The 144,179-nt window shown below is 36.6% G+C and overlaps 4 protein-coding genes and 1 pseudogene across 10 annotated transcripts; all 5 read right to left on the reverse strand.

Annotated features, from left to right (window-relative positions):
* Nucleotides 1-3,431: 3,431 nt before the first annotated feature.
* Nucleotides 3,432-5,225, reverse strand: LOC109074937 (annotated as a pseudogene).
* An 11,799-nt stretch (nucleotides 5,226-17,024) lies between these two features.
* LOC109051608 (F-BAR domain only protein 2-like) lies at nucleotides 17,025-53,632 on the reverse strand. Of its 7 annotated transcripts, XM_042756364.1 has the most exons (30): nucleotides 53,408-53,632; nucleotides 45,697-45,788; nucleotides 43,570-43,644; nucleotides 42,663-42,804; nucleotides 41,797-41,949; nucleotides 41,449-41,553; nucleotides 39,917-40,015; nucleotides 37,115-37,211; nucleotides 32,720-32,764; nucleotides 32,430-32,499; nucleotides 32,072-32,096; nucleotides 31,777-31,833; nucleotides 31,523-31,580; nucleotides 30,937-31,112; nucleotides 28,190-28,214; nucleotides 26,971-27,015; nucleotides 26,199-26,244; nucleotides 26,013-26,098; nucleotides 24,109-24,186; nucleotides 22,657-23,178; nucleotides 21,546-21,661; nucleotides 21,304-21,433; nucleotides 20,846-20,896; nucleotides 20,373-20,484; nucleotides 19,957-20,112; nucleotides 19,349-19,481; nucleotides 18,954-19,153; nucleotides 18,320-18,384; nucleotides 17,686-17,850; nucleotides 17,025-17,511 (listed from the first exon to the last, which is right to left on the reverse strand). In XM_042756364.1, exons 1-30 carry the CDS (start codon nucleotides 53,438-53,440, stop codon nucleotides 17,489-17,491), a joined length of 3,180 nt encoding a protein of 1,059 aa, XP_042612298.1. In that variant the 5' UTR covers nucleotides 53,441-53,632; the 3' UTR covers nucleotides 17,025-17,488. The 7 variants fall into 7 exon arrangements, with proteins under 7 accessions (XP_042612298.1, XP_042612302.1, XP_042612299.1 ...); XM_042756368.1 differs by lacking the exon at nucleotides 24,109-24,186 and having other exon boundaries at nucleotides 53,408-53,631; XM_042756365.1 differs by lacking the exon at nucleotides 26,971-27,015 and having other exon boundaries at nucleotides 53,408-53,630.
* A 440-nt stretch (nucleotides 53,633-54,072) lies between these two features.
* On the reverse strand, nucleotides 54,073-79,371 carry LOC109102580 (transportin-1). The gene is given in 24 exon segments (XM_042756372.1): nucleotides 54,073-56,728; nucleotides 57,255-57,381; nucleotides 57,461-57,535; nucleotides 57,621-57,720; nucleotides 58,762-58,837; nucleotides 61,165-61,260; nucleotides 61,349-61,447; nucleotides 61,550-61,637; nucleotides 62,827-62,985; nucleotides 63,134-63,241; nucleotides 63,738-63,824; nucleotides 65,756-65,927; nucleotides 66,069-66,294; nucleotides 66,636-66,788; nucleotides 66,889-67,060; nucleotides 67,594-67,654; nucleotides 67,854-67,972; nucleotides 68,178-68,300; nucleotides 69,060-69,141; nucleotides 69,697-69,830; nucleotides 75,102-75,208; nucleotides 75,638-75,787; nucleotides 76,806-76,881; nucleotides 78,809-79,371. Coding segments are annotated over 23 exon segments (2,676 nt in total). The 5' UTR covers nucleotides 78,914-79,371; the 3' UTR covers nucleotides 54,073-56,728; nucleotides 57,255-57,273.
* Nucleotides 79,372-81,714: 2,343 nt separating this feature from the next.
* On the reverse strand, nucleotides 81,715-86,087 carry LOC109102579 (pentatricopeptide repeat-containing protein 2, mitochondrial). The gene is given in 11 exon segments (XM_019115971.2): nucleotides 81,715-82,300; nucleotides 82,929-83,042; nucleotides 83,115-83,189; nucleotides 83,727-83,840; nucleotides 84,135-84,226; nucleotides 84,346-84,424; nucleotides 84,537-84,654; nucleotides 84,898-85,027; nucleotides 85,505-85,575; nucleotides 85,577-85,595; nucleotides 85,961-86,087. Coding segments are annotated over 11 exon segments (1,149 nt in total). The 5' UTR covers nucleotides 86,073-86,087; the 3' UTR covers nucleotides 81,715-82,075.
* A 6,201-nt stretch (nucleotides 86,088-92,288) lies between these two features.
* On the reverse strand, nucleotides 92,289-114,492 carry map1b (microtubule-associated protein 1B). Its single transcript, XM_042756373.1, has 7 exons — nucleotides 114,151-114,492; nucleotides 111,576-111,677; nucleotides 101,735-101,817; nucleotides 100,853-100,993; nucleotides 95,451-100,728; nucleotides 94,954-95,186; nucleotides 92,289-94,846 (listed from the first exon to the last, which is right to left on the reverse strand). Exons 1-7 carry the CDS (start codon nucleotides 114,335-114,337, stop codon nucleotides 94,691-94,693), a joined length of 6,180 nt encoding a protein of 2,059 aa, XP_042612307.1. The 5' UTR covers nucleotides 114,338-114,492; the 3' UTR covers nucleotides 92,289-94,690.
* Nucleotides 114,493-144,179: the final 29,687 nt, after the last annotated feature.

The raw sequence follows: 144,179 nt of genomic DNA on the forward strand, positions 1-144,179 counted from the left end.
GATGAGCACAAGAAACTTCTTTCAAAAACATTAAAAATAGTAATGTTTCCAAACTTTTGGTCTGTACTGTATCTCACTAATAATATCCAGTGCGCAATTTTTAAGGGCTCCTAAAGGTGTGAAATTGACTTATTTAATAATAATAAAAATACTTGATCCACCGATTTATAGCTTCAGGTGACTGGCTTAAAAACACCTGGCAACATGCGCTGATTTTGTAAAATGTATTTTAAATTGTATTATTATTGTGTAATTGTATTATATTAACGGTATATATGCGAAGTAATTATCAGTTACAATAAAGAAAAACCCCATAACCTAGCAAAATATTAGCCTATTAATAATTTCCGGGACTTTGCCAAACAAACAAGTGCTTATAGATAAGTGGGAATGCTAACAAATAGCTTCCTCAGGGCAGGCCTTCTCGGTGCAGAGATGCTTTTTACTGCATCATTTTTATAAAGACTGAATCTCTCACAATTTGTTTAGCTTTTAACAAACAAAGGTTGCAACCAATAAGGTGAGATACTGTATAAGATATGTCATATGACGATCTGAAGCCAGACAGCCAATGGAGACATATTGTTATGGTTATGCGTTCACTTTCCTCCTCTTTCATCTGGACAAGTTCAGATGTTACACGTGTTCTGTAATAAATAAAGCGAAGCTCTCCCAATAATGAGCTTTGTCGGCCACCCGCGTTTTACTGCGCAGTGAAATTAATGAAATTCACATTGCACTGCGGTCTCGATACAAAGGCGCAATACAAATCCCGGGACACTGTTTAAAATGTATTGGATACAAAGTACTTGTCAGCTGTTTTTGGAAGCAATTCGGTCAGGTATTGGGTGAATAATACCCTGAACCTAAACTGATAATCTTCTCTAGTCGCATTTATGCAGAATGCTTTTAATGAGAGTAGCCTAAGTCACACTGAGAAAACAGTGGAAGACATGGCATTGTCAACATTTCCAACAGTACAGAAAAAAAGAATTTAATTCTTTTCTAAAGGGCGCCACTCATAAAATCAGTAGAATGCTGGACATTGATGCAGATGATTCAGCACGAGGAGGTTATGGATTAGAAAGCGGAAGAAAGCTTTTTTTTTTTTTTTTTTTTTTTTTTTTTTTTTTTTTTTTTTTTTTTAAATGTATTTCAAAGACTTTCATTAGCCGGGTTGAAAGTCACCTCAAAAGTAAAAACACATGAACTGGAACGGAAATTGTGTTCGTCAGACAGTTTTTTTTCTTCTTTAATAAAAAGTAATCTCACAGTTTACCAAAGCAGTCATTTAGTAACAGATGAAGCGCTGTATTTTGGTAACAAATGTAACGGAATTGTGAGGAAACAATATAATAGGCCTAACAAAAATGCATTTAAAAAAAAATATATATATATTTATTAATATGCACTCTGTACTAATGGAACAGTCCAAGAGTTAATCGTTTTAGACATTGAAAGTGTTTAAATTTAAAATCCCATATTTAAGCTATCTCGATCGCAAAACACAAGCAAATATGATCTTCATCGCCAGGCTTGAATTGAGGCATTGTCCGTGGCTTGTACAAGTACTGTTATAGCCTCTCAATCCCATTGGACGAAGGTTGGCTAAGCAGATGCTGTTACACTCTGAGGCAGAGATGACAAATGTTAAAAGCACCATGCTCCACACTGCAATATTGCCTGTTCCAACTGCTCAGTTAGTTATTCTTGTTTAGAAAGTATATTTGTATATGTAAGTAGCTATTGCCTTTCTGTCGCTCTTACACCGAACAAAAGCGTCAAAATAATACACCTAATTTTAATTGCTTCATTAAAAAAAAAAAAAAAATAAATGTTGTGGAGCCCTTGTTTATTTGTACTCTGTAAAATGCGTTTTTCATAACGTGCGTTTAAATGTAATTTGATACACGGTATGAAAGTTTAAAATAGCTTTTATAATAATTTACTAACTTTACAGTCATTTACAAAAATATAAACACCAATATACTGGGTAGGGTCTACAATACAAATATACCAAACAAAAGTTTACTGTTTGTATTTCGAACCAGATAAAAATATAGGGCGGATTTACAAAAGAACATTAAAATTGCGTCTTTTTTTTCTTGTATTGAAAAAGTAAATAATTTTGTAGGCCTATCATATAAGCAGATTTTCCTGTTTAATTTAAATTGAGAAAACATCCAAACAAACTTTTCATCTGGTTGAAAAAATCTTTGTACTTTATAATGCACTTCTCTACAAAGATTGCACTAAGATATTTTAATATAGGCCTATACACATTGTGGCGCGCGCGCACACAGTCTGTTATGTTTTTAGAGCATATGTTTCATGCATTTCTATACATGGTTTCTATTACCCCCTGTTTAACATTTTGGATGAAAACATTTTAAATAGAATGAGGGCTGAAAGAAGTTAAGTAAATTTGATTACCACGACAAATTGATGCACCCAGTTTAAAGTGATTTAAATAGGCTAATTTAGAATTATGTCCACTATGTTTAATGTGGTAGTCGTAACAGCACTGTTTTTATTTGCCATTAATTGACACTGTTTAGGTATAGATTTAAAAGAATATATATATAATCATTTTAGCAGTCAAATACGAGAATAGCCTATTATATCCAAATCATAAAAGTTTGAAATACAAAACTTGCAGGCGGAATAGGCTACAGCAAGCTTTATGACAAATTCCATTTTAACGGTGAAATTAGACAAAATTTTAATACATTATGCAGGGATTATTACGATATATATATATGATATATATATATATATATATATTGAATCATACTTCTAACATGACTTTTAATGGTTCAAAAGTTGTGTTGATTTAAAATAATAAAATAAATAATTTGTAAGGTATTTTTGATAGATTAATAGCATATGATGTGATTGTATATTTTGAATCGATAAATAATAATAATAATAATAATAATAATAATTATCGACCCATAAAAATATAAATAAATAGCCTCATATTTCTTAAAACGACAGATATGCAATGTTTCTGTTAAAGATTCTACAAAAAGCCACATGCAGCACATCTCGGTTTACTAGTCAAGCTGAATAACTTCCACTACAGTCTCGCTCACGCAAAAGGTTAATCTGGGTTAACATACAGGGAGAATGTTAACACTGGTTACTTGAGTCTGCAGCTCATTTATGCTGCTGTTACGCAGCAGTTGAACTACAACGGGGATTGCGACAGAGCTGAAAAAACAGCACGAGACCAGCACACATTATTTGTAATGTGTAAGAATATTTAAAAACATCGTAACTAAAGTAAATCGTATTAGCCTATATTTGTGAAATATGGGAACTTAATATTCTCCCGATGTCAGCCTTATTTAACAAAATGACGTAACAAGCAGACATATCCTACCATGCAGTAAACATGAACTTTATCTGAAAAGTAAAATGTATGCTGTTCAGGGGTAAGAGTCACATGAGGAGGCGGCGAAGAGGTCCTCGTATGCAGGTGTAGGGGAGGCGCTTTCCCTCTTCCTCTGAGACGCTGCGATTCCTGCAACGAAACCAGCAAATGTATAATTAATCCACTTTGGTCAGCCCTTGGCGCAAATAATAATAATAAATAAATAATAACTAGGCTACTTTGTCTAAGTTGACTGTTATTTAAGATTAATGAGTCAGTCTATGAGAATTTGGGTCAGACCGGTTAGTTTTGTAACACATTTTGTTTTGTTTACGTCTGTAACGCAATGTGTTTTTCGCATCTGAAACTTTAATATAATATTCACATATTTATCTGCTTCAAATTAAAGCAGTTTACAAACCTGCAATTCATCCCACTTAAGGAAGAGTCGTACCGTCAGTAAAAAAAAAAACACTGGCATTTTAAATGTTGTGCATAAATTTATTGTGCTATTAGACTACATTTACGTGTTTAAAATAATTACGTCATCTCCATACAAATAACCCACTCTCAGTAAGTGATTACCCGCCCACATCGAGCAAATCTTATATAGCATATGAAGTTATACAATCTTACCTCAGGGTTTATAAATTATAATCTTAAATCCTTTTTTTATTTTTACAAAGTCTACCTCCACTGTTACCTCAGGCGGGAGGTGCTTATATATAATCAGTTAATCTGATAGTGTTAAACACTCCCTGGTCTGCCATATCAACTTTTTGCAATATGGTTTTAAATCTAAATTCAAATATCAGCATGAACAATACTGAGTAACATTATTACAACTAAATGATTAACTAATATTTTAAGACACCAATGAGTTTATGCACTTCACCTAAGATTTCTTTTAGGCACATGCTGTTACAGCTCAAAACTGGTGTACATTATCACATAGACGTACATATCTGAATTATCAGTTATTGTAATTACATTATCTTATTTAGTCATTCAGGTTGTTTTCTTTGCAATATTATCTTTAATAAATCCATCATTTTGATACTTAAAACCAAAAAGTGAGTAATTTTTTATCAGCTCAGGATATTAATGCTGTTTCTAGACTCCATGCTCCTGATCATGTTATACTGGCAGGCCTATCTAAATTAATCTAATGCACATTATCATCAGTATTCATAAACATACCTGTTTTCCCTTTGCTCTTGTGTAGCGTTGTTGAGCTCACCAGAATTAAAACCAGTGTTTTCCATTGGATACACGCTGTAATACTGTGGCGGTGTGTTCAATGTGACTGCTAATGGCTGGTGACTTGAATGCAAACCATTACCTGGACCCAGACTTTGGTCCGGTACTACAGGTTGAGTCTAGTGAAGACAAACGATGGTCCTGAAAGGGGTGGTAGAGGGTCCGTTTTTGGTGTTCTCTCTCCATCATTCTGCCTGCAGATCAGGCAGGAGAGCATTCAGAACTTGCAGATGCTTATCAGCATGAACGTACCTCCTACCGACAGCAGACTGAGCCAGAGAAGCTGTGTCCACTCATAGTTGTGACTGACATTGTAATTTGTCCACCCCATAGCCGTGAATGTCATGCCAACCAGGCCCAAGAAAACTCCAGACAACAGTAGTGTGGCACCAGCTTTGTCCCCATCTGACACCTGATTGTCTGAGGAGCTCGGTTCTTGGACGGGCATCAAAGAGAAAACATTTACAGGGATATTGCTGGGACTGCTGTTTGAGATGGTATTAGAAACACCAGCAGGTACTGTATCACTTGGCCCAGCAAGAGGATTTGTCCCTTCATTCTACTTTTCCAAAGATCTATAATGTCTCATCTGGCCAGAACTGCACTGTTTTTATATAGTGGCTTAAGTATTTAGACACTTGTCTGAGAAAGGTTCACTCATCTATGCCTGGAGGATCTTTAAAGAATATTGCTTAGCTATTTTGGACATTGGTTCAGAAGTTTATTAACAGGTAACAGATCATTTATCCTATAATGGAGTTTTGAACACTCAATCCTCATATTGGTGCTAGCACCGAAATGTGAAATCTGTTGCATGACAGACCCCTCACAGTCCATTGTCTACCTGTTGTGGAGCAGTATGTGGAACTTGCAGGTGCATGTTGCCCAGAATTATTTTGTAACCTGGGACTGGACACTCAAGACAACAGTATGGTTTAATCACAGGAGATGGTGAAAAAATGTGATATTTTTGATAGGATTGTGAGTATCATGCTGAACTTTTCTTGAAGGTCAAGCAGTATGTCAGAGCTGTCCCGTGCTAAAGACTTTGTTTTAATTCCTTTCCCAAAGCTCGAGGACACACCTGAGAGACATTTAGGAAGAGAATAGATTCCAGCACAAGAATGTTTAAAACTGGCCCAGATTTTGGGCCTGACACACTCTTTCAATTAAGCTGAGTCCAAATATTTATGAGGAGAACATTTCCTCTTTCTCTCTTTTTCTCTTTTTGTAATCATGGTGTGTAGTATTCATGTGAATGACAAATGTGTGTGCCGGTATGTGTGTGTGTAGAATAGGTCTGCTTAAATGATATCTGCACATTCTTAAAGCTCAAATACGGTCAGCGTGAACACTCTGGACAACCTACTAGTAAGTCTTTGTTTGAATCACTTCCTTCTGATTCTTTTTAGCCGCTAGTCAGTTGAATTGGAAGGAATGACAAAACAAAAGTAGAGAATTCCTTCATACAACCCTGCACTGGATTAATTATTAAAAGACACCACATTGTTTAAGTATTGTACAAACATTAACATTGCTTCATTCAGCTCTAAATATTTTTTTTACTGTTCTATTTTACCTCATCTCCCCTCTTTGAACGGTTCATATGCAGCTCAGCATACTGACTGCAATCTATTGCATGAGTATCCACATCCTCCAACGGGAAAAGCCCGCCTGCAATCACAAGAGGGGCCTTAATAGGTTTCCATTGCACACTCGCTCTCTATTCTTCTCTCTGTCCCACTTGCCACCCCCTTCATTTTAGTGAGGCAGCACGTTGCTTCATGACATAGTTAGCGTTCATCCTTCACAACCAATCAGCCGAGAGCTACTCCACCCATCTGTTTTTACCAACCATATTTTGTTTTGCTCCTCTCTGCAGCTTCATTAAATTAATTTGTTCATTCAGTAGTTAAAACATTTTCATTATCAATCTTTCTTTTTTCTTTTTTCTTTAACAAGTACACACATTACCGTTCAAAAGTTTGGGGTCATAAAGATTTTTTTTTTATTGTTTTACACTCTCATATGCTCAGCAAGGTTGCATTTCTTTGATTACAAATGCATTATTTGATCAAAAATACAATACTAAATTTTAAAATGACTGTTTTCAATTTCAATTGTAAAATTTAATTTAATCCTGTGATGGCAAAACTGAATTTTCAGTGTCTCGGTGAGCCTCCAGAAATCGTTGTGATTGGGTTCTCTATAAACATTTCTTATTACTGTCAGTGTTTAAAAGTTGTGCTGCTTAATATTTTTGTGGAAACCGTAATACATTTTTATTCAGGATTTTTTGATGAATACACAGTTCAAAAGAACAGCATTTATAAGAAATGTGTTGGAATTTTTTTGGGAAACTATGTTTTTACTTTCACTTTTGATTGATTTAATCATTGCTAAAGAAAAGTATACATTTCTTGAAAAAAAATAAAAAAAATATCACTGACCCTAAACTTTAAAACAGTAGTATGTATTTGAAACAACTGGTGAAAACACAAATGTCTTTAGAATGTCTTACAAACCCCAGTTTAAGATTAAAATAAATAAGTCAGATTAAATAACAACAAACCTTATAAACATATTAAGCTAATGAAATTATTTTACATTTTTACCTAAATGTATTATTTTATCTGCCAGCTCACTCGCTTATAAACATAGTAAGCTTATGAAATTATTTTACAATTTTACCTATATTTATTATTTTATCTGCCAGCTCACTCGCTTATAAACATAGTAAGCTTAATTATGAAATTATTTTACAATTTTACCTAAATTTATTATTTTATCTGCCAGCTCACAAAACAAAACATGCATGAAGCAAGATGAACACTGCAACAATTTTACAGTAATATTAACACTGAAGTCCTCTGACATGATTTTCACTACAATTGAGAACTGACACCCAAAATGGTGTTGCGTTTGTACAAAACAAAAGAGTTTCAGTTACAGTCTGACATACAGAGTTGCCATAAAAAATATTGAATATTAGGAAAGATCAGGCCACTGAATGCTGCAACTGACCAATTTTAATAATGTATTCCAGAACATCTGATTTTTGGTGTGATCTGGTGCAGGCAATATTACCTCATCTTTGGCTGGCAGACAGTATAGACACTGTGGGGGCTGCTCCATGGGAGTTAAGATGTCGCCATTCTCCATCATGGCCCCCGACCTTGTGACAAATTGCCCATGACGTGGCTGTGCTCGCCAGGCACGGAAGCCCTTTTCTCTCTCGCATCTCTCTTTCCCTACAAACTGCCTTTCTCCTGTCTTCCCATTGTTCTATCCTTCCACTGCTCTGAGCTCTCATCTACAGTTTCTCTTTTCCATCCATCCCACACTAGCTTGGAAAAGTTCATTTAAATAATGGAGCATCAGTCTCAAACAAACTGTGAATTCATTGTACTTTATGGATAAAATTGAGAGCCTTGTCACAGTCACACTAGCAGTTTGTTGAACACTGACCTGCAGGTTCACGGAGGAAAAAAAAGACATTTGAACAACAGAGGATCTAAATGTAGCAGAGAAAGGGTGCGGTGACTGCAGCTTACATACAACACACAAACCCCATCAAATCTGATCTTTCCATGTCTAGATTCATGTCCATGAGAACCCAATTAGCCATCACAGCAGTGGCGAAAGGCTCCACAGCATCAATAATCACCTTAATGAGTCAACAGGGCCTAGAATTAGTAGTGAAAGTGTTATGAGATGCAGAGATGTCACTGGACGGATGATATGGTACTTATAAAACATCTTTCAACATATGGATTCTAGAGGGGGAAATATGAGTCTCAGGAGAATTTGAAAGATGGTATGAAGCAAGCTCCTTGTGCAATGTTGTTTTAGGAGATCAACCAAAGGCTGAAGAGAGGGAGGAGCTGGCAGATGTGGACGGAGATCAAAAATGATATTAGGTGTGGTTAGGCGAGGAGGAAGAGAGAAAAGAGATGATATAGGAGGATAGATGTTCTCAAAATGGAGAAGATGAGAAAATAAACAGAATACAGTCAATAGATGGGTGCGGATGGAAACGTGGAAAGATGGAGAGAAAGAGAAGCCAAAGGATTAAAGAGGAGTAAATGAGGGGAACAGTGTGAGATGGAGGAGAAAAGCAAACACATTTTTAAGTTATGAAGGTCCAGCTAGTGTGTTTGCTCAGATGGTTTTGCTCATATTGAAGAGGGGGGCACTGGATCAAAAGGCCATGTCATTCTGTAATGGAGCATAAACTTAAGTGATGCTGCTCCTGCTCTCTCCTTCTTTAATAACTCAACTCTATTACCCCACAGAGTCTCGGCAAAAACACAGCCTGTGACAACATCCAAAGAACATTTAAAATCAGTTAGCTAAGAGGCAAAAGACCCTCTCCTCTTTAACCTTGTATGTAGAGCATAATATCTTTAATCTGGATCACTTTGAGACACTGATAGTGCATTGATTGGTGTTAATCTAGAATGGCAGGAGCTGATTTTGTGTCATGGCAGAACAAGTCTCTGACAAATACAGTAGTCTCCAGAACAGGTAAAGCACTAAATTAATTTCAAATTAAATAATCAAGTAATTTGAACAAAGTTGTTGTTCAGAATATTTAGACCAACAACAGGACTTTGAACATGATAACGAGTCTGAAGTCTGAGTCTAACAAGGCTGACGCTGAGAGCTTGTTCATGTTGGGGTTCTCTCCAGTTTCCTTATGAAGGGCAGCAGTGTGAACCATTGCCTATGGAGTCCCCTCATAAAGATTGGTGCCCTAGGTCTCATCCAGGTGGCTCATTTGCGACAGCGCAAGTGGATAAACCTGAGTTCGGGCTCCTGTCTTGCCAATTTTGCCACACAACATGCCTCAAACAAGTCTAGACTGAGCTGTTTGTGCAAATAGCGTCTCAGGTTCTCCGCACTCTCTAGCCTTCAGCGTACTAGATCTAATCCTAGGGTCATGTGAGCACTGCCTGTTTATGCGTCAGTCATCCGTGAGGGGCTGCCAGTTTTACTTTTGTTTTGTGTTGGTTTATTTATTACAGTTTTATGTTTAAATGTTTGCCAGTTCCCGCCTCCTCCTTCCCGATCTACGAACTTTGTTACACTGGCTAATACTAGCTCAGTTGCAGAGGTCACTCCTAGCTCATCGAGATAAGGTTCTCGATCATTTAAGGATATAATTTAAGGCCTGTCTCCTGCACATGTTCAGTCACTTCAGAACTGTTTGAGCCAGGTCAGACCCGGCCGTTTAGTCCACATGGGTTTATTCCACAGGTTGTTGGATCTTATGGCAGCAGCATCCCCTGTGATTCAGTTTGTTTTGCTCTACATGAGGCCGTTTCAGTTGTGGATCAAGAGTCTGGGGTCTCACTTCTTTGCCACCCCCCCAAATTCTCCTCCCTCTTCACATCTGTTGTAATAATTTTAATTTATATTTTACCTCTCTAGTTTAAATAAACCACATGTCATATGTCATGTCATTTATTTCAAACAGGGCATCTTGCTTTATTAATATTTATTATGAATGTGTTATCCCTTTAGCGCAGCTGATGATGCTTTGAAGTGGCACTAAACTAGGATATATAATTTCACTTAATTCAATTCCTCCGTTCACGCGTCTTTTCCTTGCATCCTTCCCTTGCATCCTGAAGAGGTGGAGCTAAGTTGCAAGGAAAGGAAGCGAGGAAATGAAACGAGGATGCACAAATAAGAATTGAGAAGCACCCCCGGTTTTATGGTTCGGATGTGGGGAAGGCACCTGGCTCCCAGGTCTTGGCTATTTGAGCTCAATGCTTTCCTCAGTCTCCCAGATAATTCAGCAATGTAGTTGAAAGTGCTATGGTATACCATTCCCGTAACAACATACAGCAGTGTTGAGTGAACCTATGAAAGGGAACGTCTCCGTTATATATGTAACCTTGGTTGCCTGAACAGGGAACGAGACACTGCGTTGCTGGCTGTTCTCCTATTTTGCATCAATGCTTCCTCCATAATGGAAAATCTGAAGTGATTGGCACGAGCACGCACTTTTGAAGTATACGTGTGTGTGTAGTATTCCTCAGAGGCAGTGCTAGCGTTATTGGTCAATGAATTGGAGTGATGGTATAGTGCTTCAGACAATCGTCACACCGAAGGTGTTAGCCATAGCATCATATGCAGCGTCTCATTCCCTATTCTGGGAACCATAGTTACATAGGTAACCGAGACGTATGCCTTCACTGGCCTTTGAAAGGGTCATTTATATGTATTTGCCATAGTGTCTTAATTTACTCCACAACCAGGGTTCATTGCCCAGCAGCTGCATCACATTATTGGTGTAAATCACAAATTTCTGTTTTTGTATGACCTACTCAATAAAAGCGCAAGACACAAAAATCATATAAATCAACAGCTACTATGCCAGAGAAAAAACAGAGAGAAAGGGGAGAGGCCTCAGCAGTTGAATTTCAGGGCTGAGGGGGTAGCTCCATCAAGTTTGTCTTGACAAAGTCAAACCAACAAGATCTAAAAATTGCTGAATTTGCTGCTGTGGCAGGCAAAACTTATTTTTTTTTAGAATTGCAGCTTCTGACGTGGTAGCCAGGGGACTAAAGTTTTTACAGATTAAATAGTGCACAGACACCAAATGGTTATGTAGACGGCACATTCTTTGATTTAGCGCAACTATTCGCTGTATCACTGCCATAGTTTGACCAAACTCCCCACCACAATCATTCCCTTTAAATAGACTCCACATATTAACATTTAGGTATAACTTAAGAATGACGTAGTGTTAAAAATGGTTTAGGGAAACACACCCCAGAATATTATCATCCATTGGTGATATGGTGGTCACACCTGATACTGACTGGTTTTCCGACCCCCCAACACAGTAAAACTGCACTTTTTAGAGTGGCCTTTTATTGTGGCCAGCCTAAGGCACACCTGTGCAATAATCATGCTGTCTAATCAGCATCTAGATATGCCACACCTGTGAGGTGGATGGATTATCTCGGCAAAGGAGAAGTGCTCACTAACACAGATTTAGACAGATTTGTTAACATTTGAGAGAAATAGGCCTTTTGTGTACATAGAAAAAGTCTTAGATCTTTGAGTTCAGCTCATGAACAATGGGGGCAAAAACAAAAGTGTTTACATTTATAATTTTGTTCAGTGTAGATGTTACTACATTCAAGTGAAGTTAACCTGTGGCAAATTCAATTGAATAGGTATGATTTGGGACGGCACAAACATCTTAATAAAAGGTCCAACAGCTGATAATGCATATCAGAGCAAAAACCAAGCACTGAGGTCAAAATAACTGCCTGTAGAGCTCAGAAACAGGTTTGCGTCAAGCCACACATCGGGGGAAGAGTTCAGTAAAAAAATTCTGCTTCATTGAAGAGTCACAGAAGCATGTAGTCTCTGTTACCAAGAGTTCAGTAAAAAAATTCTGCCCAGCACTCTTCTTAGAGCTGGCCTTCTGGCCAAACTGAGCAACTAATGGAGAAGGGCTTTGGTTAGTGTGGTGACCAAGAACCTGATAGTCACTCTAGTTGAGCTCCATGATCATATGTGGAGATAGGAGAAATCTACAGAAGGATAAACATCACTCCAACACTCTGCTAATCCAGTCTTTATGGCGGTGTGGCCAAACTCAATCCTCTCTTCAGTTAAGACACATGAAAACATGCTTGGAATTTACAAAAATGCACCTAAAGGGCCATCAGACTCTGAGAAACAAGATTATCTCGTCTGATGAACCTCAATTCCAAGCATAATGTTTGAAGGAAACCAGCTCTGCTCATCACCTGCACAGTACCATCCCAAAAGTAAAGTGTGCTGGTAGCTGCCTCATGCTGTGGGGCTGCTTTTCAGCAGGGACTGAGGGACTCGTCAGAGTAGAAGGAACGCTCAGTGCACCAAAATATGGAGATAGTCTTAATGAAAACCCAGTCCAGAGCATTCAGAATATCAGACTGGGCAGAAGGTTCATCTTCGAACAGGACAATGACCCTAAGCACACAGCAAGAGTGGCTTATAGACAACTCTGTGAATGTCCTTGAGTGGCCCAGACAGAGCCTGAGCTTGAACCTAATCAAATATTTATGGAGAAACCTGAAAATGTGAATCTGCCCCCTTCCAACCTGACAGAGCTTGAGAGGTGAAAAGATGAGAAGGATGGCAGATAATTGCCAAATGCTGTTGAGCAAAGCATAGTTGCATCAAATAAATAAAAGACTTGAGGGTATGAATACTTATGCAATGTACTTATTTCAGTTTTTTATTTTTAATAAATTTAGGAAAGTTGTGACAGTTCTGTTTTTGCTTTGTCAGTATGGTGTATGGAGCATAGATTGATGTGGGAAAAAAAGTAATTTAAAGAAGTTTATCATAAGGCAGCAATATAATAAAATGTGTAAAAAAAAATGAAGGGGTATGAATACTTTCACAAGGCACTGTAATTGTTATTGATTGTTATATATCATTACAGCTATCTTTATAATTATCCTTCTTGGTGTGAACGGCATTCAGTCAGTGATTTTGAATGAATCACTTGAAAGAATGATTCCAAACCCATGAAGACTTGTGTTCCATATTGTAACGTAAGGAGTGTGATGATGGAGTTGAGGATCCAAATGCAGCTTTATTCAAAAGAGTGGTCAAAACAGGCAAGGATCGGGGCAGGCAGCAAACAATCAGAAACAGTCCAGGGTCAAAAACAAGGCAAGGCAACAAGGAACAAGGAAAACACGGGAACTTGGGAACACAGACAAAACTGAGCAATGAATGAGTGAAAAACCAGGCTTTAAATAGGGTGAGACTGATGGAGGTAACAAGACACAGGTGAGTGCAATAAGTGATTATGAGTCCAGGCAATTTGTTTTTGTCAACCAAATTCTAAGTCTGATAGCCTTCCGCTAAGTAAGGAAAGCTGTGATAGCTGAGTAGGCCTAAATTAAGTGTCCAATATTCCACAATTAGTGTTTTTTCTTCCTTCAGTTGATTAAGTACATCATCAGGGTAGCTAAAGTGCACTTTGTCTTTATAGAGTTTTCAGGGTGAGCACAATACTGCCACTACAAATGGCACAGAATACTGCATAAGTATGCAAATTGGGATGCATCTTTGATTAATTCCTGAATAAATCAGTGTTTTGAAGGAATCAGTTGACTGAATAATTCCATGACTCATTCATAAAGAGTCACTTCCACCAACTACTGGCATGACGATGTAGCCTGCAGAAACATTCACTAATAATCTGTCTTGAACAAATGGTGTGTTACAAACAATGAAGAAATTAGAGAAAATAACTTGTATAAAGGTGTCTAAACAGTATTCAGTTCAGATAAATGAGTGCTATCAGGATTAAGAAGGTCTGATGTATAAGATCAAACTGTGAAGCACACAGAGGTTTTTTTTTATTTTTTTAAAGAGTTCATGAAGGGGTCTACAACCCTGACACATACATAAACACATAAAAGACACACAAGAGGTGCACAAGAAAGCTGGATGGCTAGCACATGTGGCTAAGCTTTATTTCACTTTGCAAGGAGCACTGGAAGTGCACCAGATGTGTTCAGAAGCATGACTGTGTAAACATCTGAACGTTGAATTGCTTTATTGTTAAATCTATCCATACCTTTTCCAAGCTAAAAATCAACCATCAAGTGCATGAAAAATGCTCAAATACATCGAAACAAGATTGAATATCTGAAGCGCAGACCAAAATTATGAGGTGCATACGTTTACAAATCATAACTTGATCCGTATCTGTAACACTGTTATCAGAATAGTTACCTGCTCTGGATAATAAAATGAAAGTTTATTTAGTAGTAAACAGTAGTGTTGGGTTCCACATTGTTTTAACCTTTACAACTACAACTATTCTATTGCATCTTTCCATTTTGATTTTTGATTTCAGATCATCTTAAAATTAGTGTACTGCTCAGCAAACTTTAAGTCATTTAGCAGACGTTATGGCAAACTTGATTTATGTATTGTGACATATTTTGAGGTGAAACAGCTTTTAGAATGTGAAGAATTACATAGCGGGACTTGTCTTTATATAGCATCATACATAGTGATGGTATCTTTTTACCATGGTGAATATGCAGAGGTAACGGTTGCTGCACGACCAGTTTGAAAGTGCGACTGCCTCTAGGGGGAGAAATGTGACAGACCGTTGTAAATAATTTGAATTTTATGTCAGTATGACATAGATGGAATGAGGCAGCAGTGTCGGGGATTTGTCGTGTCGCGCTATTCTGGACTATTCTGACGATTTCTTTCATACTTTTCTAGACCTTGACAGTGTAATTTACTTGGCAGTCAATGGGACAGTCACAAGCCTCCCGGATTTCATCCAAAATATCTTAAATTGTGTTCCGAAGATGAACGAAGCTTTTACGGGTTTCGATGCAACAATCAATTCCAAACATCACATATTAACTTTTCTGTAAAATGACTCAGATGAAAAGCATGCTAAATGCTACTCATTTTCTTCCCTGTAATTGTGAAAAGAGGATATATTATTGATGGGAAATTGAGCTGAAATTTTGGTGAAGTGAATGAAACATACCTTAATTTCTGAATAGATCTAAGCAAACAAAAAAGAAGACAGACAAGTTAGCATTCTGTAGTATTTCTTATATTTGTATAGATTTATATATTACACATTTATTACTGACACAGACCATCATAAAGCAGAGAAACATGGCAGAAATATTTGTCAAAATTTACATTATGTGGGTAAAAAAAAAAAAAAAAAAAAAAAAAAACACAAATGTTTTACCATGCCATTGAATGTAGACATATAAAGAAATAAAAGAGGAGACTTTAAATGTTCCAAAATGACTTTGAATATTGATGTGGCTGTAGAGGCAGCAAGAACCAGCTCGCTAACTACACAATTAGTTCATATTCACTTAAAGAAGCCCTTGACTATTGAAGCCAATATCGTATTGTATTTGGATGCTACATTGACCATGATGTTCACCAGCTGATTTCTGCCTCTGTATTGAAACCAACACCACATATCATACTGAATACAAATGAATCAAAATCACAAGTATTAAAAAAAGTACATAAAGACAGTGACAATTGTGAATATAAAATCTTTATGCTGTACACAAAACTGTTAGGCTGCTATCGAAGAGTCAAAAAAGTTCCTGGTAAAAAACAAGACGTAATTCTAAAGAAAGTCATTGTTTCCAGATTCATGAAGATTCTTCATTGGTGGCATTTAGTGTTTATTAGTGTTTTTCATTTTAAGGTAAAAATGGTGTTGGCGATGGCTGGGATTGGGGTAGCCCTTGGAGACATGGTCCTTTAAAGAGGACAAGGCACATAGCCCTTGTATAGGGGACAAGCCCCCTTAAAGCACTGTAAATGCTCACCACTGGGTTCCAGCAAAAAAACTGAAATTTGAGCAATAAAGCCTAAACGAAGAAGACTCTTGCATGGTGTAGGGACCCTGCAAGCATTTAATCTTCCCGTAACTTCCACTGGCTCATTGCATCATTGTGCTTTTCAATTTGTATTTGGCAAACTTGCTTAAAGCAATAAGATCATTTGAGCCATAATTTTAAGAAACGGGTTATTATTATTATTATTATAAGTAACAAAAAACATTAAAAAACAGACGTGACGGCACATTTGGTAAAAACATATACACAGTGTCCCTTAAAAATACATTTATCTAAAAAACTGGTAGTCTGTTGTTAATAAACTATACTGAAAAGTGTGCATGCTTATAATTTATTTTAATATGCCAATATCCAAATAGTCAGGTCAGTGTTTGTAATTAGGATATTCTCACAGGGAAAATTTTCTGTGCTTAATTTGGTATAATTTCTGCACACATCTATAAGGCATTACAGAAAACAACTGGATAGTTTCTATAACAGGAAGAGTGCATTTCTTTGCAGTCAACTGTTTAGGTGAAGCACTCTAAAGAGGTTTGAAGGACAAAGGCAAAAGTTTAGGCAGTGTTTTCCCTTCAGTATCCCATCAGGAATCATAAAGAACTGAAATGGCACTTCAAAAAAAAAAAGAGGTCATAATCCAAAAAGGGGAAAACATGGGATCTTTTCAAGTGATCATTTTTAGACTTACACATGCAAATTTTCCTGTATAATTATTTTAAATAAAAAAGAGGCACTGAGGTCAGTGTATAAGTTTCCTTTTGCTGACAATGACAATGTTAAAGTGAAAATGGCACTACACTTTAAAAACAATCCATAATGTAATTTTGAAAGCTTATACCTTCATTGCACATTCATAATGAAAAATACCGCTCCTTATGCTCTCTTCATTGTCAGTGTAACTGACATTTGGGTGAATTCAAACTGAGAAATTAATGCTCAACAAATATCCATAAAGATTGTTAGTGCAGGATTTTTGTCCTTTTTTTTTTTTTTGTGTAGATATGCTATATGTTTATACACCTCTAATTCATAATGCAAATCAACTATACATTTCAAAATAACAAACACTAACGTTTTGACTTTATAAAAGTCTGAATTGATCAAAAAGTATCACAGATTAATGATTTCATTCACCAATTTCCTGACATTCCTTCTTTTTTCTTTTCTTTTCTTTTTTTATTTTTTCTTTGTACACAGTGTTTAATGCTCAGTGCTACGTTACTGTAGTATAAAAATCTCAAGTCTCCAAAAGGTGATTCACTGGAACTGGATCGTTCAGAATGTGGAGAGGAAACCGAAGCATGAGAGGCCTTCACACAGACAGCTCTCTTTTTTTCGTCCATCCCCCCTAATGATCCTCCATAATTATCATTGAGAACCAGTGACAGAATTAATGAATGAACAGAAATTAACCTCCAGGTTCCCTGCATTTGAGAGCGGACAGGCCTCTACTCAGATCTCAGCAGTCAGCCATATAGCGGCCTGTGAATGTTCACAAACACACATCTCCTGTCAACTAATTTCAAAGACAAAACTTCATGCACATCCATATGTTGAGAATGCATTGAAATATAAGCTGTTATAATGACATTATGATCTTAAATCATTAAATCTTCTATTGATAGTGTAACTGGTGAAGTCTAAAATCATTCTTACCAGTGGCAAATCTCTTCTTATTGAGGGAGAGTCGGTAACCGGAGCCAACCAGTTCCACATCTACACCAGACAGAAGGCTGCCCTCGCTGAAGAACTGAACAGCCAGGGTGGCAGGGATGGATGGACCATCAGACAGCTCAAACTTTGCTCTCAAAGAACCAGAGCCTGACATACACACATAGACAACACTGAAATACTCCGTGCCAGATGACCTTTCAATCTCTACAACAAATTATAGAGAAAAATACAGTGTGCTATCTACAGATTAACAGCTCTCTGAAAATTAATTTTGAGCATTTTACATTTCTATTTCATTTTGTCATTAAAAATCTTATGCAGATTCACCTTTTTACTTGGGAAATGAGAAACAATGAGGTGCACCTACTCACAAGCTGAGGGGTTGCTATTAAGTCTAAAATATATATTAACTGTCCCAGAAGTACAGAATGAGGTGCTTTTTTAAAAGGTAAAGTATTAGTTTATATTGCACATGGTACAAAGGACTTTTATTACAAACGATTATGGAAAATTCACTTTAATGATATGACCCATTTAAATAGGTTATTTGAAAACACACAGAAATGCTACGCTGCAGTTAATCAAAAAATCTTGTTTTGACTGTATTTGTTCTTACCTTCATTTTCAGACTTATCAGAGATGTCACTCAGTTTCCATAATGACTTGCTCTGTTCTGCATTCCTAATTAAAACAATAACAATCATACAGTTAAAATGTATGTATACACTGCTGTTCAACAGTTTGGGGTCAGTAAGATTTTTTTTTCTTTTTTTAAAGAAATGAATACTTTTATTAAGCAAGGATGCATTAAATTGATCAATAGTGACACTAAAGTCTAACACTTTCTATTCATCAAAGTATCTTGAATTTTTTATTTTTTTTAATCATGGTTTCCATAAAATATTAAGCAGCACAATTGTCTTCAACATTGATAATAATAAGAAATGTTTCTTGAGCACCAATCAGCATTTCAGAATGATTTCTGAAGGATCATGTGACACTGAAGACTGGAGCAATTGCTGATGAAAATTCAGTTATGGGATCACAGGAATAAATGACATTTTAAAATATTAAAATAGAAAACAATTATTTTAAAAACGTGATAATATTTTACATTTACCAACCCCCAAACATTTGAACAGTAGTGTATATTTTGTATATAACTTCATATTACAATAATTAGGTCCATAGAGCAGTGTTTTTGTTCCACAAGATATTTTGTGTGTTTGTATGTTTGTGTGCCAACTCACCAAATGGCATTGGGGATTGACTGCATGTTTGTGACGTCTCCACTGACGGGCACTAACACCTGTACATTGGTGAGCGCTGCGGGGGGCTGCATGGCCTCTGGGTTGTATCGATAGTCCACTCGCAGGTCTGTAGTACTAGAAGTGCATTTCCAGTACACCACAAGGTTCAGAGGTGTTGACTGAATCCCATTTGAACATACCTGAGAAAGAGGGCCAAAAGATCTTTGCTCACCACCTAAAGACCATGGCTTAGTTATCACCAACCTGATTTACACAACAATAATCAGGCAAATAAAAAAATATCAACAGTAAACATGCAAGTATACTAGAGCAGCTAGTACTAACATGCTTTACTTACATGTTTTTTGAAGAAAACTGAATGAAAAGCTATGAACCTGGTACTTTAAGATGTCCACGTTGTAATAGGATGCAGCAGGGTTCTGTTCAGAGCTCTTCCTGAGGTACGCCGTCAGTGCAGGCATGTTCAGCCAAAAGTCTTTAGTGTTTGTGTCGCTCTGGGAGGAGTCACTGGAGTCACACACACACATAGAAAAAACGCTATTAGAACCTCAATAATTCATTGTTGCGTGTCATTGAAGCAGCATGGAACAACTAACCCTACTGCAGCAGCTCAACTATTAAATAACAAATCCTTCCTGATTTGATTAGTCATGCCCGGGAGCTGCTGGCACCAAATCGCACAACAAGAAAAGGATGTGGGTGAGAGAGAGCAGGGCGAGTTTAGCCTGAGCACTTGATGCTAATATGTGGAATCAAGATTAAAATAAGGTACAAAAATACAAAATGTTTCAAGCCACTTTGATCACTTTCTCATATACAGTACAGTTGTGACTGTCACTTTTGATCAATTTAATGCATCCTTGCTGAATAAAAAGATTACTTTCTTAAACAAACAAACAAATAAATAAAAGATACTGACCCCAAACTTTTGAACATTAGTGTAACACAAGCAGAAACACCTAAGTGTAAGGCACAAACTCACCTGTGCAGTAGTTGCTGGTTGGGCATGATTTGCTCTAATCTGCTGGTGTTTGAGAGTTTGAAGCTGAGTACAGCAGGAGACGGACTAGAGGTGAAAATCTTGATGATGCCACTGGGGAAGGACAGGGTCATATCTCCCGTGATCTTCACAATGCACCTAAAATCACAATTGAGGTTTTTAAAAAAATTATTTTACAGAGATCACACTCAGAGCTGAGCATAACGTATCTAGAACAAGCATTCACTACTGAATTATTTATTAAAAAATAAATAAATAAATAAATAAATAAAAAAGATTTTATTCATTTCTATTATGTTTCTAGACACGGCGATCACAACTGTACAGTTCTCTGATATGTCAAGGTTTGTAAAGCGTATAGTATGTAAAATCTGTATTGTAGATATTGAGAAACTCACTTGCTGGGATCTGCTCCTTTGAAATAGGCATTAACTGACTCTGTGAATGCCACTGCAATGGGCAATGCATCCAGGGAAGCCAGTGTCACTGGACTGGGCCCACGAGATGTCCCTATGAGGGAAAGGAAGAGAAGAGAGACAGAAAAAAAAAAAAAAAAAAAAAACAGACATTTAAGTATGTATCTATAATAGTAGGAGGGATGTGATTCAGTTCAGACAATCTTTGTAACGACAAACACTGAAAAATCTACAGGAAAAAGGAGCAATTGAGCAATTTTGATCCGCTCTATTTCTGCCATGCATCCTCATCAGCCACAACACAACACTGAAGATTAAATGGTGAGTCACAGAATGAGAACAGGGTGTGGTTTAGCAGATGGGGCAATGCAGTTGGTTGATCAAGGACAGATGATCATTCATGAGTCTGTTAGTAAGTTAGAACTAAATGTTCTTCTGGGTTCTTTCCACTGTACCTGCAGGAGTCTCACATCTCTTCTCAAAAGAGGGCAGTTTCCCCACGTCCTCTTAATTCAAAATGAAAGGAAGGAAACCACAAAAGGAAAGAAAAAAATAGGGCGAGAACACAGCCCAACAGTGAAGGGTGAGAATGGAGTGACCTGGTGAGTGATGTGTTGACCGTATAATGAAATGCAATGTGTACAATATTATTTGTTGCATGTTAGTATTCCTTAGACTATAAAAAAAAATTGAAAAACATTTTCAACTAATAACCCAATATATATGAATTATGACTTTATTGTTATAATAATGATTAAGTAATACATGTAATAAATGAAAACTGTGGAAGAATCAGTGCATCATTTGGCATGTGTGATATGAATGTGGATGATGTGAAAAAGCATTTTGTGTGTGCTTCATCTGTTCTTCTTGTGTTCATCATGTGTATATGTGTGTGAGACTGAAAACTCACCGACAGTAGGTGTGTTGCTGGTGCTCAAGGAGGTGTTTGAGCTGAGAGAGGAGGAGCTCTCTGCACGAGCCAGAGGAGCAGCGGGAGGAGGGCTGGAGTTGGACATCTTAGAAGGGCTGAACGGTCGGCCCTGCAGAAAACAACTAACTGATTAACAATTCACTGCATTCAATCTTCATTCAGATTAATCTCTGTAAACTAGCCTGTGTAAGGGGGAAACAGGAAATATCTTCTTTACTCACAGCCTCATTGATGCCCGTCAGCTTGCCTGCAGGTAGTTTGGGCCGTGATAATGGTCTTGGAGGCGGGATAATGGTTGCTGTGCCCAGGGGAGTGGTTGGCCTGTTAGGAGGTGGTACTGTGCATGCAAAACAAAAAAACAAAAAAACAAAGGCCACAAATGTTAGAACCACAAAAAAAGGAAAAATACAGAGGTAGCACTCTGCTGAAAAACATTTAAAATGTTTCTATACTGGGTTTGACATCACACAGTCTTGCAGAAACAAGCTAAGAGTCAAATCTAAAGATAACACCTAATGCACATGCAAGGATCAGCATCACAATATAAACAAAAGTAAATACAGAAAATAAGAATAAAAAATAAGATCAAGCAAAGAACCAAAGAAAAATCTGCACCTTTTAAACCATCTTAGTCAAACTGTTTTGGAATTAGAAAATGTTGGATATACTATTTATGAGCAAGTTTGCAGACACATTTCAAACATATTAATATGAGTTACTCTGTGTAGGTGAACAAAAAATAAATAAATAAAAATAAAATAAATAAATTACATACATACATACATACATAAAAGTAATAAAAAACAAACCAAATCTGGCCCACACATTTTCTTACTGTATTCCTGTATCCAGCCAAACAGTACTTCTGAAAAGTTGCTTTTGCATTATTCATATCGATAATCGACGCAGAAAAAAAAGAATAAATTAATTTTCATATTAATTTGGGTAACTTTACCAAGTTAGTTTGTGTAGCTGAACCAAAATAAAAAAATAAAAATAATTAAAATAAACTTGGGCCAATTTTTTATATACCATATCTAGCTAAACTGTAATTAAAACTATGATGGTTTACAGGTTATTTGGTTACATTTGTATTATTCAAAACAATAATCAATGCAGAAAATGCAAAAAATAATAAATACATTTTCACCAATCAATCAAAAAGAAAAAAAGAAAAAAAGAAGAAAAAAAAAGGACCAAATCATTACATTACAATGAATTAAAATAAGTTACATAAAAAAAATCAGGTTTGTTAAAACCACAGAACACGTATATCACTGTCATGTAGCCATGGGTTTGAACATGCTTAGAACTCTGATTCCTCAATATTACCATCCTGCATGGGTCGGGCTGGTGCTTCCTTTAGAGAGGGGGTGCTCTCCTCTCTCCCAATGCTGCCAAATGGGTCAGCAGGCTCTCTGGAGAAAACCTTGAGCTGTTGAGACACGGGCACTGAACGAGGCCTCGCTGGTTGATGGGACGGTCCACGACATGGCACAAAAGTATCATTAAAGGCAATCCATTGGCTCTGGGCCCAGGAAGAAAAAATATCTGAACCAGTGGCGGGAGCACTGAGAGGGGGCTTGTGGGTAGCACAGTCCTTAGGAGTGGACTGTAGGGCTGGAGGCACGCTCATAGCTCGAGTTGGGCCAGGGTGGAGGAGAGCAACAGCCTTATCAGGAAGCTCCCAAGGAGAGATGGAGGGAGCAGAGGGGAGAACAGGGAATGGCGAGGAGCTCGGCTTGGCAAGACCAGCAGGAGGAGGCAGTTTGGAGGAAAGGGGGAAAGAAGAAGCCTCAGTAACCTCAAGACTGACTGCTGAAGGAGAGGTGGGCTCCGCCTGTAAATCCACTTCTGTTACAAGGGTCAGCAGAGAGAACAGAGTAATGCACAGTTGTAAAAATGTACCACATACTGACAGGCATGCTGAAAAGACTACATGGAGAAAATGAAAAGATATGAAAGAAGCACAGAAGACCTGGATGTGTGTCTATGCAGGCTCTGAATCTGAATGTGGAAAACAGCTCTACAATTCACTTAACTATATAAAAAAAAGTCATGTGAACAAAAAATTGGGAAAAAATTTGAAGTAAATGAAATAAACAGACCTTTTTAAATGAGGCAGTATCAGTGAAAATAATCTAAATAGATATGTAAAGATACAAATTAAAGTAAAACAAAATCAGTATAAAACTATATATAAAAAAAGAAAAACAAAGAAAAAATACAAACTACTTTTTAAAATAAAATAAAAGTATGAATTTATAAAATAATAAAAATATATTATGAAACTTATTATAAAATAACGGTCATATTGTAGAATCCTACTGAAAACACATAACAAGACAACCTGGTGAAGTAGGTAAGCTTCATGCACCTCTGTCAATCACAACTAATACAAATGCATAAAATAAATCAAATAGAATACTGACAAAGGAGTGTCTGGGTCAATGTGTAAATTCTGTCATTTTTTTACTCACTCTTATGACGTTCCAAATCTGTATAACTTTTTTTTTTCACATGAGATTGAGTAAATGATTAACTCTTTTTTATTTTTTAAGAGAACTATCCTAAAAGTACAATGAAGTGTGGCTCTGTTCTTGTCTTCTGTGCACAGAAAATGTTGAAATCTCTTAGAAATATTAGGGGTAGGGGTGAGTTCAAGCAAAACATTCCTATCATCATTCACATTTGTGCATATTTTTGAGCCATTAGGGTCAGTGTCTGTTATGGGAAGAGCTTTATTCTGATGAACACACTGCAGGCATGGGTCATAAGCATTACCTGGGTCTTCAAAAACCTCATCATTTAACTGCAGTGGGGGAGATGTAGGGAAAGATGCTAAGAAGAGAGAAGCCAGGTCTAAGAAATAAAAGCATTGAACAAATACAAAGCGAGGATGAGAAACTAAAAAGAAATCAACACAAATAAGGGTCAATTTAAACATATTAAGACAGTAGGAAAGAAATACACATATAAGAAATAACATTCAAAAACTAAGCAAAAAAAACCCTAAATGGCACACAGGAGAAAAAGAAAAAAATCTAATGCAATAACTATGTTACTAACATCCCATATCCTCTACACTGCTCTTTTTGTTCCTTTGCCAGGTCAGACTCATAACAAAATCAGGTTTGACAACGTCTGTGACATGGGGACGCCAAATTCCACCCTCTGACCTCAGAAGGTGCCAATTAACTCTGGATTATGATTGGCCCTCGCAGCTAAGGTCAGCGCTTGAATGATGGGTTGGCTTTTTTAGTGACTGCATTGAGTGGATTATCAGTAAAAAAAACACTCACTTGTTCGCAAACGATGCCCTTTTAAAACTATAACAGTCACACTAGAATTTACTCAATATTTCTTCCAAAACAAAATTGGGTCAAGACTGCCAACTGCACCATTCTCCAAGATATGGAAGCTCCTAATTCCCAGATGTGAGAATTACATTTCATTTCAACAATCAGGGTCAAGAGCAAAGGAGAGCATGAGGGAGCACAGAGACTCACAGGGGTCCTTTTCATAATGCACAAGCAATTTTTTGTATAAACCCATTCTTGCGTACACTGACATTTAATTCAATGGGAACATTTATGTTAAATTGATTTACAGTAAGCACGAGATATAAAGAAATCATTTTTGTGTTTCACAAATAAAGCCTGGGGTGTGTAAAATTCTGTAGAAAGAAGTGGGCTAAAATGTAGAGACTTTTAGAAATTGAAGTTCAATTTAAGTTAGAAATTCAAGTATCAGTAAACAATTGAGATGTTTTCGAAACGGCAACACTATAACACCAAAATGAAAAAAAAAAAGTACATAAAAACAAAAATAAAAACAAAACAAACCCACAATTTAAAATAAATAAATCCCATGGCATTAACCAAAGATTCCATACTACAGACTGAGTGAGATATGAAGTCGCTGTGGGATGTGAGGGTTTCCGTGACAACAGCAGCCTGAGCAAGCTCTCTAGAGGAGACTGTTGTGGACTGGAAAAGCCCAGACACTTTCACCAGCCTGTTAGCATCATCAATAATGAAGCCTTCCAGAGGCTGGGGGGTGGAGGGCTGAATGACTTACGACTGTCTGCCTGTACAGTGTGTGTGTGTGTGTGTGTGTGTGTGTGTGTGTGTGTGTGGTGGATGAAGAACATTCTGACTCCATCACTGTCAAGCTGAACTCTGTCATTGAGATTAGTGTAGATGCTGACCCTGAGATGTGTTTTAAATATAAATAGTCATGTAATTTTACCTATCTTCTATTTTTTTAAAACTTGCATAAGATATAAGAAAAAAAGACCTTGGAATTTGGTTTTATACCAACAGTCTAACAACAATAGATAATTGACATAGTTCATAGTTTCTGCTTATAGTGTACATACACTTATTACATAATCCCTCTGTATAGTATGCTGATAGTATTTAAGAATCTGTAAATTATGTCCATAGTACTGCCTTATCTGTATATTTATTGTACATTTGTAAAATATTGTAGACACTGTATATCCTGTACTTACTGCTTATTGCACTTCTGGATAGATGCTAACTGAATTTCGTTACCTTGTACCTTACATGTGCAATGACAATAAAGTTGAATCTAATCTAATATATTAATGACATTAATACAGAGTTTTATTTTTTTGTACCCAGAAGAGTGTGTATTTGCTGTATTTCAACAGACAGTGTTACCTGATGAGTGGGGTAGAGAGGAGCTGGAGCCAGTGCTGGTCGGGCCAAATGGATCCAAAGATAGCAGGTCATTATTGGATAATCTACTGTTTGAAGATAGATAAAAAAGGATGAAAGTTGTAAAACAAAGTGAATAATTGGTTACACTGTTGTTTCAAAAAAGGTTAACAGCAAAGCTTCTCTTACTCATTAAAGGATGTCTGCGCTATCTTTGGCCGTCCCAGTTCATCACCTGTAAAACAATGAGAAAACAAGCAGCTGAGTAATGGTGCAACTCTTCAGGCTTTATTCATGAACTGGAGCCAGGTGCAAGAAACCCCTTAAATTAAGCTAAGAATTTCCTTTACAAACATAACTTCTTAACTTAGCATTCTTACAGTTGGGCACTGCTCATTAGGCCCTGATTAAAATGCAGCTCATGTGTTTCATGAAGTAAAAATTAAATACTAGATTAAGACATAGGTTATTGCTGTATAGAAGAAAAAAACAAAACAATATGGAAGCCAGGAAATGAACAGCAGTAGTCACTTGCTTAAGAAAGGATAGTGTTTCTAACCATTAAGTGCCATGTCAGGTGGTTTAAAACTGGTAGCAAGTTGAGTACTACATGAGACACATGTTCTTGCAGTCCCATTTGTCACAGGTAAAAGTATCAAATACATACATTTAAAATGACACACTATAATTGATCTACATAGTATATCCGAAATGGTATGTATTTGAGACCAAATCCCAAAGACATACAGTATATTATACACAAAGGACAAATGACAGTGTTAAAAGACAACAGATTATATTAGTAACCAAATATAATTTTGGTACAAATAATTAATTTTGTGATTTGCACATTTTGTTTTTAATTTTTTAAAAGGAATCCCTCATTCCCACCAACACAAATGCAGCTGTGGACCAAAAGAGAGTTTGGGAACACTGGCTAAGATTCTTGGGGAATACTCACCAGCCTTTGGTTTTATAGCAGGGAATGTTTGTTGTCGTGTCATTCCTACAGTAAGTATGTGTGAGATCCACATTTACAATAATATTCAGGACTGCATATTCTTCAGTTTATTCTATAAACCTAATTTGCAAAAGTGCTGCATAATATGAAATATATCTGTACCAGAATTTTCTTTTATCGGTATCAGTTGATATTGGATATTTAACTGTGCACATTTTACGATTTAGAATAGATTTTGCAGTCATCCAAAGTGCAAAAACACTAATCCTTTAATAACACAGTTGAATGTACTCTTTAATAAATCAAAAATAAATGTACATTTTTTTATACTGTAGATTATAATGTCATAATGTCCAAAGTCAATAAAGTATTTATAACATCTGTTTAAAACAATAAAAAAATTTGTGTGTGTGTTTTATTTTATTTAGACAAAATAGTATCAAATTTTAATACTGGCCATTTATCAGTTATTGGCCGTAACCCAACACCAATAAGCTGATAAGTATAATATAAGCTGACCATAAAATCAGTTTATAAAAAGAATTTGAACATGGTTCCTTTAAAACATAAGAAAAGAATGCTGTCTCGACTATCTGTCTTTTGTCGTTCCTGAAATTGCATCTTGGTGTGATTTCAGATAAAATACAACATATATTAGATTAAAGGATTTATAAAATGATTTGCCAGACCTTATCAAATTTAGCATGTGCAAGAAGTTTGCAATAAATGTGTTTTTTGAAGAAATGTTTACCGTTCCAGTGCAAGAATAACAAAACGTTTCTACTGTAAGCTCAATTACGGTCTTACAGATTTAAAGTATGTAAAACTTTCCTGGGAGGTTAAAATCGTTGCTCTTGATGTGAGAACATGCCGCAGTGTAAACACTACATTCTGGCATGCATCTGTGTTCGTTTAAGCCACAATTTACTGGAAAAATGTAAAATTATGATGGATAGAAAAACATAAACACACAATTAAGCAGTTAATCTTGCTCATGGCTTAAGGAGGCAATACTGTGCTACTCAGATGAGGAAAAAATGGGAGATGATGTTTATTTTCTCATGGGATGAGTTGGCTTTGGAGGGGTCACCAGAGCAACATGAAGGAGGCTTGGCTAGAAACATCACGGCCAAGAAAAACGAAAACTCAAAATGGCAGAGCCAAACCTTCAGAGTGACAGAGGGATGGAGGGAGGATGAAAAAAGAGAGGAATACTCACTGGATTGGTTTCTCTTCATTTGAACCTGGAAATGGAAACAGGCTTTTATTAATGAGAGTGAGAGGAGTTATGAAAACAGTAGAAGATATGAAGTGCTTCATCCTCACATTCATTCAATAGATACTGGCCTCACAGGATGACACGGAAACACACACACACACACACACACACACACAAATTAACAGACAACCGCAGTAGTGAGATTACATATTCAAACCATAAGTTCAGCAACAATATTCTGCAGGCAGTCTAAACACGAGGAAATGAGTGGCAGAGAATTCAACCCAATTCACTAACACGATTGTTCTGAGGCTAAGAAATGTCAACAAGAGTCAACTAGTAAAACGCCAACAAATGCACAAAGACGGGAAGGCTTGGTTTATTGTGTATTCAAGGTGACTCATATGAAGCCTCTCTGCCGCAAACTCTGTCTGAGTGGATAGAAAAAAATCCCACTTATTTTCATTAAAAGAAACAAATCAGAAAATCAACATATGGACCATACAAGTAACTAAATGGTAAACTGCGAAGGAAAAATGCACAAAACTACACATGCATACTGATACACATACGTGCATAGAGTAAAGACAGGGTTTAGTCCCATAGGCAGAGTGGCAAATGGGTTCAATTACAGCACCCAGGCCACACACCTGCCAACAAAAGAAAGAGAGAGAGAACATGAAGGGGAAAGAGAGACAACAGAAGACTAGGGGAGATGGAAATGGAAAGCTCAATAATAACAATAATCTACAACAGATGACATGGTCGTCACCTAGATTTCCTGATTTAACCAAAACTGCCATAAAACATATCTGCCTAAAAAATGAAACAAACAGGGCAATGAAAAGAAATGAGACTGAGAGGGAAAGGAAACAACTCTGATATGGGACACAGACAAATGTTTGGTATGGTGAATGTAGTTTTTGAGATGTATAAATGAGTGATTACTGAGCACAGATGGGAGATGACAGAAAGCTCAAGCCTGGTGAAATGAATGATGAAGAGCCTGCCTAAAAGATGTGTGTTAATCCATCTCAAACAGAGCAAACAGAGGCTGCAGCGAAGGTGTGAAGGTGAAGGTGTGAGGATGTGTTATTGCAGAAATACATCACTCTGTTATTTTAAAGCGTCACAACAGAATGAAGAGCGAGCGATGGAGAGAGAATGTAAAACACACACATAAAAGGGTGAAACTGAGCAGATGAAATCTTGAATAAAGAGAAAATCATAGTTAAAAACAATGTTACTGATAACAAACCTAACCAATTTGTTTTCATTCGGCCCATAACACATCTAATGTTTATAAGCCAATACAAACACACTATCATTCAAAAGTTTGGTTGGTACAGTTTTTAAAAACGTTTTCTGAACAAAGTCTCTTACGTTCGCCAAGGCTGCATTAATTTGATCAAAAACAGTATAAACAGTAATATTTTTAAATATTGTTAAAATTTTAAATTCCTATTTTCAATTTTCTATGCATTTTAAAATATAATTTATTCCTGTGAAGAAAAGTGTCACATGATCCTTCAGAAATCACTCTAATAGGCTGAGTTGATGCTCAAGAAACATTTCTTATTGTTATCATTATTGTTGAAAATGTACAGTTGTGGTGCTCAGTATTTTTGTAGAATTTGGATTCTTTGAATACAAAGTTCCAAACAGCATTTACCAATAACAATAATAATAAGATGATCTTTTGTATTATTAAATGTCATTACTGTCACCTACGATCAATTGAATGCATCCTTTCTGAATAAAAGTAAGCTTTTTTTTTTTTGAAGGAAAAAAAGAAAAGAAAAGCTGCAAACCATTCATAAGAATCAGGGATATTTTACTTTTTTTTAACCAACTGGCTCTGAACATGTCAAGACATCGGCTCCCTTTAACTAAAAACTATTAAACTAAACTTTTTGTTACAGACACAGCTCTTGCTGTCATAAGCCTGTGTGTGTGCCCGCGCGCATTTACCTACATGATCTTACTTATTAGAAACAGAGTCCCTCCGTGCTTCCTGTGGTGAGATTTCAGGCAGGAAGTTGCATGGGTTTGTTTACCAACAGCACACACACACAGATGGTCCACAGGCTCACAGTGTGTGCAGGAGGAATTGCTTGACCACATAACTGTACACACACTCACACACACACTTCATTTACAACATTAAATGACAGAATAGTAGGTCACCTTTGCAAAAACCAGTACATGTGTGATGTCACCTATCATGTCATAGTGACCAACTCAGACTCAAACCACTTGAGATTAATAAAACGTTCATTCCCTCGCTGGAAAAGTCTAACGTCTGTTAGGCCAACACAATATTGTTTTGAATGAGCCAGTTAAATCCACAAGTGTGGTTTACACACACACACACACACACACACACACACACACACACACACACACAAAATATAATTGCACTCAGGCACACAACTCAGGATGGGGAAAAAGATCGCCTGTAAATATCATAATCAAATATTGCCCTCTAGTGTCTGCTGGGCCATCGTAGGTTTTGGTGGAAGAGATGAAAGGAGATGTGTGGGAAACAGAAACGTGACTGTAAATGATATCAACCAATCACGAGTCTCTTTGCTGACGCTGTACAATCACCCTTTATAAAGGGAGCCCAGCGTGCATTAGCGTGTGTATGAATGAATGTGAATGCAAGGTATACGTCTATATGTGAGGAGTATGCGGTCATGGGATCTTTACACATGGTGCGCGTGCTGGTGTGAGGCATCTCTTACGGCAGGGGTGGGCGAGAGAGAGATGTTTCCAATAGAGGCCTTCAGCTCGTCGATGGTGGCTTTGTGCTGGTGTGTGCCGTTGTTGGTCTGCACGGGTTTGATCTGGACGTGGAATTTTCTTGGTTCGTCTTCATCTTCTGAGTCACTGGATGAATAAAAGGAGTTCTCTTTGGCATGTGATCAGAAACATTAAGGAAAATGGTTGACAAAAAAAAAAAAAAAAAGATACGTGCGGGGCATGCAATTTCGTTTACAGTATCACGGGCTAAGAAGATCAGATTTGGTATTTTATTTAATTTTTTTTAAACATGTATTCTAGTCCACATAGAGTGATGACGCAGCTTTGGTAAAGACAACAGAAGAACAAAGAAAATCTGATGGGAAGGAATGACTTGGCAGCCATTCAGATAAAAGTGCACAAAGAAAGTTATCACACTATGTTCTCAAGCCAAAAAAAAGTGTTCAGAGTTTATACTGAGTAGAGGCGATGAAAGAGATAAAGGAAAATGTTTCTGTGGCTGAGATGAAAGTGTGTGTGTATGGGGAATGGGGGGGGATGGAAGAGATGGATCTGGAGTAAGGATATCATTCTCATTGACTTCTGGTCGGATACAGAAGCCCTCCTCGTCCAGCTGAGGCACATTCTGCAGAAAAACACAGAACACACCACAGACAAAAATCCTATTATTCACACTCTTCAATACATCACAACACAAGGAGAGTCCGACTGAGGTAAAGCACTATTGTTAGCAATATCGCAAGAAGTATTTAGACTGTTGTCTTTACTTCACATTGTAAGAATTATAGACAATCCTTCAACAACATTAGGTCACCACTCACGGCATTATGAAGATCTATAGCACCGTAGAAACCCGGGGGAGCTCCGTTTGAAGCGTTCTGAAAGAAAGATTGTGGGTGCAAATCAAACAGAGTTTCTCCCAAATAACAAGAGGAAGCATACTTAGAAGAAAAATGAGTTTCATATTATGAAATTACAGAAAAACACCTTCAGTATTGTATTAATACTATTAATGCATTAATAATTAAAGTACTGTAACATTCAAAATAAGAATACTTTTCTCCAATAATAATAAATTATTACAAATTATTTAAAAAAATAAAAATGTATACTCACAACTGCTTCTACTTCAGCCGATTCACTATTCAATAGAGAGAAAAAATTTATGGAGAGTTAATTCTTCATTTTACCACAAATGCAAAATTACTCTGCAAACATAACTTATTATAATTACTCAAACACTATTATTATTGCTCTAAATTACAAATAAATGTCTACTTCTCTAAACTTATTTCTTTTATCACCAGACTGAATTTTTCACAATCCTTTTTGTCACATAAAATTACAAGTAACTCACAAAATACTACGAAGAACAGTTAAGTATGAGAATTTAGTTTAAAATGGTTTAGAAATATATATTTTTTTAAATCATAAAAACGAGTGAGATCACATTAAAGTAAAAGTCAACACTTGCGTGGAATCTGTGTCTTTATCTCTCCGTCTGCCTGGAATGGCAAAGGTCTTCCTTTTTCTGGGTTTTGCACCTAAACAGACAGCAATGGTTATTACAAATCTAGACAAATAGAGCTGCATCTGAAACTGATCTTAAAATGGATATTATGATTTTTAAACAGAATGTAAAGGCTACAAAACTAACATTCTAAAGAGATGTAATCAGAGATATTAAAGTGAATTTACATTCTATATGTTTCCTATATAACAATAAAAAAGAAAATGGGAACAGTGAGAAAAATTAATTCTGACCTTCCGTGGCGATTGAGACATTACATTCCTCAAATTCAATGGGCCCTGTAATAATAACAAACAAACAAAAACAAATGATTAAAGGGACGTCCTGTTACAGTATACTGAATTCAAGAATTAACATATGGCGTAATATTTAATATTAAAACTAATTTATTGTTATTATTACTATTTTTTTTTTACAGTGTTTCATAAAATCATGAACTTAAATCCACGAAAACAGTAACACATATGCAGGTCAGATTTTCAGGCAAGCAAATTTACAGAGTCATCAGTAGGTCTGGTGGCAATCAGCACAATCTGACTTCCCCTTTAAGCCAGAGCATTTAGTTCACAGCCAGCATGCATCACACACACACACACACACACACACACACACACACACACACACACGCCTGGAAGCACTTCTGCTTTTAACCTCAGAAATCAAACAAACACACAAATCCAATACAATGATGTGCAGCACTGATAACACTCTCACACTAAAAGCTGAATACTAGTCTTCACTGAAAATAAGAATATAACAGTGAAATGACACACAGTCAGATGCAATATAAAACAAAAACGCAAGGTTGATTTATTAATCATAAATTTTGGATTTTTTTCTTACTCATCAATTTTGCATATTATGACCCATTTCCACACTGACACATGGGTGAAGGGGTTTAAGCAAACAAACTCAGCCATCTTCACTGTATTTCACGGCTCAGTTTGCAGTCGTGACCCAACAACATGTCAGCCAAGTTTTTATTACAGAGTGAAGTTAAAACGCAAAACAATAGGAGTCAACATGAAATTAATTCTGTGCTTTCGTGACTGGCCGTAAAGAGAGGAGAGATGCCCCTCAGTGCTCTGAGAGCCCTTTAGAGTGTGTTTTCTTTTGTGTTAATGCACATAAAAGCTAATGCTTGTCCAAGAAAACGAAAGACAGCATTTTGCTACTACCAGACCTCTGCAAGAGAGCCTGGGGCGCTATTTTCATTGCACAGAAAATGCCTTGACCTGAAAAAACAAAAGCGTGTGATATTTAACTCAAGCGGCTCAATGCAGTTTCCCCTGGAGAATTACGGCTGTGAGTGGACCTCATGCGCACTGTGCAGAGCAGTCACGACAGGCACACATCACACACGCTGACGTAGATACAGTATTACTGATCTACTCTACTGCACCAAATCACTTCACTCTCTTATCTCTGTTATTGTTTGTTTGCGATCATCTCTGATCACACAGAACTAAAGGTCACACTCTGTCAGTTCACACACATACCCAAATACACACACACACGGAAAAATTAAAGACCCACTTCAATTGAAATCATATTAAACATACCAGATTATTTGATTTATTTGAAACACACACTGTCTTATTAGGGACACAGCACAGACATGCATTGTTTTTGCTATTATGTAATAATTTTATTAGTGCTGTCAAACGATTAATCGCATCCAAAATAAAGGTTTTTGTTTACATTGTACATGTATGTGTATTGTGTATATTTATTATGTATATATAAACACACACACACATACAGTATATATTTTGAAAATATTTACATTTATACATTTATATATTCATATTCTTATATTTTATATTATATATAAATATATTTAATATATAGACATATTTTTCTTAAATATACGCATGCATGTGTTTGTATTTATATATAAATAATAAATATACACAGTATGCACACATATATTATGTAAACAAAATATTTTATTTTGGATGCGATTAATTGTTTGATAGCACTAAAATCTATATAATATTTATAAACAACCTAAACTTCACAAAACCTTTACCACTTTTAGAATAAAAACCTAAACAAAGCGAAACAACTATAATATAACATGAAACAAAACAAACAACAAACAAACAAACAAAAACTTATCCTTCTGATGACCTTAAGGTCAGCTTTAGCTAAAATGTTCATCAACCTTGTCTCCAAATAATAGCTAAATTAGAAAAGCTCAAAAAAAAAAAAATCTGTATTATTTTGTATTCTTTTTATGTAAAGCACTTTGAATTACCATTGTGTATGAAATGTGCTATATAAATAAAAATGCTTTTATTACAACAAATCAGCAAGTTTGTCTAAACAGGTTTAGAAAGCCGGACAATGCAGATTGATTTCTAAGATTTCCATGCAGCTGCAGGACTGAGGAAAAATGTATTTTAATTGAGTGATGTCAGCACTTCCAGGCTCCATCTAACAATATTATGCACACAAATCCAAACATCAGACACAACAATGCCATCTAAATCTGGAAAAAGGGTATTAGGTTTGGTTTAAATTCCTGTACACAGACAGACGCTTTGTTTATATGAACACATGTATTTATGTGTGTGTGTGGGTTTATAGCAATACCTTGAGGAAAACATTGCTGAAAAATGTTCACAGAAGTTAGCTAAATCTAATAAAACCTTCCTTTCGGAATGTCCTCAAAAAGAAAAATAACTCAAAAAGTCAGTTTTATTAAAACTCTAAATATTCAATTGAGTTGAGTTTTGATTATGGATTGTCTTTAGTAATTATAATTAGATTTAAAAAAAAAAAAATACAACAGTCTTGTATGTCCTTATTCAGGTAATATGTGCTTTTGTCAATGCTCATACACGTGTGTGTGTTTGTTTATGAGAGGCGCATGCAGTCATGCATTAACGGATGATGTGTGTTTTTTTTTTATTGCATATGCTGAGTATGGACTCTCGGATGGCACAGCAAAGAGAGTTTGCGTGTCTGGCTGGCGGCCAGTTCACAGCCCAGCTGGATATCATTGAACTGCTCTTGCAAACTCCCTACAGCCCAGCGTGTCACTTCGGGATTATTTCCGTGGTACAAAGTTTGTTCAATCTTTCTCTCTCTATACTGGTTAGGACTGCTCTGATTTCATCAGCGTGCCACACAGGTTATTGCTCTGACAGCGGCGCAATCCCTAATGAACAGCTTGATATGGGGAAGGAATGTTTTGTTGACCAAAACAGCTTTTAGACTCAATTAATTCTGCTGTCAAAACAAATGGAGGGCAGCCAAAAGCCAGAATGGTCAGTCTAGACTCCTAGGGGTCACTATATCTTCATACATAGTTTATCTGGGCTACCTTTGTATAGATTATTATATATATATATACACACACATTTATACATAAATACACTACCGTACAAAAGTTTGGGGTTAGTATGTTATTTTTACATTTATATTTTTAATACTTTTAATCAGCAAGGACATGTTAAATTAATAAAAAATGATGGTAAAGATGTTTATAATGCTACAAAAGACAAATAAATATTTTTGAACTTTCTTTTATTATTATTATATTATTAAAATATAAAGCAGCACAACCATCAACACTGATAATTCATTTATTAAATATATTGAAAACGGTTGTTTTAATTATATTTAATAATATCAATAATATTAAAAATCATTTTAAAAACTCTAGTGTAATAAAATAAAATAAAATAATAATAAAAAATAATAAAATAAAATAAAATAAAATAAAATAAAATAAAATAAAATAAAATAAAATATAAAATAATATAAAATATAGGAGTGGTGAGAAAAGCTGAAGGGTGTAATTTGTGTGATTTCCACTAGCGTCACCATACAAGACAAAATTTTTGTTTTCAAAATGGTTTCTCAAACACCCTGCATTTTGCCATTGGACGAATAAAACCGACAGCCCCGCACCAAACTCACACCACTGGGTGAGCCGATGTAACCGTGTCAGGATGTTCAAAAAACACAGTAAATGTGTTTAAAGACGAAAAACTTTTTTTTTTTTTTTAATGACACATAAAGCTTTCAAGCCAAAACAAAGGCAAAATCTTAGTGTTCAACATTTATATCATTAATGTAATTGTTGGCTAAACTGGTTTAATTATGCTCCACACCCCTTAAGCTTCAAGCAAGATTATATTCTCCATGTGAAATGTGAAAAAACTTCCACCCTGTGAAAGGAGGGAGAAGCAGGAGGTCAAATGAAAGGTCACGGAGGGATAAGTGAGGAAAAATAGCAAGAACACAGGGGGAAGTGTAGCTGTGTCAAGCTCTATCAATTTCAAGTGGCTTAATCTCATGTAAAGGTGGGCGAGCTTGACATTCCACTTAGCATGTGACGGCCAGCGCTGGCTGAGACCTTAGCTGAAAGCCCCTGTAAGGGTCAGAACGCCACAAATCCTCCAGTGTAAACTCCACCGTGTTACAGCAATCAAGTCAAACATACTCCTAGTGTTATAGTGCAGAATATTGCTCATTTCTAATACCCCACCAAAAAAAAAAAAAAGAGATTTAGTCAGTTGGTAATGAACTCATGACCAGTCTTGTTAATAATATCAAGAGCAAAGTAGTTCAGTGGCAGAGGTTAATGCTGTGTGTGAGTGATTTAGCTGTGTTACCTGGTCTCTCTTTGCCTGTCCCTTTGCTTTCTGCCAGTTTCTGTATGAGGCTCTCGACGGAAGTGTTCTCCATGTTTTTCACAAACTCTTCCTGCCCCTTTAAAATAATAAACCAGAAGAAAGAAAAAAAAAAAACAGATACAGAAGATTACATGCAATTATACAGTACTTTCACTGCAACATCTTAGCAGAGAGAAATCAAAGTATATTTGAATATAGATGGAGTAGACATATAATAGAATTAAAAGCTTAATCAGAATCCAATAACATAAGAAGAGTTCAGATGCAAAAGCATCTAAGTGCCGGCTGAAATTTTCTTCTAAAATTAGCTTTTTTCTCTTTTACTTTTTTTCTCTCAGGCTCCTGTGTGTACGTTCAGGAGTTTCATTTTAATGGCAACAAATAGTTCTGTTCATTGCCATTAAAGTGAAATAACTGAACATAAACATAGGATCTTGAGAAAAATGTTAATTTCAGACAGCACACAGACGGAACTCTTTTTATGGTTCCCTAAAATGGCTTAAAGTTACCCTTTAAAATGCCATATAGCACATTTGGTTAACACTTTACAATACGGTTCAGTTCATTAACATTATTTAACACTTTAGGTATCCTGAACTGAAAATTAACATGTTCATATTAATTTATAAAACATTAACTTTTGCCACTTTATACAATATACAATTTACAAAGTTCAAAATGTTGCACGCTATGTGGATGTGACCAGTGACACTGTTTCCCCAGGTGACCACTTTGACTGTCTTTGTTTTTAACAGCCTTCAAGGGATGGTGACAAAGACTCGATGCTTTTCTTTCATAGCTGGCATGTTTCACAGATTTTCACAGATGTTAGTTATTTGAAATAAAAGAAATATTAACTTAAATAATACAATTTCCCATTTGCATTTAGTTGAACTTGGCACGCTAAAAAAAACTAAAACAGAATAAAAGAACAAATAAATAAATAAAATGACAAATAATAAAAACTTCAAAACGATCATGGAAAATAAAAACATTTAAAATATTAATAAAAAACCTCAATAGTATTTGAACGATTTAAAATAATACTACTCTGAATTTAATCATTGCACATACAAAAAGAAGAATATCAGACAAAAAGACAAATGTATAAGATTGTGCACTTAGAGTCCACATGATATCAAAATGCACACTATTTACTTTGTTGGTGCACATTGCCAGTCTTGAAGTGAACAATTCTACTGAAAAGTTAAACTACCGAAAAAAAACTGTGTGGGTAATCTTTATCAGTTTGATAGCTTGGCCAGAGTATCCTTAACCACTCCCTTCCAACCGTTAGCTTGCTGTGAGCGAGAGATTGAGAGAGTGTGCTAAAATAAAACCCCACACTCTATTCAACACTCCATTTCAGCTGGAAATATGTTACGATACTGAAGTCAACACAACAGTAACTTCCAATTCAAAGAGACTTTAATGTCCTTTGTGAGGGAAAAACTATTTTGTACTGCAAAATTATAATTAAAAATATACTTTTTACAAGTATAAAACAACTCTTAAAATGTTTTATAAGTTTTAATAACTATAACTTTGGCTTTTGGCAATTAAACTTTTTTTATAATGTTGAAATCATTGACTGATATCTACAGAAGCATATAACATCACTTAACGGCCTTAAGTTGGTCTTGAAAGGTTTATTAAAGAAGTTAGCCTTATCTCTTCTTTCAGACACACATGCAATTTTCTTGCTCTGCCATTCATTCCACATCTACATCCCCTTGTTTCATCTAGATCTGAAAACTAATGTACTGTACAGACGAACAGTGACACCAACTGTTGCATGAGTAAATGCTGCACTTGAAAGAGGATTCAACTCATACATATACATACACATAGAAACAGCATAAACATACTAACCACAGAAAAACTCAAATCTTATTTCTCCTTGGGCTCAAGGTGAACACAAGAGTGTGTGTGGTTACGAGGAAGTCCAAATCTGAGCATGCAATAGTTCCGTGGTCAATAACCAGTAACCAGTGATCATTTTGCTGTGGGTCTACAGGAATTAGATTGGTGCATTCAGTTGCCTGCACGGAAGTGTATTTCACTGAATAACGGGATGTGCATATGCTATAAATCACTCTAAATATGAGGCTATGGGATTGAGGATTGATAAAGAAGAACTGATCAGATAGCCTCATGTTGCGAAATTAATTTCTGCTCGTTTGACTTCTGCACACCTAAGGGTCTCTGGCGCCCTCTATAGCTAAATGATGATACAACAGCCAGATTTCAGCGTTATCCAGCGTTGCCATACCTTTTACTCATTAAGTTTTCATAGATTTTCCAGTTGTTTTGTGAATACCGGATAAGTGTTTTTAATAAACAACTGTATAATGACTATAAAAATAGACATATTTTGCAGCAGATCATAACTAGAAAAAGAGATTTTGCAGGGCTAGAAATTACCTGGTGGGGGGTGGGGGGGGGGGTTGGTGATTGATGAGTATGATTAGTGTTTATTTTTATTATGTAAAAAAATAATTTTGGGTGGGATGAAGGGATCTAAAATATGGTCATGCAGAATAAGGCATTAACCTGTGCTTTAGAAATACTAATAAACTAATAATAAAGTACTAATAAGCCAGTGTGCTATTAATATGCATGCTAATAAGAAACTATTCAGTAGTGAGAAATGGTCCTTAAAATAAAGTGTTACCACACTTTATTTTTTTTTGTAAATTTCCTTTTATTCCTCTTCTTCTTTTTTTACGCATTTGTGTAAACAAATAAAAGGGTCATTTGTGTATGTATTTCTCTTCTTACCTCTCCTATCTGTATGTGCGTCTCTTCAACAGACTGGCAGTATGAATGAATAATCTCCTGCATACGCAGTACATGTTCCTCTTCAATGCCTTGGAATTTCTGTAGACACAAACACACAACATTTAAATAATTTATCTTTCTAAAATGGTGCAAAAGCAGTTTAAAAATGGATAATACTTGTTTTAGACAGTGTTGAAAAATGAAGCTGAAAGCAGATGTTAGAAATGATACTTAATCAGACCAGAATCTTTTTCCACAATAGTCCTGTGTGTGTCTGTACATAAGACCCCTTCTTATGTTGTTGGCACAACACTATAAATAGCCTATTTGGGTGGTCTGGGTGGCTAAAAAGCATGTAACGTGCATAAACACAGTGAAAATAAATATGCATGAGTGGATGCGGGATGTGTGTGTGTGTGTGTCAAGGATGGCTGCATGCCTGATTTGCTGTTTATGCTGCTCTCAGACTGACAGTAGGATTTTAGATGATTTAAGAGGAAGAGGAGAAAAAGATGAGGAAATAAGCAGAAACAAGATAATGACAGCATAAGTCAGAGCATGTGTGACCACAGGGAAAAAATGTGTGTGTGCATGTGTGTAGATCATTTAAAAAAAAAAGAAGAAGAAGCTTAAGCTTGAAAGTTTGAGGCCTCTTTGGCTCTGATTTGGGACTGAAAATAAGTGTGCAGGATTGGTAAGGGACTGCTAGTGTTTCCTCATGGCACTACTGAATTTAAAACACCAAGGCAAAAGACATTATATATTAGTATATAAGTTATTTCTGGTCTGATTGGCTGAGAGGTCTTTCCACCAATTAAATATTCAACCAATATCGCCACGGGAACCGTTTCACCATTTGAATCACTCCGCTTGCAGCACTTCTCACAGCAGATGTCATGGTGGATGCCCAAATCCACTATAAACTTATAAATAATACTGTTTTTGTGTCACAGAATGCAGTTTTATGAGCTTTTTTAGGCAAGAATGTTGTTGTTTAGACTTCAAATATACGGATTGTAAATAAAGATATTGTCTATTTGAAAATTTTCACCGATTTTTTCGGATATGTGAGCTCCAGGGCATCAGTGGCCGTTCAGCGCCGAGCCTGCCGAGAGCAGCCTCACCTCTGCCAGTTTTTCGGAAATTTGCCGCTGACTCTGATATAATTCATTTGGGTAAATCTAACACACAATCTTTGGTCTCTTTAATCTATTATTTGTTCCAGAGCAAATAGTTTTAGCTGATGGCAAAATCTCATTGTGTTATATTAACTGTAACTCGAGCCCCTGTCCCTTTAATAAATCTCATTGTGTTATATTAGATGTAATTTGAGTTTATTTGATTTTAATGTATTCTTACGGTACACGATTTATAACGAGTGGATATTTATATATATATATATATATATATGAGCAATATCACACAAGTACCCGTGTGATATTGCTCATATTTATATACACAGTATGGGTACACTAGGCTTCTAATATAAAAGTATGCGTGTCAACACTCATGCACACTTCACACAGTCTTACTTGTGAGGTTTCTGTCATTCTTTGCTCAAATTCTGTCTTTGCAGTGGCATATTTCTCCACATATGACTTATAGGTCTCAGTGGCTTTCTTGACCTTCAACCCAGCCTACAAACAAACAAACAAACAAAACAGACAGAGAAATTTACACATTTCACCTTAGAAGACGTGTTTTGAATTTTCATTTGGATCTGCTAAATCTCCTCTAATATCTACCACAGACACAAAACCTCTGTAGGAACTCAAGTCGGTGGATGAATGGACATTCCTACAAGGATTGATCTGGCAAACTTTCAAGTATTCAGTAGTACTTGGACTATCATTCATGCATGTACGAGTCTATGTGTGTACCTTGTCCAGGTCTTTCTGTGTGGCCCCCTCTTTGCGCATGCGTTCTTGCTCTAGTGTCTTGCTGATGTAGTTCTCTTTGCTCTTCTGTAAGGCCTGAGACACACTCTGGATGTTCTGCACAGCCTCCAGTGTGGACGCCACCTCCTCCTTTGTCTACAAGCCAGAGAAACCAGAAAGAGCTTCAGTGTTATTCTCATCTTTAAAAAAAACATAATCACCACATCCCTAAATGCTTACATTTTGTATAATGGGCATTTGATGCATATGCTTAAATTTTGCGGGTTTTTCATCTGTGAAGTTTGAATTGAATTTCTATCATTTAAAGTGGAGCCTAAGAAGAATGAGGCTGCCACCCGTCTAACTCTTGAACACTTGTTCAGTTTTTTCTATCTCAAAATGTATTTATAAACCATGGTTATATTATTTGTACTGCCTTTAATCTATGCTGGCAGGGGAAATGTGCTTAACTGTCATTAAATTGCCATCAATTAGCTAAATCAGGCTTAAGTTGTATTTACGTAAAACTATTTATTTTCAGTAACACCTACAGCTCACCACCACAGAACTAATACAATCAAAGAGAAACTAGTCAGATAAATCTGAACAAATTTATAGAGCAAAAAAAAAACAACCATTATTATTACAAGATACATGTAACTATATTCCCATTTCATACTGATACTCCTCACTCCAAAAACAAATATGAGATATGAGTGATACCAGACATCTGACCTTTTTCAAGGAATGACATGAGTACTGCAGACTCATTTAGCTGAGAAACTGGGTTCATACTTTGCTTGTGGCATGTTATGTGCAAACTTACATGGATATTAATCAGACACTGAAGATGACGGCAGCTCCCATACCTTCTTATGATTTTTGGCTTGTTCCTCCACATATTTCTGGACTTCCTTGATGAGCTCTTGAAGTTTGCGGACCAGCTCCATGTGACACGCTGCCAGTTTCTCGGTGGACTGTTTAAACACATCCCACATCGGAGCAAACGTCCTGTGAAACAAATGGCTGTTTCATTTTCTTCTCAAAGCATAATACTCCACACACATCGTACAAATAAAATGGAAAATGTGTTAAACATGATTTGTGATTTAACACCAAGGTGTGTTTATTCTCTCTATATCAGATTAATCCTCTGGTCCTGGCTGTTTTTAATGGAAACAGCTCTGTGCAAGGTTTAATGACACTATAATGTCTGTACTGACAATATGATATGTGAGGGGGGTTCAGAGGAATAAAGTCAGTAAAAAGTCAGCTTTCATTTCACACAACTGCATCTAGCATATTTTGCGAATAATTATTATACAAACTTTGGCTATTTTAAGACCATTATAGAATAATAATTAATTGCTTAATTGAGTTTATTGCTGAATAAATTGAGTTAATTGCTTTCTTCCTGCAGTACTTTTTGAAGTAGCTTACTAAGTTTCGCCTGACTGGCAATATGTCTTGCATTAGAAGGAAAAGTACAGCAGGTTTGCCAGAATAAAGTTTACATAGAATAAAGATTCAAAAATGTTTCAGGCAGGTAAGTGAACAGCTGTGGGTATCAGTTTTGTTTCTTTGCATGTAATGAGCTTGGACTTTCATGGATAAAGCCTGAGAGACGTTGAAATGATGTGGCTTTTCCAACTCATTATAAATACATTATTGAAATTGTGTTCATAATGAACCCACTGGGCTTGTAAACCCTAAGACTGACACACACACACACACACACACACACACACACACACACACACACACTCAGGGTCTTACCCTAGTTGAGAGCAGTTGCTGGCCGTCTTGGCCAGTTTGGTCATTGATCTTGAATACGCCTCCTCTATGGTGGCTCTGTGACAAGAGGCGAGAAACCATGTGTGAATAATCAATCAAATCCAAATAATGACAGGCCATCTAACACTGACTATTATTTAGAATAAAAAAAAATCCTTTAAACAACATTGTGACCTCACAAACCTTTTCACATACTTGCAAACAATAGTTAGCATAATTAATTGTGCTTAAAAAAAAGATGATTTAAAGAAAATCTAAGTGTTACTCAATGCAAGTTGCACAAGTGACAGATAAACCTACATACAGACAAACAAAGGCCTTTTGATCTTGTCCTGTCTTGACCTAAAAGAAGACATGAACTAAATCAAACAATAAGACATACTGCTAAATTGGCCAATATTAAAAATACATATTAACACACACACATTGAAAGTGCCATGCTTACAAACACTCTTTATTGGTCATGATTTTAACCCTTTGATTCAAAAGCTTATGCGTAAATGTTTGAAATTAGTTTTGTAGACAAATATAAATTGTGCCTACACATGAATTTTACTAAACTAAAAAAGGTTTCTAGGTTTTAAAAAAGCAGAAGGAAAAGAAATGTGTGCTCAGCAAACATGAGCCCTTTCAGTACTGTTTAAACAGCATTTTAGGATGTTGCTTGGGATATCTGAAAGAAGCCCAGAGTGTTTTGGTCACTACGTAATTCCCAAATTTTCACTTGTGTCATTTCATAGCTCGGATGATTTAACTATTATTCTAAAATGTGAAAATCTGTAAAACAAAAAGTCTGTAAGTGCATCCAACAACTTCGATAGGTAGTGCTTTTTTCTGAGCACTGTTTCACTCTGACACAGACTACGTCACACCGTGTCCAGAAGGGGGAGACAGACACGCTCAATTTGTGGCTAAACAGCTGCCGATATCTATCATCATAATCCTCTGAAAAAATAAATAAATCTCCCAATAGCCAAAAGAATGTAAATCAAGAATAAATGACACAAATAAAGCTTCCAACGGCTTGGCATTATGAATCCACAAAATTCCTCTGTCAGTCACAGAGCTCAAGAGATGGTTTAAACCCTCTGCACTTTTTAAATCTATCAGAGTGTGAATTCTTTCCATTAGTTTAACACAGCTTCAACTGTTAAAGCAGGTGAGACATGGCTTTTTGGAGGACTTGCAGCATTCCTGAAAAAATATTTGGCTGATTTTGTGAGAAAAGTTTTGAAATGGTTTCCTCTGGAATAGCTTTACTCTTGTGTAAGACAAGCAAGATTTCTAGCAGAGCTTCAACCCTTTCACAGGTGAAGGATCTGACAGAACTGCGCACGTTTTTGGAACAGGAAGACCACATAAAGTGTTAAGCGTTCATATTCAGTGCTGTATTCAATTCAATGCACTAAACTATGATTGTACATACTGTCATTTTGCAAGTGATGAAATTAGATACATTTGTTTGGCCAGTGTCATCAGTACCTGTTCAAAAAACACTAATCTGCATACTGATGACAGAGACAAAGACTGTTAGCAAAAATAAGTGAACTTCACACACAGCGATAGACACATTTCCAAATATCAGGTTATTATTTTGAAATGTGATGTGGTTTCTGCTGTTAAGTCTACAAAAACATTTGCTTGTAAAGATTCAGAACCAACAGATTGTTTAACACTTCACACACATGTAATATTATAATGCTAATACTGAATTTTAATATTTTCAGTTTTTCAATTTTAGTAATTTTGTTGTGGTTTGTCATTTATTTGTTTTTATTATTTTTAATTTTATATTTTATTTTTTTTTTTTTGGTTTTTCATTTTTAGTAATTTTGTTGTGGTTTGTCTGACTTGTCAGCTTTAGATACCTATTTTTGTTTTTAGTTTATTTTGTTTTTTTATTTTTTTTTTTTTTGTTTTGATATTTATATTTTATTTCAGCTTAATAAACAATAACAATTTAAGTTTTAATAGACAAAAACAACATTGCTAGCATAAAGCGATTGTTAGGGAAGATGTGTCTCATAACAGCCTGTCATAATGTTACACTTTGAGGTGATTCCCCATATTCTCTTAAAAACTATGAAAACAAAAATCACACGGTTTTACCTTTCTCTGATGAACTCTGATAGCTCTTTGCTGGATATCTGGCCATGTTTCATGTTGTGGTACAGTACATCAAATCCATTATTTTTATCGCCCTGCCAAAGATAACAAATATTAATTCAAAACAACATTTCAACATCACATTTTTTTCTTCCCCTAATTAAGACAAAAACAAGAAGGAACATTAAAAATTGCATGTCAAGGATTGCACTGCATGTCATCACTGGTGCAGACATTTGTTTACCACTTTTGGTTTCTGAACAATCATTGCTGTCATGGTCTGAATGGCATCTAGCTGGCTCTTAAAGCAGACTGGTCCACCATGTTCATACGCAGCATACCTTCCGTATTTCTGCCTTCTGATTTTGGTTTATGTGGATTTTTTGGTGGTCTGAATGTGTAAAAGGTTTCAAGTAACCATGGTTACAATGCTACAAGTGTCTGATATCAGTGTTTTAAAAATACAAGCAGCCTTCCGTATTTCTGCCAGTAAACTAATGCATAATTCAGATCTGAAGTGAATCCTGATAGCTTCTCTATTTTTGTAATGACTGAAACATACATTTTTTTAATGTAGTGATACGAGTTAAGGATGGATACATTTAGCAAAGTATTTTGCTGGCCATACATATGTGGACACTGTGTAAATGCAATACAAACACTCACATGTACTGTGGTATGCCAAGAGCATCACCTTCTCCTATAGGCATTTTTACACTCATACAATTTCGGCTGATGATTAATGGATACAAATAATTTTGAATAATATTTTGTTTAAGTATTTACATTTTTACAAATCCTTGGTCCAATTATGTTCAATTTTGGTTGGCAATGTGTGACGTTGTGCGTGTTGGTCATTTCACATTTCATATATTTAATTTCATACTGTTCAAAAGTTTTGGATTAGTAAGTTTTTTGTTTTTTTTTTAAGCTTTTTTAAAAGAATTCTCTTATGCTTACTAAGGCTGCATTTATTTGTTTAAAAAGCCTAAATTCACATTCAAATAATGTGAAACATTATTACAATTACTAATATATATATATATATATATATATATATATATATATATATATATATATATTAACATGTAACATATTCAGTGTCACATGATCCTTCACAAATCATTTTAATGTGCTGATGTGGTGCTCAAGAAAAATGTCTTATTATTATCAATGTTGAAAATCTTTGTGCTGCTTAACATTTTTGTAGAAACCGTGATACCTTTTTTTAGGATACATTAATGCAGTGGTTCCCAATCCTAGTCCTGGAGAAACCCCCAACACTGCATGCTTTTGGTGTCTCTCTTATCTGATACACATATTTGAGGTCTTGGAGTCTTCACTAATGAGCTGATGAGTTGAATCAGGTGTGTTTGAATAGGGAGACTAAAATGTGCAGTGTTGGGGGTTCTCCAGGACCAGGATTGGAAACCACTGCTTTAATGAATAGAAAGTTCAAAACGGCGTATATTTGAAATATCAATATTTTGCAACAAGCAACATTAGAAACAATCAATAAAGAAATTAGAAATTGCAAAATAAAACTATTAATTTTGTAAAAAAAAAAAAAAAAAATCTTACTGAGCCCAAACTTTTATATGGTAGTGTACCTCAATTAAAACTATTCACACCAGTTTTTTTTAATTAGGATATTACTAGGGAAAAGCAGGGTATTTCAGAAAAGAATCTAGAAAGGCATGTAAAATTGATATGATCACTAAAAAGACATAAACCAATGTAAGGACTGGAAGGATGAAGCTCTGCTCTCTGACTTATACTGTGTAACTTCCACATCAGCTTTTGTGGACACAGCAAATATCACGCAGTGTGTGTGTTTCCTGTAGAGCAAAAACAACTGAGATCTGTGTGAGATTGTAAGACTGTGTGTGTGAGTGTTGCAAGAACAGCAACAGGAAAGCTAAGTGCTACAGAAGTGACAAAGCAATGCAGTGATATTAAAAAATACAATAGGAAAATAACAAGAAACTCAGGAAAATGCTTTGGGCCTCTACTCCTTGAATACGAGCACAACAAAATGCTGGTTTGTTCTGTGATTGGTTCATGCCACCTACATGACTTTCAAACACAAGTCCAATTATAAATCGTCTTCACACAGCATTTTACTTTCACTTAATTTTATTCAGTTCCAGCCTATTGGACTATCTTTTTATACTTAATGTGAGGGCGCTAGACTTTACTTAGGTTAAACTGTTTTTAAATCGTGAGTAACCCTGGGTTAAGCAGCGTTTCACACTTGTGACGTGAAAATGAAACAGCGTAAAACAATGAAGTGCCAGAATCACAAGAATTACAGAGAGATGATTAGCAAAAGCCAACCAATCATAAACAGCTTCAAAGTCACAGAAAATGTCATGCTGTGTTTAGTCTCTAATTTTCAATTACAAACATAAAACACAAAAAATTATCACATTTACGTTCTAAAAAACAAATGATAACCCACAATGACATTGCCAAAGCTACATCAAATATCTGTGACCTACTACGAATCCATGACGTCAGCAAAAGAGAAGTTCAGAGAAGTTGGATAAACAAGACTACAGCAAACGAGGAACAAAACTCGCTGTTTGAAGTAGCTAATTTGAGCAGAGGAAAACGCTCACTGTTATGTTATGCCTTTGTGTATGTTTGTGTTTCTTTGAGGGGGTTTAAACCATGATCTGGCTCAGGTCAAACCAAACAGAACTCATATTTAAAGCCAAAACACACAAGAGGAGACATGAAGGTTCGGATGTGCGTGTTTGGCTTGAATGTGTACATAAGTGCTTGTTCATGCAGCTGGTCTCAACAAACTGGGTGAGGTTCCCAATGCATAGACTATATGCAAAGTCCCTGACTGCACACACACACACACACACACACGCACACACGTTTACTTAGCTTTTGAAATGAGGACATTCTATTGGAATCTACTGTCATTATATATAGCTAGCTTATAAATTTACTAGAAATGTAACCCACACCCTATACCTAACCCTAATAGACAATTTTCTGCATTTTCATAATTTTAAAAATACTAAATTTTATTTTTATACCATTTTTACAAATAAGGACACCCTCCAAAAGATGTTTTGTCAGATTTATCTCACTTTTGGGTACAAATTTGACCCCATAAATATGGTGATGTAGGTACACATACACACACTTCTCCCATCTCGGAAGCTCAAATCAAGAATGCCTACTTAGAATTGTTGTTACATTTTCAAAAATATTCCATCTTCATAAATCTGCTCTCTCATGGTCTTCTTCTTATTCCTTTACTTCATAAATCATATATATATCTTGCTTATGTTGTGGTTAGGTTTTTTTTTGCCCTCTTGCTTATGCATTATTAAAAGCTTTCTCTGATATGACACATTTTGTGCAGGGACAGCATAGATGTATTCTTATACTGAAAAAATATGTTGATGTTTAAACAATAAAATAACAATAAAAAATATATTTTTTAAAATAAATATATGGGGTTCAAAAAAGTAGGCCTATTGCATCATTTTCCTATGGCCCTTAAAATTGTCCTCAGCAGGTATTCATTAAAAATATAGAGGCATTAAATGCATACATAAATGCATTAACAAACAAATTCATAGTGCATTCTTCCTACCCTCAATTTACACATCGTATTTAGGCATCATCTCAGAGTGCTGCTATCTAGCATGCTATACTTTTACAATATACTTTGTCCCCAAAATACTAGCTTTATTAAAGTAGCTTTAAATGTATTAGCTTTATGTAAATGTGTCCTTGTAAGTGAGATAATAGCACACAGTCTGGGAAAGTTAACTGCCTGATTTAATGCATGGTTTAGTCCACAGCCATCTGCTGAACCTAACCCATGAAGGTTTCATAAACATTACAAAGCATGCTAAAATTGGCATAGCTGACACAGTCTGCATGACTTCTTGCTTGAATCAGTTCAAAAAGGCACAGAGATCTGAATTGTGATTGCATTAGTATGCATTGCATGTATCTTGAGTGAATAAAACAACTTCACTCACAGCCCTAAAGATGAAAGATTTACTTCTTCCTAACAAAGGCGGTGTCTTTAAAGGCTCAAATAATTTATTATTTAAGTACTTTATATATTAGATAACATATGACCTTTATCTAATAGTAAAAATAATCGTTAAAATGATCTAATATAATAAAGAGATCTTTTCTCAAATATTTTGGAGCAAAATAACTATATCAAATATCAGTCTGATAAAAGCATAAATCCAAAGCATAATTGCACCTGTTAGAAATGTCCTTGTACATGAAAGATTCCTCAGATAATCAAATAATGCAGAGCAAACATAACTTCAGCAAATTCATTTACAAACACTTACAGTTACTCAGTTACTGAAAATCACACCGCCATTCTGAGAGCAAACATGTGCACGGTAAATCAATGAGCAGAGCAAAACATCTAGACATCTACAGTGTCAAAGTTCAGCTGAATCCCTTTCACTACAGCTTTGAGTCCCTCAAATGACCTTCTGACCTCCCTGTTTAAGCAGGGCGATCTGCCTCTGTGCTCGGGACATCTGTCCTACAGACACACAGCATTGCAGATAAATGGAAACGCACTGCATTGAAATGCATTAAAAGACAAAGATGTCCAGTGACACAATATTTGTTTAAAAAAAAGGGAGTATATTAAAATGTCTTTTCTATTAACCATTCAACATCCTGTCGTCCAAGAAGATAGAACAAATGAAGAGCTTTAGCACTCTATACATAAACTCAGCATGATGGAAACTCACCCAGTCTATTTTATAATCACAAGCTTCATCTTTAACATTTTTATTTTCAGTTGTAATATTTAACCAAAACTTCATAGCTCAATCTTCTGCTGAAAATGATAGACTTCTCTCTGGTGACATACAGTATATATACCAGATTTTTCCAATCATCTAGTCTGCATAAACCAGTCCCTCCACAATCGACTGCAGGTTTACAACCATTTTCTTTTCAATGATCCATTACATTCGATGTACGTGACAAAATGAAAAAAAAAAAGATCTGTCGCCATCACCCTTTCATCTCCACTAAACATAAACAAAACTCAAAAGTGACTGCTGTTGTAATTTTCAGTTTTATTTCAAGCTAGAGCTTATCTAAGAACTAATACGCTATATATATACCATAGACTGTATGATATACACACACACACACACAAAGGCAATTCCGAGCAATTTTAGATATTCGACAGTAGTGAGAAGTCAAGCTATCGAAAAATCACATCATTAGCATTATGAGGAGACTCTGATTTTTACTAACATTTCACAAACATAAAACTAACCCTCACAACACAACCTGTGTTTGCAGTTCATCGTGCTCATTTCCTAGTAAGAATAGAATGAAAAATTCATATTTTTGTTTATTCAGATTATGTTGATTAAATGTAAATGTAATCGGTCAATAACTATTCTGACATTTAACACTCTTACAAATGACTAACATAAAAATACATTTAAAAAAATAAAGAGTTCTCATCGAGACCTAGACAACTAGAAACTAATGGGAATATCTACAGTATGACTCAACCAAATATACATTTCCGTAAGCAGGTGTCTTCTGACTGTAACAAGTCTAAACATCCACCAGTAGAGGAGAATGTGAGATACCAGCAAAGGTCAAAAGCTCACTAGAAAAATAACACGGTGCTCTACAGCAAGAGAGGAAATGTGTGGTTAGATGTGTTTGACTGTGGTAAACAAGACCGAGAGGTTTCCTTCAAACACCCCTTTGTTGTGGGAGGTTCAGGGTAAGTTGTCACACCTGTGGGCGTCAGGCGCTGGAGGGCAGAGAAGGTTGATTTTAAGACATGATGATGTCATGGCAGAAAAATATCAAGACTATTTTGACAGTCTGACCTTCCCTGCATTAATTTCCTGAGCTTGACAGTTTCAGTGCAGTGAAGTGTGTGGGGTATATGTGTCTATGCCTGTGCCCTGCATTACAAGCACACAGCTGATCACAGGCGTCCCTGTCTCACTGAGCCCTCAACACAAAGACCTGATTGAGAACAGGAGCTCTGCAATCCCTCATCTCTCTTCATCTGCCCCCATCTCCTGTTCTGACAGTCACGGTTTCCAACTGCACACTTTCTCACCCTGCTCAGCTCAACTCTTCTGCCAGTCAGATGCTGTTTAATGGTTAAACCATGGTCGTTTACGGTACATGACAACAGAGGAATCTTCCGGGATGCTTTAAAAATGTGTCAGGCTTTATCTGTCCTGCAATGACTGCAAAAATCCAAAATAACCTTTATGGTACAATGGTGAAATTGTCCTTGTTTGAAATCTGACTTGAATCTTGATGTCTGGAATGCGAGAGATAATAAAGATACACTGTGCATGATCACACCTGAAAACACACACCTTTATTCTATTTAAAGTGATAATGCACTTGAAAATAAAAATTCCATCATCATTTACTCACACTCATGTTACTCACTCTAGCTGTAATCTTTCTTCTGCTGAACACAAAAGAAGACATGTTGAAGAATGCTGGTAACCAAACCATTCTGGTGTCCACTGACTAAAAAATATCTTCGATTATATGCCACAGCAAAGTCATACAGGTATGGAATGACACGACGGTGAGTAAATTATGAAAGAATAATAAGTTTTGGCTGACTATACCTTTAACATCCCTTGTTGCGTTGTATTAAAATAAAGTCACAGGTTTGGAACGACATGATGAGGGTGAATAAGTGATGACAGAATTTTTGGTGATACATCTCTTTAAGAAGCAAGTATGTCTAATAAGGAGGTATGTTTTCAGGTAACAACTGAATATAAAACGACAAACATAAAAATGAAATCACACTAAAAACAGCTTAAGCACCCAAAAGTCTAATAAGGAGGTATGTTTTCAGGTAACAACTGAACATATATACATATATATACATATATATACATACATATATATACATATATATACATATATATATACATATATTATACATACCTACATATATATACAGCCATATGATATATATACATACATAACTATATATACATATACATACATAGTATATACAAAATATACATAAATACATACATACATATACAACATATACATATATATATATATATATATATATATATAAAGCCTATAATAAAGCCATGTATATTTATATATATATATAAGTAATTTAATTTAATATTATCGAAGTTATTTTATATTTTGAAATGAGAAGTGTGTTATTTTTTGGTGGATAAGGTGTTAGTTTTTACTTTGTTTATAATATTAGTTATACTGTGTATATACCAATATAGAATAATTTTTTTAGTCATCACGGAAGAACTAGAGCGGTATAGCATTATGATTGACAGCCGTGACATCCAATGTTGTTGCAGAACAGGATCATTAACATTCCAAGACGTTGATCGACAGCCAATCAGATTGAACGGAGGTGGAACGTAGTTGGCTGTCTGTCTGTGTCAGATGGATGTAATGAGGCCCAGTCCCCGGTCTAGCTGGACGGCATTCTCCGAGAAAGTGAGGGGGGCAACAGGCCAGTAGGCTCTCGTGCTTGCCTCGACCATGTTTTACCGGTATTATCCCAACAGCGGCCGGTGTGAATCAAAACATGAAGAATAGCCCCAGAAATCAAGCAAATTATACCAATTTAAAGAATGACATTCGAGTGGAGCTGAGTTGTCTTTAACCCGCAAAGACAAATAAGAGCACAGCATTAGCAACCTACCCAGAAATTCTCCAGGAAATAGGGCGTTATCATCTTGCTGTCCTCCTTTCTTTACAGCGGCGCTTCTCTTTATGTGAGTTGCCTCAGTTGGCACAGTTGATCCACCGTCCTCCCCCGGACGTTGTTGTGTCTGGTGGTTTTTCTCTTTTTTCCTGCTCTTCTGCTTGGTTTTCCTCCCTCTGAACACGACTCCACCTCCTACCCCCTCCACTGGTTCAGTATTTCATTGAGGGAATTATTATGAAGAAACAGCGACGCCAGTGGCGGTTTCAAGAATTGCCAGAATTCCCATGATGCAATCGCGTTATTCTCATGCCCCACTGTAAAACTCAGTTCTTTGGTCTAGTGACTCTTTCCTGGCATATCTATAATGGAATCATACTACGAAATGCGCTAATATTATAAAAGAGATGTTATTATATGTCAATGAGCTACTGTTCTTGGACACCAAGTAAAGGTATACATATATAGAAATTGTGTAGCAGGTACATATTTGATTTTAAAGATAACCTAAATGAATAATTTGAAATTACTTTGCACTTGATGTAACAAAAAAAAAAAAAAAAAAACCTGCACAAAATTTTATTCAGAGTGCATTTCCAAAGTTGTCAAGATATCTTCATATTTAATACCTTTGAAATTCATTAGACAGATAATGTAATCAGTGATTTTTGAAAAGTGTTTATTCTTATCAATGCACAGATCCAAGCAGTGAAACAAACTCACATCCATAACAATGTCATACAAATATCATTACAAAATTTCTACAGTACAATATATATTCTTTGCATGATCCAAAATATTTGGTGGCCCCTAAAAATGATTACTTTCTATATTTTAATCTTTCTTCAAAATCAGATTATAAAATAAAAGTTGGAGAAAAAAACACTATAAATTAAATTGCTCTCGGACCAGAAAAGGGAGCTTTTGAGCAAGTTTGACTTCATTAAAACATTTTCTTGATTTCCACACAGAGCTATACAGGTGCAGTCTGGGGTAGGGACACAACATTTAGATTTTTACATTTTGTACTTCACAAAAATAAAAGACCACAAAAAAAATTAAAACCATTAAAAAAGTAAAACCATTAGATTCATTACTGTGCAATCTCCAAGTCTCATGGCTGTATTTATACCCCCACCCCCGAAAAACGTCCAAGGCGGTACAGTATATACTGCATTTATATTTCAGAAATAACGAATGTTCACATACATAAGGGCCAGTTACTTCCGTTTTATCCCCACATGAAGTATCTTATTTAAGTGTCCATTAACGGATATCTCCTCTAATTAAAAAAAAAGTAAAAAAAAGTTCTACATTCTTTTATGAGGAGATAGTGACAAAAATATGACCGTTAGGAAGGATATTCACTAGCAGCTGAATGGATTACAGTGAATTACTCTATTATTATTATTATTATTATTATGAAACATGGGCACCTGAACAGCGGAGAAAGGCATTCATTAAAAAAAAAAAAAACACAGCAAAGAACAAAAAAAAAAAAAAGGTAAACATACCTCATGAGGTCTCTACAACAAAATATTCAAGTAGAAAATTACAACACATAGCAGCATTCATTAGTGTAAGACGGCACACTTAACATTCATAATATCTGCCTACATCTTGTTTCTTTGTTTGTTCTTTTCATTTTTTTTTAGTCAGAACAATCTCCAAACTTTCTTATTGGTTACAAATCCAAAACAGCTGGAATGTGACAGACAAACTGAAGAAAATAAAAACTGCAGAAATACACCAGCACAACACAGACACCTGACAGTATCCCATGGTGTTCAGATCTAAATTAATTAAAAAATTAAATAAACTCATTACATCCTTTAAAGGTTTGATATCTCAGCTGGTTCGGATTGAATCCAGAACTTATCTTATATTTAAAAGAACCATCCCATGGGCTTCCAGATGAGAAGAACATCAGTCTAGTCTGTCTGAGACCACAACTTTGAAGTTCTTAATACCTAAATCCTCACGCTCTGGGATACATTCAGGCATTTTAAGGCTTGCTACTATTCACATGAGGGACACAAATACTGCCTCCACAAGCACTGAACTGTCCAGGATTACACACAACACACAGACGTCATTTAAACTTCATGCAGGAGGTAACAAAACTAAATAAACCAAATCACAAAAGCAATATGTGGATGGAAAACACATCACCTCTTGTGTATGTGTGGAAAGAACAAAACTAGTCTGTATGAGGGGTGCTAGAAAAACAGATTGCTCATTGGGCCACCAACATGCACAGAATCAAACAACTGAACATCCAGATTAACCCGATCAGTACAAAAAAAATAAAAAAAAAATAAAAAAGGTATCACAAGCATCTTCAAATTCATGCTCTGAGCAAACTAAGCAAAAAGAAATCGCTGATGTATGTCTCAAATGTGATCAAAATATTTGTTTAGGGTTCACTAGTTTGGATCCATGTCAAGCCACGCTGGAAATCAGAAAGTGTGACTCAGGGACATTAAAACTTCGTACAGAGCGATAGAGCAGACACTACGTTAATATGTAGTCTTCCCTTTCACTTTGCGTATGCCAACTTAATTTACCAAGACAAAAAAGTAAAAATACAGTTATTCAGATTTTTACTCCTTTATCATTGCATCACTGCTGATCAAAAAAAAAATGGCAAAGATCAAAACCATTTAACTATCAATGATATGAGAGGACTTATGTTGTGTTGCCTTTTAGACGGAGCCCCTAAAATATGGTACGTTTTTAGCATTTAAATACTTACCGTCTACTGCTGTGCATAGCTGGCACACAAAACACGGTCTGCACACTTTCATGCAGTCGAGCTGTACCCTGCATCACCCCATGCATAGGACTTCTGCTTTGGGTCCAGTTGAGATTTACGTCACACCCACCACTAAATGCTACATTCCAGAAAATAAACAAAACCGTTTTTTTAGAAGCTTTCAGAGCTCAACTCCAGGCACTTTCCTACATCAGGACTGTAACACTACAGAGTTTATATTCGTGTCACCGTTTTTTGTTTTTTTTAACCACTGGATGTCCCGTTACATTAAGTGCCCTAGTGAATGAACGCTAACAATGTATTTTGTATTGCCCTCATGGCTGATTGTGATGACATGATGAAAAAGCTTTCCTCTCTATTTTGGTTTGGCTTGGCAAGGTGTCATCGACTAGTGCCTCAGCTAACACTTCCCTCCCACCCTGTCTACAGGGGTCCAGTGGGCCGTATGGCTCCTACCCCTGCTAGACCACCCTTCCCCCCAGGTAAAGGGCAACATATGCCCTGGGTATCAGAGGTTCCCATCCTCTCCCATAGTGAATAAGCTGCAGAACAAGAGAGCAAGAGATCAGATTAGTATCATTAGTAAATAGATAGCAGTAACATATCACAATAATGATCATTCAAGGTTCATTTATGAATCTAGGTTAATGTTAATTTATAAATTGTTCCATTAGGTAATGCATTATTAATGAACATGAATGAAAAAAGTAACAATGTTAATTTGTTGTACAATTGATTTATACAACTATTTAAACAACAAAAAACTATTACTACTGTTACTTTTATAACATTAGCCAACTATTAGCCAATACTGTCAAAGTTCATGTTAATTAGTAATTACAGGCCCAAAACCTCAGAACAATAGCGTTGTTACTGTGCACACAGGTCTAGTTATAATACATTTTCTTTTATATAATACACTTTTAACAACTGTAACGATGAATGCTTGCTAAATCTGAGTATAGAAAATATACACTCGAATTTAGCAAGCATGAATATATGACAAAGAAACTGTAACACAGTCCTCTAAATAGATTGGCTAGCTTAGAAAATCTTGTGGAAATGTACCTCTTCAATCAGGTAACATCTACACCCCATAGAAGGCTGCAAGTCTCTCTTTGAGTGCAAGGGGAAACTGGTCAGAAAAGCGTCTCCAATTCTCGTCTCCAACCTGGTTCTTAAACCCATGTAAGATCTAAGAGGCAACACACACTTAAGTATGAGGCATGCATCCATAATCATCTTGAAGGTTTTCCCAATTCCCAGCGCTCTACCTTATAGAACATTTCTCGAAGATCATCTTTTGGGTTCATCCAGGATGCAACAGCATCACAGAAAAATATAAAGTCCTATAAAGTGGTAAAGAAAACAAAAAGGATCAGTTTCAATTATCAAAGCACTCAGAGAGACATCAGTGAGGATAATGTGTTGTACCTGCACCACACCACCAGGGTTGACCGTGATCATGGTGCAGATTCCTCTGAACGCAGAGTCTTTCTCTTCATTGTCTCTTATATTGCGAAGAGAGGTGCACCTAGTGAAGGGAAGAGCCAGTTTTCAAATAACAAGCCTGTGCGGTTAGTTTGCATGTGGATTAACACTTAATCAACACAATATCATGACTACCACCTCAGAGCACCTTGGGACTAGCAAATGTTTTAAATCACAGAGACTGGTCAATCGAGAAAAACTAATTTTATTTTTATTTTTTCCTTCTTTATAAATAAAACAATCTCTTACTGAAACCAAAATGTAGTTTTTGGTTTTACCTGAAGTTTAGTTTGTTGCAATATTTCCTGACAATCCCATACTAACATCTTTTTCTTTTGTTTGTTAATATTATTGGTTCTTAATCATATGCTTCTACAATGTCCATATAGCACCATGTATTCTGTCAGCTGCAAGTTTATAGAATTAAACTAATGCAAATTTTCCCAAGCATTCTGGGATAGAATCGTGCAGCTGAAAGACTCTGCATCTAATGGGGAGGAGAAATGCTTTTTAAAGAAGCTTTTCCATTTCTCTTCTTTTTATCCATTTAACTAGTGCTTCCATTTCCTAAAACCAGCAAGCATTTGATATTACCCCATGCACTCAATTAGTAGTTAGATAGCGACAATAAAAGACGAAAACAGAAGTGAAAACTGAAATAAATCAATTGAGAATACATGAAGGTGCTACTGAGGCAAATTAAACGACAAGACCTAGAGGGACAGGGTTAGTCACATGGTTGGCAATGATTTAGACTGAATCATACAGAACAGAGAGAAAGATAGGGATACCTTCCCTCATATGTCTTGAATAGGCCTCCTACCATGTGTTCTTGCGCGGTCTCTTTCACAAGAAAATCTAAATATTATGGTGGTGAAATCTATGCTTTATTTACAAAATCCCGGTTGTTTCTATACTAGCGCAAGGCGTGAAGAAAAGCAGGAGCCTTTTCAAGAACACTGGGACAAGGTTTGTAGAGAGATAGAGCGAGTGAGAGAAAGAACGAGAGAAAACCGTAGGGAGAAGAGCCAGAAGATAGACAGAAAGAGGAAATGAATGAAATAAAAGATTGAATAATACACACCAGGGTCTTATAAACTGCTGTAGCATGGGTGCCACCTCTTGAGGACAAACGTAACCAAGACGACCAATTGTTATTGCTAAGGTAACGCAATCACGGTTATACAGCACCAAACGCCAACCAAGACATGAGCGAATGAGGGGGGAGGAGAAAACAAAAAGAAACAAACAAACAAACAAACAAACAAACAGACAACTCAGAAACAGAACTCAACAGAATCTGTGTATGAGAATAAACACAAGATTTCACTAGTGCTCTTCACAGCCCCAGACTACAGGGTCAAATGTAAAATATGACACTAAGAAAACATAGATCTCGTTTAAGGGAGGACTCTTAGAAAACACGGCTTCTCTACAGCTCAGAGTTACAGAGAAACTTTCACGTTTTGTTTAAAGTGTCCGTCAAATTCATGTAACATCTATGTGTGATTTGTATGTGATTCTTTCCCCCCAAATCCCTGTACTACAGATTGAAGACTACAGAAAACAATCTTGTTTTCTAAGATTTTCTCCCTTAAACTCACAAAAATTTCTTCAGTAGAACAGAAAAGTCTTGTCTTTCTTTCGGTCTCTTTTGTTTCTTTAAGAAATGCATGTTACACCAAGCGGACTACATGGAGAGGACTAGATTCCACCAGGATCTTAAGAGGCACAGAGGAAGGAGACCTAAGTTTAAGAGACACAAAACTATGCAACATTCTCATTAAAGACAGGCATTTATGAACAGTCCAATGAGACATGCAGAAAGCAGATGATTGGCTCATTAGAGAACGCAGTTCAGTGCAGGATGGGCTGATTTAAAGAATCTCAAGCACAGTTAAGCACTGTTCACTATTATTATATTAATTAGTAATTAAATAGGTGATCAAATACTCACAAATTGAACATAAACTCAACATTACGACACTGATGTAAAACCTGCACCAGAAAGAAGACATACACTAAAGTTCAAATGTTTGGGGTCTGTAAGAAAGAAGTCTCTTATGCTTATGTAAAATTTAAATAAATGTAAAAATATTAATTTCTTTATTTAAAAAAATCTCTCTCAACCCAATCTTTTGAACAGTAGTGTGTTAATCGACTGACTAAAAATTATCAGTATGGAACTGCCTATGCCACAAGCTTGCTTTTAATTTTTAAAAGGACTTAAGGCCCGTTCATACCAAGAATAATAACTATAAAGATAACGATATTAGCGTCCACACCAGCGAACGATATCTTCTTTTTATTCTAAGCGCACGCTCGTTTGCCGCTTTAAGTTCTCGAGCACGTTACAGCAGGATGGATTCTGATTGGCTGTCAATTTTTTATCGTTCATCAGCTGGAAAAAATCGCTTTGAAAGTAATTCCAACGATATCGTTTTTCGTTTTCGTTATAGTTGTGGTGTGGACGCTGCTGTTCTTTAATACTGAAAACTATTTTTAGAACTATATCTTTATCGTTATCTTTATAGTTATCGTCCTTGGTGTGAACGGGCCTTTAGTCTTTGTGACATGAATAATCAAGATATCAGCAATCCTGCATCAAACGTTAGCCGTCCTTAACTAAACAACATTCAACATCTATTGGCAGATATGCATTCACATTGAAAAATAAAAGTAACTAAAACAACAGAAATAAATCGACAAACAGGAACACATCTACAAGTACCCTTGTTTCTGTTGGAGTATGTTAGGAGTGTTACTCTTCACCCTCATTTAGAAAAAAAAAGAAACATCAATGCCGGCAGCCATTATGGCTCAGGCTAGAGCTTGAATTCGAGCAGTCCAATCAGAGTGGAGTGTAACTGGGAAATAATTTGCGAGGTATAGGTGCTATACATTCATCTAAACGCCACAAAACAGATTTAGATCAGAGTTTAGATCTGAATTAAATGAAAAAAAAAAATAAAAAATACTATTTAAGGTTCAAATCTTCAAGTAAAAATGTTCAAATCAAAGACAGCAGGTCTTAATACTCCTCTCAAGGTTGGTTTACATTCGTCATTGTTTGTAATATCTCACTGATACTGATGCTTGTAACCTCATTACGGTAACATCTACTTGCTAACATGGAGCTCACTGTTCTATTAATCCACTTCAGCTGGACTGTTACAAGGTCTGTTCTATTCATATTTGAAGACAAGATATGCTGAGGGAACTCAGCTGACTTTGTATATAGAAAAAATGAGCAAAAAATTGCTCCTATTCTTGTTCACTACCCCGTTACCCACAATACTGTGCACTGATAAGAGATTTTCACATCAAGGATCCTAAAGCTTTTATCAAACCTTGTAAGGTCCACTTCCTGGAGTTTGAATGGAGATTAATAAGCACTGCGGAATGGGGACTAGGAGAGTTTTGGAAAAGGAGAGGGTGGAAACCTCTTGTGAGGGGTCAGCCTGGTCTAGTACCCCTCAGATGGTACCTGTATTCTCCAGCAGTGTCTTGGGTGTGTTGGGTCGGTTGATAATCTCCACAAGCTGCTGTAAAACCATCGGGACATACGGCTGCATCTCAGAACCTGAGGAGAGAGAAAACTAGCACGTTAACCTTGAAGGTATGATGAAATGAGTGAAATTAATAAGAGAAGATGATGAGGAAACTCTCACCCATTTGAATGGATATTTCTCCAATGGCCCATGTTGCATTGTTGCAGACTGATATCAATTCTGGATTCAGGTTTGTGCCTAAGATAGGCATGAAGTTTGCTAGAGAGGAGAGATTAGCACAAACAAACCAACGTTTAAGTTCCTGGAGGCAAACAGAGATGGATCAAACTGAGAAAGTGTCAGTAAATAATAACTCCACACCAATGCAAGGTTTGACATGCTGGAAGCAGGCTTTGGTCAGATCTCCCAACAGAGCAAAAGAACTCTGCCGAACCTCTGGCATTTTATCCTGAGAAAATACAACCATCAAAAGATTAGCATTGTCACATTACATTTCTCATAGCTGCTCGTCCACAAATAAATTGTTTTAGAGTTGGAGTTTGCATCTCTTGCAAATTCACCTGCAGCAGGCAAATGTCATTCTGTGTATGTAAAGATTAGATGGTAAATTCAGAGAGACAAATACATTATACAAAGATGATGCTGTCTTCTCCACCTCAGTCGTTACCTAGATACAGTAGCAAACAGCTGCCGCTAGTACACACTGTGGCACCAGGGGGCAAGGGGGTGGAGCGTTTGTTGGAGTCGTTTGGGGGATCCAAGTGTTGTGGAAGTAGTTCGGTTGCGTTAGCATCCCATTGACTCCCATTCATTTTGGCGTCACTTTGACAGCGAATAACTTTGCATCTGAGGCGTTTAAAGACTCCATTTGTCCATTATTTATTTCTAAAGATACACGACAATGTATAAAGGGCTCCATTACCTTCTATGTTACATTATGGCCCCGTAGAAACAGTTTTTGTAAAAATAGGCTAACGATTGCGTCATAACCACTCGACTCTCTGTCGCACAGTAGAGAAATTACCGTACAGACAGGAGGAGAAGCTCGCAGGCAATCGGGGAGACGTCAAGAGATATGGCGTACTGGCGTTACATTTTAAAATACTATACAAAATAATTAATCAGAATACTTACTCCTGCTCACTCACGCCAAAGAACTCCCCGCTCAAGCTCGCCGTCTCTGCAAGATTAACGATGGCAGTTTGCACGCACAGCTACTAGAAGGTTTACATCTGTCAGACAGGTTGCTGACGTCATCAAGTTTAGTTTGAGTCTGCGCGTCAGGAAACGGAAGTGCTAAAAATCGCTAAAAACGGGCTTCACTTGTCTCAATTGAGTTCCAATGGGGTCGCTGTGTCCATTTCTTTTACTGTCTATGTGTGGCACTCATGTTGACACAAATATACAATGGTTTAGATCCGAAAGTGTCAACACTGATAATAATAAATGTTTCTTAAGCGGCTAATTAAGAGTGATTTCTGGAGGATCTTGTGACACTGAAGACTGGAGTAATGGCTGCTGAAAATTCAGTTTGCATCACAGGAATATATTACATTTTAAAATATATTAAATAAAGTATATTAGGTTAAATATACCATGCCTCAGTGCTACAATGTCTTGCTATGCTCTATAGTTACCTGCATGCACTGGTACATGAGAGTGAGAATGTTGCTACGGGCAACTAGCTGTTCAATGTTCCCTCCAAGACCCTCCGCTAACCCGCTGAGCAGATCCAGAGCCACAATCATGAAATCTTTATCAGGAGCTTCATAAAACTCAGGCTGACTCTGGTGGAGCTGTGAGACAGAAAAAGAGATCAAGTGATATTCACATTGATTCTAATTTATGAGCATTTCTTATTTTGCAACTTTTTCCACACTCTAGTAGTTTTTTAAGTATTACCGAGAGATGAGGGGGTTTGTGTGTATTTGTGGGGCTTCTCACCACAGCCTGGGCGAGTGTTTTCTGGACCAGGTTGACACAGCGCTGGTAGACAGGTTCACAGTATGGCAGGAAGCCACTCTGCAGGGCGGTGGCCACAGACGAGAGACACTGAAAGAGCAATCAACATAGAATGATGATGAAGATCTTGTTTTGAGTCATAATCAGGTACATGCATCAAAATGCTGGATTCTGAACAATACTAAGATTTCCTGTGACTTCTGCTGAAATAGTTTTTCTCTGCTGGTTTTTCAAATTGTTTATTTGTGCACACATACATATTGTTCAAAAGTTTGGGTTCAGCAAGATTTTTTTTTTCAGTAAGTTTGTTTTTGACAGTGGATACATTTTTTCAGAATTCTTAGATGAATAGAAAGCTGAATCAAACAGCATTTATTTGAAATAGAATGTCTTTACTGTCACTTTTGAATGATTTAAAGAGTCCTTGCTTGCTTGATATTAATTGGCTTAGTTAATTAATTAATCAGTTAGTCAATTAATTGCTGGCTTGGTATTAATTTCCTTCAAAAAAAGAAAATGAAATAAATTCTTACTGACCCCAAATTTTTTAACAGTTGTTAATATAAATTAAGCGTTAGAGAACTACCTCCAGTAAGGGAAAGAGATCCTTATCTTCATCTTTTAGCTGGTTCCATTTTTGAATCAATGGAGGCATCAGCATCTGAATATATTCCTGCACACAGAGCAACACACGTACAGCAGTCATACATGTGTTCAGTGCCATCACTAGTGGGGAGAAAGGTCTAGGAGTGTCGCAATATACCGGTACTGACAATAATCGTGATATTTAAAGAATGAAATATCGTTATCGTGTTAATTAGGGGGGTCGCAATATACTGGTATTGGCCATATTTAAAAATGAATAATACACATAGGACAATATGACCCATAATAACCCAGCGCCATTAATTAACTCTAACTCTCACATGTATTTTGTTTCATTCATACTCAACGCCGGACGGCGCCTTCGCACAGAAAGTCCACAAGCAAGACTCATAGGAGTAAAAGAACTTATGACGTTCCAGGAAATCCCTGTAGGCATCCAGCTATGGCTGTAGATGAGTAAAATGCAGAAGAAATGTTTTATCTGATTAAACATGAAGACAGTCAACACAGGATTGCAACAGTATGTGGTTTGTCTTGCTTTTCAAGCCATATTATTATAATATACAAGGTAAAGTATTTATAAGGTATTGCTAATCGACATAGCATTTATCACTGTATAGAATCCTATTAAGCAGGGTTCGGCAACCTTTAGGGCATTAAGTGCCATTTTTTATTTTTCTGGTTAACCACTTTTTGTTGCCACGATAATAATGTAATGAAAATTCTGATATCATGACAGCCCAATGATTAGAGGGGCCCACAGCTGTTGGGGGGGTGTGGTAGGCAGCTATTTCTACCGACTGCCTGAGTCAGCTTGAAAGGTTCTCAGGGGAGTTGACGGGCCACTGCTGCACGTTGCTTATCATTTGCATGTGTTTTTAAGCCTTGCCAATTTAAACATTTAAGAGATTTTAAAGCATTCAAGCACAAGAAGACACGAAAGAACTCCACTGAGTATTTGCATGCTGTGTTCAGAGCTGCAAACACCGAAATTAGTTCTCTTTTGCATCTTGCTGCGCATGAACGAACAAATACACCTAGCCGTTTTAAACATTCAAGCATAAAAAGAAGTGAAAGAGCTTAATTCAGCAACCGCAAGCCGTGTTCTGTGCGCACAGCACACACAAAGAGCCGCATCTCACAGCCCGTGAACTCTGAACCGAGTCTTGTGTCTTCTTGTGCTTGAACAGGCAAATACATGCAAAATTAAGTTGAAATGCCCATCTTGGTGAGTATCCTCGAAAAACTCTCAGTTATATCTAAAGTCAGCGTAATCAGTTGAGAAAGTAATCAGACGTGTATCAATATATCGGATCCATGCATTGTATCTTAAAGTGATCGCACCTAATTTACTAGCTGCTGTCGGTGTCCTTAATGTTAAGCCAAGAAAAAACAGAGAGAAAAAACACTCACTGCTCTTGACTGAATTACTTTTTTAGTTTTAACAAGAATTAATCTATATTTGATTTATACAGTGAAGACTATGCAATGCTATTTACATTGAATTATTTGGTTTCTGTACCTGAACTTTATTATTTACAAACAGGGCCCACAGATACAACGTGTACCGGGTCCCCGCAAACCCCAGCTATGGCTCTGCATGTGTTTATTAGACATGTATTGTCTGTTACTTAAAAAATAGATTAAAAAAACAATCCAACATGGCAATCCAAGAGAAATGTAGGATTTAGAATTAGAATTATGTTAATCTATTTATTTTGTAAATACTTTAAACAATTACAAATAGGTAATTATAATTAAAATTACTTTACCAAAAATTTTTGTGTGTGCGTGTGCGTGTGCGTGTGAGTGAGTGAGTGAGTGAGTGAGTGAGTGAGTGAGAGATTTTTTATCTTTACAGTAAACATTGTGAGATTCCATGAGGTTTAATAACATTTAGAATGCTGCTGCAAAAGCACTAGGCAACATGGCAATTGTGTTTGTATGTAACATTCTATCTCTACTCTAGTGTTTCTGTGTATTTGATTGTGCAATTACTGGTTTGTTGAGATGATGGCCAACAGAGTCAGCCAGAGTCCCAATGGCATCATAGAGGATGAGAAGGTTCTTGTGCTGGTATTTACTGAAAGCAAAGACCAACGTGTCCAGAATAAAAGCAAGGTATGGCACCAGCTCAGTGCAAGCCTCCTCTTCAAGGGTAGCAAAGGCACTGTAGGAGAAAAATTGAGAATCAGAGATTAAAAGTTGAAGGAAAGCTAAAAAGACACCACAGGTAACAAGATGGTCCTTAAACAAGATGACATGCATTCACGTACGCTTTATGCAGCACAATACTGCAATGCATGCTAACCTGCAGGCGGCCTCTTGGACACGCTTGTTGCTGTCTAGTATCCGTTTGAGTAGTTCAGTCATGAGCGGTTTGAGGTAGATGTCGGGGGGCTGGCTAACAACCCAGTGTGCGTAGCGGCTCAGAGTCCAGCAAGTGATGGATCGAACCAGTGCCTTCTTATCAGACAGACACTGTACCAGATGAGGAATCAACTCTGGCAAGTAAGGAATCATCCCCTGCATACAGCCTAAATCAAATAAAGAAAACACTCGTCTTCAAAAAATAATCATTTAAAAAAGAGATAGAGAGATTAAGGTCACACCTTACTCATTCATATAATAATTAACCAAAACGTGGGGTCGTTATTTTTTTAAACTACTTGTAATAACAGTTTTTTTCAATTATATAGTAATTAACTATGGAATATAGTAATATGTTTAACACAAACACTGTAAACTAAAGTGTTAACAGGTTCCTTTAAGATATAGTTGTATTTTGAAGGAAATTAATTCTTATATTCAGCAAAGATGCACCAATGGATTAAACATGACAGTAAAGGCAATGAATGAATAGGAAAATTTTGAATACCTTCAGCAATGGCTCCCAGTACAAGTATGCCTGACTCTTTAATAAGCCACTCTTGATGGAACAGCAGTTCTTTCAGTAAAGGAAGAATATGCAACAGCAAATCATCTCTGAAAACATTCGCCAGGACATCTAGTGCAGCTGCAGAACATTTCCCTACACACACCAGAAAATATAATGAAGACAAAAGCAAACGTGTCAATGTACCTCCGTTTTGGCTGAGTCTGTGTCATTTTTAAAGTACACTGTTTCTTACTCAAGTTCCAATCTGAGATGGTTTCATCATCATCCAGATCATCTTCATCATCCTCCTCTTCCTCAATGGAGTCTCCCCCCTCGTGTTGTTGGGCCACAGTGCGGGAGCGATGGAACCTTGGCCGAATGTCCTGCTCGTTTTGTTGTATTGGTTTGTTTTGTTCTACTTAACCCTGGAAATAAGTCACCCTGGAATTATTTTTTATGTTATATTCATATTTTTTATTTATTTATTTTTGACAAGCTGTTTTCGAAAATTGTTTGGCCTAAACCTTAAATTTTTTTAAAGCACTAATAGATAATTACATGCTTTCAAAATAAATCTAAAATCCCAAAGTATTTGTTGATAAAATGCTTTCTGTATTTATTTTGCTAAATAGGTACTTTATAACTCAGTTTCTAAAAGACAGGCTAAGATATGGAAAATAAAATGCTATTAATTTGTATATGACAAATGTAAACAAATCACATGTAATCAAACTGCCAATGTGGGGTTTTTTTTAATGCGGCTGAGCATTGTTACCAAATCACATGTTTGCTGTGTGTATGAACTCAATGACAAATCACAGGTGTTTTACTCTTTTAGGTTTTATTTTTAGTACGGCATTTGAAAAAGTGTCAATTCTTTAATTGATACTTAAAGAAGCTTTTTAGGTTTTATTTTTAGTACGGCCTTAAAAAAAGAACTTTACAGAGAGAAACTGACCTTCAACAGGATTATGTCAATCTCAGAGTATTTCATTCCATTCACAAGAACTGGTATCAATCTGTGACAAAAAACAGAAAAAACTCTGATGACTGATCCTGATCATTTACATCAAATAAGCAGCTTTGCCCTGTTGCTGTATTATACAGTATAACTGTATTATAATTGAATGCATCTACATGAGTTAATGGGGCTTTTAAAAAATTAATTAATTAAAAATTTTTTTTAAAAAAAGGACACTGTGTGTGTTGCATGCTCACTTGGGCAGGTGTCCAGACAGAACCTCCTTACACACAGGCTGCTCAGCGAGTGTGAGCCAGAATTCACAGGCCTCCAGAGCAACATTTTCATCCTGATCTTGTGTCCTCTGCAACATGTACTGCAGAATAGAAAAAGGGATTGTGAGTATAAACACATTGGGCCTTATTCATGGAACATGAACAGAGCATATGTTCAAAAAGTTGTTTTTACCCAAAAAAAATTCAGTCGATAATTCAAGGTCAAGGTTCTCACTTTCAGCAATCATGTAACAGAGTTTAGTTATATTAGGTTTTAATGAGGGGTTGAAGAAGGTGTGATCTAACCTCGATGATGTTGTGCATGTGAGGAAGGAGACGGTCTAATCTGACTTCTAAAAGCATGACTAAAGCTCTGCACACATTCTTCCTCACTTCGGGCTCCTCGTCACCTGCCAGTGCAAACAGGTTCTGTGCCACAAAGACACACACATTCATATAAAAACATTTTCATTTCTTAGAACTAAACAATGACAACTTCCTCAAAACTGGCATCACAATTCTGGGATCTGGAATAATAGGGTAGGTAAATCATAACAGAATTCAAATTTTTGGGTGAACAGGTTCTATATTAAAGGCACAATATGCAAGTTTAAAACAAACAAAGAAACAAAGACATAGTTTGATGATGCCGTGAGTGTGGAATCATGGGAGTTGTGGTCTTCATCCCCACAGCCGATGCAATCCGACGGGACTCGGGCAGAAATCATGTTCATGGATGAGCTAATGTATTAAAGATTTATTAACGTCGTAGTATGAAGCAGGGTGAGGCTGAAAGCCGAAGCAAAACGAGGCCGCTGAACAAATGTGTTTTTATTATGCCACAGTTGACCGCTTCCGCTCCTTCTTGTTGTGTGTATGTGAAAGTTGAACGATTCCGCTGATTATTTGTGTTTTTATTATTAATGTGTTGACCGTCACCGGTCTAATAAAACAAATAATACATTAAAGTGACTTTGGTGTTTGGTGACTGGAAATCAAGGCAGGCGACACAATGACACTATGGACACGGTCCGTGTCACTAGTTAAAATTGCTTATTTCTCTGGATTTAAACATTCGTCAAACTTTTGGGATGATGTAAGTACACAAGTCAGCAAAATATATATAACACTGTTCTAGTGGTTTTTGCATATTTGTGCCTTTAAGGTGGCTGGTTTTGTAAGAGGTACCTCAATGAAAGGATCTATGTGCAGCATCAGGGCCTGTGTTCTGCTGATGATGAACTGGTTGACACAGGCAATGGCATGAGACCTACAACAGACAAGCACAGTACATATATCAAACAAGCCTGAACAACTGCACCGCAAGTAGTAGTTTCAATTAGAATGACTGGTATTGACAATAACAATGATATTTAAAAATTTAAATATCGGCATAATGTTACTACACATACAATAATATTTTCAATAGTCTAGCACTAGTAACTGGATGGATGGATGGATCTGGTTGGCAGTCAAACACAGTAGCTGTTGTTATTGCATCTTAATGCTGGTTGCCACTCATCCTAAAACGGAAAAAGACGACGACGCAGTGTGCAGCTACTACTGCCACACAAAATCAAGTTGGAGGAGATAACAGACGAAAAAAAGATGCAGTGTTGGTGGTTTTTTGGACAGGGAGTTAAACACTCCAGTCTGATCAATAGTGAGCTCTTTTTAGTGAGTTATGGTTACTAACTCTTTCTCAACCTCTGTACCAGAAAATCTGATATCATGACAGTCCCTGTCTAAATGAATTAATTACATGTAACATCTCCTCGCAGTTTCTAACATTTGTGCTCCATTAGGGAACACAGGCTTATCTTACCTAATTTTGGGGCTATTGTGCTTGAAGAACTGCAGGAACTTGGGGATCATCACGTTGAGTGGGCGGTCCAGCATGTCACTGTCCAGGATCTCAGCAGAGTCCTCACAGATCTTTTGCAGGGCTCCAAAAGCCCCCTGAAAAGACAAACACAGCAGGAATGTAACAGACAAATCATACATATTCCCCCTTCTCACTGAACAAACTCAAATTTCATCAAAATCAAACTGACCTAACCAGTCGTGACTGTCACACTGTAACACTGAGGCCTTCAGTTGACAGACACCCCATTTCTATTTTTGGCTTGAAGTGCAGTCAGTGCTGCTGAAAATAAAGTAGAATACTTCTGCCGTTGCCTCAAGCTAACAACTGGCTTATAGAGTGTACATTGCAGGTGACATGCAGATTTAATACAATGCAGACAGCCAAAAACAGCTGTAGGTTAATTTAAGAGCAAATGTAAAGCAGAACATGAGAAATTCTGAAGGGGAAGCAGAAATGACATGATAATATTTAAGTAACTGGAGAGTAAAGGGTAAAAAAAGTAAACTCTGACATCAATGTACAAGGATGCAACTCAACATTTAAACCACACAGGAAACAAATGTTTAGGGTAATAACTGAAATCTTCATGGAAGTAATGTGGGTTCTTGGTAAGTAGTCGATTTAAAAGACACACAGGCCTGGCTATGCGCATACCATCTCTTCCATGAGCACTTAACTGCATCCTGCTTAAAAAAAAAACATTCTGGACAATGTTTGAAACTTAGTATTGCTAGTGCCTCCTTAAGATGAACTGCTTATTGCATTTCTCATTTATAAGTCACCTTGGATAATAGCATCTACAAAACTTATACATGTAAATGTTATGTAAATATAGAACTCACTGCCACAAAGAAAAAAAAAAAACCTGTGATGTAGAACAATACCAGACCCTGCAGCAGAGCGACCCGCCCAACACATCAAGCTTCCTCCTGATCTCACAGACATTCCACCTGTAAGGAACCTAATCAGGTCACGAGCACAAATGGCCTTGGCAACAAGCTGTCTGGCTCGGCTGTCGCTATGGCAACTGTCTCCACTGTCAGCTTCCACTTGGTTGGAGGTGGCATATTTTGAGCTAGAGAGCTTAAAGAAAACAACAGAGGAAGCCACCACTCTCTCAGGGTCAAAACACCAAATCTTTATATCTCTATATCTATCTATATAAATATATATATATGTATCTAAATCTAGATAGCTATATACATATACAAAGACATTGTCTTGGATATCATTAAATATTGCAATTAACTGCATGATTAATGATGTATTTACAAGCAACCATTTAGGAAAAATAAATCTTTACCAAACAATGGCCTTTGGCACATTTTTGTTTTTTATATCATTTTTATATGTTTTTGCGTATGTTTTTCTTATATTGGCCAGAGTGGGCTGTGGCCACTTTCAACCAATAAACTATGATTCAAAAGTCAGGAACATCTTTAACCATAAACATTAAACAAGATAACATATGTCATCCCTGTTCATTACACTCATTACAGAGAGCAAAACCACTCTATGCCCAAGCTAAATAAAGTCATCCCTGACATTCTGAAAAATGTCCCTCAACTGCTTTAGACTTCATACAGCAATATGAGGACCCACATGCCACAACCAAACCAGGGGATCACAGCAGTGGATGGATGCTTTCTCCTTTTTACACCCACCAAGAGCTAGTCTGTCTGCTGCTTATGTTACCATTTGTGTGTCTTCAGAATAAAACTCATGACCTTGTTCCAAGTTCCTTCAAGCTTAGTCAGTTCAGTCTTGGTTTGTTCTGCTTTGTTCAAGTAGATGTGCTTGCATGCCTCTTGCCAACGTAGAAAATACATGCTTAGGAGCATTACCAAGACTGAGCTGACTAAGCTTGAAGGAACTTGGAACAAGGTCATGAGTTTTATTCTGAAGACACACAAGGGGTAACATGAGCAGCAGACAGACTAGCTCTTGGCCGGTGGGTGAATGCCGCGCTGTGCCATCTTGCTTGCGGTTGCTTAGTGATTTTTATGTTCTCGGCTACAGCGGTGTAACAGCTTACTTCCGGTCACCATAGTGTTCCATTCGCAGCTGTTGCTTAAAGTCCCTAATGTCTCTGGTCTGGCATTCGGCATGCTTCAAACGGCTTAGCTAGAGGTGAACATTCATTGCAGTAGAGGACTGGCTTACAGTTCTCTTACTCAGCATGCCATTTGAAGATAGTGTGGGTGTGTGAGAGTTTCCTCATAAGTAACTTTGATGTAACTGCATTTTTCAGGCACATACACACTACTAATTATAGACGTATATTCTACATAATGAAGAACACATGCTGTGTGAGGACTTGCCAATTATTACAGGCAGAGGGTGTGACATTCCACACCCCCCCCAAGAAATGTAACGTGCATGTAATTTAACACATCAAAAACAAGAAAAAATATCTGTAATACAGCAATGAGGTAAAATATAGGTAAAACAGCATATATTTTAAGTTGTTGTTGTTGTTGTTATTATTGAAAGAGATTTCTAACGTTCACCAAAATTGCATTTATTTAATTCAAAATACTGCAAAAACAGTAATATTGTGAAATGTTGTTACAAATTAAAATACATTTTTTTTTAAACCTTGGTATGTTTTTTCAGGATTCCTTGATGAATAGAAAGTTCAAAAGAATAGCATTTATTTGAAATAGTTTTTTTTTTAACAAATCCCTACATTTCTTTAAAAAAAAAATTGTACAATTATATATATATATAAAATATATAAATATGTATATATGATATATATATATATATATTTTATATATATATATATATAGCAAAATAAAATGTATACATACTCTATGGCTCTTAGATGTGGACCTAACCTTATTTTTTTTTCTTGGTATTTGGAACGTCTTTTGTACAATTTACAATAAATGTCAGTAATTCACTTATATTTGATTAGAAACCTACAAATAGTGCAGAATTTTGCATAGCTATTCCTCTTTTAATATCATGACACTTCAAAATAAAAATAAAAACGTTATTTGCAGGTTTAAGCTGGACATATTCAATCAGATTTTCTAATGGGGACTTCTGAAAGGCACTGTGCACGTAGGAGGACGCGTCAGTCTGAAAGTCTCCAGACGTGTCTATGATCAGTTATGATCACACATCTGATCTCCACTGTAGAAAATAACTGACCTCAATCTGTGCTGCTAACAAGCCTGCTCAGCAAGAGTCTCACAGTCATACAGGGCAGAGCATTGTACTGCGAGGTCACAGTCTCTTTGTTCATGTGTGTGTATGAAACAGAATTTACTCAGTTACAGCACGCAGGTACATAAAAGAAGCATCTCAAGATGACAGCAGTGTGTTAGTCAGGGGTCATTGCCCTGTGTGTCTGCTCAAGCCCAACAAAAGCACTGCCTGGGAAATCGTAGAACTGGACAAGCAAAGTTTACAAACCAGCTCCCTATATTACAGGCCAAACCTCCAAAATGCAAACGTAATCTATGTAATGTCGAAGCAGTGATAGGTTTGTGTGCACGAGAATCTGCCTTGAGTCCAGATGTTTAGGGCTCAAGGAGCTTTACATGTATGCGTCATCAAGAGAAATTTATCTAAATGTACATATAGAAAATACAACTATATTAAGTATAATAATGTTTTTTATATAGCACATTTCTTAAACTCATGGGTGCTTAAAGTGGTCAGTGTTTTCTTCATTTCAGCTTTAAGACAAAACATTAACTTTTAGAGCACATACATAATGGTTCAAAGATAGACACTTTTAATATACTAGTGCTGGACAGTCTCCAGTGACTATAAAGAACTCTGGAACCGAATGGCTATTTTAGGGACTTGTTGCCTTTGGCCACATTACTAGAGTGAATGATGCATATATTGTTACCCGAAATTTATAAAACTGATTGAGCCGGTTGTAGCTTCTGCCTGTTCAATACAGCATTTTAGCACATTACATTATAGCAAGCTCAGTTACAGTAATTCTGATATGGTTGAATGCACCAATACCAATAGTGACAGATAACACCGGTTTTCAGTGTCACATGATCCTTCAAAAATCATTCAGAAAAATCTTATTTGCTGCTTAAAAAAAAAATAAAAAAGAATCAGTTTTGAAATCAGTTGTGCTGCTAAATATTTTTGTGAAAAGCTTGACATAGTTTTCAGGATTCTTTGATGAATAGAAAGTTCAATAAGAGCAGCATTTATTTGAAATATTTATTTTACTATATGAAAAATATATTTATATTTACTGTCACTTTTGATTTTTTTTAATTAGTCCTTGCTGAATAAAATTATCATTTTCTTTTTAAAATTAAAATAAAAGGTATTGTATTAGTAACTGCTTTTTAAGACTGTGCTGTATTGTGAATATTGACACGTCAGCTGTGACTATTTTCCACTCTTGTGAAAATACAAGTTTTATAAAAAGAAAGTGTCCAATTTTGATCCATGATTTGTAGTTACTTTACAAACCAAAACATTGTTGAGTATAAAATCATCTGAATTAACCCTTAAAGACCTAGAACATTTTTGGGGCACCTGCACACCTGCACTTTTCTTTGTTTTTTAAGACCTATTCTAGCATATGTCGCGAAGACATAAATTCAGCTGTTTTTGGTTTGTTTTATGTGTGTTTTTCTGGGCTTTTTCAGAGAGTTCTCTCATGCAAATGTGTTTTTTTGTGTTTGTTTTCATGCACGACGACAGACTTTACTTCCAGTTTATGTTAGTTCAAATTTCCAATGAAAAATCCTAAATGGTGGTTTAGAAGACCAAAACCCATGTTTATTGGTTGAATAAGGGACCGTTTGAACCAATCTGGGCACGGGGTCTAAGCATCAACAATAGTTCCTGTTTGGCTCAGAGGAACAAAATGCATTGGTTTCTTCTGACGAATCAATGTTGTCAAAATGTGATGACGTAATCACATACACTATGGAGACTCTGAATATTCAAATAAGATGCTTTACAACACTTTTTAAAGCATTCAGATCGGATTAGCGGTTCAAAAATGATTAAACATTTAAGAACAATAGTTATTTTAGCCGCGGGCAGCTGTCTCGGTCTTTGAGGGTTAAGATTTTACAAAAGGTATGATTTTTTTTTTTACATCATGAAGCCAAGCAGAGAAACTTCCCTGTGGAGCTATGTTGTAATACACATAGATCAGCAAAACTCAATCATAATGCTGAGGCCTTAGAAGATGAAGCCTTGAACTACACTACAGTTTTAGACAATGAGTCAGCAACATCCATCATCTGACAGCTCCACTTAGAAGGACCAAGAGAGAGAAAAACATGAGATCACGTGAGATAGAAGAGAAGAAACATGAGAGAGGAGAGAAAGGCCATCACAAAGTGTGTGTTTGTGTATCTTACTTCACAAGTGTTATAGTCCTCTGAGTCCAGCAGTAAACAGAGTTTAGGTAGAAGCTCCGGCCAGTTCTGTAACTCCCCTTTAGAGGCTATAGTCGTGATCAGAATACCTGAGGAACACAAACATATGCACAATAATGCACCATTCAGACCAGCCTATACAGCAGTTCACATAACCAACTGCCAGAAGCAAACAGCTACACAAAAATCATGCTGTTATGCAAATCTGATAACAAAAAATTTTTAATAAGTGGACAAATTATACTCAGTTTTTTACTATATTAATACTGTGCAGGAAAATACTCATAAAAGACTACACACAGCACTGCATTCCTCATAACAGTCTAATCAGAATTACAGAAGGCTAATTTAGCCACGCTGTATATTCTCATAAGAGTCAATAAATGATCTTACATTGAAAGCAACAACACAAAAGCCAGACACAGCCCCAGCCCTTAAAGGCATAATATTGTTTGTCATGATGGCAATAGCTGTGAGCTCAGAGCCAGACAGTAAATGCTTTGTCAGTCCATGCTCACCCACTGTGGCTCTTATGAGCGGTGAGGAGTCTCCAATGTTCTGCAGACACTCATTTTTGATGAAGTCAGACACGCCGTTTGGGAAGTTCTGGTAATGGGACTTAACGTTGTTCTTCAAAATGAGACCACTGAGAGACCGAGTGGGTTCATCTATGAGAAAGAAAGGATGAAAGCTTTACTTTCAGACTGGGTACGAAATACAGCCCTGGGCACATGACACCGCATTAAAGGAAAAATGAAAGAATCAAACAACCACAGGGATAAACAGAAATACCTGTTCATACTACAATAATACAGATACAATTAGATTACAAATACAAAACAATTTAAAACCTAAATATGATAAAATAATGCAATATAACAATTTTGTCAATTACAAAAAAAAAAAAAAACATGTTACTTTAGAAAGTGCTTGAAAATAAAATCTAAATTATACACATACACATATAATTAATAAATAAAACTACAACCCACACAGGGAAAAAATCTTTTACTTTAAATCCTTTACTTTTGAGCCTTGGTTAGTGGATGTTTAATAAAGAACCTTCTGTTTTTAAATGGCCCTCAGGCTAATTAAGTGAAAAAGAGAGAGAAACACTGGCAGATGAACTAGTGTTGTTTCTAAACCTGTTCTGTGACCTGGGGCTTGACAGAGGACACAGATACAAAAGGTCAGTGCAGCTAAGCTCCCAGTGCACTTGACAGATTACCAGTGATCTGAAGTCACAGCAGCTATACAGGCACGGCTTCAGAAAACACTACTGAGACTAAACATCTTCTGCTTGACTCTACTCCCTCCCAGTCCCTTCATATCTGATCCATTTCTTCTAGTAATTGGAATATAAGATTAACTGTTAATATACTACACAAACTGTCATGGCAAACCTCAAACTGCATCAAACCACAACGCAGACAGGCAACAGGCAATTTCCTGCACCTACTTGCTCTGCCTCCAGTCCCAACACACAGTATGTCTACATTCAAATTAAAGGGTTATAGGCACTGATGCTATCATACACACTTAAGTTTTTCAAATGGAAGAGACCCATATTCCCCCAGTTATTCCTAATGAACAAATCACATATTCATAATAAATCTGAATAAGTCACATCTCAAATCCAAATTATAAATATAATACAATCAATTAAGGATAACATGCACATCTTACCTTCTGTCTTTAGCTTTGTGAGCACAAATATTAGATAGTTGTTGAAGTCTGGGTATTGATTCAGCTGCTCAAGTTTCTGTGGTGCACATTAAGGAAAAGGCATACAGACCACAGAGATAAAGGATAATGCAAACAGCAGGGGAAATGTGCATCTGCGCAGGTACTTAGCCTAATTGACAAACTGCTTTATGTTTATTTGGACGATTACATCAATGAACCCATGAATATATGAGCTATAAAAGGTCATAATGACATAATATGCAAATGATGTGTGAATATAATTTAACATCCAGCAAAGTAAATATGAAAATGCACTATTAACTAAAAACAACACAAACATTAATATTGTAACCAAAAAAATCTATGACAAAAAAATCTATGACAAAATATATATATATATATACAGTATATATCTATATATATATATTATTATATAGATTTTATATATATATATATAATAAGTAAGTGTCATGGTGTAGAACAAACATTAATATTGTAACCAAAAAAATCTATGACAAAATTATATATATGTAAGTGGTTCTGTTTGTTAGGTTTTGGATTTACTTGCAAAAAAATATGAAAATTAATATAAAGGAGTTAATTAATTAAAAAAAAATTAAAATAACAAGATGTCTAATTCCAAAGTTTTGCTTTGAAGCACATTATTCACATTTTCATAAAATAGTAAAGTATTTGATTATTAAGAGATGCTATTAAGTACTTTTATTAGCCACTGGCACATCTCAACCCACAAATCTGACCCCACAGCTACCATTTAAAGAGAAAAGCTTGATGGGACAGTTGGCCAAAAACAAAAATTCTGTCATCATTTACTCTCACTCAGCTCCTTCCAAACCTGTATGGCTTACTTTATTTAGTGAAATACAAAAGAAACCAAAAGGTAATATAAACAGTTTTATATATCTCCATTTAGGTTCCACAAAAGAAAAAGTCATACAGCTTTAGAACCGGCTAATCTTTAGGCAAATCATTTACTGGTAATTCAACAAAAGATAATACTATTTATATACCTCATACATTTGTTCTGACATTCATTTCACTTGAAATTTAGAAAATGTACTTTAACATGTAAAAGCTCGTTGTAAAAGTTTTAAACATGCACAGTATTTTCTCATCTGCTCCTTCAGTCACAGACAGCTGTATATGATGGTGGACAAAAACGTTGCATAATTTGCTAGTTTAAGGGGGCGTCACAGTTCTCCAGCTGGCACATCTTAGTCTCCCCTGCGTGGAGTAAAGACTGAAACACGCGAATGTCAGATGTCTTTGTGTGAGCTGCATCTGATTATGTCAGAAACCCCGTGATATCAATACTCGCGCCACTGCAGCTGGAGGTCCGTCTAATCGTAAACCGCAAGCGTCTTTCAGTTCAATTTGAAGTGTTCTAAACGTGCCGCCTACGATGCGAAGAAATGTTGTCTAATTTAGGTTTTGCACACAACCATAACGTTCATTAGATCAGATGATTGTGTATAAACTGGCTAATTTCAGCGATGTGTGGTGCTGCAGGGAGTTGACACACAACAGCTGGACCCGCTCAGATCTACAGCTTAAAGGGATGGTTCTCCCAAAAAAATTTATTTTGTCATTATTTACCCTTATATCGTTCCAAACCTGTATGACGTTCTTTCTCGTGTGGATATTCACATGCATTATACGGATTGAGACGTTTCTCAAAATATCTTAATTTATGTCCCACACAACCTAAAAAGACCTACAGGTTTGGAATAACGTGAGGGTAAGTAAATAATGACAGATGTTCATTTTGGGGTAAACTATCCCTTTAAGTTAAACACTCCCCGAATGACATACAGCGATACCTTCTGACCCCATACAGACACCACCCTATAATCTACAACTTAAATATAAACAAACAGCTAAAGCCCCCGTGTGTTTCAGATCTCAGATACATACTAAGGTTTGAGTTAATCACAGGCCATCCCCTTCAGCTCTCTCTGTTTAAGCAGTGAGGTAAAGGATACTTGTTGGACGGATCGTTGCGTGGACGTGTCGGGGGACTGTGATTCCTTGAGCAGCTGTAAGATCTGCTGAAGTCCCTGCTCGTCGGGTTTCCACTGGCACTCCATCTTGTCTGTCTGGAGCCTCTCTCTCTCTCTGTAGGCGTACAGATCTACACCCTTTTACACCAAATAACGGCCTCCACTTTGTCCTTCAGCTTCAAACCCGGCTGTTATCGAGCGAAAGACGGGGGAAACGCCTCTGCGAGAGTTTGCTGTGGATAGAGCCGTGTGAAAATGAGCGTGTTTCGCGGGCGTTGTGTTGTTGGTGACGCTAGGCTAGCTTACATGGACTCGATCGGTCTGGTCCCGGATCACCGCACATCGACAGCGATAAGCCTCGGTGCTGCAGCGGCCGGGTCCTAGCGCATGTCGAATCGCCGGACGGAGGGACTTCGCGAAGTTGGCGGGGAAAACCTACATGTGACCCCAATAATTGCTTGGTACAAGACAAGTACGGTTAGCTCAGTTGGTAGAGCATAAGACTCTTAAAGGTGGGGTTAGTAATTTCTGGTAGCCAGTGTTTACATTTCAAATCACCAAAACAAAACACGCCCCTAACCCCTAAAGGGTCTCGCGCCTATTTTGATAGCTCCGCCCCACACATAAGTAAGTAGCCCAGGCAAAGATTATGGCGGAGTGCGCTGTATTATTGTCTGCTGTGTTAAACATATTATCTTACTTTTCGGACACACTTTGGGAGCTGACGCTTGAAACAGACAGTGGAGGAGATTTAGACGCTCCTGGCTTATAGGGTGTGGAAATTAATGTGTCTTTATCATAGCTGAAGGGAACGATTGTAGATGAACAAGCAAGCAAACATGACACACGACCATATTCAAGTAAAATATTAGTTATGTGAAACAAAGCATAACCAATGTTACTCACCTATCAAGAAGAAACAAGCAACTTAAGTGTCCGATCGCTCCTTGAGTTCTCTACTTCTTGCCTTATCGTAAGCCTTCTTTTGTTCCGCAGACGGTTTCCTCTTTTGTTTTTTATCCGCTATCTCTATCTTTCTGTGACGTCATAGCTTGGCTCACTAATGTCTGTTCTGTGCACTGAGCGCTCTCTCCTCCACGTCATGAGTAGACACGCCCCTTACTGCTGATTGGCTACAAGTCTGTTTCGGTAGTCGGCCCGACCCAGTTTTCTGAAGCGTTTTTTGAAAAAATACATACCCACCTTTAATCTCAGGGTCATGGGTTCGAGCCCCATGTTGGGCGAGTACTTTATTGCAGACTACATTTGCAGTATTGCTCTATGCACAGTAATTACCATACATACAAACAAAACAACATAAGGTGGTGCAACTATGTAAAATATGTAAGGGATTGTTTACCCAAAATTAAAATTCTGTCATCATTTACTCACCCTCACATTGTTATGAGCCGGTATATTTGTCTGTGGAACATAAAATAAATGTTTCTGAATTCCATTGCATACAGTGGAAGTCAAAGGTAACCAAAACTGTTTGCTTACCAACATTCTTCAAAATACATTTTGTTTTCCACAGAAGAAAGAGTATGTCATACAGGTTTGGAAGGACATGAGGATGAATAAATGACTGCATTTTATTTTTGAGACTTGATTTTACTGAAAAACCTGATTGTCGAGAGCTGAATGAAAACACAAATAAAATTTTATGTTCGATTTCCGATTTTAATTAACTTAAATATACAATTTTAAATACATAACTTTAATTTGTCCATGTTTGTATTTTATTCAAATGTCAACTGGGGAAACATGTCCGAGGCAGTCACACCATATAAGCATTTTGATGACAGCACAAAGTTCTGAACAGTCAACATGTTTAAATGCTCAATCAATAGTAAAACAGTATTTATTAAAAATATACATCTCATGCATGCAAGGCATTTTGATCACATACAAAATAACCACCCATTTACCTTCCAGAAGAACATCTTGCGCCTCTATTTTGTTTAGAAGACAAGTTTTTATGTGTGTTTATTAACATTTTAGGTATTGTATGTTGCCAGTTAACAGGGTTGACAGTCAATGCTTATGGAAATTAAAGGGTTAGTTCACCCAAAAATCAAAATTATGTCATTAATGACTCACCCTGATGTCGTTCCAAAGCTGTAAGACCTCCGTTCATCTTCGGAACACAGTTTAAGATATTTTAGATTTAGTCCGAGAGCTTTCTGACCCTCCATTGAAAATGTATGTATAGGTATACTGTCCATGTCCAGAAAGGTAATAAAAACATCATCAAAGTAGTCCATGTGACATCAGAGGGTCAGTTAGAATTTGTTGAAGCATCGAAAATACATTTTGGTCCAAAAATAACCAAAATTACGACTTTATTCAGCATTTTCTTCTCTTCCGGGTCTGTTGTGAATCCGCAATCACGGCACTGCAGTGACGTCTGACGTACGATGCTTCTGACGTGTTATCTGGTGCGCCCGAGCTTCGTTTGCAGTCTGAGGGAGACGCACGCTGTATTCAAGCTATTCAACATTGTTTGTATTTTGGTATCACTATATTTTTTTAAATGGTGCGTAAGTGTGCATGTCGTGGATGTCCTAATCGCCGAAAACAACCACGGCGATGTAAAGTGCATTACGTCAGACGTCACTGCAGTGCCGGATTCACAACAGACCCGGAAGAGAAGACAATGCTGAATAAAGTCGTAATTTTAGTTATTTTTGGACCAAAATGATGCTTTCGATGCTTCAACAAATTCTAACGGACCCTCTGATGTCACATGGACTACTTTGATGATGTATTTATTACCTTTCTGGACATGGACAGTATACCGTACATACATTTTCAATGGAGGGTCAGAAAGCTCTCGGACTAAATCTAAAATATCTTAAACTGTGTTCCGAAGATGAACGGAAGTCTTACGGGTTTGGAACGACATGAGGGTGAGTCATTAATGACATAATTTTGATTTTTGGGTGAACTAACCCTTTAAGAGAGTTCACAGCTATCACCTGATTGCTGCTCTATTTGCATTTCTTACATTTCCTCAAAAAGGAATACAGGCTGCACAAGATCCCAAATTAGAAGAATACCACTTTATTAAAGTGATTCAATTCCTTCCTTGATTTCAACAACTGATGGTAACAAAAGCTGGGGTAAAGCAGGAGGAGGTAGATGATGCCAAAGCCTGAGTTTGAATTGTCAGCTTGTGCAGGTCAAGGATATATGTTTGCTCCTGTAATATAACACACTAAAGAGGAGAGTCTTGAACTCTCTATGGGTTCACTCTAACAGTAGTGTGGACTGCAGAGTTCTACGAGTCCTTCGGCTGGTCTTTCTTTCGTGCTCCGATATTCCCAGAGGCCTCCTCCTCCTAGAGGGAGTGTGACACAGGAAATCATCGATGGTCAGCTTGGTGATCTGGCCGGCCTCCTCTAATGGTCTCACCACCTGCTCCACCTTCCCCTCCCACAGTCCACCAGCACTCTTGCTCCTCAATACATTAACCTAACAGAGCAGATAAGGAACAGAAGACAGGGAAAGTCTAATTGCTTTTCCTACAGTAGGTGTTTGGCTTCATTTTATAAGATGAGGATCCGATATTCCATATTAATGTTTTTATATAAATTACCTGTTAAGTGTTTGGACACCTTCAAATAAACTTAAAGTTTTCTCATATGCTTGAATTTAGCTTAGTAGACAAATATAAAGTACACTACTGTTCAAAAGTTTGGGATCGGTAAGATGTTTTGAAAGAGGTCTCTTACGCTCACTTATCATAATGTCTTATGGCTGCATTTATTTACTATGCAAAAATACAGTTAAAACAGTAATATTGTGAAATATTACAATTTAAAACAACTCTTATTTTTCTATATATTTTATAATGTAATATATTCCTGTGATGGCAAAGCTGAATTTTCAGCAGCCATTACTCCAGTCTTCAGTGTCACATGATCCTCCAGAAAAAGAAAGGTTTTGGAGTTTTGTTTTGCATTGCTAGCATCGGTGATTGCATAATTCCATTTGTGTTACTTAATAGTTTGGATTACTTTACTACTCTTAAATGTAATAATAATTGTGAGGTGCAGACTGTAGGTGTGTCCAAACATGACTGGTGTGTCTGATATCTCACCACTTCCTGAGAAAACTCTGGTTTCTTCACAAACACTGGAGTCTTTGACACTAGGGCTGTTGTGAGGGCAGAGACTGCTTCTTTTATGGACCCTTTCATGGCCAATATGAGAACCTAGAAACAGAGCAGTTAAACATTATGCAAGTTCTTTTTCAAAGACTGATTTAGATACAAACACTTACTTACCCTCAGGTTCTGGCATAGTCGACTGTCCGTGCTCATGATCTGAGAGTAGAATGCCTGGGCTCTCTCTATATCATTCTACAACATACATCGGATAAAATGAAAAATAAGTGATTTACTGTTAATATATCAAAATATATTATACTTATAATTCTACAAAATTCTGATGTTACATCCACCTAGTTGATTTAGAAGGCATTACATAGCCTAAATGTATCCTTTAATTTGAATTTAGATATCTTAAGTGTCAATTTTTAGAAATTGAAATTTATACATTATTATTTGGCCGAGATACAACTATTTGAAAAACTGGAATCTGAGGGTGCAAAAAAATTAAAATATTGAGAAAAATCGCCTTTGAAGTTGTCCAAATTAATTCTTAACAATGCATATTACTAATAAAAAATTACGTTTTGATAGATTTACGGTGGGAAATTTACAAAATATCTTCATGGAACATGATCCTTACTTAATATCCTAATGATTTGGCATAAAAGAAAAATCGATAATTTTGACCCATTCAATGTATTTTTGGCTATTGCTACAAATATACCCCAGCGACTGAAGACTGGTTTTGTGCTCCTGGGTCACATATTGATATTTCAGTCATCTTACCTGTTTGAGAGCAAGAGCAGTTGCAAAGCAATAAGCATGTCGAGGGATGAGGCTGCCTTTTGTCTGACCTTCTTCCAACAGGGTCAAACAGATATGATATGACTTTGGGGTGTTCTGCCAATCCCAAAATACAGAAACAGATGGGTTCAGTTTATAAATGATACTTATCAACATCTGATGAACTTGACATTATTAAAATTACAGTGAGAAACTACTGCCCAAAAAACAAGCCAAAAGATTGTTCCTATTTAGAAAGATTGTACATATTGTACAAAGATTGTAACAGTAATAACTGTTATTGTTCTGTATATGCTGAAATTAGTTGGTCTTTTCTGATTTGAGTAAGCATGGTAATTATTATTGCCTTTAATACAAAGCGTACAATACTTGCTTCTACATTGCCTTTACCAGTTTATAACAAGTAGCAAAGGCTAGCATGAAGGTGTCTTTGTTGAACTGCACTCCTTGTTTTTTCATTTCTCCCACCACCTCCAGGCCACCTGTGAATACACCATCAGTCACTATCTCATCCAACAGCAAAGCCAACAGGAGCACAATACAAATCGTATTGATTGTTTCATACACCAGCATAATGGAGAGATAAGCAGAGAAAACTCACTTTTGTAACACTCTTTAATGAAAAGCATGTCGATAGCAATATTAAAGGATGTGGAGTCTGAAAAGAATCCTTTGAGAGCCTATGCAAAAAAGAAAGAATGAAAGAAAATGTCAAATCTCACTATAATTCATGTACATAGTCATTAAGTATACAACAATGCTTTTGTTCAATGTATGTTGGTTTTCACGTACTGGATCCGTCAGAGTTCTGGCTCCCAGCTCCTCTAAACCCAGCTCATAGCATAACCTCATGAAAAGAGGGCCAAATTTGAATTCTCCAAATGCCATGTTACGATTCTCTTCATGGTACCTGGAAATGACAGAACAGTGTTATCATATATATACAAAAACATAATCCATATGCAGACATTACACATATCTAAATAATCTTGAACACAAGCAGAATTATATTAAAAATTGTTCAAAAATTAAGATGAACATTATGCTTAATGCAATTAAATCACTGTGATATTGCTTTTCGTGTAAACATAACGTCTTTATAATATAAATAGGGTTCATTTCCCTACATGACAAATTATTGAGACAGTTTTACCTGTACATAGCATTTCTCGCCACAAAAACATCTTCAGCTGACTGGCATAAATACAGAAGTATTTTTAATTCATCCTTCAAAATGAGCTGTTTTTTCTCCATTTTCTGATTTACTGTATCAAAGTAATAACCTGTATAAAAAAAAAAGAAGTCACATTCAGGGCAAATGAGAAAATGACAATTAAAGGTGCACTCATTGCCTTTTGTTTATGTTGTGCTGGCAAACAGAACAGCTGCGGACATACGAGATATGAATATTGCAATAGAATCATGCATCACCACCAGCCATGATTCCACTGCAAGTCCACTAGCCACACTGTCTGATAACAGAAATGATGAGATGAATAAAATAGTCCTCAGCTGGTCATGCGATCTCAGCATGTCGGCCCCTATGAGGCAATCCACTTTCATGTCAAATAAAGCAGCTTTTGTTAGCCGACTGATATGACTGCAGTCTGATGAGGGTGTTGGTGTTTTTAAACATTTTTGAGAAGTTCTATTAATTTCTTTTAATGAGACAAATATGAATGAGTGCAGCTTTAAAGTAATGAGACTGAGACACCAGAAAGAGGTACAAAGTTATTTAAATCATGCCAAGTGATGCCTGCCTTTTGATCCTGACACTTGGTAGGCAATAGCAAGTTTCCTCTGCTGGAAATCCTGCAGCTTCACCACATCTAGACAAGAGATAACGTTTAGCTGAAAAGCATTTGTAAACAAGTCAGTTTCTCATCAGCTGTTGGAAAAACCTTAACCATGTTAAGCTGTGTCAGGGTGTCTGTCATTTGTTTGACCACTTTCATCCCATTTAAGCCCCCTGAAAAATAAGTAAACTAGCTCATTTGGTTTTTGGCGGTTTTTGGGCACTTTTCACAATCCTTCAGTTACAAATTCTTCAGTCCTCATACATTTTCATCTGCGAGGAGAGCTGTGTTAATCACGTCGATATATGTTCTCTACACTGCGGTGTGTGTTTACGCTGGCCTTGACTCTTATAGCCACTTTCTAAAGTATGTTCTCGGTTCACCGAGCCTAAACAGACACCAGCGTTATGTGCATATTACCTCCATGTCGACATTTTAAACAGTCTGATTGTATGGCTCCTCGAAGCACTGCAGCTCTGGACGAATCGGTCAGCACGACACGAGCGCAGGCTCTCAGTCCTCGCAGCGCCATGTCTGTCTGAACCAGCAGTCACTAGTGTGCACTTTCTATCAGTCCAGAATATGCAATTGAATATTTCCACAGGTATAATTATTTAGATATATTCGTTTAACAACACATATTCTTATTTGTAAGCCAAATTAAGAAAGGGATATATTTTATAAGCGATACAAACAATTAAAACGTATTTTACTTACACCGACACCCCCTTATAAGGTAAAAATGGAACATTCCAATGTGTCGCTCCCCTGTTAACCGGTATGTTTACAATGTATAACATTTTTTTCTCTTAAAATAGGGAAGCATATATTAATTCAGACAATTATTCTACTGTGAATGTGGAGGGATTTTTCAAACAGTGGATTAAAACCATTATTTTTACTGTTAATTTACACCCTAAATTTAACGCTAACGTTACAGTATCTAATGTTATGGCAACCATACAATCTGAATCAGCAGATGGCGCTATTGACCACAGCCTACGCACTCCTTTGACACAACTAATTATTAGATTTAAATTGAGGAATGCAGAACTGTTTTTTTTTATAACCTAAGCCAGTAGCAAGTTTGGCGGAGACAAACAGATTTGACTCTATCTGATTGAAGATGATTGAATGGGTTGTTTGAATATGAGCTCTGCTAGTTGGAAGCCAATAAGACATTGATTTGACACGTAGATTACATTTGTATTACAATGAAAAGAAGAGCTACTAGTGAAGAAATAAAAAGCTAAATGTGTGTCTTTGCTTCTCTTGCTCATCTGTTCTAACCACAGGGCAGGAGATGATCAATTATCAGCTGGAAAATTGCCCAGCTTCTTTTCTCTGCATTGAAAGGTCATCATTAATGGCTGCGAGACAGACAGAGATTTGTTCTGATGCATATGCCACAATAATAGATCATGTGTGACAAAATTTTCAGTTGGGAAATTTTGTCAAGGCAGGTTTGATCTAAATTATTGCATGTCTAGATTGTGTCGAGAGTATAATATGTAAAGAGTCATGCGTTGAGTTGAAAACACAGTTATTAGCTTGATTTAAATACAACTTATAAGATAAAAAGTCAGAGAATCCTTGGTGTGACCCTGTAGGTTTTGATGTTTGTACTGTAGATAAACCCTTAGATGAGCATTATTTTTAAAGGGGTGTAGGTCATTGAAGTTGGCTCTGTGATTGATGACTGTACAGGATTGTCAGGGATTGAATTTGTGACTGTAGCCAAGGGCGTCTTCCCTGTTAAGCGGGACCTAGTGTTCTTGCATGATAACTCACTGTGATGGGTGGATATTTCCATGCTTTCTGGAATACAAAGGTACATGCAAAGTAGGGCTGCACGATTAGGACAAAAATCACGATTGTCGATTATTCCCTTGAAATTGTAATTACGATTATTCATTACGATTATCACAATTTACATTGAATGATGTTTATACCATTGTTTGATGCAACTGCTTGCCATATTTTTATATGAAAATAAACAAGCTGAAAACACTCTAACTGAAAAACTTTTAGTGCTTTTCAGTGGTATTAAGCCTCAAATGTCAACTATACATCGGATTGGTTTCTTCTTTAAATTATAATATAAAAATATGAATGGTATTATAGTGTTATACTAACACTAGAATTAAAACAATGTAAAAACCCTTAAGATAACATTTAGAAAGAAAAAAAAACATCTTAAACACAGAATAACATAAGTGGACTTTGTAAGATTAATTGCCACTTTGAACGATTACGTAATTGTGGCATCCATAACTGTAATCGCAATTAAAAATTTGATTAATTGTGCAGCCCTAATGCAAAGAGTAGGAAAAAAATTAAAACGAATATGTAAAGCATACAAAGCTGACAGGATGACATGGCCATAAATTTAAAGTAGGTTTAGATGTTAGAGTGGTGGTTCAAAAGACTTTTGAGCAGATTGGACGCAAGAAGGAAATTGAGATTTTATTGCTCATAGTTCACATAACTGTGTGATCAATTACAAGAAGTGCTGACAGTGCTAACACAGTGGGGAATCTGTTTATTTATTTATGTATTTATTTTTTCAAGATGGCTGGAAAGATCTGCAGGTAAACATGTTAGTGTATAGACAGTCTTCAGACATGAGAAAATCTAACCAAACCTTGCTTTGGGGAAATTCAGAGTCTTCCTTAATTGGAAAGTGACTTAAAGAGTACTAAAAATGCAAAACATTTCTATTTAGAGGTTAGTATTTTGTAATATTTTCGTAAAAAGGTTTATATAAAACTATAGAAGCCTATACTACATACTTGTATATAAAATGTGTGTGTGTGTGTGTGTGTGTGTGTGTGTGTGTGTGTGTGTGTGTGTGTGTGTGTGTGTGTGTGTGTGTGTGTGTGTCTGTGTGATATAAGATGTTAAAGATAGACTGTAACAGAACACTGATTATGTTATACTTAGAGTCATTGCGTGGTCCTGGTGGGACTCTGCTGAGCGTTTCCTTAGCAACAGCACCTCACCCCACTCAGCTGAGACCGTCATTTGCCCAAATGGAGGCTGACTCTCAAGTGCGCTGGATTATTGATGAGATCCAAGATGGAGGTGTTCAAATGATGCTGTGAGAATAACATGGCTAATAATGTAAATTCAGGACATCACTGATTTTTCCTGCCATAGATCATGTGTACTTGTTTTCACTTATATTAGATAAATTACAATACCATTTGAAGCAAAGCTTTGCAGCCCTACCAGTGTACTTCTTACTCATACTTGTCACTCTGTATGTTTTTATTTAACAAGAGCACAGTGCGAGTGGCCAAATTACAGGTTAATGTAGTTCTTTCTTTAGCATTACCCAATTAATCTAATTTGTTGTTTAGCAACTGTACAAACTGCCAATGTTAAAATTTTTACATAGATTGCTTGTGTGCATTTCTCAATAACTATAATTCACATTTTGAAAAGCCTTTAATTATATAGTTAATATTTTTCTTCGACTTGTCACAAAATGCATTCAATAACCATTTCTTTCAAATCTCTTGAAATCGTTTGTCACTCAGTCAACCAGAACTTTAATAAAAGACTGTTTTGCTAACTCTTACGTTTTGAATATAAAAACAAAACATGTTCAACATCACAGTGAAATACAGTATTTTCCATTTCCCTCAATCTCTTATTTTTAAGTTTTTGAAATTGAAAGATAGAAAATGTTTGATTTACACTTAAGTTCTTGAAAAAAATCCAAAATATTAAAGATCTGTTTTTATCCAGTTATGTTACCATATTTAGTCTTTTCAAAGGAATTTTGTTATGAGTGAGAGTTTTTATTGGTGAGATTGTTTGCTACATGATGTATGAAGTGTTTATGTGGTTTTTAGTGCATTTTGGAAGATATAATATTTGCTGTATCAAGCATCAGGTAAAAAAAAAGAGAACACATTCTCCCATCCCTAACCAGGATTTCCCATTGACAATACATACGGGCAAATAATGTGACAAAAAGAGAAGATGCAAGGTTTTTTTTTAACCTACGGAAATTTTTACCCCTTTCTCAAATCGAGCCGATCTCAGATGCCTGCCTGTGTGATGTCAGAAAAATAGGCCCCTCCCACGATAGTTTTATTGACAGTGGCATTTCAGTACAGACTGAACTGGCGTCTTACCTTAGATCCGCCCTGAGTGAGCTGTCGTCAGTCCACCATTGTTTCACCACCGGAGCAGATGTAGACAAGAATGTCTTCTAAGCGATTGAGGTGTTCTGTTGTTGGATGTTATAATGAACATCGCAGTCATCATTTACTCCTGAGATCTGAGCCGCTGAAGACGTAGTGGATTACGTTTGTTTTTGAAGGGAATGCACCCGAGATCTAGCCAAATGCATCTATGTTTATGCGAATCATTCGTGATCCAGCTTCACCTACAGAACAAGTGAGTGTAAGGTTTTTTTAATGAATCTTTGCAAATCGCCTTCCCTAATAATGTGCTAATTAGCAAGTTTCACAATGAATGCGGCTAAAGTTAACAGTCTGAGGCTGCATCCGAAAACTCTAAAATGCTCCCTTTGGAGGCAGCATTCCACAGCAGGAAAGCAATAAAGGCACGTTCGAATCCAAATTCTGCTTTACTTCCTGTCTCCGGAAGTACCTTCTTCTGATCGAATTTTGAAGGCAGCATAGATTTATCCTTTGCTGCCTTTGATATCCCACAATTCTGTCCGTTCCATTCCGTGTTGGTTGAGCTAAAAAAAAAAAGATGGCATCTGAAAATTGTGTTGGTGGTCAGTTTGTGTGTAAATGTATATTTCTCACTAACCTTTTGCACTTTTGATGTTAGTTCTAGCGAGAAATCAGTATTATAGTAATTAAATATTTTAGTTATCACAAAAACTTGTTCTATTTCATTGTAGATCATTAAACCGTTACACTGCATCAAAAGTCTGTCCAAAACCAGTTTCATGAGGTGCCTTCATGCAAAAACGCTGCCTGCAAAGTCATTGCCTCATACGACAGCGAGGCAGCAAGTCAGCTGCCTAAGTTTTCGGATGCAGCATGTGAGCGGCTCGGAAGAGAGGGGCGGGGTCAGCAGAGCTCATTAACATTTAAAGGAAAATGCTACAAAACGATTGCTCTGAAAAGAGCGTTTTTTGACAGGGTAGAAATTGTGGTTTTTTTACACTACCTTTGAGAAATTTTAACCAAACTATGCTACAGACTTTTCATTAAGACCCTAAAGAATCATATCAACTTGTGGAAAATGGGCATCCGATGACCCCTTTAAGATCACTAGAAAGCTAGGTCTGTTTAATTAGAGTTGGAGCTAAACTCAGGACAATGGCCCTCCAGGGCCGAAGTTTCCCAGCCATGCACTACAACACAAACCTACGTTTGTATCAAATGCAATATATCAAAGTGTTTTTCCCTTTTCTCTTAATGATTTCTTGACATTTTTTTTAACAGATTTGTGATTTTGTATTGCTCCCTGAACATTGTCTTATGATATGTGATTCTGCACTATTGTTGCACAAAAAAATATTTTGGGATGGGGGGTGAGGGCTGGTCAAAAAACATGTTTTATCAATCAAATGTTCCCAAATAAAACAAAAAATCATGTGGAATTTTTTTTTTATCATTTACCATTAAAATGTGTGCAGTAGAGGGTTAGAAAAATGCTGGGTTGTTTCAACCCAACTTTGTGTCAAATATGGACTAACCCGACTTTTTATGGAGCTTAAAATATGACAAAACTATCTGAATTTGAATTTTGTAAATTTGAATTATTGACAAGTGTCATTTAACAAAACTGAATATTATGTGGCATTTGACAGTTTTGAATTTGATTTTTTTTTTTTTAACATTGCATGGCCATGACATAAGGATATTGTTACCTCGACAAAATGATCTCATGGCCACGACCCAAACAAAACAAGATTGTATATATATATATGTGTGTGTGTGTGTGTGTGTGTGTGTGTGTGTATATATGTATGTATGTATATTTTACATGATACTTCCTTTGCTCCTTTAACATTAAAGCAGACAGTTGTTCTAAAGCCACTTTAGGTTCCATGACCCATCTGACTTGCATTGATCAGCTGTCATCATGCTCAGATGCATAAAAGTAATAGCATGCTGTGACCCAGACTTCTCACTTTGAACTTCAGCCAATGTTATTTCTCTGGTACTTCTGCCGCTAGACATTTCCATTTTGATTTACTGCTACGGTTCTGTCTGGGTTTGAAAAATGCCTGCAGTGCATAAGTCATCATTAGTTAATGTCCTCCGTGGCATAAGGGCAGTGATGGCATGGTAGACTGCCAGACCAGTGACCAGCCTGTGTTCCCTCAATCAAATAGATGTTAATGCAAACCAGTGTTGATTTACCATAAAAGCAATGCATCTTATTTTCAAGAGTACATTTTTAGTGTGTTTTCTGTTGTTGTATAAAAGCATGCAATATTGTATATTATATGTTATGTGTTATATTATTGTATATTGTATATTATGGTCAATGTTTTACATTTTTGTTTCAAGGCCAAAGTTTGAATGCACAAATCCTTGCCTAAATCCTGTTTATTCTGAGTAAATTTGGTCAGAGCCAGACCTCTTACCAGAATCAGACATGATCCTTAGGGCTCAGGCCTGTTTTGTAGCCAATTAAACTCTCAGAAATGCCTGTGAGCCACCACAAGCACACAAATCCCCCCACACACAACACAACCACATTCTGTGGAGTGCGTGAACTAACTCTATAAAAAAAGAACACAAAGTATTTTCCACAAAATTATTTATTGTGGACGGATTTACCTTTATAAGTGTAGTTCCCTTTACATCAAACACCCCATAGTTGGAAAGAGTTATCGCACACAAACAACAGAAAAAGCACTAGGTAATACTTTCACTTGAGACTATCCTCTAGATATGGGATTAGGAATAAATAGAGGAAAGATGCAAGTTCACAAGATATATATATATATTTCATACACAACTGCAGACATATTCTTACTAGCACCCGAAGGTGAGCGAGGAGAACAAGAGGGATTGTGAATTTTTGAGAGAAAGTGAAGTGTTACAGAGAAAAGAGGGGAGTGATAGACTGGATGTGTGTGTTGTATTTTGTAATGTAAATGTCTTGCAGATAAACAACAGTGCACTTTGCAGAAGCATGTGGCTAGAAGAGTCTGTTAACCATTGCTGCTGTTAGTATGTAATTAAGAAGCGTCCAGTTCTGAGTTATTAAATATCGTATCAAGTTTACTATTAGACTGAGCTGTTGAAAAGAGTTGGGCCACAATGGCACCAAGTTCTTCAGTAGTTTGTTTTGTTGATGTGGTGTTGGTTCTAAATATTGTAATTAAAATATTTCAAGCAGTTATGGCTTTGAAATATTTGAACAACTTGTGGCATAATCCTGTATTGTCAAGTAGATTCTGATAAACTGTAAAATCCGTATATAGTGGTAGTGTCATAGGAATTAATGATTGGAATTCAAATCTCTTTCACAGCTTTCAATGAGATGGTACATTTTCATGACTGTATGGTTATTGATAAAAGAAAAAAGTGACATTAAGATACAGTAAACCAGATCCAAGTTCACAATTTTCCAATCATGAATTATCATATCCTTGCAGTGATGTGTTGGCACTAAAGAGTGAGTTTCCCCTCTTAGTGAAAGAAAGCACAGAGAAATGTCAAGGATAATACATTACACATGCACATATCATCCGACCACTCACTCCGTCACTAAGCTATTTATAATTATAGTACACTGAAATTTTATTATATATTCCTAAGGAAAGGAAAATTTTCAGTTTCTCAACTTTCAATGTACCACAATCTTGATGGCTCTTCTTGGCAACATTGACAAGCTAAGAAAATAAATATCGTAGATGGATAAGATTTGGATGAACAGTGAATACAGAAGAGCTCTCAACATTGAGTGAAATGTTCAGTTAAAAGGATAATCAACCCCACTTGGAGTAAGAGAAGAAAACAATAGTTATCAAAGAAAAACAAAAATGCTGAACTTTGACACAACTCTGGATTGACAAGAGTTTTGCATTTTAGAGATCTCGTTTCATGATCAACTTCATAGGAATGCAAAAAAGGCAATTTTTTTGTTATAAATAATTTAAGCATTAAATAAAGCAAATAAATATAACGACTGTATTGCTCAGATAAGAGCATTAACATAAATAAATGCAAATATTAACTAGTACAAATTGATGAATAACAATTTTTGGAGTTCAAACATTTAATATTTTACTCTGTTAAAAAAGGCTGGTGTGAAATTCATGAAATTTCAAACTAATGATGGGCAGTTTTAAAGAAAGATCTCCTATCTGTAAAAATTGTTACAATAGTGACAATATAATTAATGAATTCTTTGCTAGTCCAGGAAAAAGAGTTATGAGATGCATGTTTTTTTTACTGTTACATTATTTTTTTTTACATACAACTTATGTATTTCATATTTTTTCAGTTTTTTTTTCTTAAGAGAGTCTTTTAAATTGGTTAGATCACTGTTCTATTTTGCATTTAATCGCAAAGGTAGCAAGCTTCACATTTATATTTTATGCAACTCAGTGCAGCTGGAATATGATGTTTAATGTAGCTTTTGCATCCTATGATATATTTATGTAACCGTGGATCATACATACCATTTAATTGTTCTCATATTAAGTGCATTATACTTGTTGTACATTCAGTTTAACTTTATAAGGCATTAAAACAATCCCTCAAACTTTGGTGTAAACATTACCATTTAAGAAGTTCTTTTTCAGTGATCCATTTATCTGTTTGTAAATAAATACATTTGTAGTTTGTTCAGTCTTACTGGAGCTGCTCAGTACAGTGTTCATCCACCGACTACTGTATGCATTTAGTCAGTTGTTTAGTTTAGTTTAGCTTCTGCTGGTTGTTTGTGTGTTTAAGGAGGTCTGATTCACACCAAAAACTGGTCTTTGTCTGGTCAACAATGTCTAACATACCTTTTTCACAACCTCAAGACCTCAAAAAGTACTAGATAATTTTACTGAGAAACATTTTCACTGGTTCCTCTATTGAGAAGTGGAATGTGATCCAAAACATTTGCTTTTGTGAATGTGTGTACTAAGATTTTAATTTGTTTGGTGTCTAACATCCAACCTCTACCACATCTAGATCATGACAATCACAACTCAATCTTACATGCAGGGAAAGACTCATCTTGCATGACCACAGTGCTGCTGCTTGCCAAAACCATGATGTTCAAATCTTGCTGCTTCTCATGGGTTTCCTGGTACCACTCCCTCATAACTTCTGTATCATGGGTTGGAATCAGTGTGACCTATCAATATGATATGCAAAGTCATTTTATGGCAGGCAACATTAATTTATATATTAAATATATATATATAGGAATTATGAATCAGACCACTATAGGAATAATGGTACCTGCATATTATTTCCCCATTGGCTCTTTCCTTCCAGCAGAGCATCCAGAATTGCCTTACTAGGCTCCTGTGCTGTTGGATCATTACCACTGACTACATAGTAGGAGGATCGGATCCTTTTAAAGAACTCAGCATCCACATTCTTGGCATTGCAGTGATTTGGTATGTAAACTAGGTCCATATACATTGGAGGACAGTTAGGTACTGATGTTCCACTGCTGGACTTAGTGCTTCCTTAACAACAATAAAAAGATCACATGTATATCATCACATACATATATATATATATATATATATATATATATATATATATATATATATATATATATATATATATATACACACACACATACATACAGTAATCTCTGATATTAATAGAAAAGATAAACAACTGTTTAAAAGCTATAGACTCTAGACTATAACAATGTAATTTTTAAGGCGTTATAGTACATGTGTATTTTTCAAATTTTTTAACTCTGAGTATGAAACTAAAGTTACCTGAAGTACTGCTTTTCACTCCCCTTGATGCAGAGGTATTAGTAGCATTTTTGGCATCTTTATCTTCTGTAGTCTTTTTTGGAGAGGACACCTTAGACTCTTTGATCGCACTTGTTTTTGACAAGCTCTTTGTTGCAGATGATTTAGTCTTGCTGCTGATGTTCTTTTTTGGCTTCCCTCTTTCATCTTTTTGGGATGCCTCTTCAGCCTTAAGGACCTCAGGATCCACCATGCAGGCATCAGGATGTGGAGGGATAGGAGCAGGGTCTCTGGGCATGACTGGAGGTGGGTCTGCATGACGATAAGTGATAGTCCTATCTGTTGGTAGTGTTTCTGAGTCATCCTCAGAGTCAATATTTGCATCTGCAGTTATTGATGGGCACTCCTCTGTGCCAGGAGGAACATCTGAGTCTGTTTGAGAGGGTGCTGATTCACTTACAGAAGTTGGAGGTGTTTCCTCACACTGCTTGCTCTGCTGTTTCCCTCCAGGTGGCGGTGGTCCTCCTCCAGACTTAGCAAGTGGCTTTTCCTCCTCCAAAGGATGTTCCTCATTCATGAAGTACTCAAGAGGACTGGGGTTTATAAAGGATGGAGAAAGCTCTGTCTTTGGATGTCTGTATTCACAGGAGGTCACCAAACACAAGTCCACATCTGCTTGTGACTGAGGTGGGCTTGTTTTTGAGGTATCTGGCCCTATGGACCCGCCATCACAAATTTTAGTAGATTCTCCATATTGATAGCTATAGGAATATGATGTGGAGCTGCTGGAAAACTTCTCCTGAGTGTCTATCTGATTGGAAGTAGGATAATGTTGAGCTGGAGATGAAATTTTGGGACTGGTGGGGGATTTTGAGTCTGTGAAGGGATCTGTCCCTAAGCCAGGTTTAAGCTCTTCTGTCTTTGGAGAAAAACAAGATGGCACTATAGGAGATGAGGGTGACCTGGCCTTTGGAGGAGTCTTCTCCAGATTTTGTCTGTCCTCTATTTTATCCATACCAGTCTCTTTGTAAAATGAGCTGGGACTATGTCTGTCTTTATCTGTTCCTTCATGTGAGGTGCTTGGTCCACCTAGAACAAGAGATGAATCAGGAGATAAAGGAGAGTGATTGTGGGGTGACTGTTTTGGAGTAACACACTCTGAGAAATGTCCTACATTTGAAGAAACTTCTCTTGGCTCCCCAATTTGGCAGGGTGTTGTAACTGATGGGGTGGACTGAGAGGCATCTGATGGGGAAACAGAAGCAACCTGGGTACTGTCAGACTCTCTGAAAAGCATTGCCTTGTCCCTATCTTCCCCAGGTCTGCACTGTTCTCCCATGAGATTGGTTCCATCCAAGGGGCTGTAATCAACTTCTGTTGGACCATTTTCAGTGGCTGTACGCTGCATTCCTCCTAAAAATGGATGATCTGGTGACTGCTTGCTGAAATCCAATGCAAATGAGTGTTCTGGGGATTCTTGTCGACACTCAACTGACAATGACTGCTCAGGCGATTTTGTTTCCTGTTGTGGCATTCTCAATTTAGCTGTTTTAGGGGAAACATCAGGGGAGATTGACATAGGTCGGGGACTGTCCTCCTTAGATGGGGAAACTTCTGCTTCTTGCATTGTGGTCGGAGTCTGAACAACAGAGACAGAGAGAGAGTCATCCACTTCTGTGGAATGTGGGGAGCCAACTTCAGCATGAAGTGATGGGGAGACATCATCTGTTGTAGGTTCTGGTAAAGAACTTGTTGCGAGTGATGCTGTTGAGGCAGAGGCAATGTGAGAAAATGTGTCCTCTGCAACAACCTCATCAACTGGAGTGCCAGATGTGGTCCCCTCAGATATGGACATTTTGCTGTCCTCTTTAAATGTTGTGAAAGGATTTGTATCAGAAAGGCTCTCTACTTTAGCCGGTGGCAAAGATGTAGCAGATGTAACTGAAGAGCTGTCATCAGTTGCTAACTTTTTATCATTATTGTCATTCTGGCTTGGGGTCTTGTGGTCAACGTCAAAAGTGGTTGATAAATATGCTTCATAACTTGGTGATTGTTTCTTTCCCATCTGTGACACAGGTACTGCTTCATCAATAGGACTAGCTTCTCTGGGAGAGTATTCCTTGTCACTTGTGATGTCAACAATAATAGGACCCTGGGGCTCAGGTGTTTTGTCTGATGGTAGAGTGCCAGCTTTCTCCTCCACTGGGGATTGGTAGTAAGGTGTGTGACCTGAGGACTGAGGAGATAAAGGACCCTCTAAGGTTTTCTCATCTGGACTGTATGATTCCATTCCTTTTGACATCCCAGCTAATGTGGTTCCCAGTTCAATTGGTGAAGATACACCTGCATGAACATGGTCAACATTCATATTTTGGTCACCAGAAGGTGACCTGACAAGATGCAAAGTTGTAGTAGAAGCACTGAGCCTGTTTAAATCAAAAGAGAATGTTTCTTTAGGAAAAAACTCCTTGGCAGATTTGTCTTCTTCCAGTGAAGATGGTGGTGAAATGGTTGAAGCTGATGCATGATAGTCATGCCCCTCAGTGGCATCGCTCTTGGAGTGATCTAATTCAGGAAGGTCTTGGAGAGGTGAAAGGTTCTTTCTCTCATAATCTGTAGTCATACCGTACTTAACAAAATCTTGGGAGGGAGAATCACTTTCATCATTAATTGTCTCATCACTCATTACATCTCTTGGAGTAGACATTTCATCCATAGGTGTTGGAACACTTGAGATCTCAATTGTAGATTGAGTGTGTCCGGATGTTGTGTATTCTTCTGGAGGCTCATCTCGATTTTCATCATCAGAGGCAACCTCATTTTCTGAACCTGCTGGTAGGGTTTCATCATGAATAGAAACAGCAGGAGATGCAGGTGCAGAGATCTTTGGTGGTGTGGTTACATCAAAACTCTGCAACTCAGTTTCTTTGTCATGTCTATATAGTGGTTCCTCTGCACCATAATCTGATCCTTCCTTGGTTTCCTGCTCTTCTTGCTCTCGTTCCTCTGCACCATAATCTGATCCTTCCTTGGTCTCCTGCTCTTCTTGCTCTCCATCATCTTTTAACTTAAATATTACTCTGTCTTGCTCATCCACTTCCTCTGTATCACCCTTTTCTTCATAGTCCCCTATCTCAGATGACTCTTCCAACCCTGTTCCTTCATCTTCAAATTTTTCACTGGTACCATTGCTTTTTTGATTTGGTTCTAGATCTCCTGGAGTACCACCACATTCCTCCTCAGCTTCTGTGGTTGCTATTCCTTCATCCAGGGACTCTGCTGCCTCTGGAGACTCTTTGCAAAGAGTTATTTCTTCATGCTTAATCATCTCTCCTTGATCAGAATCGTCTATTTTGGTCTGTGATAGGATTTCGTCATCTTCAGCAATCTCCTCTGCTTTCAGAGCCTCAAAGTCTTTAGTGAGGTCTTCTGGCGAAGACATCAGTGACCTCTCTTCCCCAAGAACATCTGTTACACTGGCTTCAACAGCAGGTTCTTTATCAGTAGCACTTGAGACAGAAGGTGCTTCCACTGATTCACCAGCATCTTTTTTGGTGGGCTTGGGCTTAACCTTTTCTTTGGATTTTGCGGGACTACCAGGGCCCTTGCCTCGTGCTGCAACCTTTGGTTTAGGTGCAGGTTTTTTCACCTCAGGTGTGCTAGGGGCATTCTTTTTCAGGCTACCGGCTTTCCTCAAATCTTTCTTAGGTTCTTTTTCCTCTTTTTGAGTTTCTTTCTTTTCATCCTTTCTGCTGTCCTTTAACAGGGAATCTTTCTTAATGTCTCGTCTTTTAATTTCCTTCTTGGCCTCCTCTTTCTTCAGCTTCTCTTCTTTTTTGGCCTTTTCTTCTTTCTTGGGTGTGGGTTTTTCAGCCTTTTTATTAACCTCAATTTTTTCCACTGATTTCTTTGTTTCTTTCTTTATTGTTTTTGGTTTAATGTCAATTTTCTTTTTCTCTGGAGTGTCAATTTTGGGTGTTTGCTCAGTCTTGATTTTAATGTCCTTATCCCCTGTTTTCACTTTTTTCACAAGTGTTTTTTCTTTCTTCTCTGTTTTTTGTATTGGCTCCTGAGTTTCCACAGCGTCAGTTTTACTCAGGGTTTTTAGTTTTTCAAGAGATTCTTCTTTGGACTCTTTGTGGAGATTTTTGCTTGGGGATGGTTTTGGTGTGGACTTCAGGCTCTCTTTACTATCTGTCTTATGTTTCATCTTAGCTTGTTTCAGTGTTGGTGCTAAATTTGAATTAAGCTCCTTCTGCGTGATCGCAGGATGTTTGAGGAAGTCTAAGTGTTTAAGTTTCTCTAGGCCTTCCAGAATATTATTCTGAGTGGAATTGCCTGGAAAGAGAACACGGATAATTTTATCCGATGGGTTAGCAGGATGCCACACAATCAGTGATGAGATGGAAGACAAATATGAGATTGGGAGCTCTGATTCTTTTCCATTAGGTAACAAGATGGCAGCTTTGTCTTTATCACTACCAGTCCATTCTTTCAGGAAGTACTGCAACTCCTTGCTATTCTCAGCTGGGTTAAGAACATACATTTCAAGCTTTCCAACCCCCATTTTCTGGAAAAGTATAATTGGTTCTACTGTATTCCCAATATTCCTATGCAGAGGTTCAGGCTTTAAAGACAGCTTGTTTAGGTACTGCAGCATGAGAGATGCCTCCTCAGCATTTCTCCTAATCCTGAAGTTGGGCTCAAGGTTTTCTAGGTTCTGGGGCATGTTGACAAACATAACCCCAATATCAGGTGAGATCATATTCTTTGTCCAGTCACTGTTAGCTGTGGATCCCTGTGACTGCTCCTCCTCAAGTTCGGCTATTTTGCGCTGCAGCATGCTATTGATACCAGGAAGGTTGTCATCTCCAATGTGTGTAAGAAGAACAGAATCCACTCTGTCCAGATGTCGTACCAGCTTCCAAAAACATGATTTTCTATCAGATCCACCATTAATCAGCATGTTGAAACCATTAACTGCAAACAGTGCTGAATCACCCCGTCCACCAGGGAAAATATAACAGCATGGTTTGGATAATTTTAGGAACCCACCTGAAGTTGGGGGTTCAAGCATATCGAATGGGGATGGGATTTCTACAGATTCTGACAGGTACTCTGTGAATTCAGAAAGACCTTCCATTTCTGGCAGGATGGTTGGGGAGTTTAGCTTCATATGGATGAATTCCTGCAAGTTGTGTTTATCCAGGTTTGAATTTTTCCAGCCACCATGCTCCGGACAGAAAAGAGTTAAACTGGCTTTGTTGGCTGGATGTATAGTGCTTAGAAGCTCTCCAATCTGTGAGTCGAATGAATTGAAACATTTCACTAAACATTTAACTTTTTTTGAGAATCTCTTCTCAAAAGCAGTCACAAAACTGGTAAATATAGCAAACCGAAGCAAAAAGCTAACAATCACTCACCTCTTGATCTGTAAAAATGTCAATGAAATTGGAGAGAGAAAAGGAGCCTGACTGGAGAATCAGCTCGCCTGTATTTTCAAAACACTGTCCTGCTAGGAGAAGCAGCTTATGGTGGGCTGTGTCTGAGACCATCAGACGTACCAGGGTAGACAAAAAGTTTATAAAATATTATAATCTTCATTAAATACTGAATTGATTTGAATAAACCATAGCTTGCATTTGTTGCAACAAACCAACACAGCATGTGAAAGTTATCCTAAATTATTTAAATGCAATATCTGAAATACACAGCTAACAGAAGTACTCTTTTTTCTATAAGCTCTTCTATATATGGTTTAATTTTACTGAATTGTATTACTTTGGCTCTGTGTCTCTTTTCCTCTTTCTTATTTTCTGTCAGGGCCAGCATTTTCCAGTTTGTTGCCATTGACTGTTCTGGGCGGTCTGCCAGGGTCAGACCTGCAGTGCTCTCCCATATTATTAATGCAGAGTCAAACTGCAGTCACAGTTTGCAAGCAAAGCTTTGTGTGTTTGAGCGTGTTGTGCATTTGTGAGTTTGTCTGCAACTGTATCACACCCAATACATACATAACTCTGTAATTTACTGGCACATTAGTGAATTAAAATATTTAAAATGTATTATCTTTGTAGTTAAAAAATATATAATTGTTTTTGTAATGTTAGGTGAATCAACATATTTTCTGTTGATACTGTTGCCAACACTATAACCTTAATGTTCTCTGCTCTGCATTTATTCTTATCCCCAATAAGGTATTTGTTTCTATGACAAGCAGACACCTACAATGGTTTTAAAATATGTTTTAGCAGCAGAAATCAACATATATTTATAGAAATACAGAGAGACAGAAAGAGGGTGTTTACCTCAGTGCTAACAGCTTCATCTGAAGGGTTGATGAGCACTACTGTCTCCAAAACATTACTTTTGTGATGCAGACTCTTTTGTCCTGCAAATAAAATGACATGTTACTAATGCTCAGAGTGATGTTCACAAAATGGACAAGGGAATCTTCATGTGCTTTGGTTTGTGTTGTACACTGAGTTAAAAAGACAATTATTATGAATACACATATTTTAAGAATTGTCTTCACTGAACAAAAAACACCAATGCTGCTGCTTAAGGAACCATAAAGACAGAAGACAGAACTAGTTTTGGTAAGTTTATTTTTCGTCTGTAGATTTACTGCAGACCAGTCTTCCTTTTCTTTTCACTACAACTCTTTCAGCTCCTTTTGTCATGCATATTTGCCTTATTGAGTTTTAAGTTAAATTTGCAGTCAAAATGGTTATGATGGTCAAGGGGTAGTTTTTTATGTGACCTGTCTCACTTAATTGCCTAGTGTGTACTCATGCACATACACTATCCTTCTCTTCCTTATTTCTCTGTATGCTCTATTGACAGATATCCAATTAACCTCTGCCCTCCTTCAGCAACTTGTCATCCTTTCTATTTCAATCACCTCAGGGGTGGAACATTGTACTTCTCTTCCTTATTTCTCTGTATGCTCTCTGTACAGTCCATACATGTCACATACTGTCTGACATATAATTCTGCCCACAATATAATTCTGCCTTTGATTTTTCAATATCTCATATTTCCCATCCGCCTGCCCAAATGGCTCACAATAAATTCTAGTGAAAACCTCCCGACCTCTGTCTGGGTGAACTGATCCTATTATAAATTCATCAAGCTGTCCGGAAGCAGTGAGGCTGTAAGCTTTCAGGAATTGGTCAACTCTGTCACTGCCAGTACTAGAGTGTTTGCTATTACAGCAGAGGTAACATCAGCCTCATCACTCATTCAGCAATTGTTGTTCATAGTCTCATAATCCCCCCTCTGAGGTTGTTTGTAAAGGTTCAGAGACCGGGCACTCCATAAGCGCTGAAAACTGCTTGAAGAATAAGGCCTTTGATATCTACAATTTCAGGATCTAAATCTAAATCACAAGAGGACACACACAAATTTTCCATTTGCACAACAGTGCACAACCTTTTACATGGCTGGTCACACCACAGCCAAAATTAGTTGTAAAAAAGCCTTGTACATAAATTACATGCTTTGGTGCACCAGGGAGTTTACATTGGCGATATTGGGTCTCATTCACTAAAGTGTGTAAGCCTGCATGCAAACACTCTCACACAGATTGCATGATTTGAAAATAAGTTTAAACTGCAAACTTTAAATAATTCAATCCACACATTTCCTAAACTCACTGTTCTGGATTTGGTAGGATGCATTATAGTATTACTAACTGCAGGAACATGCTCCCTTCATTTAGAATAATCCAGATTCACTGACATTGACAAGAAATATATATGCATTTGGAAACTTTGCATGAGACCATTTTCTGTGTTGGAAAAAAGGCACAGCTGTATGTAGTTATTAGTGAATGTGACCCAAATGTCTTACCTAAACCACAGGGGATTACAAAAAGATCTTTATTGTATTTTTCTCATCAACCTGTTTGACATATTTGTAGGTTCTGTGTGGGTTTTAAAGACTGTTCTCTTTAGGACAGAGTATGTTTGTGTGAGTCTGTATGTGTGTGTGCATAAATCCAGGTGTCTCTCTCATGCAGTGTAGGTAATTACAGTGTGTTTCCCACCTGCTGAGTCACTATTAATGCTCTGAATTTCCTTTCCATATTCCCTTATCTAACCATATTCATTGTACTTGTATCTGTTTCTTCTATTATTTCCCCTGCATTGTTTGCGTTTTCTGACAGCTCTCCACAAAATATATCTGTATACAAATGAAACATCTTAAAGACATAACTAGCATTACATAGACTGACTCAGTCAGCTCATGTTTAGTAGTAGTTCAGAGAAATAATGTGGACCGACCAAGGCAACAACCATTGAATGTGTGGGGCTAAGGGTAGTGATTAATTAGTGTTAAAAGTGTTTCTTATTAAATTTTACATGCATCTTCCCCCAAGAAAACACAATTTTTAAGTAGGTATGCAGTATATCTGAAACTCCAAATCCCAATATGTGCCAATCTCTTTTTGATCATTAGCAGTGGGATCTAGAGTTCCTTTGGGAGAATCTGCTTTATTGCTAACATTATGAAGATGGGAGGGAGGAGCTATGGGATGGAATAATGAATTAAAGGGGTCATATGATGCTGCTAAAAAGAACATTATTTTGTGTATTTGGTATAATGCAATGTGTTTATGCGGTTTAAGGTTAAAAAACCACATTATTTTCCACATAATGTACATTATTGTTTCTCCTCTATGCCCCGCCTTCTGAAACGCGTCGATTTTTACAAGGCTCCTCACTCGGAAAAGCGAGTGGTGCTGTGATTGGCCAGCTATCCAGTGCGTTGTGATTGGCCGAATGCCTCAAGCATGTGACGGAAATGTTACGCCTCTTAACATATTGTGATGCCTTGTCCGGCCGGAGCGACATAACATAAACACATAAAAGACATAAACATAAAACCCATTATAAACGTGATATAAACATGATTTCTAGTCATGTCTTCTTTTGGAAGGCAAAAACAAAGTAGTTTCACTTTCTCAGCGAAACAGCATCACTCACCGTGGCCTTGAGTGAGCAGAGGCCGGAGGCCTAGAGTGAGCCACGGCTGGCTTGAGTAAGCAGAAGCCGGAGGCCTAGAGTGAGGCGCGGTCTAAAGTGAGCCGCGGTCTAGAGTGAGCCGCAGCTAGTTTGAGTGAGCAGAGGTGGGCGGCTTGAGGTGGATTCTACGAAGGAGCGTACCTTGTGCTTGCAGCAACCACATGTGACGACCCTGGGCTGGACTCCGCTTCATCCACGGTGAAAGCCCATTCTGCGGTCAACAGTGCAAAGTTGATGTATTTCCTCAGCGACCAGCACGGATCAGTCCCAGGCATGACGAAGCGGCTATACGACATGGCGGCAGCGGCAACAACAATACTATAACAAGAATAAAAGGTACGCCTTCTTTCTTTGCGTGAACATCTGGGCTGCGTTATGCAAATCTTCCCACATACTGACGTAGATATGTGGGGCATGTTAGAACGAGCCGTTTTGGGGGGGCGGGGGGATGGACAAGTCTCAACTTTTATAAAGAATATCTCTTTGGATTTGAGACTTCAGTCTTTGCAACTTTACAGATCTTCTTTATTCACCAATAGCTTGTAACACTCCAAAGAGAAAGGAAAATTTGAAATCACATCATATGACCCCTTTAAACAAGGGAAATACAATGCATCAGACCTTGACTGAAATTGACATCTGCATAGCAAGTGGAGCATACTTGATGTATTTCTTCTCTGCAGGGGTGTTTTGAGGTGTTGCAGTCATTTCACTGCAGTACTCTCTGCTCTAGTTTAGCTGCAGACATTCTTCAGAGCATAGAGCACATCTGTGTATTGGTAATGAATGATTCTCTTCTAACCTAATTAATTTTCCCTTTACTCCTCTAAATCCAGGCAGGTCTGCTAAAATGGCTGAGGTGGCAGTAACCTGTCATGAATGATATTCCAGCGGCACAGCATACACCCACACTCACGCAAGCAGAAAAGCGGCATCATTACTGGGCCAGCCACACATCAGGGGGGAAGCCCATTTATGTGACAAAAACAGCTGCTGTCAGGAACTCCAAAGAGAAAAATGTTATTAGAATCAGTGGTGCGAACTACAGTTTGAACAAATTACGCCACGGTCGATAGCAGAGTTTTCCTCTGCCCTTGTATAATGTAGGTGCTGCAACCAACTATTATTCACATGGATGAGTAAAATGGAGCTTTTAGGATGAAACGATTCCCCACCAAACCTGACATTGAAATGTTTTGCTCTAATTTTTTTTTCCTCCCACTGTTGTTTGGGACCCTATCAACTTGCATTGTATGGGCTAATACAGTTAAAACATTTTTCAATATATCTCCTTTTGTGTTCAGCAGTAAAAAGAAGGGCATACAGGTATGGAACAATTTCAGTGTGTGTAAATTTTTTTTATTTAAATTTAAATCCCTTTTTTAATTTAATTTATCCCTCTCACAGTGATGGGCAGTATTTCAGATACATGTAGTTAAAATATGTATTTGAAATACAAAATACTATTAAAGCCTTTGTGTAAAAAAGAAAAAAAAATCAAATGTATTTTTAAAAATTTGTATTTAAATTTAACATTTAAGATTAATATTTTTGTATTTTCAGAATACTTTGTGCTAGTCACCTCTTTATCAGGGTGCTGATTTTGTGCATCGACTCAACTCAACATACGTGCATGTGGGCTGCAGCTGTAACTCCATTCAGCGTTGGGTTGCGACTTTTCTGGAATAAAGTGTTTTCACGACACGTTATCAATCCGGAAGTCGGCCATATTGGTAGCACTGAATGTAAACAATGCCATTGAACCAAATAAAACTCCCAAATTTTGCTGAATATTGAGAATTGATTATTGTTGATTATTGTGGTGTTTTTGTTTTTATTTTTTGGTCTGTACTAGAAAAGTATTTGTTGTTCTAGACTGCCAAACGTTATAACAAATCAAGGAGAAAAGTGCAAAAAAACTGTCTGAGTAAAGATGTGAAAGTGAATGTCATGACATTTTGATATTAGGTAACTCTTACTCGGAATTTGTGCTCTGCATTTAACCCATCCAAGTGCACACACAGAGCAGTGAGTAGTGAACACACACACCACCTTTAACTTTAGTTTGTCAAAATATTGCACCCTTTCCTGCTTACTAAGTCCTTCTCTATATGATTTAGCAGCTTCCCACATGTTTTTTTCCTGTGGTTTAGACATCATAAATAAGTAAAACAGCATCTTCAGTAGTACAATAACCATGCAATCCATGCTGTTGTTTACATCTGAGTATCTCCAATATGACCACACATCTGGGTAACTGACCAAACCGTGAAGTAGGTGCAAATGCTCTATAAAATAAGGTGAGGATGTCATGGTCAATTGTACTTGTTGATAGAGTATCATTCAGATTTGCCTTTAGTTAACATGAATGGATAAAAGAGCACCAACAAGGGAAAAAAATATTGTTAACCAATCAGTTTTGATAGTTAATAGGTTGTTGTTTTTTATCAACTAGCTTGTTGTTAACCAATCAGTTTTGATAGTTAATAGGTTGTTGTTTTTTATCAACTAGCTTGTCAAATGTGTCTAGTTCAAATCAAGTGATTGATGTTTAACAGCATTACAGCATTACAAATTGAGGGCCTATATGGGTAAGCAAATACCCAGAGTGTGATATGCTTGGCGCAATTGCACTTATTATAAGTGCAGTATGCTGCGAGAGGAAATTCTAATTTTGCACAAATTTGAACCAAAACTACCAATAAATACATAAATAAATCAAATGAAATAAAATATTTACAACCAGCTCTTGGCTGAGCTTCCTTCTACGAAAAGTTTTTCAAATAACTGATATGGCTTGCACAACCAACTGTCCTCCTCAACTTCCCCCACACAAATCAGAAATAAAGCAGCACTTTTATATTGTAGACTCCGCCCACAAGTGAGAAACCATTTTAAGGTAAGTACAAGGTAAGTAACAATATTTTCAGACTTCTACAAAAATCTAAGTTGATTATACACACATTTCACACAAGTATACATGTCCTGATTCAAACAACGTATGCATTATACTTAATGGTAAACAGTCAACAAATAAATCAAAGACATTTTACCTAATTCCCCTCCCCAAAACATAACCACTTAGAACAGTCCAGCCGGCAGAAGATTCCTGCATGTGCAGCACGTGAAAGCTCCTGTCTTAAGCACTTACAAACTGCCACCAGCGTTTTGACACTTATTGTCTGCTGTACCCACGGCAGATTCAACACGGAAGATGCCACAAGCAAGAAATTTCACAGCACGAACAAAGACACAAAGTGACTGGTGTGTGTGTGTGTGTGTGTGTGTGTGTGTGTGTGTGTGTGTGTGTGTGTGATCATTGAATTGTCAGTCGCAGTATTGTTTAACTTACACTAGCTTTGAACTATCACACTCACCCAGACCAGACCTCACCCCTCTTGTCCTGATCTCAACTCTCACTGTCTCTGATACTAATACAGGCTGAACACCCTTTGGGCAGGCAGCCTCATCTAATGACACTCACCACAATGCACAAACAAAGCATCCACACAAACGCAATGTCATGAACATGAACTTGACTTTCTACCTCACTTTGTCTCTCTCCAACTCTGTCCTGTCCTTTCGATACCAAAATAGGACTTTGAAAAGGGCATAGCAGAGCCCTTTCGAGCACACATATGAATAGTAAGAAATATCAATACCACTTAGGGAGAGACCAAGTATGGTTGTAACAGTTTTTGTTTCAGCATTTGTAACTGACTGAATTTTTGAGCTAGAGTGCCCAAAACACCCACATTTGTTTACTACAAAAGGCACCGATACAAACCTCTGCAAGAATATCACAGCCTTGATAAGTTGATGTCAAATATATGGTGTGATTTTGTTACAATCTTGTAACACGTGCTAGGGTAAGTTGTAATAATTAGACAAAAAAAAAAAAAAAAAACACCATGAAGTATGCTTCAAAAACAGGTTTACTTGTGCTTGAACTATACTGTAGTTAGTATTATTTTACTGTTTAAAATTGAATGATTGCTGTCTGTAGACCATGGCTGGCTTACATTCAAAGACTGAAGTACTCTTGTAAATTAAATTTGATAAAAGCTTCTACCAAAGGCCTCAAATGTAAAAACAAAAGTAAACTAGAGAATCAAAACTAAAGAAGTTACCTTTATTTTTACAGTGCTTTATATAATACCAATTCACAGTATTTATTCATCAATCAAATATATTATGACTGTACAAAAAAAAAAACTATCATTTGCAAACATGCCCAGGACAGTAGGACTTTACTGTAAAACTGTATTGAAATGACTGAATATTCATTATATTTCATAAATGTTTGGAACAACATGAGGGTAAGTAAATGGCAAATATTTGTGAACTATTCCTTTAAATTGTCAAGTTGTTGAAGGAAACCTATTTAAACAAAGTAGTGCCATTTTACTTTATATTATGACATAATAATGTATAACATAGCCAGTACATATTTAATACTGTTCATATAAATAATATTGCATAATTCCAGATGAACAGACTGCATGTGAAAACACAGTAGACAGTGCAATCATTTGTTAAGTGCTTATTGATTACATTACAGAAGCGGATTCATTATTATTGATTACATACTGCACTGTCTGATGCTGTGCGAATCTGCTGGACTATGATATCTGATCTTATTTTGAACCTCCTGGCAAAATTTAAGCCTTAGTCTAAACTCAAAGCAATGAAAAAGTTCAGGTACCATATACTTATCCTCTAAAGGCCCTGAAGTACCTCACAAGCAAAGGGATCCTCCATGTTCCTTTTATCTCCTGAGCCTCACAGACAGTATTACCTCTCTCATAATTCTTTCTCAAGCATCATTTCAAGTGCTAACTTATCCTTTTTATTTTTTTTAATATTTTCTTTTATTGTAATCTCTTTTCAGAGTTTCACACTGTGACTCATCTTCTGTTAGAGATTCTGATGGGGATTCTGAGCGTTTCAAAGGCTGGATGGTGTTCTGTACAAAGGAGTTCATCAAAAATAGATGATTTCCTGTTTGTGCATTCATTTTTTCTTATTTTGTCTGATCTTTTTTCCATGTGAATTATGTGAATAACCATGTGTTTGTATTCTTATACTTCAAAAAAATTGCACACTCCAATATTTTTTTTTTGTTTGATTTTAATGTTTCTCATTCGTGCACTGCTTTGAATAAAAACATCTACTAAATGAATAAATGTAGATTTCTGTGTGTATGTGAGTCTCAAGTCTCCCTGTACTTTTCACAGGCCTCAGTTGTTAAATGATTGATATTTAGCCCCGCACCCTGCTAACTAGTAATAACCCACCTTCTCATTGCCCCCATTTATCTGTCTAACCCTCAGAGAAAAAACCTGTAGGAGAGTTCAACAGATAATTATCCTACAACTCTCTTATATTCTACACTGAAAACTATTAAATACTAAATTTAATTAAAATCATTTGAAAATAACAAGAACAGCTAAAAGATTTAAATTGCTGTAAAAAAAAGGACAGGGAGGCTGGTGGGGTAAAGCAATTATCAATACATCCACTAGGTTTTTGTCTGTGGTGGACAGCTTATGGCTTTGCACTTAGAAGGCTTAGTAGCCAAAGTGTTACAATGCAAATTCCTCTGTTAATTTTCTAAAAAGCTTTGTATAAAGCCACCAATGGAGCAATAAATCTGATTATGTAAATGAACCAACACCTACATGTGTCATGTTTATCCTAAAGGGGGGGGGGGATTAGCAGCCAACGATATATTCATGTTTTGTCCTCCTCCAACAGCCATTCAGATGAGTAAATAAGAATTCCAGACTGAATTCTAAAGATCTCATCAATGTAATGAGCTTTGCTGCTAACGGCTATACCGGAAGAGTCCCAAGTGCTTCCTGTACTTACATATATAATCAAGGAGTCAGTCATGATGAGTGTAAGTTATTGTGCTATTAAGCTATAGTGCTGTGTGTGTGTGTGTGTGTGTGTGTGTGTGTGTGTGTGTGTGTGTGTGTGTGTGTGTGTGTGTGTGTGTGTGTGTGTGTGTGTGTTCAAGCACAGATTACATTTCAATCATTAGAGGTCAGTGTTGGCTCATCATTTGCTTACTTTAGCAGACTGAGTGTCTCTCTGGAAGATATTTCCATTATGGTTAAACTCCCACAACTTCCTGTTGTTTTGTGAAAAATTATATTTTATTCTACTATTCAGGTCTGACTGCATTTGAAGCCCTGTGTGTGAAGCCTTGAGTTCAAAAGGAGACAAACACATTGTCATTCATTTTTCAGCTAATTATCTTACATTTAGCTTTTCATCCCTTGCAGCAATTCAGCATGAGAGAGGGGAAAAGAGGAGATAGTGGAGGAAAAAGATGATGAGGAGGAAGGAAGAGAGAGAGTGTGTGGAGAGGGGGGACAAGGGGGAGGGTTTTTTATAGAGAGAGATTTTGGCAGACCGTCTAAACCCACCTCTTTTATCTTCATCAAAAGAATGAATCAAGAACTCACAAAAAAATCATAATGTAAAAGCAAATATGAGTTGACTTCAGATATAGAAGAGGGTTAAAGATAGAAAGAAATAGAAAACTAATAATTTCTGAACATTGTGGTTATCTCACCAATGTTAGCATGCTAAGTCCTAGTTAGCTGATAAGACTCACTACACCTTTACTTAACAGCTAAAGCATGACATTATGTAACAAAAGATTTTACTGTTGTGATAGGGATGGTCAGAAGAGTCACAGAGCAAACCATGATGGAAAAAAAAATTAACAGGTGTAATGCAGACAGATTCAGGCACCGAACCGCTGAATTGATTGTCACGTCTTTCATCCCCGACAAGCTGATTTAGTTGGCACTGAAATGATGTCACTGGAACTCTTCCTGTCTATATTTATAGACAGTAGATTTTTAAAGTAGATTTTCTAGCTGCTTTTTAAGATGTTTTAATGACCTTGTAACATGAGAGATTTTGCTAGGTCATGGTAATGCTAATTTTTATATTGGGAAAATAAACTGTACAAAATACTTGCTCTTTAATGTACCACAATTGAACTTTGGGCTCGCTAGTGTTTTAAATATTTAATATAAGGTTATCATGTAAGAGTTTTGAGCTGGCTAAGGGATAAGAAGTGAGCAGATCATGTTCAGCCTACCTCTCACATCGGCTGAAAACCTGGCAGAGTGTCGTGACACAAAAAGCTTCAGCTCCTGGTCTAGGTTACAATCAATCAGGTTTGTGTCCCATGAACGAATTCCTGCAAATCAGAGAAAAAAGGGTGAAAACACAAAATATGTTGCACTTTTTACAGATCATCATTTATATATCATCATTTATACACTCAGAATACAGGCTATTGCTCCAAAAAAAAAAAAAAAAAAAAAAAAAAATCTATGTCTAAAGAAGGGGGTATTCAAATAATCAAACTGAGTTTCAGATCTTTCCTATATATTGAATTGAAGTCCAGTATCACTAAATTCACATTAACTAAATGTCATGCTCTGTTGGTTCACATACAAAAGTCAATCAATGTATGGAAATATCCATGAAATGTTCTGAGACTAGACGTCTGTGCTAATTCTCTTTATGATCAATGGTTAGCCAGAAGAGAAACTGTGTGTTGAAGAGAACATTTCTCGAAATCAGAATGAAGTGCTATCTGCCTCTGAATGGTAAACGTTAAGAAGGTTGTTCACATTGCTCATGACAAACATGTTTTGTTTTTATGATGGCATACTTGCTCCCACAAAAGCATATTACGCCAATATTTCCTTTACACACACAACTCATATGCCTTCAAGGCAAGTATAGTTATATACTTCTATTACAACAGAGACTGTGTGGTTTCCCTTTTGAAGCACTGCTTTGCTATTTTCACCTACATTTCTGGATTTGTTACTTGGTTGTTTAGAATTCAGAAGAGGCACAATCTAATTTACTCATAAAGTTCCACAAAACAAGAGCATAAGTATCGCCTGATTTAATTTAGCATTGTTTATCACAATAAACAGCACTGAAGCTTCCAATAAGGTGAACCTGGTAACAAGCAATTCTGAACAGTCATTGTTCAGTATGGAAGCAGAGACATCATCAAAGTGATACTAATGCCTCCTGATGAAAGAGTGATAATTCCCGTCTTATTCTTGCGCATTGTCACACTCAAAAGCGATTTTGATTCCCTGATAATCCACAAAAGTAACTACCACTATCTGATTCATTCACAACTCGATCTTATGAGTCAAATGTTTTTAATGACTCAGTTGAACCAAATCGCTCTGAATGATTCATTAAAGCACCGAAGTGAATCGTGAACTCATTGAACCGAGCTATCTATTCTAGAACGAGTGAACCGGATTTGGGTTAAAATGTAATATCCAAATTGCAGAAATGTTAAATCTTATGCCTATACTGGAAATACCTTTACGACAATTTTATCAACACAACCACAAAAGGTTTAACAAATAGGCCTGCATTGCAACAAGCTCAATTGGGACACAACGCCTACAGTACATGCTTCAATAAATAGGATTATTAATAAAAACACAACATTTGCCTTTATCTTTAGGCTACTGTAACATTTGGATGCAAGACCATGTGAAGACGTAGGCTAATTAGTATTTTTTTTTTTTTTTTTTTTTTTTTTACACGTCTAGACTGAATCTGCTTTTTAAATGAGCTGTTGAAAAGAACCGGTTCGCGCAAACGACTCGAGAGTCCCATCACTAACTGAAACACCCCTTTTGGCAGGAACGCGGGGCCCTCTGACTTTCCGTAGGGACTGCAGTGCGGACCGAGCCACGCCCACTAGCCGGTCTCGGACTAGAAAGGAGTGAGTAGCTAGAATGTAAGAGGATGGAAATAAATCAGAATACGCAGCAACAATGTCTCTAGGTCTGGTGAAGTGGACAAAAGTTATGGCTTTTGCCATACAACGCCACTGTTGCTAGCTAAACAATACAGCTAGCTATTACATATGATTAACTCATTCAGTGATTCAATTAAACTGAATTAATTATTTACTGAAAATGGTAATTTAGGGTGATTCTCACGTGAATCGCAAGAACAACATGGGATATAGGCTAGTAAGAAAAACACGCGCTTGGGAAACAAAGAACTGGCGCGCCACATCAAATGCACGCAGACACAAGGTGATGGTGCACATCCTGACTGCAGAGCAGATCAATGCTCCATAACGACCATCCACCCCCCAAAACAAGCGATAAGCCTTATTGATCGATGCACTATAAATATGCGTGCTGAATCATCCTAGCCCACAACACAGGTCAGACAGTTCGTCATATGGCCAAAAACAGCTGGATCATCGGACAGAGCTGCACGCCCTGCGAAAACAGTGATGGTGCTGATGGTGGTGATGATGATGATGGTGTCATTGGGAAGCGGGGTGGCGCGATGCGATCGCTTTGATAAGACATGCCCTGCACACGCCAGTTACTAACAGGGAGGGGCTGCGCTACAGTTTCCATCTACATATTCACACAACAAAGATATCCAGTAACATGATGCATGGAAAGTTTCTTGCAGTCAGCACAATTTTGTGGCTAGATTCCTCCATTCAAATCACCCTTTCAACCCCAAAGTGAGTTCAAGGTTAGATTATTGAACTTGAAAAGGCAACTGCAGACGGTATACACGTCCAAACATCATTTGAAATAGATTCATGGGATAAATAACACTAAAGCATTGCACGTTATTCGTGTCAGCTGCGCTACCTTTCTCAATGTCCGCAATGGCACACTTCAGATGCTCGTCAGTGACCAGCTCCCCAATGACCACCAGCAGGTAATATTTGCTCTCGTCGAAGTGATGTGTCGAGGCCGTGGGTGATGCCGTGTTCTTGATGCTACTGACACCTCCGAAGGGTGCTGGAGTATCAACAGGACCAACTAGCGTCGCCATTCTCGCAAGCACTCACTCACACACACTCACACACTCTCTGTCCGGCAGTCTGAAGTGAGCTGCTGTCTGAAGCCGTGCAGCGGGCGCAGAAGGAGTGGCCCAGGCTTTTATATCCTCAGACTGTGTGTCATAGTGATGAGGAACCGCGGCTGCCTCTCCTCTCATCCAGCTGATGTCATGCAGCAAATCATAAAACAGCGCGAGACCAATCGGAACCATAAAAAACGTTACATAGCCTAATTAAAGGATGCCCAGGATTTATCGTTAACATTGGACTAACTTGTTGAGATGTGGATTGCGCGTCAATATCCATAAAAGATTAGTCTTGACAATATTGTATAAAACAATCATACCAATGATGTTATTTAAAACTGAACAGAAAGCAAGGCAGAAACAGTGACTCTATATTGCGAAAGTATCTCAATAATACAACATAATTCATATTTAATTTTCTTTTGAATAAATATTGCAGGAGTATAAAACAGAATATTTTTTCCCAATCTCACATTTTCTTTGCACTGGGTTGTGTCCATTTACACATTTTACTTTCCCAAACAACAGCAAAAAGCATAAAGAAAATACTATTTTATTTTGCCTAGTGACATGATTGCATAAAAATAAGCCCCCTTAATTCTCATTAATTTGGAAAGAATGACGTGATATAAATTGAAACGTATTTATACGTATTTATTCATTCAGTTGTATATGTTGATTTATGCAAAACAGTCAAAAATGTATGCATCTTCAATGCAAAATAGTTAAAAATAATGTCACCATATTAAAACGAATGGTTGTAAAATAGGCTTTATTTTTCTAAATGCAAAAAATATTGTTTTCAGATATATTGTATCCTTTATTAAATATTAGGCTACCTAGACATGTTTTTTGGCAGGTTGAGATTAAGCTGAAATTCACCCATAAAATACTTATACACTCCATTTTACTATTAGTACGCTTCTCAGATACACAAAATAATAATATATTTCCAGCAACATATTTTCTGCATTTTTGTATTTTCATGTGCTTGTAAAAGACTAAATTCTGTTTATATTTTGCTGTGCTCTTTTTAATGCAGAGGCCCTTGTACTGATGCAGAAGAGGGTGTTCCTCCTCGTCCCGTCTTGATGATGTCATTTTAGGCACATATTCTACTGTCCCATTTTGAAGGTGGGTGTGCTGTAATACAGCTGTGTCATTGGGGTTTACGTGCGTTATTTTCATTCTTGATTATTAATGGAGAATTTGTTTTATCAAGTCAGAGTATAGTTTTATTCATTTTTTGTTTTGCATTTCCTTCAGCTCTTTCAAATGAACCTGTTATCTATGTGCATGTCTAAATATTTCAGTAAGATAAATCAGTGTGTCAGTCACTGCAATTTTGAGCACTGGAAGTGGGGCATGATTCAGCACATCAAAAAGAAAAAGCCTTGTATAAATAAATTATAAGACCACATGTGAGGCAGTCAGAGGCATTTTTGTTAAACGTAGTGTGATGATAAAGTGTGGAAGGGTGCATGATGTAAAGTGACAGAATGGAATATGTCAGAAGAAATGAAATTTGTAATATTGTTAGCTGAGGTGTTAATATTGAAAGTGTGTGTAAACACATGATTGTGTATTTCTGTAAATGGCTATTTAAGACAGAGTCTTCAGATTTAAAACAGAATTAGGAGATTACATTTCCCTAAAACAGTAAAGAGGAATGAAATCTGAATAGATTGAATGAAGAGAATGAAATTATTTCAGCAACAATTATGTTAAGTGGTTCTGTCATGACAACGACATTTGTTGCCATGGTAGCTGTGCCATGGGACCATAATCAGCCCATCGCTGCATGGGGCACCAGAATAAACCATCATCATTGCTATGGAAATGCCCAGACTGGCATATGAGTGACCAGTGACAAGATCTGATGAAGTCATCTTTGATCAGTTTTTCAAACATTTTCAATAACTAATAATTACACAGATGTGCTTACAAATATATTGTCTTATAATTTTATTCCATTTTAAACTATTTCTTTACAGCATAGTTTCAGTTCTTCCACACTTATAGTTACAATTAATTAAAGACAACACACACACAAATTAATTTAGTTAAAATCATTTACATTTACTGCACATACACACTTTTTTTTGCAACACATGCCAAATAATATCATAGTTAGCTCCAACACAGAGATTATTCCTAGATGAGGATTTAAAATACATTTTAGTTTAGGACTAGTCTTAATCTTGCAAATCATTCTGTATACTAGACACTAAATCACTGGGGGGGGGGGGGCACATACTGTAAGCACATACTGTAATGCCCACATGCTCCTATTACCCTCTGAGTTCTGCGGAAGACACACACAGCAATTTATCTAAGCAGTCATGTGGCAGCATTGTGGTCAAATGCACCTGAAAATAAAATGACCTCAGTGTTATTATTGTGATAAACATGACATTATGTCAGCCTGTGAAAACCAGCAAATTACAGGAAAGTCTGTTTTCCTCTGCAGGGCAAGCAGGAAAACAGTATAGCAGCTTGACAGTTTTTGGACTGAATAAGTGTTCAGTGTTTTGATGAGTCAGAAGGACCTCCCATTGATCTGTCTCTACAGTGTGCCTTGCTCTGTCTGAGTCTGCCATCTACACAGTGGTACACACTCTCTGCCGGTCACATTAAGCACTAAATGGGTCAAATAAGGTAAAAGAAGGCAAAAATAAGACACAATTATAGAGCAATTATAGAGGTGTTAGATAATTCATCTAAAATAATATTTTGAATCATTGTAATTTTATCCAATATATTACACATTTTTTAAAGATGCAAAGAGGTTTGGTTTCGACAATGCAAATACAGTTATTTATTTACACTGTGAAAAGTGGACACATTTGGGTTATTATAGCTAAGCAGAAACAAAAACTAAAACCATAAAAAAAAACATATTTGTTACTTGAAATAAAATAAACATTAAAATAAAATATAAAAATATTTTTATTTCAGTTAGTTGCCAAGGCAACATTTCTCATTAGTTCAAACTGATGAATTAAATATCTAAAAATATATGTATAAAAACTATACAGACATGTATAAAATATAATGTATGTATGTGTGTGTGTGTGTGTGTGTGTGTGTGTGTGTGTATGCATACATATACATATAGGTATAATCAAATGTTGTCAGGCCGATTCTGTCATATTAAACAATAATTTTGATAAAAACTTCATGATGCAACATTACAAACAATTTTTTATTATTATTATTTTTATTTTTTTTACTGTGCATACACTGTAAACTACACATATGAAATACTCTAAAATACGCATATACACAATATATGTAGTAACAGATCCATAAAGAATTTTTCTATTAGGCAGTTTCAAAACAGTAATTATCAGTGGTCCTCTCAACGTAATCTGTTCAGAATCTGAGTGTAATCAGCATTGTGCTTCCCCCTAGTGTTCTGATGAGGTATCACATAATGTCACAATGTATATGTGCTTCCTTGTTTGTCAAACTGCTAGTACATTTAACAGCATCTACAAAATTAACAATCTGGCCCTTAGACACATCAAAAATATTTATTAGTCAGTTCAAAACAAGCACAAGACAATCTGTTTGATCATTTAGGGTGCACATATTTGTCTTAATTCTTATTTTTATTAGTTTCTTATAGCTCTACATTTTGTGCACGATCATCACCTACTTGTCTAATTCGAAGGGGCCCCTGATTATTAGTTTCTTAAGATGATACAATTGCCTGCGAAATATCGCCTGGCATAACTGTAATATCTTGGAACATTTTATTGACACTCCACTAGGTGTCACTATCATTCTATCTTACACATTCTCCTCTTCATGAGTGCTTAAACATACTGATTCGGAAAATAAAAAAATAAATAAAACACAACCATGCAAATAGTAGTAATCTATGCTGAGGCTTTGTCAAACCAGACTCAGTTTCTTGTTGCCACCAGCAGACAATGCCTTTAACTACATGTCTGAACAGCCTGTGTTTGTATAAAGGGGGTGTGTCATGAGTCATGATTTATCCACTCATAATTTATGGCTCTTTTAAAAGAGCTTTTTACTGAGGATAAGGACGCACCTCTTCAGTTGGTATTTTAGATTTACATAAGAGAATAAACCACAAAACCACCAATATGTGCAGTTTAAAATTAGCCACGAAGTTGTATCTTTTGTCAAATGCTATCTTCATCAGACTTCACATAGCGCCAGATTCCTTGAATAATGACTGTTGTAGCCTAATCATTATTGCTCAGTAGCCAAAGCTCAAAATTCTTACTTAAGATTTTTTTTTTTTTAATTGCATCATAGAAGTGATAAAATATCTTGACCTTCAAACATAATATGCAGCGTGTAAAACAGTTTGCCACCCATGATGCAAATAATGAAAAGTAAAAAATTAAAAATAAAGGCAATAAAAGGGGTGCCGAAATACAATTCGTTAAACTGGCAGTGTGGGTTTCACAAACCAAAACCATTCCAGCCCAGAACACACATTTTCAAAGGAGAATAACTGACTGTAGCATTGTTTTTCAGATAAACAATTATGTTAACTTAGTATGTTTCTTAAATATCTGCAAACATATTATGGTATTTGTATGCTTTAGTAGAGTCAAAAACTTACATACAGCACCTTTAAAGTTCTGGTGGCATGAAGGCCTGGCACTATTTGGCTGCATCTAAATAGACATACATACTTTATACAACATACTTTATTAACGGATGCAAAGTGTAAGTACTTATTCAGAAGAAGTACCTACTCAGTATGCGATTTCTGATGCAGCTTTTGTCTGCAGTTGTTCTCAACAACCCGTGTCCATGCCTACTTTAAAATCAATTGATGATATTCAAGGTGTGATCACTCAAATGCGTGGACGTTTGTTTGTCTCTGTGATAATCAAGTACTTTAGCCTGATTGAACATAATTAAATCAGGTCGAGTGGAATTCACAAATAAGTAAGTTTAGATGTGCAATTATAATTAAGTTACATTGGGCATTTGATAGCTGCTGACCTGCAGCTTTCATCTGTCCAAGTGTGCATGATACATATGTATTCAAAATTTAAAGGATTAAATAAAAATTGTGCATCAGCTCTGTTTTTCAGAGCATGCGCACAACACTGAGGCCAGTTGTAGTTTAATGCTAAACAAATATGAACTACAGTCGCTTTTGCATGTTTTGGGTTAATTTTCACTGCAAGCCACAGAATTTTAGGCAATGTTCCACTCGCTGATAGTCAATGGAGACACATGACAAAAGCCCAAAATATAAGTCAAATCAGAGCTTGTTCATGTGCGTGAAGATTGCTATATTTGAGTAAACAGAGATGCGATCTAACAGAGCAGCGATGTGTCACTAATGCCCAAGAGATATTTAGCAGGTAAAACACCTAAAACCGTGTGTCTGTGTAGTGTGAAATGAACAGCAATCTGATGAAAGTCAGGTAGTATATTGGCGCCATTACTTTGAAATCACTTCGAGAAAAAAAAAATGACTGATACGATTTTAGTCAAGACAGAAGTGCTACATTGGTTTAAAAAAAAAAAAAAAAAATTTAGTTTGACTGAAACAGAACTTTTACAGTTTGTAAATTTTAAATGAATGGCATGTTGTAATTTCTTACAATTCAGTGCTGTGATTTTAGTTTATGTGCTTCTATTAGATTTCTCCAGAATTCTCCTGTCTGCCTATTGTCCTAATCAAGCGGCAACCTCCTGCTCTGTCTCGTGAAGCCAACATGGAAGTGACTAAAACTGCAACTCATCTAGAGACTGGCTGCAAAACGGAGTCAATCCCATAGACTCCCCATGTTAAAATGCCCAAATTTACAGCAGAAAAAAACATGTTTACATCCTGGATCAAAAAATGATTTTGGTCTATATATCTAATTTTGCCCTTCATTACAACTGTGAGGGGGGTGATTTTTTTATAACTCATCTGTTTAAATTATATTACGCCTTAAAGTCCTGCATAATGAAGGGTGTGGCTACTTAAAGGACAGGTGGATAGCCACTGCTGTCACCACCTTCGAGATCTGTGGGCGTGGCTTTAGCAACCAGCTCCCGCCGTTTTGCCCATTTTCGATTATCCGGGATTGAAGCGCGTTGCCCACTTTGAGCTTCAGAAAACTATGGATGACGTCACGGACACTACGTCCATGTTTTTATACAGTCTATGGTCCTAATCTCTGTTGCAATGGGTGAAGTATCCACTCAATGAGGAAAGGTATCTTTGAAAAGCAGCTTTGACCATTTACAAATCCAGCAGCTAAGGTTGTGGTTTCTACATGATAACAGCAGACAGATGTTTTTCTACCACAATACTAACAGTAAGTGAAGTCCCTGAAGTATTTCCAGAAGTGAAGGACTGTCCAGAAGTATTTAAACACATGAGCTCAGCAAATGCCACCACAGACTTGTTGCCTCTATTAAACTCATTATTAACCTTTGTACAAGTATATGAGTAAATTCTCTATTCAGTAATGTCACTTGAATAGAGACAGAAAAGAGTTTACATTTTTTTACAATAAATGTTACAATTCAAACACTTTTTTACCTATTTTTTATATATTCTCCAATATATTATGCTTTTGGCCCACATTCAGTATCATTTGCAGACATTTTTCAAAAGAAATCATACAGTTGTGATTAATTTCCATGCACACTTCCACTTGATCACCATCAATAGCAAGTCCACAACACGTTACTCATGAATGATAATAATTATGATTGTGATAAAGTATCCCCTCATAATACATAGAACAGAATATCCATAGGAGAGTTATTAGTAAAAACAAACAACATGATGCCGGTTTTAAAAACTTCTTGGCTGGCTATTTTTTCAAAGGGCTTTACATCCTATCACTGGTTTGTCAAGTAAAATAATGCACGCTTTCTATGACATGAAAACCCATACAAAACATTTTTTTTTTCTGGAGTATTACTGATCCAAATTTAACATGAAAGCTTTTCAGTATGCCAAGGTAATACTGCAATTTGTAAGAACATCGAGGATCAAAGTGCTGCTGCATTAGCAATGAGTTACAAGTACATTTGTCACTAATAGGCAGATAATAAGCAGGTCTGACTCTGGACACAGCACACAGCACACACACACACACACAGATTTCACTGTTCCCAAACTATAGTTAGTCTGAGATGGAAACCAGCTGTTTTTAAGTCTGTTTATGCAAAATCAAAACAACAGTTAAAATTTTTATTTGCCATTCCTCTATAATCTCACAACAAGACTTTCTAAATTATAATTTTATCAAGTATTATATAGCTTGTGCAGAACATATGGAACAGCTAACTAGAGACTTCATGTGCTGTTGAGAGAAACACATCAGCAAGCTCAGTTCAATAAGGACTTGCAACACATTTTCAGTCTAATCTACTATAAACATCCCTTCAGCTCACTAATGATTATCTTTTCATCAGCTTTTATTTATTATTGGCTGCCCCTAAAGAGATAGAATTACAATCTAGAGTTACAATCTACTGCCACTTTACAAATGCAACAAACCACTTTTCCAGTATTGCACCTTTTCGGAGGAAAAACAAAACAAAAACACAGTTACCAGTAAATGACACACAATACCTGCTGTTCAGTGTCATCATCATAATCTGCTACTGCCTGATAACCACATACCTTGCCATTTATTCACATAACAGTGTGTTAAACTGCCTAGAATTAACAGATGATTGATTTAATAGGCATCACAGTGCTGAATTAATAGCACCATGTCAGCTTCTGTTAACACTGGCACAATGCTTTGCGCCGAGCATGAAGTATGCTCTATTTCGGACTGAGTACATTGGCTGGCAATGTGTCTCCCACTATGGCATTTAAGAACATACGGCCTATTAAACAAGCAAACCATGTGTGCACAGATGCACCCAACTGCACATTCAGCTCACAGTTCAGACAAAGGCATTAGATCAGGAAATCTAATGGCAAGACTGATTGGTCTTAACAGCTAAGAACATTTGCCATTTGCAAAACTTGCAAAACTTTAAAGGAAACTTTAACATTCCTTAAAAGTTATCTGTGAACTGAGACATTACATGCGGATTTGCTTGTGGGTGGCCTCATATAAGTGGATGTGCGGGAATGGTTCAAAATTCCAGCCCAATTGTAAATAGATCATTGACACCTGTTGATGACAGCACATTGAGTATGGCAGGCCTTTGGAAAAAAGCCCTTCTGACTAACTAAAGTTTGGAAGAATGTTGGGACATTTTAATTTCTCAGAAACACTCTACATGTATACCTAATTTCTTTAGTAGTTTTTGTTGCTGGTAAGATGTTTCTCAACCCAACATTTTTCATTCTTATTTGAACCAGCAAATGGAATCAATGTAAATGTTCTGATAATCAGTAAATCCTGAGATAGCGTGTCTTTCCCTCAAAAATGTTAAACCTCTCTATGACCCACAAACTAAACTAGCAACTATCTTAGAATCTAGTAAACAATTGCAAGATCATAGCACAGTGACTTGTAAGCAATTTCCACATTGTAAAAAGAGTTTAAAGATCTTGTATATCGGCATGATAAATATCAGTAGCTATGACAGGTGGCTTGCTAGATCATTTGGATTTGGGACTGGTGTCTGGCTAATAAATACTTTCAAGATGCCCATCTGTTTGCCAAGGGAAATGCCAAGACAGATCAGATTTACTGGAGCACTCAATAAGACCACAGCATTTTTGGACAGCATTTGTTCAACAAGAAGGCCAACATGGGACAGCTACTCTGCCAGGAATGCTTGGGAACACTCCCGTGGATCTCAGGGGTCAAAAAAACCACACTGTAGGATTCCTAAATCTTTCTTTCTTTGCGCAAGCTGCATCAATTATTTCTCGCCAGACATGCATATGTAATCTCTTATATTACTTCCAGAAATACCCATTTTTATCCTTTGTTCTCTGTCCTCACTGCATGTTTCATCTCACTAAACTTGCCTCTGTTTTCAACTGTGTAAAAACTTTCATACATACAAGTCAGATTGGATTTTTTTCCTCACTCAACTAAAGAGCTGCAAGCTGTTCTCTTTGCATGAAAGGTGCTGTAAGCCATTCTAGAACGTCCAGAGCAGTGCAGATTTAAGAACACAGGGTTTAGAGATGCCGTTTTAAACTTGACAGGCATTTTAGAAATGTGACGCTCATGCGCAAGACACTGAAAAAGCACTGAGACGTGGTGTAATGGTCAAATACATCAGTCTAATGTGTATTTACAAGTGAAACACAAAAACACACTGTGCCTGAATTCCACCAACAATCAAGACACAGATTCTTTCTACAGCTCTGGTGTAACCATTATATAGCAACATACTGACCTGAAAAATGGTCCAAAAAAGTTCCTCTCATTGGTCATATGTCCGATGGTTTTGATATCTCAGAACAGTTATTTCAGTGAATACAATTCATTTTCAGCATACAGTACTATAAAAATAAAGTTACTTACAGTCCCTTTAACACAATAGTGTGTGTGTGTGTGTGTGTGTGTGTGTGTGTGTGTGGAGCTTTTCTGAATTAACAAAATGATTCACTTTTTACTAACTGCAAATGTTTTCATTACGTGTAATCTATTAAATGTAATATAGAAATAAGAAATAGCATTCAATATCAAGTGTATGCATCTTTTGTTTTCTTTTATGAATTTGTAGTGTTAATTTTATTTTACAGTTATTATTTGTAGTAGCAATAGTAGCATTTGTATTTTTGAACTGTTTGTTTCAATATAGATTGCTTTGATTGGAGTGAGATGAGTCAGTCAAAATTTTCTTCCTCAGTAAAACCCTCATCTATAACCCATAATCAATGATAAACTCACAAACAAAAAGAAAAAGTCTCAAAACTGCACAGCAAAATCCCCAGTGTTAATTTAACACTCTGAGTGTGGACTCATATAAACACCGAAGTAGTGTTAAAAGTAACACTAAAGCAGTGTTAAAGTTAATGAGATAATTAGGTGATTAATTGAGTGATGATTGACCATTGTTAAAAAAACCTGATGTTAACAAGCAGAATCACTAAACGAGAAAAACACAATTTGTGTGTCACCATTATAGTGGTCAGTGTTTGCTTTAGTTGGGATTCTTGACCCTTGACTTTTTAACATTAAATTTTGTTTGGCTGATATAACTGAGTTATAACAGACAGATGAGCCGAGAGTGAAAGTCATAAGGTGGTGATGATTATGTTTTAATGTAATCATTATGTGACTTGAATCACTGAATTCATTCAGAGTCTTTTCTCTGAGTTGCATTTCCTTGATTGAATATAACAACTTTTATTGCCACAGTGAAAAAGTCTGTATCTGCTATACAGTTTGTAAAGATCCCTTGCAAACTGTTCTGATTTCTTTTTCAAGATTCATTAGTTTAGGCACACACAGACATCAAGAATCAGTGTATGAATCTCAACAACGGTGACAAACAGCATATTCAGATAAACAGATCAACTCTGAACATCACAAAACTAAATACTAAAAAGTCACATAAAAACTGCAAAAATTATGTGTTTTTATTGGCTATAACATGCTTTTTTGATGGTCACCATTGTTGTGATGCTCACGCTGATTCTTGATGTCTGTGTGTCTAAATAAAAAATTATTTATTTATTATGTAGCTGTAACTTTTAAAAACATCTGTCTGATTAGGCCAAAATGCAAGGTCTTGTATTTTTCATTTAACTTATTTAATAAATAAAGACAATCCGACTCAAGTATTCAGACCCAAAACACAACCAACAACACATGATCACATTTCCTCTGGTTTGTTTGTCTGTTATAACTCAGTTACCACAGCCACACAAAACCTAAAGTTAACCACTTAAGGGTCAAGATTCCAACTAAAGCTAATACTGACCACTATAATGGTGACACACTAATTGTGATTGTATTCTTTGGGGATTCTGCTTGTTAAAATCAGGTGTCTTCAATAATAGTCAATCATCACTCAATCAAACACCTAATTATCTCATTAACTTTAACACTGCTTCAGTGTTACTTTTAACACTACTTCGGTGTTTATATGAGTCCACACTCAGAGTGTTAAATTAACACTGGGGATTTTGCTGTGTGCTGATTATGTTTTATTTTTAAAAATGTTTATGTGTTTATATGAGTACAAAATAATAGTGACCCTGAGTGTTAGGTCAGCTTGAGTTTTCTCTCATGAAACATGAGTGAAATAGAAATGTAAAAGACTTCCTTTTCCTGTGCTCTTCACTAAGAAATTGTTTCATTATCTAAATGTCATGTTCACACATTTAAGTTGACGTATGACAGCTTTTGCGGCAGAAAACTTAACTCCACTCCATCAACTGCTCCCCTAAATATGTGAGCTGATGAAGGCAGCACTGCCTCTGACCAGTAGCCATATATTTGGGTTTTGACATTTTGGACATGTCCTTAACAAATTTAAGAGACTATTTCACTAGCAAGGACCATGCCACACTGCGAATGTAAGAATAATCTTTACTCTATTAATGTAGGGATGAACAGGGAAGGAAAGGAGTGGAAAAAAGGAGAATGGATGATGACAGGTTGATCTCGGCGTCTGATATTGGTGGCCGGAGACTCAGAATGGTGTTATTGTCTCAGTTATGTGCGGCTGAGCGATAAGAAATATAAATTAGAAATATTTATATATATTTTTTAAACAAGAACTGATTAGTTCTAAAAGTGGAGTTGAAAATGGTATGTATGGTTTGATTGGTTTTAAAAGGCCCTACCAATGTTTAAACACAAGCAACACCTTTTCTCTAACCAATTTATCGTTCTCTTTTAGCTTAAATCTGCAGACACTAGCCCACTACCTTTAATCATCCCTCATTCCCTGCTTTTTCAAACCTTTTACTTATTACTGCATCTTTGTCAATGAGTTCTGCTTCAGATTTGATGTGTTCCAACTACTAATTATCACAAAAATATAAACTACAGAATGTTTATCAAAATGACTCTGCACCAACTTCAATTTAGGTTTCAATAACAACTACCATAGAAATGCTCAATTGACTGTTGCATTTCCACCCATTAAGGAGGTTTTATTTTTTTTATTTTTTTTTTTACAGAAAAGCATCATTTAGCACAGCAGGATCACCTTAAATCAAATTTGGCATCTTAAATACAACCAATACTGATAAGATTGGATAAGTCTAAGATTTTTATTCATATTTATAAGCACAAACATCCTGCCACTGCTAAAGCAACATTTGATAGTGTTTGTGTATTCAGATAATAGTTTATTGAGGAGAAATAGCAGATCAGGAAATGGAGGACCCTTGTTATGCGCAAAGTTTTTTTTTTCTGAGATAATAAGATAAGGAATTCTGTAAGCACATCAGTATTGGTCATTCATTGGACAACTTATAAATGCATTGAAGCCCTGTGTTCTCTGAGATGCATGTGTAAAATAAAAAATAACTAAATGAATTAAAAAAAATCTGCCAACATAATATAAACATGCAAGTATATGTACACATATAGATAACATATACACATACAGTACATTTCAAATGTCTGCAATTTTTAGAGTTGTTATTGTATAGCTGTAACCTTTAGCCATTTGTTCCTAACACTTTCACACTTTTACCATGCCAAAAAAGCAGTCGATACACAATCTCATGTTACAGTGCCAGCATACAATACCATTAAGAAAATAACTAATAAAAACCTATTCAAAAGCAGATAATGATCTTAGCTAATCAATAGCAGCAAGCATGATAATGAGGCCTCTCTAAAATATGGAGCCTAAAGGTCATTCCTTCCTGATGAATGATTTTTCTGAGGTCTGAGTTCAGGTCATCAGTGAGTTGTTTTCCATGGTATCTGTTCCCTGGGCCAAATGTCAGTGGTTGATAAAGTGCTTTTGAAGAATAGCAGCATTCCCAGATGACATGATATCTGGCAAAGGCTGGCAGGTCATCCCCAATGCATTGGACTGCTGTCAAAGTTGCCATTTAATCCAAACATAGTTCTGAAATAGTTGAATAGAGTGTTTAAATGTGCTATCTCTCCATTCCCAAGATATTCAATGAAGCCAAATAAAATGACTTTTTTCCTTGAGTCTCTGAATTTGTATTTTCCTGACTTAACACAGCTGTATTTCTAAGATACAGGGCTAAAATACATTATACATAAGCATGTAACAATATCCCTTTAAGAATATTCTTGCATAGTGCACATTTTGAGTTAAGCTAGCTTGTTAGAAGACTTTTATACTCAACATGATGAGCCATCAACCACCCGTTTTTTTTTTTTTTTTTTTTTTTTTTTTTTTTTTTTTTGAACGAAGAAACTTTTAATCACCAATGGATAAGATGACCTGTGAATAAAAATAAACAAGTCAGAATTTAATGACATTTCTATTTTTCTTTCTTTCTCTCTCTCTCTTTTTTTTATTTAACTGATGGTCTGAATGAATGTCATAATATTTGAGTATGATTCCGATGGAAATGAAGAGCACTTGCCATCTGTTTTCTGTCTTTTCAGTCCATCATTATATTGTGTAAATTATGATTTAAATTTAATCATTGTATAACTGAGCCACTGTGTTCCCATAGAACAGCTATTGTTCTCTTTGCATTCAAAAATATTTAAATAAAGAAAAAATTAAATCACAGAAAAAGTAACAACATTTACTGTAACATATTATACTCCCAAGCGAGTGCTTAAAATGCAGTGCCAGTCAGTGCCTTGACTAAAGTACTTGGCTGTTCCAAACAAATCATTATTTTAAGGCTTTAAACAAGTACAAAGCCATACAAAGAAAGACCACACTCACAGAATTATCTAATCTGTGACCCATGGCATCTCCCACACTGTGGATCAAAGACCTCTAGGGTTTCTGCTGTCTGAACGCAGATTCCAGGCACATGATAAGGAAATTCTCAAATCCCCTTAGTCTGGGACACATACCAACAAAATCCCACAAGAACACAGGTACACACATTCTGTATACATACACAGGCCATTTCATGCAGGGACTCTAACCTCCCAACATGCTGTTTGTTTTCCCACCAATTTTGTTAGGTTCATTGTTTGTTGTATTTTCCATGAACACATGTATCTTACATGCCAATTACTGCCTTGTCTGTGAAACAGGGAAGGAGTGGACTTTTCTTTAAAGTATGTATTTTATATTTCATACATAGCATCAAGGAAACAGAATTTTAAATTAATTAATTTTATAAAAATACATCAGGGGAAAAAACCCCTGTTGATTTAATTTGTATATATATACACGAGTTCTCTCAGAGGACTGGACACATTGCAGGTTTAATATTTAACCAACAAGATATTTCCTGCATGTGCACCCATTAATGGCCTGCACGTCCTTGTTAATATTTATGCGGCCGAGAGAGGCTATTAAGCGTGCATGTTTGTCCCCATGTGCAGTGCCTCAGAAAGAAACAGGGTTTGAATGAACTCATTAATAAACCATATCTTTGATTACCTCTCATTAAAATGAAATAAAAGCATCTTTCATTTGTAGCTCTGGATGCATACAGATTTAGCCTGCAGCTGAAACATTTCCTTTTAAACATACTCTACAAAAAGAAACACTGTCCTTATGTAAAACATTAGTTAATCAGTTCACCCTTAAAAATATGGTAAGACTGACTCACACTGTTAGTCATATCCACTGTTGTTCAATATGTTTTTATTATTCAGTAAACATGAATGGAAAATCATTTACTTTTACAGGAATTTAATATAGGGAAATGTACTAATCCCTACTTTACATATCCATAGTTTTAAGTGAATATTAGGTATTAAATGTCTATATATGAAACAAGATCCATCTCTGTTTAAATAAATCAGAGGGAAAAGTTCTCGGCACTTGTTGCTATCAAATGTGTCATATGATTGCTTAAAGGGATGTTAATGCTGAAAAATACATTTTAAAAATATGTCTGTCAAACATTGAGCTGAATGTGGTGTAAAGCCTGTTTTGTACATCCATGGCTTTGCATTTATCAAATATGGTCTTTGAAATATAATAAGAATTCAGGTAATGAATCACAGATCATTTAAAAAAGGGGAATAATATCAATAAAATTAAAGTCTTTTAAGTGAATTCTCAGTGAACTTAACTAAATTTAGTTATAGTTCATTCAAAATGGAAAAAAGTGGCTCTAAAATTTACAAACCCGATTTCAAAAAAGTTGGGACAATGTACAAATTGTGAGTAAAAAGAATGGAATAATTTACAAATCTCATAAACTTATATTTTATTCACAATAGAATATATATAACATATCAAATGTTGAAAGTGAGACATTTTGAAATGTCTTTCCAAATATTGGCTCATTTTGGATTTCATGAGAGCTGCATATTCCAAAATAGTTGGGACAGGTAGCAATAAGAGGCCGGAAAAGTTAAATGTACATATAAGGAACAGCTGGAGGACCAATTTGCAACTTATTAGGTCAATTGGGAACATGATTGGGTGTAAAAAGAGCCTCTCAGAGTGGCAGTGTCTCTCAGAAGTCAAGATGGGCAGAGGATCACCAATTCCCCCAATGCTGCGGTCGTTAAATAGTGGAGCAATATCAGAAAGGAGTTTCTCAGAGAAAAATTGCAAAGAGTTTGAAGTTATCATCATCTACAGTGCATAATATCATCCAAAGATTCAGAGAATCTGGAACAATCTCTGTGCGTAAGGGTCAAGGCTGGAAAACCATACTGGATGCCCGTGATCTTCGGGCCCTTAGACGGCACTGCATCACATACAGGAATGCTACTGTAATGGAAATCACAACATGGGCTCAGGAATACTTCCAGAAAACATTTTCGGTGAACACAATCCACCGTGCCATTCGGCGTTGCCGGCTAAAACTCTATAGGTCAAAAAAGAAGCCATATCTAAACATGATCCAGAAGTGCAGGCGTTTTCTCTGGGCCAAGGCTTATTTAAAATGGACTGTGGCAAAGTGGAAAACTGTTCTGTGGTCAGACGAATCAAAATTTGAAGTTCTTTTTGGAAAACTGGGACAATGTTGTTATCAGAGGCAAGGACAGTTCAAGTTATCAGCGCTCGGTTCAGCTGCCTCTCTGATGGTATGGGGTTGCATGAGTGCGTGTGGCATGGGCAGCTTACACATCTGGAAAGGCACCATCAATGCTGAAAGGTATATCCAAGTTCTAGAACAACATATGCTCCCATCCATACGTCATCTCTTTCAGGGAAGACCTTGCATTTTCCAACATGACAATGGCAGACCACATACTGCATCAATTACAACATCATGGCTGCGTAGAAGAAGGATCCGGGTACTGAAATGGCCAGCCTGCAGTCCAGATCTTTCACCCATAGAAAACATTTGGCGCATCATAAAGAGGAAGATGCGACAAAGAAGATTTAAGACAGTTGAGCAACTAGAAGCCTGTATTAGACAAGAATGGGACAACGTTCCTATTCCTAAACTTGAGCAACTTGTCTCCTCAGTCCCCAGACGTTTGCAGACTGTTATAAAAAGAAGAGGGGATGCCACAGAGTGGTAAAACATGGCCTTGTCCCAATTTTTTTGAGATGTGTTGATGCCATTTTTTTTAAAGTCATGTTATTTAAAACTTATTTTTCCCTTAAAATTATAAATTTTCTCAGTTTAAACAATCTATGTTATTTTCTGAATAAAATATTGAAATTTGAAACTTCCACATCATTGCATTCTGTTTTTATTCACAGTTTGTACAGTGTCCCAACTTTTTTGGAATTGGGTTTGTAAAACCTTAAAAGTTGAGATGATATGGCTGATGCAATGGTCTTCCAAGTGTTCTGGAGCTTTGTGTGTCTATAAATATGCACATATTTTAAATTTTATCAATGAAATTTGAGATCTTGGCAGCTTACATTTTTTTTCTGTTCCTCCCAAAGAACATGGCATCACATGGCATCATATGCATCACTGTTACGGCACTTTCATGGATTTTTGGTAGCTTGACAGCCCCTAGCCATCATTCAGGACAACTTTGCAACAATATGAGGGTGAGAATTTTCTAGTTGGGTGAACTATCCTTTTTAAATAAAAAAAATATATATATTAATCAACAGCCTCTTTTGACAGATCATTTGTGTGAGAGCAGTATGTCTTTGATATAATAAAATGTGACTTGTTGTGTGTCGTTGAGTAATTTAATGGATAACAGACTAGATAATTATCACCTTTAACCTTGCTTTGAGACACACAAGCTTTCTCAGGGGTGCAGATACTGATCTCACAAACTCAAACTCTGCATCAGTTGTTGGAATGAAGCATGTAAACTGACATGAACACTGTCTGGGTTTTTATTTGTTCCTGTTGACTTCTTCGACCAGGCCATTCAGGCCGTTTGGAAATAGGATGTGTGTATTGTAAATAAGATATATTTGAGAACACAAAAAGTTAAATTATGGATTCACTTTATGTGACACTCCGATTCACTGCAGGATTATGAGCTGAACAGGGAGAAAGCATTAGATAACCGATGACGCAAAAAGGAAAAAGCCAGTCCCTGATACAAGATAATATTTATTGAATTTTTTTTGTTGCCTTTCTGGAGATAAGAATGTTGCATGTTACTTTAGTTTATATTTTGCATTTTTAATTAATTAGTAATTAAATATTAGATATCAAACTAAATTTAGCTATAATAACTATAATATTTCTGCCTCAACATACTTTGTTCCTTCACTTATTTATGCCATCTTTGTGACTTTCAGTCTTTTCTCATGCTATCAGATGCTGAAATATAGCCTCAAGCTTGCTTGTTGATACACAAGCTTAGCAGCATTAATAGAGCCTTCATGAACTAGAATAGATGTTGTTTCTTTTTTCTCATTGGCTGAATATTTCTCTGTCTTGCACACAGGAAGTGGGCTGTGTTAACAGGAAGCGTTCAGCAAATAGCTGATGCAGGTGAGACAAATCCTACTGATATACATTCTCATCCTAAATAGGGGCATATTGTAGACTTCTGTTTTATATACAGCTAATTTAATAAACAAATAGAAAACATTTAGCATTTTTAGAAGAAAAAAATTATTCCCCCCCAGAGAGATCTTATATCAATTCTTCGAGTTTTAAAAGGTCAAAGGTTAAGAAAAAAAACTGAAGCACTGCACTAATATGTGACTGAGTCCTAAAAAATAACAGATGTGAAAAATTAAATTTCACAAAAAAAGAAAGAAAGAAAAAGGAAAATTCTCTAATTTACACTTACACTTACTTACACATTCTCTAATTAACTTACACTGATGAAGAAAGTCATATACATTCTGGGATAGCATATGAACAAAACCCCTTTTTTTTGACGATTAAACCACCTGAAAATAAAATAATCAGTGTATAGTAACCCAAAAGTTGATGCTTCAAAAACTACACAAAGCGATCACAACAGTAACCAATATAACCCCAGATCAATCAATAGGTGCATCCCAGTATGCATATGCCCTATTCTAAGTCATTTTGTACGAGGTTTGTATGCGTATACGGTTTAAATAAGTGCATAATGGGGGTATTCAAAGTGCACTGTTTCTTGTGGGAATTTTCTGCCATCACAAGTAAGCCTAAACAGAAAAATATTAAGTGATATCTCTCTACAATAACATAGCTGTCATGACAACAGTGGAAATGTAATGTAGTTATCACCCTGTCAAGTAATATGTTTGCTGTCCAAAGTAAATTTGGCTTTTTCTATGTGACAGTAAACTGAGGATAGTGAAAAACAGATGTCTGGTCTCAGAGGAACCCAATTGTTCTCTTTCTTTAACTGTTTTTATAACTCTTCTCGGATAATCACTTACTGTCTCAGTGTCAGGGAGTATCTGTCACCAGCTCTGGACCCCGTACCCCAGAATCCTCCTCGGCTCACACCTGCTCACAGTTACAATCACCACTCCCACCAGATCACACTCACCTGGATTCTGATCACCTGCACCTGCTGCCTCCAATCAAGCCGCCAATCAAGCCACCTTCAAAAGCAAGCTCCTTTCAATCACTCACGGTCTGATCTACTGTTCTCTATGGCAAGCTAACTAGACTCCATTTGGCTAGTTACCTGTTGTCTTTACTTACCTTTAGAGTCTCCTACGGTCCAGTTATCCTGTCACTTGTCGATCCTGTTCATTCCCCAGACTCCAAGGACCCAGAGCTAAGAGCCCTCAAACTCTCTCTTGTTCTCATGACTTACCTGCCATCTGTCTTCGTTGCCAGTCCCTGTCAATAAACCACCTTGTTTGCACTCTCACCTCATGTCTCTGCCTTGTGTATCGTGACACTCAGAACAAGGCTGATAACAGCTAAGGAGTTGGAAGCCTTTTTCTAACAAGAGGAAGCAATAAAATTTGGACCGTTTGGTTTGATTGGCACTTCAGATGTCCTGAATTTTAATTCCCCCCCCCCCACTGTTAATGGTTAGTGAAGAGAGCTTCAGTTTTATCTTTTTTAGTCTTCAGACAAGTTTCCTGATTGAGCTGGGAATAGTGACGCAGATATTCTGCAGAAAATTACAAGTACAAGCAGGAAAAGGGCTTTAGCTCGCATCAGGGTAACGGGGAAGCTCACCTGTGCTGGACAGGATGTGAGGTCGTGTTCAGACAGATGGAGGATAACACAATTTTCCTCAGATTCAGTGGTGCTCAATTACCCTTTTTTCCAGAGACACATACACACACAGACATATTTCCATGTGCGAAGGTTATGTCAATACAGAGTTGAATATTAGAATAAGGTAATAAAGAACTCTTGGGTAAATACAGTTTTTGATCATCTTTACAATCATCATAAGAATTTTAGAGTAAGGTAATAAAGTACTATTGTGTGAATTCAGTTTTTGTTTGAGATACTAGTTACTTTCTTGGAGAAAGAAAGAAAGTAATCTTTTTTTCTTTCTTTTTTTTTTGATCAGTCAAGTTAAAACTCATTTTGGAGTCTAAGTGTTTTTCAGATATAATTCCCATATGTTGACTAGACATGAGAGATAAACTGCTCTTGATATTAGCTCTTAATGTCTCTCTGGGCTTATCATACAAGTATGAATCACAAATTCACTTAAACACACATGCGCGCTACATAAGTAATAATTTGATCAGCAACTTGGAAGGTTCTAGTTTTAAAGAATGAGAACTCTTGGGTAAATACAGTTTTTTGTAATATTTGCAATAATTATAGTGTTTGTATCACCAACATTCAAATTATTACAACAATAATTTTTTTTTTTTTTTTTTTTAAAGACATTTTCATGTGAATAGCAGTACATAAGAAACAGAATATTAAAGAAAAGATGGAGAGTAGAGAGAGGCTGGTGGTATGTAGGATGCTGCTTGCGGTTTGCTTTCATCAGCAAAGTTTATGTCTTTGTCATTCACTCTTTTTTCTTCAGTATATTTAGACAAGTGGAGAGCGTGTTGCCACTGGGTGAAGTGGTAACAAGTCCACACGTGCTGTACCGCAAACACATGAAGCACAGCATACAATTACTTTCAAAAGATTGCACTCAGTTCATGCAGTGAGTTTTGAGATTATACTATATATCGCTTAAACATTTTTTCCTCATTGAATGGATATGAATCTGAAGGAATAAGCTTATAACTTGGTGAGACAGTGCTAATAATGTACAATAGTCTTCTGATTTCATCAAATGAGCATACCATAGCAATATAGACAGTAGCCAGAGAGCAGTTCCTGCAAACTTTGCTGTTAAAGTCTGTCTCGTGTCAATCCTATACATGACATTCTAATGGAAGAATATATGAGATAAGAGAAAGAGTTTTCAAAAAGTTAGAGAGAGTTAATTGACTGACTATAGTCAGCAGTGGAAACGGTAAACAAATCAATAGCAGCAACAAATGAGGTCTTTATAAATAATTTGTGGCAGTTCATGTAGTTAAATTATATTCCTATCTGCTTAACTCTGCAAATGTCCAAGCTATGTTGTTAAGTTGTATTGGTATAATTTAACACTCTGAGTGTGGACTCATATTAACACCGAAGTAGTGTGTTAAAAGTAACACTGAAGCAGTGTTGAAGTTAATGAGATAATTAGGTGTTTGATTGAGTGATGATTGACTATTATTGAAGACACCTGATTTTAACAAGCAGAATCACCAAAGAATACAATCACAATTTGTGGTGTCACCATTATAGTGGTCAGTATTAGCTTTAGTTGGGATCTTGACCCTTAAGTGGTTAACTTTAGGTTTTGTGTGGCTGTGGTAACTGAGTTATAACAGACAAACAAACCAGAGGAAATGTGGTCATGTGTTGTTGGTTGTGTTTTTGGGTCTGAATACTTGAGTTGGATTGTCTTTATTTATTACATAAGTTAAATGAAAAATACAAGACCTTGCATTTTGGCCTAATCAGACAGATGTTTTAAAAGTTACAGCTACATAATAAATAATTTTTTATTTAGACACACAGACATCAAGAATCAGCGTGAGCATCACAACAATGGTGACCATCAAAAAAGCATGTTATAGCCAATAAAAACTCATCATTTTTGCCGTTTTTATGTGACTTTTTAGTATTTAGTTTTTTGTGATGTTCAGAGTTGATCTGTTTGATCTGAATATGCTGTTTGTCACCGTTGTTGAGATTCATACACTGATTCTTGATGTCTGTGTGTGCCTAAAATAGTGAATCTTGAAAAAGAAATCAGAACAGTTTGCAAGTGACTCTTGCAAAATGTATAGCAAATACTGATTTTTCCGCTGTGGCATCAAAAGCTGTTATATTCAATCAAGGAAATATAATTCAGAGAAAAGACTCTGAATGAGTTCAGTGACTCAAGTCACATAATGATTACATTAAAACATAATCATCACCACCTTATGACTTTCACTCTCGGCTCATCTGTCTGTTATAACTCAGTTATATCAGCCAAACAAAATTTAATGTTAAAAAGTCAAGGGTCAAGATCCCAACTAAAGCAAACACTGACCACTATAATGGTGACACACAAATTGTGTTTTTCTCGTTTAGTGATTCTGCTTGTTAACATCAGGTGTCTTCAATAATGGTCAATCATCACTCAGTTAATCACCTAATTATCTCATTAACTTTAACACTGCTTCAGTGTTACTTTTAACACTACTTCGGTGTTTATATGAGTCCACACTCAGAGTGTTAAATTAACACTGGGGATTTTGCTGTGTATGTGTTTACACTACTTCAGTGTTAATATAAGACTAGACATATTGTGTTATGTAAGAATATGCCACATGCAAATATAAATCTCAATTCTGAAGTTTTTATAGAAATTATTTAATTTATGTTGTTTATAATGTTTCAATATTTTTAAACTTTAGGGTACAATTTCTGCAGCCCTAGTTTCACCAACTTATAAACTGGTATAGAAGTAAGTATTGAATGAATGACATGCTTCAGCTTTGATTTCTTTTAGTAAAATTATCTATTTAGCTTTGGAGTATATAGGATCAAAAATGATCAAAGACTTTTGCTTTCTTGTCCCAAATTTATCTTCCATAACAAAAGGTCCATTTGGAATTCCTGGAGGCACAGAGGTGCTGATTATGATCAAGGCCTGTAGACCAACATGTGTGTACATTGGGGGGGACTAACCATTCATTTGCTGAATGGATAGTTTGAATTGATTTAGTTTATTGGTTTTTAGTCACATGGTCAAGGAAGGGATAAAAGAAGAAGTAACTGTTGCTCTGTCTCTTTTCTTGGCTGGCAGTCTCTCTTTCTTTGCTGGGGTACTTTTCTTGGGTCCCTGCTCTCTCTCCCTCTATCATTCTCTCTCAGGTAACATTTTACATACATGCTGGGTACAACTGACTGTTTGTTTTACCATCCTTCATCTATTTTGTAACTAATTCAGGTGTAACCATAATGAAATACTGTTGTGATAACTAGTCTAAATTCAACAAACATTAAAGTCACATAATAGCAATGCTCTCCCACATTTGTGGCTATTCTAACTGCACTTATTTCTGTCGTTGGTATTATTATATGTGTTTTGTTATATTTTTTTATTGTTAAGTTTTATACCATCATGCTGATGATGTTTCTTTAGTCATTCGGTAATCCTACAGCCTGAACCACTGTAGGGAACCCACCCCTTAAATAAGTATGTGTAAAATGTGCATATGTTCAACATTGTCAACAAAAATGTTAATGCTAAATGTTGCTGGTGTGCTAATGCAGAATCTTTGTGAAACCTGTGAATTTGATGTTCAAAGTCCGCAAATGGCTTTTACTAAACAAAATCTTCAGGTATCTATGGAAAACCCGCAGGCATCAACATGACATCTTGACAAGCAGCTTCTTTAGAGAGTTACTCATGTATCTTTAAGCTAAATTTAGCTAGCTTTAGCAGACAATTTGACAGCCTGGTTGTTGTTGATGTCCTGTAAATCTCCAGTAATGTCTTTGAAGTCTTTTACAGTCCCTCAATGACCACCTTTGCTTTGTACCATCCACACACACACACACACACACACATAAAGTATGCAGTACAAACATGCATATACACAGAATCACAAGCACAGTACACATACATACACACATTCTCTCCTGGGGTTGAGTTGGTGATTACTGTGTTGTTTTTGGTTTGCCCACGGGTGAATACTTCGCAACTGTCAAGACTTGTTCTACTAAACCTTGTGTTAAAAACACACATGAAAGTCAGAGATGACAGGCATAATTTAAGCCATAATTTATTTTATGAGTGTTTTCTCTGCGAAGCACAAACCGTGGAAGCCTGTGATCTTACCAAGCTCCTAAAATTATGCATGAAGCAAAAACAATAGATTTATTTATTATTTTTAAAGTTTTTTTTTTTCTTTTTTTGACAGTCTGTTACTATTTGCACCCTCCCATTTTCTTTGTTTTTCTTCCTCACACATTGGCTAAAAGGAGCAATGAACACACAGTTAAAGACAGAGACAGAGGTACTCCTGGGAAAAGCCTGAAATGTGACTAAGATTTATCTAACAGCTACAAACACACACACACACACACACACACACACACACACGTTTGTTTTTGTGAATTGTGGGGACATTCCATAGGCATAATTGTTTTTATACTTTATAAACTGTTTGTGCTATTGCCCACACCAACCCTACACCTAACCCTACCCCTTACAGGAAACTTTGTGCATTTTTACTTTCTCAAAAAAACTAATTCTGTATGGTTTATAAGTGTTTTGAAAAATGGGGACATGGATCATGTCCTCATAAATCACCCTGTCCTTGTAATACCTGTGTCATACCCATGTCATTATACAAAGTTGTGTCCTGATATGTCACAAAAACACGCACACAGAGTTCTGTGTGCCATTTGTTTTGTGTTATCTCTCTCAAACACTATTCTTTTATGTAAAGTGTCACAGAAGCACATTCGTTTTCATATTTATACTGCACTGGCCATTGCATTAAATTGAACATTCGTTTTCATATTTATACTGCACTGGCCATTGCATTAAATTGAATAAAACATTATACATCTCACAACATCAGATATGGTCATGTTTTATTTCCAGCAGAATTACATTGGAATTACAAATGAATTATTTTGAAACCAATATTAATTTCATGCATGTTAAAATGTCTTTTTGTAAACTCACAGCAATTCCTTTTTACTCTGCTGTCTGCAATCTGTACCTCCAGATAAACACACTCTTTGTGAGCTCTTGCATAACACACATTCAGACAGACCTGAGTGACCATATGTTAGAAGCCCAGGGTTTTGGTTCAAGAGGCCAAGCTTTAAATTCTCCCTATAGAATATTTTCCTTTAGCCACCCACACAGATGCTCTGTAGTCTGCTATATTTTTTAAGGTCTGAAATAGATGTGTCCTGCTCACCTGTCAAAATGAGCTATTATGTTGTCAGTAATTGTGTATTGTAAAACAACATAGCTGTTGTGCCAATGACATACTGTAACAGTGGTTGCCATAGTGTTGTTTGATATCGGAGTAATTTTGTATATTCTTGTGAGAATCTTGTTAAGTGACCTGTTGCAAGATGCTGTTTGTTTGCCATGTTAGATTGCAGATTGGTTCTCTACCACTTTTTTAGCACTGGGGTCAGAAAATGCTGACCTACAGAGGATTTTTATGGATGACCTATGTACCCTTCTATCCACCTGCCTCCTGTCTCAGATATTTATAGATATATGCATGGTGCGATTTGCTTGGTTGGGTGCATCCCACCTTCTGGTCTATCCCGGCCTCTACAGAATTATTACTCGGTGATAATAATAATAACAAAAATCCCCAGAGATGTTTTATCATTAACAGTGGTTACATATCAGTGGTTACCTAACAGTGGTTACAAGAGTGGTTACTTAAGTTTCTTAAGTTCAAAAAATAACTCATAATTACTTTATAAATGTTACTTTAACAGCTGCCAGAAATAGCCTTTATAAGTGTACTGTGGTTTGTGACTTATTTTAATAATAATAATAATAATAATAATAATTTTTCACAATTCAAATGGATATATGTGATCTTCATAACCAGGGTCTAGAATCTCCTGCCAAATAAACAGAGATATTTTATCACCATCAAATATTTCTTGACAGCCATCAAACTGTAATTTGCTTAAAAAAATATATATATATATATTACATACATGTAGAGGTGCATTTTATAATATTCATCTTACAACTTTAACATGCATTGGATTTCAAAACAGTCATGGTCTTTTGAATTGATAAAAGCCCTCAGTCTGAATTCAAATCAGATGACCCAACTAAACAAAGTGAACTGCAATCATTGACAACACCTGCCTCAGATCCTTATCATTTTCATAAAGACGTCAGAGAGCATTTGCTAATACAGCATAGTTATGGGAATTTCAACCTCGTGGTGAACCGTATGGCAGAAAACATCCAGCATTAAAGGGGTCATATAATGCTATTTTAAAGATCATTATTTTGTGTATTTGGTGTAACAGAATATGCTGACATGCTTTAATGTTCAAAAAACACATTATTTTTCAAATACTGTACATTATTGTAAGTCCTCTATGCCCCGCCTCTCTCACATCATTTTCAACAAAGCCCCTCCTTCGGACAAGCACAGTCTGCTCTGATTTGCCAATTGACCCAGTGCATTGTGACAGGCTGAACACCACAACCACGCGTCGGAAATGTAATGCCCATAATCGCGAGCTTCAGCTTTCAAAGTAAATATCAAGACAGTTAATAATGTTGTTAGTTTTACCATCAGTTTTAGCCCGATAGGGGAACAGAGTCGTGTGACAGACACAGTGATGATGCAGTACACAAGCAGCGGTTAAGACATCTGATGTGCTATGATTTCTGACGGGCTGTTCACCCTGCTGTGATGTGACCCTGTTCCTCTCACACACACACACACGACGTGTTACTCTACGCTGCACAAAACTCCGCATTTGAACAGTCAATAGCAAATATTTAAACTAATAACAAAACATACTTACAGTCACTGATTCAGAAAGGCCAGACTGTCGTAGCAAAGTCAGAATTCTTTTTTTTAGAAATAACCTTTGTGCACAGCCAGCCTTGTACTCTCCTAGGTTCACAAAACTGTCGTCCACAAAATTTGTTTCACAAATTCGAACATCTGGATTGTGCTGTTCTCTTGTAAACAAATCTTAACAATGATTTCTAATTGCATCTACTTCGGGAAGGCCAAATAAGGTGCTTTTACTTTAGCACAGAAACACACAGCATCTCCCTGGCATGGCTGCTTCAACACTACTGGGTTCCTGAAACCACCAAAAAGTTGAGGGGCACTTGAATTCTCTCATGATTTTCGAAGTAAATTATTGCTTATTCATAATGATTAAGCTCACAGTAAAAGTATCTAAAGAGTTCACAATTCCATGGAGTAATAAACTCAAACAGTTCTGTTCACTTACATTAGCATTATCAGTCATAATCGCTTTCTTGTGATAGTTAGTTAACTTACCTTTAATGCAGTTTTTATTTACGTTACTGTTTATTTAATATTTGATAATACCTATATTATCAAAATCGACTGCAGGCGGCAGATCCTTTTCCTATTTAGCACCCAAACTCTGGAACAATCTACCTAGTGTTGTTCGGAAGGGAGACACACTCTGTCAGTTTAAATCTAGATTACAGACCCATCTCTTTAACCTGGCATACACATAACACACTATCACATTTCTATAATTAAAATTCGTTAAAGGATTGTTAGGCTACATTAATTAGGTCAACCGGAACCAGGAATACTTCCCATAACACCCAATATACTCGTTACATCGTAAGAAGAATGGCATCTACGCTAATATTAGTCTATTCCACGTCTCTGAATCATCACTGAACTGACTTTAGCTGAAAAATGACTCTGTTATTGTCCTCTTGCATCACCGACAAACTATTTTCCTGTTTGAGTCTGTAAAGCTGCTTTGACACAATCAGTATTGTATAAAGCGCCACACAAATAAAGGTGACTTGACTTGACTATTTGAATAATATCTAAAGAAAGTCTGTATAAAATGCTTTGTAATGTTTGTTTTTTTAGTATGTAAGGAAGGAAGAAAAATATTCCTTCATTTTTTTTTTTACCACTTCATAAGCACATTTTACTGAACATGCGCTACTGAGGTTGTACCCCAAGTCATCCCTATAGGACATTCTTTAAAGCTTGTCTGAGTGAGCAATAACAAACAAGAAGAGCAGCGAAGGCTTGATAGCATCATGTGTTCATTCTACAAACACCATGTACAAGTTCAGAGAATAAAGTGCATTTAGGGTTGTTCATAGCTTGAATTGGTAGATTCCATGCTGAGAACAGTGAGAATAATCTCTCTCATGCCCCCACATAAGTACATTTCTGTTCTCCCTTCCTAGAAATTGCTGTCATTTGGTTTCTTTGATTTGGATTTCGTAACCCAAGCTCAGTATGTACTGCAAGTCAATGAGTCAAATGTGGGCTCAATATTACACTCCCAGCATCCTTTAGCTCTAAAACAGTTCCCTGGTGACTTCCTCCCTCTCACAAGAGCAAGGGAAGCATGTGAAGCAACAAGCTGCACCAAAAGAGAGGTGGAACACTGATAAGAGATAAAAGCTCATAGGTGTATTTGAACATACGCACACTGAGCTGCACACAACATGAAACAGATGAGAAGTGTAGTATGCACACACGAACACTCCCTCACACACAAATGTGATTAGGTTGCTCTCAAACGTGTCTTGATCACAGTATGGCCAATTTGGCTGTGAGTCTAAATGCACTTTTAACCACAAGCCAGGCTGTTGTTTTCATTAGCAATGGAAAATGTGCCAGTACAATGTGTCTCACTGCAGATCTTCTAATCTAAATGTGAGAGACAAACAATTACTACTAATTTTTTTCTTTTATCAGCTGACTTTATGTACTGTTCTAAGCAGCTGGCTGAGATAAATCAAGAGGCCTAGTGAAATCTGTTGACTTGATATTTATAATCCAGAACAACAATGGTGAGTAAATAAAAACAATTACATTTTAAAATAAAAATGTATGCATATATATTACATACACAATATATAAAGTTGCATTTTTATCAGAAATAAAGTAAATAATGTGACATATTAACTGTTATATAAAAAATAAGTTTTTTATTTTATTTTTTTATATATTTTAAAATGTAATTTATTCATTTGATGGTAAAGCTGAATTTATCAGCAGCCTTTATTCCAGTCTTCAGTGTCACATGAACCTTCAGAAACCATTATTAAAATATTCTGAATTAGTGCTCAAGTACAATGAAATATTATGCTTCAGAATTAAGTGAAGAAAAAAAAAATCCCACTCATTTATTTACTCACCTTAACCACATTTTACTCATATTTGGCACTTGACATGTATTCATTTTGGACCAGGTTTATAATGTGCAACTAAAATTCTTCCTTAATCTTCCTTAATTATAAACTGTTCACCACTTTAGCTGACTCTCTTCTGCTACAAGGCAAATTATGTTCATCTCTCTCTCTCTCTCTCTCTCTCTCTCTAGCAGAGACAGTCATGGGATTTTTGTGAATTAATTTGGACAATAGAATGATGAGAGACTGATGGCAGATTGAGGCTTGCCCTGTAAACACCTACCCCCAATTTCACAGAGGAAGAACAAAGAGAGCTTTTGTCAGGTCTCACCACAGCAGCAAACTCACCCTGCCAAAGGGAACAACACAACTAAATCTGTCACAATAAACCATGACTTTCTAAAAACACAAGCTTGATGGGATGCACCTACATGAAGATGGACAGTCTGCCCACATCACATATTTAATGAAAGAAACAAATAAGCCACAATTGTTATCCCAGTTTTCATCCAAAATATCTAAAATTGTGTTCCGAAGACGAATGAAGCTTTTACAGGTTTGGAATGACATGGGGGTAAGTGATTAATGACTAAATTTTTATTTTGGGGTGGAGTACCCGTTTAAGTCATACACACTGGCTCTATATCCCATGACACCAAAAACGTAACCTTTTCCAAACCAATACGACAGTTCCAGTAATCGGATGTTTTATCCAAGCAGTTATTTAGTACAAACGCACCCAAGGGTGAACAAGCCATTTGTCTTGGCTTCTTTTCAAAATGCTGGGGTGGTCATGCTTCATAAATATCACTTCAGTATCACTCACTCTTAGTGAGTTGAGAAACAGTCTTATTCTCTTCACTTCTTTTATTTTTTTCATTTTTTTTTTTTTTTTTTTTTTTTTTTTTTTTTTTACAAAAATGCTAAGCAAGTATGATATGATTCCTTAAAATACATTAAAAACAAACAGGAAACTCAAGACAGCATGATACAGTAATCTGTGACACATCTTGAGAAGGATCATGTCTCACTCTATGGAGGTGATT

The sequence above is a fragment of the Cyprinus carpio genome, chromosome A5 (genome assembly GCF_018340385.1).
Source record: "Cyprinus carpio isolate SPL01 chromosome A5, ASM1834038v1, whole genome shotgun sequence".
Taxonomy (NCBI): domain Eukaryota; kingdom Metazoa; phylum Chordata; class Actinopteri; order Cypriniformes; family Cyprinidae; genus Cyprinus; species Cyprinus carpio.

What these genes read in the sequence shown, in the direction of transcription:
- LOC109051608 (XM_042756364.1), bottom strand. Translation starts at nt 53,440, where the DNA reads ATGATAACGCCCTATTTCCTGGAGAATTTCTGG. An exon ending in AATGAAGAGAAACCAATCCA is followed by an intron (nt 27,016 to 28,189) that starts GTGAGTATTCCT and finishes TACTTACTGTAG; the next exon opens with GAATGACACGACAACAAACA. An exon ending in AAAGGAGCAGATCCCAGCAA is followed by an intron (nt 20,113 to 20,372) that starts GTGAGTTTCTCA and finishes TTGTGATTTTAG; the next exon opens with GTGCATTGTGAAGATCACGG.
- map1b (XM_042756373.1), bottom strand. Translation starts at nt 114,337, where the DNA reads ATGGCGACGCTAGTTGGTCCTGTTGATACTCCAGCACCCTTCGGAGGT. An exon ending in CATTGCGGACATTGAGAAAG is followed by an intron (nt 111,678 to 114,150) that starts GTAGCGCAGCTG and finishes TCTGATTTGCAG; the next exon opens with GAATTCGTTCATGGGACACA. An exon ending in GTTTTCAGCCGATGTGAGAG is followed by an intron (nt 101,818 to 111,575) that starts GTAGGCTGAACA and finishes TTTTATTTGCAG; the next exon opens with GACAAAAGAGTCTGCATCAC.